The sequence below is a fragment of the Oncorhynchus tshawytscha genome, unplaced genomic scaffold (assembly GCF_018296145.1).
Source record: "Oncorhynchus tshawytscha isolate Ot180627B unplaced genomic scaffold, Otsh_v2.0 Un_scaffold_6023_pilon_pilon, whole genome shotgun sequence".
NCBI classification, from domain to species: domain Eukaryota; kingdom Metazoa; phylum Chordata; class Actinopteri; order Salmoniformes; family Salmonidae; genus Oncorhynchus; species Oncorhynchus tshawytscha.
In genome coordinates, this window is record NW_024609565.1 from 76,596 (window position 1) to 220,774 (window position 144,179).

The following is a 144,179-nucleotide window of genomic DNA, read 5'->3' on the forward strand; positions in this document are numbered from 1 at the left end:
ATCAGTTGGTCCTGTGTGCTGTTTAGATCAGTTGGTCCTGTGTGCTGTTTAGATCAGTTGGTCCTGTGTGCTGTTTAGATCAGTTGGTCCTGTGTGCTGTTTAGATCAGTTGGTCCTGTGTGCTGTATAGATTTGTTTATAACATATGAAATCACTACTGTAAGTTATTTCCTGGACAAGTGTCTGCTAAATGGCATTAATAAATGCCTTAACCTAGTTGTCTGCAGGTTGATAAGTGGATCGACTGTCTTTGTTGTAAACCTGCAGGTTGAACACATACTGCTGTGGTCATGAACAAGTTCCAAGCCAACAAGGTGACATGTTGGAATCTCCCCCACCTTTCTCTTCTCATCGCTCTTCTCTCCTTCTCTCTCTCTCCCTCCATCCATCTCTCTCTCTCTCTCCCTCCATCCATCTCTCTCTCTCTCTCCCTCCATCCATCTCTCTCTCTCTCTCCCTCCATCCATCTCTCTCTCTCTCTCCTTCTTGCCTTACCAATCTTTCTCTCTCCCTCCATCCATCTCACTCTCTCTCACCCTCAAACAACATATTTTCAATTTCAATTTAAGGGCTTTATTGACATGGAAAACATATGTTAACATTGCCAAAGCAAGCGAAGTAGATAATAAACAAAAGTGAAATAAACAATAAAAATGAACAGTAAACATTATACTCACAAAAGTTCAGAAAGAATAAAGACATTACAAGTCATATTATGTCTCTATACAGTGTTGTAACGATGTGCAAATAGTTCAAGTACAAAAGGGAAAATAAATCATCATTAATATGGGTTGTATTTATAATGGTGTTTGTTCTTCACTGGTTGCCCTTTTCTCGTGGCAACAGGTCACAAATCTTGCTGCTGTGACGGCACACTGTGGTATTTCACCCAGTAGATATGGGAGTTTATCAAAATTGGGTTTGTTTTCGAATTCTTTGTGGATCTGTGTAATCTGAGGGAAATGTGTGTCTCTAATATGGTCATACATTGGGCAGGAGGTTAGGAAGTGCAGCTCAGTTTCCACCTCATTTTGTGGGCAGTGAGCACATAGCCTGTAACGGTTTTCTAGTGGTGATGAAGGAGAGTCGGACCAAACTGCAGCGTGTCGATTGCGATCCATATTTATTAAACAAAACGTAAACACGACTAAACACTAAACACTACAAAACAATAAACGTAATGAAAACCGAAAACAGCCTATCTAGTGCAAACTAACAGAGAGTACAAGTAAGACACTAAGGACAATCACCCACCACAAACTCAAAGAATATGGCTGCCTAAATATGGTTCCCAATCAGAGACAACGATAAGCACCTGCCTCTGATTGAGAACCACTCCAGACAGCCATAGACCTTGCTAGACAACCCACTAAGCTACAATCCCAATACCACCACCAAAACCCCAAGACAAACACACCACAATTACAAAAACCCCATGCCACACCCTGGCCTGACCAAATACATAAAGATAAACACAAAATACTTAGACCAGGGCGTGACATATCCTGTCTTCTCTTGAGAGCCATGTCTGCCTACGGCGGCCTTTCTCAATAGCAAGGCTATGCTCACTGAGTCTGTACATAGTCAAAGCTTTCCTTAAGTTTGGGTCAGTCACAGTGGTCAGGTATTCTGCCTCTGTGTACTCTCTGTTTAGGGCCAAATAGCATTCTAGTTCGCTCTGTTTTTTTGTTAATTATTTCCAATGTGTCAAGTAATTATCTTTTTGTTTTCTCATGATTTGGTTGGGTCTAATTGTGCTGCTGTCCTGAGGCTCTGTGGGGTCTGTTTGTGTTTGTGAATTGAGCCCCTGGACCAGCTTGCTTAGGGGACTCTTCTCCAGGTTCATCTCTCTGTAGGTGATGGCTTTGTTATGGAAGGTTTGGGAATCGCTTCCTTTTAGGTGGTTGTAGAATTTAACAGCTCTTTTCTGGATTTTGATAATTAGTGGGTATCGGCCTAATTCTGCTCTGCATTATTTGGTGATTTACGTTGTACATGGAGGATATTTTTGCAGAATTCTGCGTGCAGCGTCTCAATTTGGTGTTTGTCCCATTTTGTGAAGTCTTGGTTGGTGAGCGGACCCCAGACCTCACAACCATAAAGGGCAATGGGCTCTATGACTGATTCATGTATTTGTAGTCAGATCCTAGTTCGTATGTCGATTTTTATGTTCCTTTTGATGGTGTAGAAGGCCCTTCTGTCTCTCTGTACATTTCTCTACCTTCTCTCCTTACCACTCTTTCTCTCTCCCTCCAATTACATTTTTCAATTTCATTTTAAGGGGCTTTATTGGCATGGGAAACATATGTTTACGTTGCCAAAGCAAGTGAAATAAACGATAAAAATGAACAGTAAACATTACTCTCACCAAAGTTCCAAAATAACAAAGACATTTCAAATGTTATATTATATGCAAATAGTTACTGCTTCTTAGCCAATGATCAGCGGGGGTTCTTCTGTTCCACAACTCGCCACGCTCCAATCAGCCGCACGCAGCGACAGACAGCTGGAAGAAACGAACACTCTCCTCGCCCACAATAACACCTCCCTCCCCTCCTCATCCCACTCTCTACTTCTCCCCGCCGTGAGCGCCCCGGGAGGAGCCCGGCCCCGTTATACCTTTGCGTGCTCCCTTCCCTCCCCCCTCCCCTCCCGTCACTCACTGCGCGTCTTTGAGGATGCACGCAGGCACAGCGCGTCTTATCAGTCTGCCCTCCCTCCCTCCGCCATCATTCATTATTATCCCTCTTTTCCTTCCCACTAGCCTCACAGGTCGCCATAACCTGCTCGAGACTTTTACCCGTTTCCGCCGTTTGGTTTTTAACCCCACGTGTAACGTTTACCGAAGGGAGGCAGATCAGTGTGTCGGTGCCCCCTCCCTCCTCTCCTCTCTACCAGACAGAGACAGACATGCTCCACGGTGGGTGCTCGCGCTTCCCGCCTCCTTTCCCCTCCGGGAGTCGGTGAGTAGGTAACAGCGTCCATCTTCTTTCTCCGTTAGCTGCTGCATGCTGTCTTCCTGTACGGTGCTGTAGACCAACAGGAGAGAGAGAGACGTGGGCTCGCGGGGAGGTTCAATTTCCACAGCTGGTGACCTTCCGCCGCTCGGGCCACCGGCTGTCTGACCAGATAATTAGTTATAGCCCTGGGGGCAACGGGCCACACACACACACACACTCACACACACACACACAGTGTCATATGGATTGATTATAGAATTGATTATAAGGTTGCTGCTAGTACTATTTTATTTTAATACAATTTAGGGAGATATATGGATACACCTGCAGGGTTTGTCACTGATGATAACATAAAATATTGATCCTAAACACACACACACAGACACACACACACTGAGTTTGGTGCAAGGGGTGTTATTTGAGTGTTGTGAGGAGAACATTACTGTAACATATCAGATTTGTCCATTAGAGAGAGGGGGAGGGAGAGGAGAGGGGGTGCGGTAGAGAGGGGAAGGTAGAGGGAGAGAGAGAGACTCAGAGAGGGGGAGAGAGGGAGGGAGAGGGTAGAGGGTAGCAGACAATGAAATTGTACTGAAACAAGAGACTCAGAGATGGATTGGGGAGAAACTGTATTTTTGGGGGTCAGGGAGGAATAGAAAGAAGGACGACGAGAGAGAGAGGGCGAGAGAGAGGGGAGAGAGACAGAGAGAGAGACGAGAGAGAGAGAGGGAGAGAGACAGAGAGAGAGACGAGAGAGAGAGAGAGAGAGAGACAGAGAGAGAGACGAGAGAGAGAGAGAGAGAGAGAGAGAGAGAGAGAGAGAGAGAGAGATGCAGAGAGAGAGAGAGAGAGAGACAGAGAGAGAGAGACGAGAGAGAGAGAGAGAGAGAGACAGAGAGAGAGACGAGAGAGAGAGAGAGAGAGAGACGAGAGAGAGAGAGACGAGAGAGAGAGAGAGAGAGAGACAGAGAGAGAGACGAGAGAGAGAGAGAGAGAGAGAGAGAGAGAGAGAGAGAGAGAGATGCAGAGAGAGAGAGAGAGAGAGACAGCTAGCTTGGAGTCTTAACAACATAAATTAGTTGTTCTGTTCTGTTCGGGAAAATAATGGTGTTTTGGATATACGCAGAAAATAAGGTCTGAGGTTAACACTGGAGATCTGTTTGGTTCTATGAGATAATATCAGTCACTTTACGAATTATCTTTATTTTCTCTGTGCTTCAGACTTCAGAAAGACCCCTTGACTTTTTCCACTTTTTTTTTTACGTTGCAGCCTCATTCTGATGAAATAAAACATCCTCATCAATCACACAATGCCCCTTAATGACAAAGCGAAAACATGTTTTTCGAAATGTTTGCCAATGTATTAAAAATACAAAACTAAAAAAAATGTATTTACGTAAGTATTCAGAACCTTTGCTGTGAGACTCGAGGCCCTTGGTGGATTCAACTCCTCAGTAAAAAGGCACATGACAGTCTGCTTGGAGTTTGCCACAAGGCACCTAGAGGACTATCAGATTCTCTGGTCTGATGAAACTAAGATTGAACTCTTTGGCCTGAGTGCCAAGGGTCATGTCTAGGGGAAACCTGGCACCATCCCTACGGTGAAGGATGGTGGTGGCAGCATCATGCTGTGGGGATGTTTTTCAGCGGCAGGGACTGGGAGACTAGTCAGGATCGAGGGAAAGATGAACGGAGCAAAGTACAGAGAGATGAAGAAAACCTGCTTCAGAGCTTCACAGGACCTCAGACTGGGATGAACGTTCACCTTCCAACAGGACAATGACCCTAAGCACACAGCCAAGACAAAGCAGGAGTGGCTTTGGGACGAGTCTCTGAATGTCTTTGAGTGGCCCGGCCAGAGCCCGGACTTGAACCCGATCGAACATCTCTGAAGAGACCTGAAAATATCTGTGCATCAACGCTCCCCATCCAACCTGACAGAGCTTGAGAAAATCTGCAGAGAAGAATGGGAGAAACTCCCCAAATACAGGTGTGCCAAGCTTGTAGCGTCATACCCAAGAAGACTGGAGGCTGTAATCCCTGCCAAAGGTGCTTCAACAAAGTACTGAGTAAAGGGTCTGAATACTTAAAGTACTGAGTAAAGGGTCTGAATACTTAAAGTACTGAGTAAAGGGTCTGAATACTTAAAGTACTGAGTAAAGGGTCTGAATACTTAAAGTACTGAGTAAAGGGTCTGAATACTTAAAGTACTGAGTAAAGGGTCTGAATACTACTGAGTAAAGGGTCTGAATACTACTGAGTAAAGGGTCTGAATACTACTGAGTAAAGGGTCTGAATACTACTGAGTGAAGGGTCTGAATACTACTGAGTGAAGGGTCTGAATACTACTGAGTGAAGGGTCTGAATACTACTGAGTGAAGGGTCTGAATACTACTGAGTAAAGGGTCTGAATACTACTGAGTGAAGGGTCTGAATACTACTGAGTGAAGGGTCTGAATACTACTGAGTGAAGGGTCTGAATACTACTGAGTGAAGGGTCTGAATACTACTGAGTAAAGGGTCTGAATACTACTGAGTAAAGGGTCTGAATACTACTGAGTGAAGGGTCTGAATACTAATGTAAATGTGATATTTTTAAACAGTCCCATTCTCTGTCAATGTGAATATGTTCTTCTTTAAAAAAAATATAAGTTTGTAGTAGTATAGTATTGTAGTAGTATAGTATTGTAGTAGTATAGTATTGTAGTAGTGTAGTAGTAGTAGTAGTAGTAGTAGTAGTAGTAGTAGTAGTAGTAGTAGTAATATAGTAATAGTAATAGTAATAAATATACGTTTTTAAAAACTGTTTTGGGGGCATTGTGATGTCATTATGGGGGTATTGTGGTGTCATTATGGGGTATTGTGGTGTCATTATGGGGTATTGTGGTGTCATTATGGGGTATTGTGGTGTCATTATGGGGGTATTGTGGTGTCATTATGGGGGTATTGTGGTGTCATTATGGGGTATTGTGGTGTCATTATGGGGTATTGTGGTGTCATTATGGGGTATTGTGATGTCATTATGGGGGTATTGTGGTGTCATTATGGGGTATTGTGGTGTCATTATGGGGTATTGTGGTGTCATTATGGGGGTATTGTGGTGTCATTATGGGGTATTGTGGTGTCATTATGGGGGTATTGTGGTGTCATTATGGGGTATTGTGATGTCATTATGGGGGTATTGTGGTGTCATTATGGGGTATTGTGGTGTCATTATGGGGTATTGTGGTGTCATTATGGGGTATTGTGGTGTCATTATGGGGGTATTGTGGTGTCATTATGGGGGTATTGTGGTGTCATTATGGGGTATTGTGGTGTCATTATGGGGTATTGTGATGTCATTATGGGGTATTGTGGTGTCATTATGGGGGTATTGTGGTGTCATTATGGGGTATTGTGGTGTCATTATGGGGTATTGTGGTGTCATTATGGGGGTATTGTGGTGTCATTATGGGGGTATTGTGGTGTCATTATGGGGTATTGTGGTGTCATTATGGGGTATTGTGGTGTCATTATGGGGTATTGTGGTGTCATTATGGGGGTATTGTGGTGTCATTATGGGGTATTGTGGTGTCATTATGGGGTATTGTGGTGTCATTATGGGGGTATTGTGGTGTCATTATGGGGTATTGTGGTGTCATTATGGGGTATTGTGGTGTCATTATGGGGTATTGTGGTGTCATTATGGGGTATTGTGGTGTCATTATGGGGTATTGTGGTGTCATTGTGGGGTATTGTGGTGTCATTGTGGGGGTATTGTGGTGTCATTATGGGGGTATTGTGGTGTCATTATGGGGATTTTGTGATGTCATTATGGTGTATTGTGATGTCATTATGGGGGTATTGTGGTGTCATTATGGGGGTATTGTGGTGTCATTATGGGGGTATTGTGGTGTCATTATGGGGGTATTGTGGTGTCATAATGGGGGTATTGTGGTGTCATTATGGGGTATTGTGGTGTCATTATGGTGTATTGTGATGTCATTATGGGGCATTGTGATGTCATTATGGGATATTGTGATGTCATTATGGGGCATTGTGATGTCATTATGGGATATTGTGATGTCATTATGGGGTATTGTGATGTCATTATGGGGCATTGTGATGTCATTATGGGATATTGTGATGTCATTATGGGGTATTGTGATGTTATTATGGCGAATTTAGTGTTTAGATTGATGAGGGGAATTTAAAAAAAAAATCAATTTTAGAATAAGGCTGTACACTTAACAAAATGTGGAAAATGTCAAGGGGTCTGAATACTTTCCGAATGCGCTGTAAATGCTTCATCACACACAAGAATGTACATTTTATGTGCACTACCTCACACGGCTTTTTATTCTCAACAAGTCAGTTTGGTGGAAACGCCACATATTTTCTTGATGCAGATTTGAGAATATTTGCATGAAAATCTGTCGCCATTGGATGGAAACCAGTGGTTTATAGTACTCAAATACTTTAAAGTACTACTTAAGTAGTGGTTTATAGTACTCAAATACTTTAAAGTACTACTTAAGTAGTGGTGTATAGTACTTAGTAAAAAATACTTTAAAGTACTACTTAAGTAGTGGTGTATAGTACTTCGTAAAAATACTTTAAAGTACTACTTAAGTTGTGGTGTATAGTACTTAGTAAAAAATACTTTAAAGTACTACTTAAGTAGTGGTGTATAGTACTTAGTAAAACATACTTTAAAGTACTACTTAAGTAGTTTTTGGGGGGTATCTGTACTTTACTATTTATATTTTTGACAACTTTTACTTCACTACAGTCCTAAAGAAAATATACTTTTTGCTCCATACATTTTCCCTGACACCCAAAAGTACTCGTTACATTTTTAATGCTTAGCAGGACAGGAAACTGGTCAAATTCACACACTTATCAAGAGAATGTCCCTGTTCATCCCTACTGCCTCTGATCTGGCAGACTCACTAAACACAAATGCTTCATGTGCAAATTATGTCTGAGTGTTGGAGTGTGTCCCTGGCTATCAGTAAAATAATAAAACAAGAAAATGGTGCCATTTGGTTTCCTTAATATAAGGAATGTGAAATGATTTATACTTTTACTTTTGATACGCAAGTATATTTCAAACCAAATACTTTTAGACTCTTACTCAAGTTGTATTTTACTGGGTGACTGTCACTTTTACTTGAGTAATTTTCTATTACGGTATCTTTACTTTTACTCAAGTATGACAATTGAATGCTTTTTCCACCACTGCTAAACTTGTGAGAGAGAGATGGAGAGGATTTAGTTAGACCAAACTAAGCCAGTGGTTAGAGGATTTAGTTAGACCAAACTAAGTCAGTGGTTAGAGGATTTAGTTAGACCAAACTAAGTCAGTGGTTAGAGGATTTAGTTAGACCAAACTAAGCCAGTGGTTAGAGGATTTAGTTAGACCAAACTAAGCCAGTGGTTAGAGGATTTAGTTAGACCAAACTAAGCCAGTGGTTAAAGGATTTAGTTAGACCAAACTAAGCCAGTGGTTAGAGGATTTAGTTAGACCAAACTAAGTCAGTGGTTAGAGGATTTAGTTAGACCAAACTAAGTCAGTGGTTAGAGGATTTAGTTAGACCAAACTAAGCCAGTGGTTAGAGGATTTAGTTAGACCAAACTAAGCCAGTGGTTAGAGGATTTAGTTAGACCAAACTAAGTCAGTGGTTAGAGGATTTAGTTAGACCAAACTAAGTCAGTGGTTAGGGGATTTAGTTAGACCAAACTAAGTCAGTGGTTAGAGGATTTAGTTAGACCAAACTAAGTCAGTGGTTAGGGGATTTAGTTAGACCAAACTAAGTCCGTGGTTAGGGGATTTAGTTAGACCAAACTAAGTCAGTGGTTAGAGGATTTAGTTAGACCAAACTAAGCCAGTGGTTAGAGGATATAGTTAGACCAAACTAATGATTTTTTCAGACCAAACTAAGCCAGTGGTTAGAGGATTTAGTTAGACCAAACTAAGTCAGTGGTTAGAGGATTTAGTTAGACCAAACTAAGTCAGTGGTTAGGGGATTTAGTTAGACCAAACTAAGTCAGTGGTTAGAGGATTTAGTTAGACCAAACTAAGTCAGTGGTTAGGGGATTTAGTTAGACCAAACTAAGTCAGTGGTTAGAGGATTTAGTTAGACCAAGCTAAGCCAGTGGTTAGAGGATTTAGTTAGACCAAACTAAGTCAGTGGTTAGAGGATTTAGTTAGACTAAACTAAGCCAGTGGTTAGAGGATTTAGTTAGACCAAACTAAGTCAGTGGTTAGAGGATTTAGTTAGACCAAACTAAGTCAGTGGTTAGAGGATTTAGTTAGACCAAACTAAGTCAGTGGTTAGAGGATTTAGTTAGACCAAACTAAGTCAGTGGTTAGAGGATTTAGTTAGACCAAACTAAGTCAGTGGTTAGAGGATTTAGTTAGACCAAACTAAGCCAGTGGTTAGAGGATTTAGTTAGACCAAACTAAGCCAGTGGTTAGAGGATTTAGTTAGACCAAACTAAGCCAGTGGTTAGAGGATTTGGTTAGACCAAACTAAGCCAGTGGTTAGAGGATTTAGTTAGACCAAACTAAGCCAGTGGTTAAAGGATTTAGTTAGACCAAACTAAGCCAGTGGTTAGAGGATTTAGTTAGACCAAACTAAGTCAGTGGTTAGAGGATTTAGTTAGACCAAACTAATGATTTTTTCAGACCAAACTAAGCCAGTGGTTAGAGGATTTAGTTAGACCAAACTAAGCCAGTGGTTAGAGGATTTAGTTAGACCAAACTAAGCCAGTGGTTAGAGGATTTAGTTAGACCAAACTAAGCCAGTGGTTAGAGGATTTAGTTAGACCAAACTAAGTCAGTGGTTAGGGGATTTAGTTAGACCAAACTAAGTCAGTGGTTAGAGGATTTAGTTAGACCAAACTAAGTCAATGGTTAGAGGATTTAGTTAGACCAAACTAAGTCAGTGGTTAAAGGATTTAGTTAGACCAAACTAAGCCAGTGGTTAGAGGATATAGTTAGACCAAACTAATGATTTTTTCAGACCAAACTAAGCCAGTGGTTAGAGGATTTAGTTAGACCAAACTAAGTCAGTGGTTAGGGGATTTAGTTAGACCAAACTAAGTCAGTGGTTAGAGGATTTAGTTAGACCAAACTAAGCCAGTGGTTAGAGGATTTAGTTAGACCAAACTAAGCCAGTGGTTAGAGGATTTAGTTAGACCAAACTAAGCCAGTGGTTAGAGGATTTGGTTAGACCAAACTAAGCCAGTGGTTAGAGGATTTAGTTAGACCAAACTAAGCCAGTGGTTAGAGGATTTGGTTAGACCAAACTAAGCCAGTGGTTAGAGGATTTAGTTAGACCAAACTGATTCTGGCATGTTGTTTCTGTTTGTGTATTTTAAGTTATTCACTATTTAAAAAATGTATATATTTCTCTCTCTCCTTAGAGAGGTCTTCAAATGAGACCATAAAGGGTTATATCTTCTGACAGCAACCCGAGACTGACCAACACAACCACAGACCTCCCACCGTGTTCCCACAGTATGGTCATGTCTGGTCTGACCAGGTCCAGCAGTGTACACAACGATCACAGCGGTCACAACCTGTCCTCAACCACAACCACGCACGGTCACCACCCCGATCAGAGCGGTGCGGTCGCCGTGGGCGGTTGTGGTCTCACTCCGGTCCTGGACTATACGGCTGAGATGGAGCGATACCAATCCTTCGCTAACTTCTACACTAAAACCAACGTGAACGCTGTTAACAGCATGAACTTCCCTCAGTCGGCCAAGCTCGCCCACATCACCGCTCCTATGTTCCCCGGCGGCAGGCTTGGAGTGGCGGGCGTGTCGCCGTGGGGTTGTCATGACAACATCAACATGAACGTCAACGCGGCGATGCTTTGGGGGCGGAAACCTCCCGTGCATCAGACCACGCCCCTAGCGCCGCCCACAACACACCCGTCGCCCTCGACAACGCACATGCAGCCCCACCGGACCGGCGGCGTGGCAGGCGGTCAGGGTGGAGAGGGCAAGCAGCACGCAAGACATGGAGGACACGCCTCCTCACAGGGACAGGAAATGCATCATCATCACGGGAATAACAACTTCCAGTCCGGCTATGCTGCCGCCAATCACATGACCAAACAGGGCCATGCCCACCAGGACATGCTCAGCCTATCGAATCGCAGCAGCAGTGGCAACGGAGGAGGAGGCGGAGTCAACGGGGTCAACATGTCCAACTTCCCCGCCGGAATGTTGGGGTTACCACCCGGAGTCATCGTCATGGCGATGGGGTCGCACAATAACATTTCGGACTCCTCCCACTTCCAGATGACGACCAATCATAACCAACTTCTGTCGGACTGCCACCATGTCAACCAGACAAACCCCTCACCCTGCTCTTCAACCTCGCCGGGGATGACCTCTGGGGGTCAGGGGTCAGGAGCCTCCAAGAGGAAGAGGAAGCGGTGTGGAGTGTGTGCCCCCTGCAGAAGACTGATTAACTGTGGGGTGTGTTCAGCCTGTAGAAACAGGAAGACAGGTCATCAGATCTGTAAGTTCAGGAAGTGTGACGAACTGAAGAAGAAGGCTGGGAGTATACAGCTAGAGGTAGGAGACACACACACACACACACACACACACACACACACACACACACACACACACACACACACACACAGATTCTACATTCAGATTCCCTATCCTTCTCCTGAAGTCTGCATTCACACACTCCCCCTCATGGATTTAAAATGAATGGACCGGTGAGAGGAATATGTTGGAGACTCCTTCCAGCTGTCCCTGCACCAATCCAATGCTTTTTTAAATGCATGAGGGGTTAGTGAACAAGTGCACGCTTCAGGACAGGGGTAGAGAATCAGAATGCAGCCTATTCCATCCCTAGCCCCTACCATGTAGGCCAGGGGTCTCAAACCCACTCGGTCCTCAACGAGGTACGGAAAATGTTTTATATTTCCTCTTCGTCAAATTTTGCAAAAGATAGTTTTAGGAATTTTCGACCCTGTTGGTCACGTCATAACCGTTAGACTAAAATCATTATCTCCTCGGTAACTGACTTCAGGGAGGGGGGTGTTGCCAAGACAACCGAAGACTCATTTGCTATTTGTTTTCTGCAAGAAACCATCAAGTTTCATCCCGTTGTAGATTCCATGTTACTGTAGAGTCCATTTTACAGCAGAATGCCCATGTTACTGTAGAGTCCATTTTACAGCAGAATGCCCATGTTACTGTAGGGTCCATTTTACAGCAGAATGCCCATGTTACTGTAGAGTCCATTTTACAGCAGAGTGCCCATGTTACTGTAGGGTCCATTTTACAGCAGAGTGCCCATGTTACTGTAGGGTCCATTTTACAGCAGAATGCCCATGTTACTGTAGGGTCCATTTTACAGCAGAATGCCCATGTTACTGTAGGGTCCATTTTACAGCAGAATGCCCATGTTACTGTAGAGTCCATTTTACAGCAGAATGCCCATGTTACTGTAGAGTCCATTTTACAGCAGAATGCCCATGTTACTGTAGGGTCCATTTTACAGCAGAATGCCCATGTTACTGTAGGGTCCATTTTACAGCAGAATGCCCATGTTACTGTAGGGTCCATTTTACAGCAGAATGCCCATGTTACTGTAGGGTCCATTTTACAGCAGAATGCCCATGTTACTGTAGGGTCCATTTTACAGCAGAGTGTCCCATGTTACTGTAGGGTCCATTTTACAGCAGAATGCCCATGTTACTGTAGAGTCCATTTTACAGCAGAATGCCCATGTTACTGTAGGGTCCATTTTACAGCAGAATGCCCATGTTACTGTAGGGTCCATTTTACAGCAGAATGCCCATGTTACTGTAGAGTCCATTTTACAGCAGAATGCCCATGTTACTGTAGGGTCCATTTTACAGCAGAAGACATCTCTCTGTAACATAAATTATATGTGTAACGTAGTATAAACTCTCTCTCTCCCCTCCATCTCTCTCCTTCTCTCTATTGCTATCTCTCTCCCCCTCCATCTCTCTCCTTCTCTCTATTGCTCTCTCCTCCTCCTCTATCTCTCTCCTTCTCTCTATTGCTATCTCGCACCCCTCCCCTCCATCTCTCTCCTTCTCTCTATTGCTCTCTCCTCCTCCTCTATCTCTCTCCTTCTCTCTATTGCTATCTCTCTCCCCCCCTCCATCTCTCTCCTTCTCTCTATTGCTATCTCTCTCCCCCTCCCCTCCATCTCTCCTTCTCTCTATTGCTATCTCTCCCCCTCCCTCCTCTCTCCTTCTCTCTATTGCTATCTCTCCCCTCCCCTCCATCTCTCTCCTTCTCTCTATTGCTATCTCTCTCCCCCTCCCCTCCATCTCTCTCCTTCTCTCTATTGCTATCTCTCCCCTCCCCTCCATCTCTCTTTCTCTCTATTGCTATCTCTCTCCCCTCCCCTCCATCTCTCTCCTTCTCTCTATTGCTATCTCTCTCCCCCTCCATCATCTCTTTCTCTCTATTGCTATCTCTCTCCCCCCCCCCCTCCATCTCTCTCTCTCCTTCTCTCTATTGCTATCTCTCTCCCCTCCCCTCCATCTCTCCTTCTCTCTATTGCTATCTCTCTCCCCCTCCCCTCCATCTCTCTCCTTCTCTCTATTGCTATCTCTCTCCCCTCCCCTCCATCTCTCTCCTTCTCTCTATTGCTATCTCTCTCCCCTCCCCTCCTTCTCTCTCCTTCTCTCTATTGCTCTCTGTCCCCCCCCTCCATCTCTCTCCTTCTCTCTATTGCTGTCTCTCTCTCCCCCTCCTCTCTCTCTCCTCTCTCTCCCCTCCCCTCCTCTCTCTCCCCCTCCATCTCTTTCTCTCTATTGCTATCTCTCTCCCCTCCCCTCCATCTCTCTCCTCTCTCTATTGCTATCTCTCTCCCCTCCCCTCCATCTCTCCCCCTCCTCTCTATTGCTATCTATCTCTCTCCCCCCCCCTCCATCTCTCTCCTTCTCTCTATTGCTATCTCTCTCCCCTCCCCTCCATCTCTCTCCTTCTCTCTATTGCTATCTCTCTCCCCCCCTCCTCCTCTCTCCTTCTCTCTATTGCTCTCTCTCCCCCTCCATCTCTCTCCTTCTCTCTATTGCTGTCTCTCTCTCCCCCTCCATCTCTCTCCTCTCTCTTTCTCCCCTCCCCTCCATCTCTCTCTCCCCTCCACTCCATCTCTCTCTCCCTCCCCTCCATCCATCTCTCTCCCCTCCACTCCATCTCTCTCTCTCTCTCTCTCCCCTCCCCTCCATCTCTCTCTCCCCTCCACTCCATCTCTCTCTCTCTCTCCCCCTCCCCTCCATCTCTCTCCTCTCTCTCTCTCTCTCTCTCTCTCCCTCCCCTCCACTCCATCTCTCTCTCTCTCTCCCCTCCCCTCCATCTCTCTCTCCCCTCCCCTCCATCTCTCTCTCTCTCCCCCTCCCCTCCATCTCTCTCCTCTCTCTCTCTCTCTCCCCTCCCCTCCATCTCTCTCTCCCCTCCACTCCATCTCTCTCTCCCCCCCTCCTCCATCTCTCTCCCCCTCCCTCTCTCTCTCTCTCTCTCTCTCTCTCTCTCTCTCTCTTTCTGTGTTATTCAACTCTCCCCAGCTACAATTAACTGTAATTACCAGTACGTGTGTGTGTCATCAATGCATGCCTGTGCGTATGTTTGTGTGTGAGCGTGTGTGTCATCAATGCATGCCTGTGTGTTAGCGTGTGTGTGTCATCAATGCATGCCTGTGTGTTAGCGTGTGTGTGTTAGCATGTGTGTGTGAGCGTATGTGTGTTAGCGTGTGTGTGTTAGTGTGTGTGTGTTAGCGTGTGTGTGAGCGTGTGTGTGTTAGCGTGTGTGTGCCACTTCAGGTTTTCAGGTCCCTTTAGGGAACCAGTGCTCGTCACCAGCTGCTCTCAGTTCTGTTAGCGAGGTAAGCACCACGGCACACTACACATCACACAGTGTCTCTCTCACACACACACACACCCTGCAGAGAGGTGCAGAGTGTGTCAGACTGGTAGTTGGTGCAAACTAATGATTATCAGTGCAGAGGAAAGGTGTGTTCACGTCAACGACCTCTGACCCCGCCACGCTGGGGGAGAGGGGGATTTAGCCGTGCTAACCTTCTAATGTAGCATCTAATGGGAGGAGAGCTGTGGGTGAATACACCAACGTGTGTTCAGGAGCTCATTAGAATGTTCCTTTGCTGCAAGCAGAGGGATCATCTCTGTTCCTCTGGGAGAGGAGGGGAGAGAGAGAAGAGAATGAGAGAGGAGGAGGGAGGGAGAGAGAGAGAGAGAGGAGAGAGGATAGAAGGGGGAGGATGGAGGGAGAGAGGATGGACGGAGAAAGGAGAATGAGAGAGGAGGAGGAGGGAGGTAGAGAGGAAGAGATGAGAGAGGAGGGGGGATGAGAAGGAGGGAGGAGAGAAGGAGGGAGAGAGGAATGAGGGAGGGAAAGAGAGGGGAGTGAGGAGGAGGAGGGGGAGAGAGGAGGGAGGAATGAGGGAGAGAGGAGGGAGGAATGAGGGAGAGAGGATGAGGTAGGGAGAGAGGGGGAAGGGGGGGGGGGATGAGTGAGGAGTGAGGGATGAGAAGGAGGGAGAAGGGAGGGATGAGAGGGAGAGAGGAGGGGATGAGAGGGAGAGAGGGATGAGAGGGGGAGAAGGGGGATTAGAGAGAGAGGGATAAGAGGGGAGGGAGAGAGGAGGGAGGCTTGAGTGAGAGAGAGGAAGGAGGGAGGGAGGATTGAGTGAGAGGAAGGAGGGAGGGATGAGTGGGGGGAGAGAGGAGGGAGGGATGAGAGAGCGGGAGAGAGGAGGGAGGATTGAGTGAGAGGTAGGAGGGAGGGATGAGGGGAAGGGAGAGAGGAGGGAGGATTGAGTGAGAGGAAGGAGGGAGGGATGAGGGAGGAGAGAGGAGGGAGGATTGAGTGAGAGGAAGGAGGGAGGGATGAGGGAGGAGAGAGAGGGAGGCATGAAAGGGAGAGTGGAGGGAGAAATGGATGAGAGGGAAAGAGGAGGGGAGGAATGTATTTGTATTTATTATGGATCCCCATTAGTTCCTGCCAAGGCAGCAGCTACTCTTCCTGGGGTTTATTATAGATCCCTATTAGTTCCTGCCAAGGCAGCAGCTACTCTTCCTGGGGTTTATTATGGATCCCATTAGTTCCTACCAAGGCAGCAGCTACTCTTCCTGGGGTTTATTATCGATCCCCATTAGTTCATGCCAAGGCAGCAGCTACTCTTCCTGGGATTTATTACAGATCCCCATTAGTTCCTGCCAAGGCAGAAGCTACTCTTCCTGGGGTTTATTATGGATCCCCATTAGTTCCTGCTGAGGCAGCAGCTACTCTTCCTGGGGTTTATTATGGATCCCCATTAGTTCCTGCCAAGGCAGCAGCTACTCTTCCTGGGGTTTATTATAGATCCCCATTAGTTCCTGCCAAGGCAGCAGCTACTCTTCCTGGGGTTTATTATGGATCCCATTAGTTCCTACCAAGGCAGCAGCTACTCTTCCTGGGGTTTATTATGGATCCTCATTAGTTCCTGCCAAGACAGCAGCTACTCTTCCTGGGGTTTATTATAGATCCCATTAGTTCCTGCCAAGGCAGCAGCTACTCTTCCTGGGGTTAAAAACATTATAGATCCCATTAGTTCACAACACACAAGTGCAGCAGCTACTCTTCTGGGGTTTAGTGGGTATGGATCCCCCTGTTCCATAAGGTGAATTTTTATCTGTTTTTAAATCTGATTCTCCTGCCAAGGCAGCAGCTACTCTAGTCATGGCTCTATGTAGTACTGTAGAATAGAGTTCCATGTAGTCATGGCTCTATGTAGTACTGTGGAATAGAGTTCCATGTAGTCACGGCTCTATGTAGTACTGTGGAATAGAGTTCCATGTAGTCACGGCTCTATGTAGTACTGTGGAATAGAGTTCCATGTAGTCGTGGCTCTATGTAGTACTGTGGAATAGAGTTCCATGTAGTCGTGGCTCTATGTAGTACTGTGGAATAGAGTTCCATGTAGTCATGGCTCTATGTAGTACTGTGGCATAGAGTTCCCATAGTCTGTTCTGGACTGGGGACTGTGGAATAGAGTTCCATCTGGTGGCATGTCTTGTGGGGTACTGTGGAATGAGTTCATGTAGCTCATGGCTCTATGTAGTACTTAAACAGAGTTCCATGGTGCTCATGTCTTGTGGGGTATGTTCCATGTGTCTGGCTGTGTGTTAGTACTGTTCAAACAGTTCCTCTGGTGGCTCATGTCTGTGGAATAGAGTTCCATGTATGTGGTGTCTGTAGCTGTGGTTAGAGTTCCATATAAACAGACCTCTATGGCATGTCTGTGGGGTTCCATATAGTCATGGCTCTATGTGTCTGCACCTCCCATAGTCTGTTCTGTACTTTAAACAGACCTCTGGTGGCATGTCTTGTGGGGTATGTTTGGGTGTCTGAGCTGTGTGTTAGTAGTTTAGACAGACCTCTGGTAGCATGTCTTGTGGGGTATGTATGGGTGTCTGAGCTGTGTGTTAGTAGTTTAAACAGACCTCTGGTAGCATGTCTTGTGGGGTATGTATGGGTGTCTGAGCTGTGTGTCTGAGTTTCAATACCAAAAGCTGCACTGAAGTCCAGTCTCTCTCTTTTTATTGTTGAAGTCTAACAAAACAGCCCCAACAAAGCTTTTAACTGTCATTCTTTGTCATTTATCTTCGTTTCATAGTTTAGTTTCTTCTTGTTTTCATTCAGTTTGGTCACATGATTTCTCAACTTGCAGTCTGTTTGCCGATCGGTTGTACAGCCAGACTTATTTGCCTCATCCCTCTCAACCAAACACTTTTTAAATTCCTCATCAATCCACAAGGATAAATGTTTCTACAGTCATTTTCTTAATGGGTGTTTATTAGTAACTGAGGTAAGTAGTTTCATTAATGTGTCCAGGGCAGCGTCTGGTCATTACACACTACAGACCAGCAGCGTCTGGTCATTACACACTACAGACCAGCAGCGTCTGGTCATTACACACTACAGACCAGCAGCGTCTGGTTGCTCCTCATTATACACTACAGACCAGCAGCGTCTGGTCATTACACACTACAGACCAGCAGCGTCTGGTTGCTCCTCATTATACACTACAGACCAGCAGCGTCTGGTCATTACACACTACAGACCAGAAGCGTCTGGTCATTACACACTACAGACCAGCAGCGTCTGGTCATTACACACTACAGACCAGCAGCGTCTGGTCATTACACACTACAGACCAGCAGCGTCTGGTCATTACACACTACAGACCAGCAGCGTCTGGTCATTACACACTACAGACCAGCAGCGTCTGGTCATTACACACTACAGACCAGCAGCGTCTGGTCATACAGACCACAGCGTCACTACAGACCAGCAGCGTCTGGTCATTACACACTACAGACCAGCAGCGTCTGGTCATTACACACTACAGACCAGCAGCGTCTGGTCATTACACACTACAGACCAGCAGCGTCTGGTCATTACACACTACAGACCAGCAGCGTCTGGTCATTACACACCTACAGACCAGCAGCGTCTGGTCATTACACACTACAGACCAGCAGCGTCTGGTCATTACACACTACAGACCAGCAGCGTCTGGTCATTACACACAGACCAGCACAGACCAGCAGCGTCTGGTCATTACACACTACAGACCAGCAGCGTCTGGTCATTACACACTACAGACCAGCAGCGTCTGGTCATTACACACTACAGACCAGCAGCGTCTGGTCATTACACACCACAGACCACACACTACAGACCAGCAGCGTCTGGTCATTACACACTACAGACCAGCAGCGTCTGGTCATTACACACTACAGACCAGCAGCGTCTGGTCATTACACACTACAGACCAGCAGCGTCTGGTCATTACACACTACAGACCAGCAGCGTCTGGTCATTACACACTACAGACCAGCAGCGTCTGGTCATTACACACTACAGACCAGCAGCGTCTGGTCATTACACACTACAGACCAGCAGCGTCTGGTCATTACACACTACAGACCAGCAGCGTCTGGTCATTACACACTACAGACCAGCAGCGTCTGGTCATTACACACTACAGACCAGCAGCGTCTGGTCATTACACACTACAGACCAGCAGCGTCTGGTCATGACACACTACAGACCAGCAGCGTCTGGTCATTACACACTACAGACCAGCAGCGTCTGGTCATTACACACTACAGACCAGCAGCGTCTGGTCATTACACACTACAGACCAGCAGCGTCTGGTCATTACACACTACAGACCAGCAGCGTCTGGTCATTACACACTACAGACCAGCAGCGTCTGGTCATTACACACTACAGACCAGCAGCGTCTGGTCATTACACACTACAGACCAGCAGCGTCTGGTCATTACACACCACAGACCAGCAGCGTCTGGTCATTACACACCACAGACCAGCAGCGTCTGGTCATTACACACCACAGACCAGCAGCGTCTGGTCATTACACACCACAGACCAGCAGCGTCTGGTCATTACACACCACAGACCAGCAGCGTCTGGTCATTACACACCACAGACCAGCAGCGTCTGGTCATTACACACTACAGACCAGCAGTGTCTGGTCATTACACACTACAGACCAGCAGCGTCTAGTCATTACACACTACAGACCAGCAGCGTCTGGTCATTACACACTACAGACCAGCAGCGTCTGGTCATTACACAGTACAGACCAGCAGCGTCTGGTCATTACACACTACAGACCAGCAGCGTCTGGTCATTACACACCACAGACCAGCAGCGTCTGGTCATTACACACTACAGACCAGCAGCGTCTGGTCATTACACACCACAGACCAGCAGCGTCTGGTCATTACACACTACAGACCAGCAGCGTCTGGTCATTACACACTACAGACCAGCAGCGTCTGGTCATTACACACTACAGACCAGCAGCGTCTGGTCATTACACACTACAGACCAGCAGCGTCTGGTCATTACACACTACAGACCAGCGTCTGGTCATTACACACCACAGACCAGCAGCGTCTGGTCATTACACACCACAGACCAGCAGCGTCTGGTCATTACACACCACAGACCAGCAGCGTCTGGTCATTACACACTACAGACCAGCAGCGTCTGGTCATTACACACCACAGACCAGCAGCGTCTGGTCATTACACACTACAGACCAGCAGCGTCTGGTCATTACACACTACAGACCAGCAGCGTCTGGTCATTACACACTACAGACCAGCAGCGTCTGGTCATTACACACTACAGACCAGCAGCGTCTGGTCATTACACACTACAGACCAGCAGCGTCTGGTCATTACACACTACAGACCAGCAGCGTCTGGTCATTACACACCACAGACCAGCAGCGTCTGGTCATTACACACCACAGACCAGCAGCGTCTGGTCATTACACACCACAGACCAGCAGCGTCTGGTCATTATACACCACAGACCAGCAGCGTCTGGTCATTACACACTACAGACCAGCAGCGTCTGGTCATTACACACTACAGACCAGCAGCGTCTGGTCATTACACACTACAGACCAGCAGCGTCTGGTCATTACACACTACAGACCAGCAGCGTCTGGTCATTACACACTACAGACCAGCAGCGTCTGGTCATTACACACTACAGACCAGCAGCGTCTGGTCATTACACACTACAGACCAGCAGCGTCTGGTCATTACACACTACAGACCAGCAGCATTACACACCACAGACCAGCAGCGTCTGGTCATTACACACTACAGACCAGCAGCGTCTGGTCATTACACACTACAGACCAGCAGCGTCTGGTCATTACACACTACAGACCAGCAGCGTCTGGTCATTACACACTACAGACCAGCAGCGTCTGGTCATTACACACTACAGACCAGCAGCGTCTGGTCATTACACACCACAGACCAGCAGCGTCTGGTCATTACACACTACAGACCAGCAGCGTCTGGTCATTACACACTACAGACCAGCAGCGTCTGGTCATTACACACCACAGACCAGCAGCGTCTGGTCATTACACACTACAGACCAGCAGCGTCTGGTCATTACACACTACAGACCAGCAGCGTCTAATCATTACACACTACAGACCAGCAGCGTCTGGTCATTACACACTACAGACCAGCAGCGTCTGGTCATTACACACTACAGACCAGCAGCATTACACACTACAGACCAGCAGCGTCTGGTTGCTCCTCATTATACACTACAGACCAGCAGCGTCTGGTCATTACACACTACAGACCAGAAGCGTCTGGTTGCTCCTCATTACACACCACAGACCAGCAGCGTCTGGTTGCTCCTCATTACACACCACAGACCAGCAGCGTCTGGTTGCTCCTCATTACACACCACAGACCAGCAGCGTCTGGTTGCTCCTCATTACACACCACAGACCAGCAGCGTCTGGTTGCTCCTCATTACACACCACAGACCAGCAGCGTCTGGTTGCTCCTCATTACACACCACAGACCAGCAGCGTCTGGTCATTACACACTACAGACCAGCAGCGTCTGGTCATTACACACTACAGACCAGCAGCGTCTGGTCATTACACACTACAGACAAGCAGCGTCTGGTCATTACACACTACAGACCAGCAGCGTCTGGTCATTACACACCACAGACCAGCAGCGTCTGGTCATTACACACTACAGACCAGCAGCGTCTGGTCATTACACACTACAGACCAGCAGCGTCTGGTCATTACACACTACAGACCAGCACTGTCTGGTCATTACACACTACAGACCAGCAGCGTCTGGTCATTACACACTACAGACCAGCAGCGTCTGGTCATTACACACTACAAACCAGCAGCGTCTGGTCATTACACACTACAGACCAGCAGCGTCTGGTCATTACACACTACAGACCAGCAGCGTCTGGTCATTACACACCACAGACCAGCAGCGTCTGGTCATTACACACTACAGACCAGCAGCGTCTGGTTGCTCCTCATTACACACCACAGACCAGCAGCGTCTGGTTGCTCCTCATTACACACCACAGACCAGCAGCGTCTGGTCATTACACACTACAGACCAGCACTGTCTGGTCATTACACACTACAGACCAGCAGCGTCTGGTCATTACACACTACAGACCAGCAGCGTCTGGTCATTACACACTACAGACCAGCAGCGTCTGGTCATTACACACTACAGACCAGCAGCGTCTGGTTGCTCCTCATTACACACCACAGACCAGCAGCGTCTGGTCATTACACACTACAGACCAGCAGCGTCTGGTCATTACACACTACAGACCAGCAGCGTCTGGTCATTACACACTACAGACCAGCAGCGTCTGGTCATTACACACTACAGACCAGCAGCGTCTGGTCATTACACACTACAGACCAGCAGCGTCTGGTCATTACACACTACAGACCAGCAGCATTACACACCACAGACCAGCAGCGTCTGGTCATTACACACTACAGACCAGCAGCGTCTGGTTGCTCCTCATTATACACTACAGACCAGCAGCGTCTGGTCATTACACACTACAGACCAGAAGCGTCTGGTCATTACACACTACAGACCAGCAGCGTCTGGTCATTACACACTACAGACCAGCAGTGTCTGGTCATTACACACTACAGACCAGCAGCGTCTGGTCATTACACACTACAGACCAGCAGCATTACACACCACAGACCAGCAGCGTCTGGTCATTACACACTACAGACCAGCAGCGTCTGGTCATTACACACTACAGACCAGCAGCGTCTGGTCATTACACACTACAGACCAGCAGCGTCTGGTCATTACACACTACAGACCAGCAGCATTACACACCACAGACCAGCAGCGTCTGGTCATTACACACTACAGACCAGCAGCATTACACACCACAGACCAGCAGCGTCTGGTCATTACACACTACAGACCAGCAGCGTCTGGTTGCTCCTCATTACACACCACAGACCAGCAGCGTCTGGTTGCTCCTCATTACACACCACAGACCAGCAGCGTCTGGTCATTACACACTACAGACCAGCAGCGTCTGGTCATTACACACTACAGACCAGCGGCGTCTGGTCATTACACACTACAGACCAGCAGCGTCTGGTCATTACACACTACAGACCAGCAGCGTCTGGTCATTACACACCACAGACCAGCAGCGTCTGGTCATTACACACTACAGACCAGCAGCGTCTGGTCATTACACACTACAGACCAGCAGCGTCTGGTCATTACACACTACAGACCAGCAGCGTCTGGTCATTACACACTACAGACCAGCAGCGTCTGGTCATTACACACTACAGACCAGCAGCATTACACACCACAGACCAGCAGCGTCTGGTCATTACACACTACAGACCAGCAGCGTCTGGTTGCTCCTCATTATACACTACAGACCAGCAGCGTCTGGTCATTACACACTACAGACCAGAAGCGTCTGGTCATTACACACTACAGACCAGCAGCGTCTGGTCATTACACACTACAGACCAGCAGCATTACACACCACAGACAAGCAGCGTCTGGTCATTACACACTACAGACCAGCAGCGTCTGGTCATTACACACTACAGACCAGCAGCATTACACACCACAGACCAGCAGCGTCTGGTCATTACACACTACAGACCAGCAGCGTCTGGTTGCTCCTCATTATACGCTACAGACCAGCAGCGTCTGGTCATTACACACTACAGACCAGCACTGTCTGGTCAATACACACTACAGACCAGCAGCGTCTGGTCATTACACACTACAGACCAGCAGCGTCTGGTCATTACACACTACAGACCAGCAGCGTCTGGTCATTACACCACAGACAAGCAGCGTCTGGTCATTACACACTACAGACCAGCAGCGTCTGGTCATTACACACTACAGACCAGCAGCATTACACACCACAGACCAGCAGCGTCTGGTCATTACACACTACAGACCAGAAGCGTCTGGTTGCTCCTCATTGAACACCACAGACCAGCAGCATCTGGTTGCTCCTCATTACACACCACAGACCAGCAGCGTCTGGTTGCTCCTCATTACACACCACAGACCAGCAGCGTCTGGTCATTACACACTACAGACCAGCACTGTCTGGTCATTACACACTACAGACCAGCAGCGTCTGGTCATTACACACTACAGACCAGCAGCGTCTGGTCATTACACACTACAGACCAGCAGCGTCTGGTCATTACACACCACAGACCAGCAGCGTCTGGTCATTACACACTACAGACCAGCAGTGTCTGGTCATTACACACTACAGACCAGCAGCGTCTGGTCATTACACACTATAGACCAGCAGCGTCTGGTCATTACACACCACAGACCAGCAGCGTCTGGTCATTACACACTACAGACCAGCAGCGTCTGGTCATTACACACTACAGACCAGCAGCGTCTGGTCATTACACACTACAGACCAGCAGCGTCTGGTCATTACACACCACAGACCAGCAGCGTCTGGTCATTACACACCACAGACCAGCAGCGTCTGGTCATTACACACTACAGACCAGCAGCGTCTGGTCATTACACACTACAGACCAGCAGCGTCTGGTCATTACACACCACAGACCAGCAGCGTCTGGTCATTACACACTACAGACCAGCAGCGTCTGGTCATTACACACTACAGACCAGCAGCGTCTGGTCATTACACACTACAGACCAGCAGCGTCTGGTCATTACACACCACAGACCAGCAGCGTCTGGTCATTACACACCTACAGACCAGCAGCGTCTGGTCATTACACACTACAGACCAGCAGCGTCTGGTCATTACACACCACAGACCAGCAGCGTCTGGTCATTACACACCACAGACCAGCAGCGTCTGGTCATTACACACCACAGACCAGCAGCGTCTGGTCATTACACACCACAGACCAGCAGCGTCTGGTCATTACACACCACAGACCAGCAGCGTCTGGTCATTACACACTACAGACCAGCAGCGTCTGGTCATTACACACTACAGACCAGCAGCGTCTGGTCATTACACACTACAGACCAGCAGCGTCTGGTCATTACACACTACAGACCAGCAGCGTCTGGTCATTACACACCTACAGACCAGCAGCGTCTGGTCATTACACACCACAGACCAGCAGCGTCTGGTCATTACACACTACAGACCAGCAGCGTCTGGTCATTACACACTACAGACCAGCAGCGTCTGGTCATTACACACTACAGACCAGCAGCGTCTGGTCATTACACACTACAGACCAGCAGCGTCTGGTCATTACACACCACAGACCAGCAGCGTCTGGTCATTACACACCACAGACCAGCAGCGTCTGGTCATTACACACTACAGACCAGCAGCGTCTGGTCATTACACACTACAGACCAGCAGCGTCTGGTCATTACACACTACAGACCAGCAGCGTCTGGTCATTACACACTACAGACCAGCAGCGTCTGGTCATTACACACTACAGACCAGCAGCGTCTGGTCATTACACACTACATACCAGCAGCGTCTGGTCATTACACACTACAGACCAGCAGCGTCTGGTCATTACACACTACAGACCAGCAGCGTCTGGTCATTACACACTACAGACCAGCAGCGTCTGGTCATTACACACTACAGACCAGCAGCGTCTGGTTGCTCCTCATTATACACTACAGACCAGCAGCGTCTGGTCATTACACACTACAGACCAGAAGCGTCTGGTCATTACACACTACAGACCAGCAGCGTCTGGTCATTACACACTACAGACCAGCAGTGTCTGGTCATTACACACTACAGACCAGCAGCGTCTGGTCATTACACACTACAGACCAGCAGCATTACACACCACAGACCAGCAGCGTCTGGTCATTACACACTACAGACCAGCAGCGTCTGGTCATTACACACTACAGACCAGCAGCGTCTGGTCATTACACACTACAGACCAGCAGCGTCTGGTCATTACACACTACAGACCAGCAGCATTACACACCACAGACCAGCAGCGTCTGGTCATTACACACTACAGACCAGCAGCATTACACACCACAGACCAGCAGCGTCTGGTCATTACACACCACAGACCAGCAGCGTCTGGTTGCTCCTCATTACACACCACAGACCAGCAGCGTCTGGTTGCTCCTCATTACACACCACAGACCAGCAGCGTCTGGTCATTACACACTACAGACCAGCAGCGTCTGGTCATTACACACTACAGACCAGCAGCGTCTGGTCATTACACACTACAGACCAGCAGCGTCTGGTCATTACACACTACAGACTAGCAGCGTCTGGTCATTACACACCACAGACCAGCAGCGTCTGGTCATTACACACTACAGACCAGCAGCGTCTGGTCATTACACACTACAGACCAGCAGCGTCTGGTCATTACACACTACAGACCAGCAGCGTCTGGTCATTACACACTACAGACCAGCAGCATTACACACCACAGACCAGCAGCGTCTGGTCATTACACACTACAGACCAGCAGCGTCTGGTTGCTCCTCATTATACACTACAGACCAGCAGCGTCTGGTCATTACACACTACAGACCAGAAGCGTCTGGTCATTACACACTACAGACCAGCAGCGTCTGGTCATTACACACTACAGACCAGCAGCATTACACACCACAGACAAGCAGCGTCTGGTCATTACACACTACAGACCAGCAGCGTCTGGTCATTACACACTACAGACCAGCAGCATTACACACCACAGACCAGCAGCGTCTGGTCATTACACACTACAGACCAGCAGCGTCTGGTTGCTCCTCATTATACGCTACAGACCAGCAGCGTCTGGTCATTACACACTACAGACCAGCACTGTCTGGTCATTACACACTACAGACCAGCAGCGTCTGGTCATTACACACTACAGACCAGCAGCGTCTGGTCATTACACACTACAGACCAGCAGCGTCTGGTCATTACACACTACAGACCAGCAGCGTCTGGTCATTACACACCACAGACCAGCAGCGTCTGGTCATTACACACCACAGACCAGCAGCGTCTGGTCATTACACACTACAGACCAGCAGCGTCTGGTCATTACACACTACAGACCAGCAGCGTCTGGTCATTACACACTACAGACCAGCAGCGTCTGGTCATTACACACTACAGACCAGCAGCGTCTGGTCATTTACACACTACAGACCAGCAGCGTCTGGTCATTACACACTACAGACCAGCAGCGTCTGGTCATTACACACTACAGACCCGCAGCGTCTGGTCATTACACACTACAGACCAGCAGCGTCTGGTCATTACACACTACAGACCAGCAGCGTCTGGTCATTACACACTACAGACCAGCAGCATTACACACTACAGACCAGCAGCGTCTGGTTGCTCCTCATTATACACTACAGACCAGCAGCGTCTGGTCATTACACACTACAGACCAGAAGCGTCTGGTCATTACACACTACAGACCAGCAGCGTCTGGTCATTACACACTACAGACCAGCAGTGTCTGGTCATTACACACTACAGACCAGCAGCGTCTGGTCATTACACACTACAGACCAGCAGCATTACACACCACAGACCAGCAGCGTCTGGTCATTACACACTACAGACCAGCAGCGTCTGGTCATTACACACTACAGACCAGCAGCGTCTGGTCATTACACACTACAGACCAGCAGCGTCTGGTCATTACACACTACAGACCAGCAGCATTACACACCACAGACCAGCAGCGTCTGGTCATTACACACTACAGACCAGCAGCATTACACACCACAGACCAGCAGCGTCTGGTCATTTACACACTACAGACCAGCAGCGTCTGGTTGCTCCTCATTACACACCACAGACCAGCAGCGTCTGGTTGCTCCTCATTACACACCACAGACCAGCAGCGTCTGGTCATTACACACTACAGACCAGCAGCGTCTGGTCATTACACACTACAGACCAGCGGCGTCTGGTCATTACACACTACAGACCAGCAGCGTCTGGTCATTACACACTACAGACCAGCAGCGTCTGGTCATTACACACCACAGACCAGCAGCGTCTGGTCATTACACACTACAGACCAGCAGTGTCTGGTCATTACACACTACAGACCAGCAGCGTCTGGTCATTACACACTACAGACCAGCAGCGTCTGGTCATTACACACTACAGACCAGCAGCGTCTGGTCATTACACACTACAGACCAGCAGCGTCTGGTCATTACACACTACAGACCAGCAGACACAGACCAGCAGCGTCTGGTCATTACACACTACAGACCAGCAGCGTCTGGTTGCTCCTCATTACACACCACAGACCAGCAGCGTCTGGTCATTACACACTACAGACCAGCAGCGTCTGGTCATTACACACTACAGACCAGCAGCGTCTGGTCATTACACACTACAGACCAGCAGCGTCTGGTCATTACACACTACAGACCAGCAGCGTCTGGTCATTACACACTACAGACCAGCAGCGTCTGGTCATTACACACTACAGACCAGCAGCGTCTGGTCATTACACACTACAGACCAGCAGCGTCTGGTCATTACACACTACAGACCCGCAGCGTCTGGTCATTACACACTACAGACCAGCAGCGTCTGGTCATTACACACTACAGACCAGCAGCGTCTGGTCATTACACACTACAGACCAGCAGCGTCTGGTTGCTCCTCATTATACACTACAGACCAGCAGCGTCTGGTCATTACACACTACAGACCAGAAGCGTCTGGTCATTACACACTACAGACCAGCAGCGTCTGGTCATTACACACTACAGACCAGCAGTGTCTGGTCATTACACACTACAGACCAGCAGCGTCTGGTCATTACACACTACAGACCAGCAGCATTACACACCACAGACCAGCAGCGTCTGGTCATTACACACTACAGACCAGCAGCGTCTGGTCATTACACACTACAGACCAGCAGCGTCTGGTCATTACACACTACAGACCAGCAGCGTCTGGTCATTACACACTACAGACCAGCAGCATTACACACCACAGACCAGCAGCGTCTGGTCATTACACTACAGACCAGCAGCATTACACACCACAGACCAGCAGCGTCTGGTCATTACACACTACAGACCAGCAGCGTCTGGTTGCTCCTCATTACACACCACAGACCAGCAGCGTCTGGTTGCTCCTCATTACACACCACAGACCAGCAGCGTCTGGTCATTACACACTACAGACCAGCAGCGTCTGGTCATTACACACTACAGACCAGCGGCGTCTGGTCATTACACACTACAGACCAGCAGCGTCTGGTCATTACACACTACAGACTAGCAGCGTCTGGTCATTACACACCACAGACCAGCAGCGTCTGGTCATTACACACTACAGACCAGCAGTGTCTGGTCATTACACACTACAGACCAGCAGCGTCTGGTCATTACACACTACAGACCAGCAGCGTCTGGTCATTACACACTACAGACCAGCAGCGTCTGGTCATTACACACTACAGACCAGCAGCGTCTGGTCATTACACACTACAGACCAGCAGCATTACACACCACAGACCAGCAGCGTCTGGTCATTACACACTACAGACCAGCAGCGTCTGGTTGCTCCTCATTATACACTACAGACCAGCAGCGTCTGGTCATTTACACTACAGACCAGCAGCGTCTGGTCATTACACACTACAGACCAGCAGCGTCTGGTCATTACACACTACAGACCAGCAGCATTACACACCACAGACAAGCAGCGTCTGGTCATTACACACTACAGACCAGCAGCGTCTGGTCATTACACACTACAGACCAGCAGCATTACACACCACAGACCAGCAGCGTCTGGTCATTACACACTACAGACCAGCAGCGTCTGGTTGCTCCTCATTATACGCTACAGACCAGCAGCGTCTGGTCATTACACACTACAGACCAGCACTGTCTGGTCAATACACACACAGACCAGCAGCGTCTGGTCATTACACACTACAGACCAGCAGCGTCTGGTCATTACACACTACAGACCAGCAGCGTCTGGTCATTACACACTACAGACCAGCAGCGTCTGGTCATTACACACCACAGACCAGCAGCGTCTGGTCATTACACCACAGACCAGCAGCGTCTGGTCATTACACACTACAGACCAGCAGCGTCTGGTCATTACACACTACAGACCAGCAGCGTCTGGTCATTACACACTACAGACCAGCAGCGTCTGGTCATTACACACTACAGACCAGCAGCGTCTGGTCATTACACACTACAGACCAGCAGCGTCTGGTCATTACACACTACAGACCAGCAGCGTCTGGTCATTACACACTACAGACCCGCAGCGTCTGGTCATTACACACTACAGACCAGCAGCGTCTGGTCATTACACACTACAGACCAGCAGCGTCTGGTCATTACACACTACAGACCAGCAGCATTACACACTACAGACCAGCAGCGTCTGGTTGCTCCTCATTATACACTACAGACCAGCAGCGTCTGGTCATTACACACTACAGACCAGAAGCGTCTGGTCATTACACACTACAGACCAGCAGCGTCTGGTCATTACACACTACAGACCAGCAGTGTCTGGTCATTACACACTACAGACCAGCAGCGTCTGGTCATTACACACTACAGACCAGCAGCATTACACACCACAGACCAGCAGCGTCTGGTCATTACACACTACAGACCAGCAGCGTCTGGTCATTACACACTACAGACCAGCAGCGTCTGGTCATTACACACTACAGACCAGCAGCGTCTGGTCATTACACACTACAGACCAGCAGCATTACACACCACAGACCAGCAGCGTCTGGTCATTACACACTACAGACCAGCAGCATTACACACCACAGACCAGCAGCGTCTGGTCATTACACACCACAGACCAGCAGCGTCTGGTCATTACACACCACAGACCAGCAGTGTCTGGTCATTACACACTACAGACCAGCAGCGTCTGGTCATTACACACTACAGACCAGCAGCGTCTGGTCATTACACACTACAGACCAGCAGCGTCTGGTCATTACACACTACAGACTAGCAGCGTCTGGTCATTACACACCACAGACCAGCAGCGTCTGGTCATTACACACTACAGACCAGCAGTGTCTGGTCATTACACACTACAGACCAGCAGCGTCTGGTCATTACACACTACAGACCAGCAGCGTCTGGTCATTACACACTACAGACCAGCAGCGTCTGGTCATTACACACTACAGACCAGCAGCGTCTGGTCATTACACACTACAGACCAGCAGCATTACACACCACAGACCAGCAGCGTCTGGTCATTACACACTACAGACCAGCAGCGTCTGGTTGCTCCTCATTATACACTACAGACCAGCAGCGTCTGGTTGCTCCTCATTATACACTACAGACCAGCAGCGTCTGGTCATTACACACTACAGACCAGAAGCGTCTGGTCATTACACACTACAGACCAGCAGCGTCTGATCATTACACACTACAGACCAGCAGCATTACACACCACAGACAAGCAGCGTCTGGTCATTACACACTACAGACCAGCAGCGTCTGGTCATTACACACTACAGACCAGCAGCATTACACACCACAGACCAGCAGCGTCTGGTCATTACACACTACAGACCAGCAGCGTCTGGTTGCTCCTCATTATACGCCACAGACCAGCAGCGTCTGGTCATTACACACTACAGACCAGCACTGTCTGGTCATTACACACTACAGACCAGCAGCGTCTGGGCATTACACACTACAGACCAGCAGCGTCTGGTCATTTACACTACAGACCAGCAGCGTCTGGTCATTACACAACACAGACCAGCAGCGTCTGGTCATTACACACTACAGACCAGAAGCGTCTGGTTGCTCCTCATTACACACCACAGACCAGCAGCATCTGGTTGCTCCTCATTACACACCACAGACCAGCAGCGTCTGGTTGCTCCTCATTACACACCACAGACCAGCAGCGTCTGGTCATTACACACTACAGACCAGCACTGTCTGGTCATTACACACTACAGACCAGCAGCGTCTGGTCATTACACACTACAGACCAGCAGCGTCTGGTCATTACACACTACAGACCAGCAGCGTCTGGTCATTACACACCACAGACCAGCAGCGTCTGGTCATTACACACTACAGACCAGCAGCGTCTGGTCATTACACACTACAGACCAGCAGCGTCTGGTCATTACACACTACAGACCAGCAGCGTCTGGTCATTACACACCACAGACCAGCAGCGTCTGGTCATTACACACTACAGACCAGCAGCGTCTGGTCATTACACACTACAGACCAGCAGTGTCTGGTCATTACACACCACAGACCAGCAGCGTCTGGTCATTACACACTACAGACCAGCAGTGTCTGGGTCATTACACACTACAGACCAGCAGCGTCTGGTCATTACACACCACAGACCAGCAGCGTCTGGTCATTACACACTACAGACCAGCAGCGTCTGGTCATTACACACCACAGACCAGCAGCGTCTGGTCATTACACACTACAGACCAGCAGCGTCTGGTCATTACACACTACAGACCAGCAGCGTCTGGTCATTACACACTACAGACCAGCAGCGTCTGGTCATTACACACCACAGACCAGCAGCGTCTGGTCATTACACACCACAGACCAGCAGCGTCTGGTCATTACACACACAGACCAGCAGCGTCTGGTCATTACACACTACAGACCAGCAGCGTCTGGTCATTCACACACTACAGACCAGCAGCGTCTGGTCATTACACACTACAGACCAGCAGCGTCTGGTCATTACACACTACAGACCAGCAGCGTCTGGTCATTACACACTACAGACCCGCAGCGTCTGGTCATTACACACTACAGACCAGCAGCGTCTGGTCATTACACACTACAGACCAGCAGCGTCTGGTCATTACACACTACAGACCAGCAGCATTACACACTACAGACCAGCAGCGTCTGGTTGCTCCTCATTATACACTACAGACCAGCAGCGTCTGGCATTACACACTACAGACCAGCAGCGTCTGGTTGCTCCTCATTACACACCACAGACCAGCAGCGTCTGGTTGCTCCTCATTACACACCACAGACCAGCAGCGTCTGGTTGCTCCTCAATACACACCACAGACCAGCAGCGTCCGGTTGCTCCTCATTACACACCACAGACCAGCAGCGTCTGGTTGCTCCTCATTACACACCACAGACCAGCAGCGTCTGGTTGCTCCTCATTACACACCACAGACCAGCAGCGTCTGGTCATTACACACTACAGACCAGCAGCGTCTGGTCATTACACACTACAGACAAGCAGCGTCTGGTCATTACACACTACAGACCAGCAGCGTCTGGTCATTACACACCACAGACCAGCAGCGTCTGGTCATTACACACCACAGACCAGCAGCGTCTGGTCATTACACACTACAGACCAGCAGCGTCTGGTCATTACACACTACAGACCAGCAGCGTCTGGTCATTACACACTACAGACCAGCACTGTCTGGTCATTACACACTACAGACCAGCAGCGTCTGGTCATTACACACTACAGACCAGCAGCGTCTGGTCATTACACACTACAGACCAGCAGCGTCTGGTCATTACACACTACAGACCAGCAGCGTCTGGTCATTACACACTACAGACCAGCAGCGTCTGGTCATTACACACTACAGACCAGCAGCGTCTGGTTGCTCCTCATTACACACCACAGACCAGCAGCGTCTGGTTGCTCCTCATTACACACCACAGACCAGCAGCGTCTGGTCATTACACACTACAGACCAGCAGCGTCTGGTCATTACACACTACAGACCAGCAGCGTCTGGTCATTACACACTACAGACCAGCAGCGTCTGGTCATTACACACCACAGACCAGCAGCGTCTGGTCATTACACACTACAGACCAGCAGCGTCTGGTCATTACACACTACAGACCAGCAGCGTCTGGTCATTACACACTACAGACCAGCAGCGTCTGGTTGCTCCTCATTATACACTACAGACCAGCAGCATCTGGTCATTACACACTACAGACCAGAAGCGTCTGGTCATTACACACTACAGACCAGCAGCGTCTGGTCATTACACACTACAGACCCGCAGCATCTGGTCATTACACACTACAGACCAGCAGCGTCTGTTCATTACACACTACAGACCAGCAGCGTCTGGTCATTACACACTACAGACCAGCAGCATTACACACTACAGACCAGCAGCGTCTGGTTGCTCCTCATTATACACTACAGACCAGCAGCGTCTGGTCATTACACACTACAGACCAGAAGCGTCTGGTTGCTCCTCATTACACACCACAGACCAGCAGCGTCTGGTTGCTCCTCATTACACACCACAGACCAGCAGCGTCTGGTTGCTCCTCAATACACACCACAGACCAGCAGCGTCCGGTTGCTCCTCATTACACACCACAGACCAGCAGCGTCTGGTTGCTCCTCATTACACACCACAGACCAGCAGCGTCTGGTTGCTCCTCATTACACACCACAGACCAGCAGCGTCTGGTCATTACACACTACAGACCAGCAGCGTCTGGTCATTACACACTACAGACCAGCAGCGTCTGGTCATTACACACCACAGACCAGCAGCGTCTGGTCATTACACACTACAGACCAGCAGCGTCTGGTCATTACACACTACAGACCAGCAGCGTCTGGTCATTACACACTACAGACCAGCAGCGTCTGGTCATTACACACCACAGACCAGCAGCGTCTGGTCATTACACACCACAGACCAGCAGCGTCTGGTCATTACACACTACAGACCAGCAGCGTCTGGTCATTACACATACAGACCAGCAGCGTCTGGTCATTACACACTACAGACCAGCAGCGTCTGGTCATTACACACTACAGACCAGCAGCGTCTGGTCATTACACACCACAGACCAGCAGCGTCTGGTCATTACACACCACAGACCAGCAGCGTCTGGTCATTACACACCACAGACCAGCAGCGTCTGGTCATTACACACTACAGACCAGCAGCGTCTGGCCATTACACACTACAGACCAGCAGCGTCTGGCCATTACACACTACAGACCAGCAGCGTCTGGTCATTACACACTACAGACCAGCAGCGTCTGGTCATTACACACTACAGACCAGCAGCGTCTGGTCATTACACACTACAGACCAGCAGCGTCTGGTCATTTACACACTACAAACCCGCAGCGTCTGGTCATTACACACTACAGACCAGCAGCGTCTGGTCATTACACACTACAGACCAGCAGCGTCTGGTCATTACACACTACAGACCAGCAGCATTACACACTACAGACCAGCAGCGTCTGGTTGCTCCTCATTATACACTACAGACCAGCAGCGTCTGGTCATTACACACTACAGACCAGAAGCGTCTGGTTGCTCCTCATTACACACCACAGACCAGCAGCGTCTGGTTGCTCCTCATTACACACCACAGACCAGCAGCGTCTGGTTGCTCCTCAATACACACCACAGACCAGCAGCGTCCGGTTGCTCCTCATTACACACCACAGACCAGCAGCGTCTGGTTGCTCCTCATTACACACCACAGACCAGCAGCGTCTGGTCATTACACACCACAGACCAGCAGCGTCTGGTCATTACACACTACAGACCAGCAGCGTCTGGTCATTACACACTACAGACAAGCAGCGTCTGGTCATTACACACTACAGACCAGCAGCGTCTGGTCATTACACACCACAGACCAGCAGCGTCTGGTCATTACACACCACAGACCAGCAGCGTCTGGTCATTACACACTACAGACCAGCAGCGTCTGGTCATTACACACTACAGACCAGCAGCGTCTGGTCATTACACACTACAGACCAGCACTGTCTGGTCATTACACACTACAGACCAGCAGCGTCTGGTCATTACACACTACAGACCAGCAGCGTCTGGTCATTACACACTACAGACCAGCAGCGTCTGGTCATTACACACTACAAACCAGCAGCGTCTGGTCATTACACACCACAGACCAGCAGCGTCTGGTTGCTCCTCATTACACACCACAGACCAGCAGCGTCTGGTCATTACACACCACAGACCAGCAGCGTCTGGTCATTACACACTACAGACCAGCAGCGTCTGGTTGCTCCTCATTACACACCACAGACCAGCAGCGTCTGGTTGCTCCTCATTACACACCACAGACCAGCAGCGTCTGGTCATTACACACCACAGACCAGCAGCGTCTGGTCATTACACACTACAGACCAGCAGCGTCTGGTCATTACACACCACAGACCAGCAGCGTCTGGTCATTACACACTACAGACCAGCAGCGTCTGGTCATTACACACTACAGACCAGCAGCGTCTGGTCATTACACACTACAGACCAGCAGCGTCTGGTCATTACACACTACAGACCAGCAGCGTCTGGTCATTACACACTACAGACCAGCAGCGTCTGGTCATTACACACTACAGACCAGCAGCGTCTGGTCATTACACACTACAGACCAGCAGCGTCTGGTCATTACACACTACAGACCAGCAGCGTCTGGTCATTACACACTACAGACCAGCAGCGTCTGGTCATTACACACTACAGACCAGCAGCATTACACACTACAGACCAGCAGCGTCTGGTTGCTCCTCATTATACACTACAGACCAGCAGCGTCTGGTCATTACACACTACAGACCAGAAGCGTCTGGTTGCTCCTCATTACACACCACAGACCAGCAGCGTCTGGTTGCTCCTCATTACACACCACAGACCAGCAGCGTCTGGTTGCTCCTCAATACACACCACAGACCAGCAGCGTCCGGTTGCTCCTCATTACACACCACAGACCAGCAGCGTCTGGTTGCTCCTCATTACACACCACAGACCAGCAGCGTCTGGTTGCTCCTCATTACACACCACAGACCAGCAGCGTCTGGTCATTACACACTACAGACCAGCAGCGTCTGGTCATTACACACTACAGACCAGCAGCGTCTGGTCATTACACACTACAGACAAGCAGCGTCTGGTCATTACACACTACAGACCAGCAGCGTCTGGTCATTACACACCACAGACCAGCAGCGTCTGGTCATTACACACCACAGACCAGCAGCGTCTGGTCATTACACACTACAGACCAGCAGCGTCTGGTCATTACACACTACAGACCAGCAGCGTCTGGTCATTACACACTACAGACCAGCACTGTCTGGTCATTACACACTACAGACCAGCAGCGTCTGGTCATTACACACTACAGACCAGCACTGTCTGGTCATTACACACTACAGACCAGCAGCGTCTGGTCATTACACACTACAGACCAGCAGCGTCTGGTCATTACACACTACAGACCAGCAGCGTCTGGTCATTACACACCACAGACCAGCAGCGTCTGGTCATTACACACTACAGACCAGCAGCGTCTGGTTGCTCCTCATTACACACCACAGACCAGCAGCGTCTGGTTGCTCCTCATTACACACCACAGACCAGCAGCGTCTGGTCATTACACACTACAGACCAGCACTGTCTGGTCATTACACACTACAGACCAGCAGCGTCTGGTCATTACACACTACAGACCAGCAGCGTCTGGTCATTACACACTACAGACCAGCAGCGTCTGGTCATTACACACTACAGACCAGCAGCGTCTGGTTGCTCCTCATTACACACCACAGACCAGCAGCGTCTGGTCATTACACACTACAGACCAGCAGCGTCTGGTCATTACACACTACAGACCAGCAGCGTCTGGTCATTACACACTACAGACCAGCAGCGTCTGGTCATTACACACTACAGACCAGCAGCGTCTGGTCATTACACACTACAGACCAGCAGCGTCTGGTCATTACACACTACAGACCAGCAGCGTCTGGTCATTACACACTACAGACCAGCAGCATTACACACCACAGACCAGCAGCGTCTGGTCATTACACACTACAGACCAGCAGCGTCTGGTTGCTCCTCATTATACACTACAGACCAGCAGCGTCTGGTCATTACACACTACAGACCAGAAGCGTCTGGTCATTACACACTACAGACCAGCAGCGTCTGGTCATTACACACTACAGACCAGCAGTGTCTGGTCATTACACACTACAGACCAGCAGCGTCTGGTCATTACACACTACAGACCAGCAGCATTACACACCACAGACCAGCAGCGTCTGGTCATTACACACTACAGACCAGCAGCGTCTGGTCATTACACACTACAGACCAGCAGCGTCTGGTCATTACACACTACAGACCAGCAGCGTCTGGTCATTACACACTACAGACCAGCAGCATTACACACCACAGACCAGCAGCGTCTGGTCATTACACACTACAGACCAGCAGCATTACACACCACAGACCAGCAGCGTCTGGTCATTACACACCACAGACCAGCAGCGTCTGGTTGCTCCTCATTACACACCACAGACCAGCAGCGTCTGGTTGCTCCTCATTACACACCACAGACCAGCAGCGTCTGGTCATTACACACTACAGACCAGCAGCGTCTGGTCATTACACACTACAGACCAGCAGCGTCTGGTCATTACACACTACAGACCAGCAGCGTCTGGTCATTACACACTACAGACTAGCAGCGTCTGGTCATTACACACCACAGACCAGCAGCGTCTGGTCATTACACACTACAGACCAGCAGTGTCTGGTCATTACACACTACAGACCAGCAGCGTCTGGTCATTACACACTACAGACCAGCAGCGTCTGGTCATTACACACTACAGACCAGCAGCGTCTGGTCATTACACACTACAGACCAGCAGCGTCTGGTCATTACACACTACAGACCAGCAGCATTACACACCACAGACCAGCAGCGTCTGGTCATTACACACTACAGACCAGCAGCGTCTGGTTGCTCCTCATTATACACTACAGACCAGCAGCGTCTGGTCATTACACACTACAGACCAGCAGCGTCTGGTCATTACACACTACAGACCAGCAGCATTACACACCACAGACAAGCAGCGTCTGGTCATTACACACTACAGACCAGCAGCGTCTGGTCATTACACACTACAGACCAGCAGCATTACACACCACAGACCAGCAGCGTCTGGTCATTACACACTACAGACCAGCAGTGTCTGGTTGCTCCTCATTATACACTACAGACCAGCAGCGTCTGGTCATTACACACTACAGACCAGCACTGTCTGGTCATTACACACTACAGACCAGCAGCGTCTGGTCATTACACACTACAGACCAGCAGCGTCTGGTCATTACACACTACAGACCAGCAGCGTCTGGTCATTACACACCACAGACAAGCAGCGTCTGGTCATTACACACTACAGACCAGCAGCGTCTGGTCATTACACACTACAGACCAGCAGCATTACACACCACAGACCAGCAGCGTCTGGTCATTTACACACTACAGACCAGAAGCGTCTGGTTGCTCCTCATTGCACACCACAGACCAGCAGCATCTGGTTGCTCCTCATTACACACCACAGACCAGCAGCGTCTGGTTGCTCCTCATTACACACCACAGACCAGCAGTGTCTGGTCATTACACACTACAGACCAGCAGCGTCTGGTCATTACACACTACAGACCAGCAGCGTCTGGTCATTACACACTACAGACCAGCAGCGTCTGGTCATTACACACTACAGACCAGCAGCATTACACACCACAGACCAGCAGTGTCTGGTCATTACACACTACAGACCAGCAGCGTCTGGTTGCTCCTCATTATACACTACAGACCAGCAGCGTCTGGTCATTACACACTACAGACCAGAAGCGTCTGGTCATTACACACTACAGACCAGCAGCGTCTGGTCATTACACACTACAGACCAGCAGCGTCTGGTCATTACACACTACAGACCAGCAGCGTCTGGTCATTACACACTACAGACCAGCAGCGTCTGGTCATTACACACTACAGACCAGCAGCATTACACACCACAGACAAGCAGCGTCTGGTCATTACACACTACAGACCAGCAGCGTCTGGTCATTACACACTACAGACCAGCAGCATTACACACCACAGACCAGCAGCGTCTGGTCATTACACACTACAGACCAGCAGTGTCTGGTTGCTCCTCATTATACACTACAGACCAGCAGCGTCTGGTCATTACACACTACAGACCAGAAGCGTCTGGTTGCTCCTCATTACACACCACAGACCAGCAGCGTCTGGTTGCTCCTCATTACACACCACAGACCAGCAGCGTCTGGTTGCTCCTCATTACACACCACAGACCAGCAGAGTCTGGTCATTACACACTACAGACCAGCACTGTCTGGTCATTACACACTACAGACAAGCAGCGTCTGGTCATTACACACTACAGACCAGCAGCTTCTGGTCATTACACACTACAGACCAGCAGCGTCTGGTCATTACACACCACAGACCAGCAGCGTCTGGTCATTACACACTACAGACCAGCAGTGTCTGGTCATTACACACTACAGACCAGCAGCGTCTGGTCATTACACACTACAGACCAGCAGCGTCTGGTTGCTCCTCATTACACACCACAGACCAGCAGCGTCTGGTCATTACACACTACAGACCAGCACTGTCTGGTCATTACACACTACAGACCAGCAGCGTCTGGTCATTACACACTACAGACCAGCAGCGTCTGGCATTACACACTACAGACCAGCAGCGTCTGGTCATTACACACTACAGACCAGCAGCGTCTGGTCATTACACACTACAGACCAGCAGCGTCTGGTTGCTCCTCATTATACACTACAGACCAGCAGCGTCTGGTCATTACACACTACAGACCAGAAGCGTCTGGTCATTACACACCACAGACCAGCAGCGTCTGGTCATTACACACTACAGACCAGCATTGTCTGGTCATTACACACTACAGACCAGCAGCGTCTGGTCATTACACACTACAGACCAGCAGCGTCTGGTCATTACACACTACAGACCAGCAGCGTCTGGTCATTACACACTACAGACCAGCAGCGTCTGGTCATTACACACTACAGACCAGCAGCGTCTGGTCATTACACACTACAGACCAGCAGCGTCTGGTTGCTCCTCATTATACACTACAGACCAGCAGCGTCTGGTCATTACACACTACAGACCAGAAGCGTCTGGTCATTACACACTACAGACCAGCAGCGTCTGGTCATTACACACTACAGACCAGCAGCGTCTGGTCATTACACACTACAGACCAGCAGCATTACACACCACAGACAAGCAGCGTCTGGTCATTACACACTACAGACCAGAAGCGTCTGGTTGCTCCTCATTACACACCACAGACCAGCAGCGTCTGGTTGCTCCTCATTACACACCACAGACCAGCAGCGTCTGGTCATTACACACTACAGACCAGCAGCGTCTAGTCATTACACACTACAGACCAGCAGCGTCTGGTCATTACACACTACAGACAAGCAGCGTCTGGTCATTACACACTACAGACCAGCAGCGTCTGGTCATTACACACCACAGACCAGCAGCGTCTGGTCATTACACACCACAGACCAGCAGCGTCTGGTCATTACACACTACAGACCAGCAGCGTCTGGTCATTACACACTACAGACCAGCAGCGTCTGGTCATTACACACTACAGACCAGCAGCGTCTGGTCATTACACACTACAGACCAGCAGCGTCTGGTTGCTCCTCATTATACACTACAGACCAGCAGCGTCTGGTCATTACACACTACAGAGCAGAAGCGTCTGGTCATTACACACTACAGACCAGCAGCGTCTGGTCATTACACACTACAGACCAGCAGCGTCTGGTCATTACACACTACAGACCAGCAGCATTACACACCACAGACAAGCAGCGTCTGGTCATTACACACTACAGACCAGAAGCGTCTGGTTGCTCCTCATTACACACCACAGACCAGCAGCGTCTGGTTGCTCCTCATTACACACCACAGACCAGCAGCGTCTGGTCATTACACACTACAGACCAGCAGCGTCTGGTCATTACACACTACAGACCAGCAGCGTCTGGTCATTACACACTACAGACAAGCAGCGTCTGGTCATTACACACTACAGACCAGCAGCGTCTGGTCATTACACACCACAGACCAGCAGCGTCTGGTCATTACACACCACAGACCAGCAGCGTCTGGTCATTACACACTACAGACCAGCAGCGTCTGGTCATTACACACTACAGACCAGCAGCGTCTGGTCATTACACACTACAGACCAGCACTGTCTGGTCATTACACACTACAGACCAGCAGCGTCTGGTCATTACACACTACAGACCAGCAGCGTCTGGTCATTACACACTACAGACCAGCAGCGTCTGGTCATTACACACTACAGACCAGCAGCGTCTGGTCATTACACACTACAGACCAGCAGCGTCTGGTCATTACACACTACAGACCAGCAGCGTCTGGTCATTACACACTACAGACCAGCAGCGTCTGGTTGCTCCTCATTACACACCACAGACCAGCAGCGTCTGGTTGCTCCTCATTACACACCACAGACCAGCAGCGTCTGGTCATTACACACTACAGACCAGCACTGTCTGGTCATTACACACTACAGACCAGCAGCGTCTGGTCATTACACACTACAGACCAGCAGCGTCTGGTCATTACACACTACAGACCAGCAGCGTCTGGTCATTACACACTACAGACCAGCAGCGTCTGTTGCTCCTCATTACACACCACAGACCAGCAGCGTCTGGTCATTACACACTACAGACCAGCAGCGTCTGGTCATTACACACTACAGACCAGCAGCGTCTGGTCATTACACACTACAGACCAGCAGCGTCTGGTCATTACACACTACAGACCAGCAGCGTCTGGTCATTACACACTACAGACCAGCAGCGTCTGGTCATTACACACTACAGACCAGCAGCATTACACACCACAGACCAGCAGCGTCTGGTCATTACACACTACAGACCAGCAGCGTCTGGTTGCTCCTCATTATACACTACAGACCAGCAGCGTCTGGTCATTACACACTACAGACCAGAAGCGTCTGGTCATTACACACTACAGACCAGCAGCGTCTGGTCATTACACACTACAGACCAGCAGCGTCTGGTCATTACACACTACAGACCAGCAGCATTACACACCACAGACCAGCAGCGTCTGGTCATTACACACTACAGACCAGCAGCGTCTGGTCATTACACACTACAGACCAGCAGCGTCTGGTCATTACACACTACAGACCAGCAGCGTCTGGTCATTACACACTACAGACCAGCAGCATTACACACCACAGACAAGCAGCGTCTGGTCATTACACACTACAGACCAGCAGCGTCTGGTCATTACACACTACAGACCAGCAGCATTACACACCACAGACAAGCAGCGTCTGGTCATTACACACTACAGACCAGAAGCGTCTGGTTGCTCCTCATTACACACCACAGACCAGCAGCGTCTGGTTGCTCCTCATTACACACCACAGACCAGCAGCGTCTGGTCATTACACACTACAGACCAGCAGCGTCTGGTCATTACACACTACAGACCAGCAGCGTCTGGTCATTACACACTACAGACAAGCAGCGTCTGGTCATTACACACTACAGACCAGCAGCGTCTGGTCATTACACACCACAGACCAGCAGCGTCTGGTCATTACACACCACAGACCAGCAGCGTCTGGTCATTACACACTACAGACCAGCAGCGTCTGGTCATTACACACTACAGACCAGCAGCGTCTGGTCATTACACACTACAGACCAGCACTGTCTGGTCATTACACACTACAGACCAGCAGCGTCTGGTCATTACACACTACAGACCAGCAGCGTCTGGTCATTACACACTACAAACCAGCAGCTTCTGGTCATTACACACCACAGACCAGCAGCGTCTGGTCATTACACACTACAGACCAGCAGCGTCTGGTCATTACACACTACAGACCAGCAGCGTCTGGTCATTACACACTACAGACCAGCAGCGTCTGGTTGCTCCTCATTACACACCACAGACCAGCAGCGTCTGGTTGCTCCTCATTACACACCACAGACCAGCAGCGTCTGGTCATTACACACTACAGACCAGCACTGTCTGGTCATTACACACTACAGACCAGCAGCGTCTGGTCATTACACACTACAGACCAGCAGCGTCTGGTCATTACACACTACAGACCAGCAGCGTCTGGTCATTACACACTACAGACCAGCAGCGTCTGGTTGCTCCTCATTACACACCACAGACCAGCAGCGTCTGGTCATTACACACTACAGACCAGCAGCGTCTGGTCATTACACACTACAGACCAGCAGCGTCTGGTCATTACACACTACAGACCAGCAGCGTCTGGTCATTACACACTACAGACCAGCAGCGTCTGGTCATTACACACTACAGACCAGCAGCGTCTGGTCATTACACACCAGCAGCATTACACACCACAGACCAGCAGCGTCTGGTCATTACACACTACAGACCAGCAGCGTCTGGTTGCTCCTCATTATACACTACAGACCAGCAGCGTCTGGTCATTACACACTACAGACCAGAAGCGTCTGGTCATTACACACTACAGACCAGCAGCGTCTGGTCATTACACACTACAGACCAGCAGCGTCTGGTCATTACACACTACAGACCAGCAGCATTACACACCACAGACCAGCAGTGTCTGGTCATTACACACTACAGACCAGCAGCGTCTGGTCATTACACACTACAGACCAGCAGCGTCTGGTCATTACACACTACAGACCAGCAGCGTCTGGTCATTACACACTACAGACCAGCAGCATTACACACCACAGACCAGCAGCGTCTGGTCATTACACACTACAGACCAGCAGCATTACACACCACAGACCAGCAGCGTCTGGTCATTACACACCACAGACCAGCAGCGTCTGGTTGCTCCTCATTACACACCACAGACCAGCAGCGTCTGGTTGCTCCTCATTACACACCACAGACCAGCAGCGTCTGGTCATTACACACTACAGACCAGCAGCGTCTGGTCATTACACACTACAGACCAGCGGCGTCTGGTCATTACACACTACAGACCAGCGGCGTCTGGTCATTACACACTACAGACCAGCAGCGTCTGGTCATTACACTACAGACTAGCAGCGTCTGGTCATTACACACCACAGACCAGCAGCGTCTGGTCATTACACACTACAGACCAGCAGTGTCTGGTCATTACACACTACAGACCAGCAGCGTCTGGTCATTACACACTACAGACCAGCAGCGTCTGGTCATTACACACTACAGACCAGCAGCGTCTGGTCATTACACACTACAGACCAGCAGCGTCTGGTCATTACACACTACAGACCAGCAGCATTACACACCACAGACCAGCAGCGTCTGGTCATTACACACTACAGACCAGCAGCGTCTGGTTGCTCCACATTATACACTACAGACCAGCAGCGTCTGGTCATTACACACTACAGAACAGCAGCGTCTGGTCATTACACACTACAGACCAGCAGCATTACACACCACAGACAAGCAGCGTCTGGTCATTACACACTACAGACCAGCAGCGTCTGGTCATTACACACTACAGACCAGCAGCATTACACACCACAGACCAGCAGCGTCTGGTCATTACACACTACAGACCAGCAGCGTCTGGTTGCTCCTCATTATACGCTACAGACCAGCAGCGTCTGGTCATTACACACTACAGACCAGCACTGTCTGGTCAATACACACTACAGACCAGCAGCGTCTGGTCATTACACACTACAGACCAGCAGCGTCTGGTCATTACACACTACAGACCAGCAGCGTCTGGTCATTACACACTACAGACCAGCAGCGTCTGGTCATTACACACTAGAGACCAGCAGCGTCTGGTCATTACACACTACAGACCAGCAGCATTACACAACACAGACCAGCAGCGTCTGGTCATTACACACTACAGACCAGAAGCGTCTGGTAGCTCCTCATTACACACCACAGACCAGCAGCGTCTGGTTGCTCCTCATTACACACCACAGACCATCTGCGTCTGGTTGCTCCTCATTCCACACCACAGACCAGCAGCGTCTGGTCATTACACACTACAGACCAGCACTGTCTGGTCATTACACACTACAGACCAGCAGCGTCTGGTCATTACACACTACAGACCAGCAGCATCTGGTCATTACACACTACAGACCAGCAGCGTCTGGTCATTACACACCACAGACCAGCAGCGTCTGGTCATTACACACTACAGACCAGCAGTGTCTGGTCATTACACACTACAGACCAGCAGCGTCTGGTCATTACACACTACAGACGAGCAGCGTCTGGTCATTACACACTACAGACGAGCAGCGTCTGGTCATTACACACTACAGACCAGCAGCGTCTGGTCATTACACACCACAGACCAGCAGCGTCTGGTCATTACACACTACAGACCAGCAGCGTCTGGTCATTACACACCACAGACCAGCAGCGTCTGGTCATTACACACTACAGACCAGCAGTGTCTGGTCATTACACACTACAGACCAGCAGCGTCTGGTCATTACACACTACAGACCAGCAGCGTCTGGTCATTACACACCACAGACCAGCAGCGTCTGGTCATTACACACTACAGACCAGCAGTGTCTGGTCATTACACACTACAGACCAGCAGCGTCTGGTCATTACACACTACAGACCAGCAGCGTCTGGTCATTACACACCACAGACCAGCAGCGTCTGGTCATTACACACTACAGACCAGCAGCGTCTGGTCATTACACACTACAGACCAGCAGTGTCTGGTCATTACACACTACAGACCAGCAGCGTCTGGTCATTACACACTACAGACCAGCAGCGTCTGGTCATTACACACCACAGACCAGCAGCGTCTGGTCATTACACACCACAGACCAGCAGCGTCTGGTCATTACACACCACAGACCAGCAGTGTCTGGTCATTACACACTACAGACCAGCAGCGTCTGGTCATTACACACTACAGACCAGCAGCGTCTGGTCATTACACACTACAGACCAGCAGTGTCTGGTCATTACACACCACAGACCAGCAGCGTCTGGTCATTACACACTACAGACCAGCAGTGTCTGGTCATTACACACTACAGACCAGCAGCGTCTGGTCATTACACACTACAGACCAGCAGCGTCTGGTCATTACACACTACAGACCAGCAGCGTCTGGTCATTACACACTACAGACCAGCAGCATTACACACCACAGACCAGCAGTGTCTGGTCATTACACACTACAGACCAGCAGCGTCTGGTTGCTCCTCATTATACACTACAGGCCAGCAGCGTCTGGTCATTACACACTACAGACCAGAAGCGTCTGGTCATTACACACTACAGACCAGCAGCGTCTGGTCATTACACACTACAGACCAGCAGCGTCTGGTCATTACACACTACAGACCAGCAGCGTCTGGTCATTACACACTACAGACCAGCAGCATTACACACCACAGACAAGCAGCGTCTGGTCATTACACACTACAGACCAGCAGCGTCTGGTCATTACACACTACAGACCAGCAGCATTACACACCACAGACCAGCAGCGTCTGGTCATTACACACTACAGACCAGCAGCGTCTGGTTGCTCCTCATTATACACTACAGACCAGCAGCGTCTGGTCATTACACACTACAGACCAGAAGCGTCTGGTTGCTCCTCATTACACACCACAGACCAGCAGCGTCTGGTTGCTCCTCATTACACACCACAGACCAGCAGCGTCTGGTTGCTCCTCATTACACACCACAGACCAGCAGCGTCTGGTCATTACACACTACAGACCAGCACTGTCTGGTCATTACACACTACAGACAAGCAGCGTCTGGTCATTACACACTACAGACCAGCAGCTTCTGGTCATTACACACTACAGACCAGCAGCGTCTGGTCATTACACACCACAGACCAGCAGCGTCTGGTCATTACACACTACAGACCAGCAGTGTCTGGTCATTACACACTACAGACCAGCAGCGTCTGGTCATTACACACTACAGACCAGCAGCGTCTGGTCATTACACACCACATACCAGCAGCGTCTGGTCATTACACACTACAGACCAGCAGCGTCTGGTTGCTCCTCATTACACACCACAGACCAGCAGCGTCTGGTCATTACACACTACAGACCAGCACTGTCTGGTCATTACACACTACAGACCAGCAGCGTCTGGTCATTACACACTACAGACCAGCAGCATCTGGTCATTACACACTACAGACCAGCAGCGTCTGGTCATTACACACCACAGACCAGCAGCGTCTGGTCATTACACACTACAGACCAGCAGCGTCTGGTCATTACACACTACAGACCAGCAGCGTCTGGTTGCTCCTCATTATACACTACAGACCAGCAGCGTCTGGTCATTACACACTACAGACCAGAAGCGTCTGGTCATTACACACCACAGACCAGCAGCGTCTGGTCATTACACACTACAGACCAGCATTGTCTGGTCATTACACACTACAGACCAGCAGCGTCTGGTCATTACACACTACATACCAGCAGCGTCTGGTCATTACACACTACAGACCAGCAGCGTCTGGTCATTACACACTACAGACCAGCAGCGTCTGGTCATTACACACTACAGACCAGCAGCGTCTGGTCATTACACACTACAGACCAGCAGCGTCTGGTTGCTCCTCATTATACACTACAGACCAGCAGCGTCTGGTCATTACACACTACAGACCAGAAGCGTCTGGTCATTACACACTACAGACCAGCAGCGTCTGGTTGCTCCTCATTATACACTACAGACCAGCAGCGTCTGGTCATTACACACTACAGACCAGCAGCGTCTGGTCATTACACACTACAGACCAGCAGCATTACACACCACAGACAAGCAGCGTCTGGTCATTACACACTACAGACCAGAAGCGTCTGGTTGCTCCTCATTACACACCACAGACCAGCAGCGTCTGGTTGCTCCTCATTACACACCACAGACCAGCAGCGTCTGGTTGCTCCTCATTACACACCACAGACCAGCAGCGTCTGGTCATTACACACTACAGACCAGCACTGTCTGGTCATTACACACTACAGACCAGCAGCGTATGGTCATTACACACTACAGACCAGCAGCGTCTGGTCATTACACACTACAGACCAGCAGCGTCTGGTCATTACACACCACAGACCAGCAGCGTCTGGTCATTACACACTACAGACCAGCAGCGTCTGGTCATTACACACCACAGACCAGCAGCGTCTGGTCATTACACACTACAGACCAGCAGCGTCTGGTCATTACACACTACAGACCAGCAGCGTCTGGTCATTACACACTACAGACGAGCAGCGTCTGGTCATTACACACTACAGACCAGCAGCGTCTGGTCATTACACACTACAGACCAGCAGCGTCTGGTCATTTACACACTACAGACCAGCAGCGTCTGGTTGCTCCTCATTATACACTACAGACCAGCAGCGTCTGGTCATTACACACTACAGACCAGAAGCATCTGGTCATTACACACTACAGACCAGCAGCGTCTGGTCATTACACACTACAGACCAGCAGCGTCTGGTCATTACACACTACAGACCAGCAGCGTCTGGTCATTACACACCAGCAGCATTACACACCACAGACCAGCAGCGTCTGGTCATTACACACTACAGACCAGCAGCGTCTGGTTGCTCCTCATTATACACTACAGACCAGCAGCGTCTGGTCATTACACACTACAGACCAGCAGCGTCTGGTCATTACACACTACAGACCAGCAGTGTCTGGTCATTACACACTACAGACCAGCAGCGTCTGGTCATTACACACTACAGACCAGCAGCATTACACACCACAGACCAGCAGCGTCTGGTCATCACACACTACAGACCAGCAGCGTCTGGTCATTACACACTACAGACCAGCAGCGTCTGGTCATTACACACTACAGACCAGCAGCGTCTGGTCATTACACACTACAGACCAGCAGCGTCTGGTCATTACACACTACAGACCAGCAGCGTCTGGTCATTACACACTACAGACCAGCAGCATTACACACCACAGACCAGCAGCGTCTGGTCATTACACACTACAGACCAGCAGCGTCTGGTTGATCCTCATTATACACTACAGACCAGCAGCGTCTGGTCATTACACACTACAGACCAGCAGCGTCTGGTCATTACACACTACAGACCAGCAGCGTCTGGTCATTACACACTACAGACCAGCAGCGTCTGGTCATTACACACTACAGACCAGCAGCATTACACACCACAGACCAGCAGCGTCTGGTCATTACACACTACAGAACAGCAGCGTCTGGTTGCTCCTCATTACACACCACAGACCAGCAGCGTCTGGTTGCTCCTCATTACACACCACAGACCAGCAGCGTCTGGTCATTACACACTACAGACCAGCAGCGTCTGGTCATTACACACTACAGACCAGCAGCGTCTGGTCATTACACACTACAGACCAGCAGCGTCTGGTCATTACACACTACAGACCAGAAGCGTCTGGTCATTACACACTACAGACCAGCAGCGTCTGGTCATTACACACTACAGACCAGCAGCGTCTGGTCATTACACACTACAGACCAGCAGCGTCTGGTCATTACACACTACAGACCAGCAGCATTACACACCACAGACAAGCAGCGTCTGGTCATTACACACTACAGACCAGCAGCGTCTGGTCATTACACACTACAGACCAGCAGCATTACACACCACAGACCAGCAGCGTCTGGTCATTACACACTACAGACCAGAAGCGTCTGGTTGCTCCTCATTACACACCACAGACCAGCAGCGTCTGGTTGCTCCTCATTACACACCACAGACCAGCAGCGTCTGGTTGCTCCTCATTACACACCACAGACCAGCAGCGTCTGGTCATTACACACTACAGACCAGCACTGTCTGGTCATTACACACTACAGACCAGCAGCGTCTGGTCATTACACACTACAGACCAGCAGCGTCTGGTCATTACACACTACAGACCAGCAGCGTCTGGTCATTACACACTACAGACCAGCAGCGTCTGGTCATTACACACTACAGACCAGCAGCGTCTGGTCATTACACACTACAGACCAGCAGCGTCTGGTCATTACACACCACAGACCAGCAGCGTCTGGTCATTACACACTACAGACCAGCAGCGTCTGGTTGCTCCTCATTACACACCACAGACCAGCAGCGTCTGGTCATTACACACTACAGACCAGCACTGTCTGGTCATTACACACTACAGATCAGCAGCGTCTGGTCATTACACACTACAGACCAGCAGCGTCTGGTCATTACACACTACAGACCAGCAGCGTCTGGTCATTACACACCACAGACCAGCAGCGTCTGGTCATTACACACTACAGACCAGCAGTGTCTGGTCATTACACACTACAGACCAGCAGCGTCTGGTCATTACACACTACAGACCAGCAGCGTCTGGTCATTACACACTACAGACCAGCAGCGTCTGGTCATTACACACTACAGACCAGCAGCGTCTGGTCATTACACACTACAGACCAGCAGCGTCTGGTCATTACACACTACAGACCAGCAGCATTACACCACAGACCAGCAGCGTCTGGTCATTACACACTACAGACCAGCAGCGTCTGGTTGCTCCTCATTATACACTACAGACCAGCAGCGTCTGGTCATTACACACTACAGACCAGAAGCGTCTGGTCATTACACACTACAGACCAGCAGCGTCTGGTCATTACACACTACAGACCAGCAGCGTCTGGTCATTACACTACAGACCAGCAGCGTCTGGTCATTACACACTACAGACCAGCAGCGTCTGGTCATTACACACTACAGACCAGCAACGTCTGGTCATTACACACTACAGACCAGAAGCGTCTGGTCATTACACACTACAGACCAGCAGCGTCTGGTCATTACACACTACAGACCAGAAGCGTCTGGTCATTACACACTACAGACCAGCAGCGTCTGGTCATTACACACTACAGACCAGCAGCGTCTGGTCATTACACACTACAGACCAGCAGCGTCTGGTCATTACACACTACAGACCAGCAGCATTACACACCACAGACCAGCAGCGTCTGGTCATTACACACTACAGACCAGCAGCGTCTGGTTGCTCCTCATTATACACTACAGACCAGCAGCGTCTGGTCATTACACACTACAGACCAGAAGCGTCTGGTTGCTCCTCATTACACACCACTGACCAGCAGCGTCTGGTTTCTCCTCATTACACACCACAGACCAGCAGCGTCTGGTTGCTCCTCATTACACACCACAGACCAGCAGCGTCTGGTCATTACACACTACAGACCAGCACTGTCTGGTCATTACACACTACAGACCAGCAGCGTCTGGTCATTACACACTACAGACCAGCAGCGTCTGGTCATTACACACTACAGACCAGCAGCGTCTGGTCATTACACACCACAGACCAGCAGCGTCTGGTCATTACACACTACAGACCAGCAGTGTCTGGTCATTACACACTACAGACCAGCAGCGTCTGGTCATTACACACTACAGACCAGCAGCGTCTGGTCATTACACACCACAGACCAGCAGCGTCTGGTCATTACACACTACAGACCAGCAGCGTCTGGTTGCTCCTCATTACACACCACAGACCAGCAGCGTCTGGTCATTACACACTACAGACCAGCAGCGTCTGGTCATTACACACTACAGACCAGCAGCGTCTGGTCATTACACACTACAGACCAGCAGCGTCTGGTCATTACACACCACAGACCAGCAGCGTCTGGTCATTACACACTACAGACCAGCAGCGTCTGGTCATTACACACTACAGACCAGCAGCGTCTGGTCATTACACACTACAGACCAGCAGCGTCTGGTCATTACACACTACAGACGAGCAGCGTCTGGTCATTACACACTACAGACCAGCAGCGTCTGGTCATTACACACTACAGACCAGCAGCATTACACACCACAGACCAGAAGCGTCTGGTCATTACACACTACAGACCAGCAGCGTCTGGTTGCTCCTCATTATACACTACAGACCAGCAGCGTCTGGTCATTACACACTACAGACCAGAAGCGTCTGGTTGCTCCTCATTACACACCACTGACCAGCAGCGTCTGGTTGCTCCTCATTACACACCACAGACCAGCAGCGTCTGGTCATTACACACTACAGACCAGCACTGTCTGGTCATTACACACTACAGACCAGCAGCGTCTGGTCATTACACACTACAGACCAGCAGCGTCTGGTCATTACACACTACAGACCAGCAGCGTCTGGTCATTACACACCACAGACCAGCAGCGTCTGGTCATTACACTACAGACCAGCAGCGTCTGGTTGCTCCTCATTATACACTACAGACCAGCAGCGTCTGGTCATTACACACTACAGACCAGCAGCGTCTGGTCATTACACACTACAGACCAGCAGCGTCTGGTCATTACACACTACAGACCAGCAGCGTCTGGTCATTACACACTACAGACCAGCAGCATTAGCACACCACAGACAGCAGCGTCTGGTCATTACACACTACAGACCAGCAGCGTCTGGTTGCTCCTCATTACACACCACAGACCAGCAGCGTCTGGTTGCTCCTCATTACACACCACAGACCAGCAGCGTCTGGTTGCTCCTCATTACACACCACAGACCAGCAGCGTCTGGTCATTACACACTACAGACCAGCAGCGTCTGGTCATTACACACCACAGACCAGCAGCGTCTGGTCATTACACACTACAGACCAGCAGCGTCTGGTCATTACACACTACAGACCAGCAGCGTCTGGTCATTACACACTACAGACCAGCAGCGTCTGGTCATTACACACTACAGACCAGCAGCGTCTGGTCATTACACACTACAGACCAGCAGCGTCTGGTCATTACACACCACAGACCAGCAGCGTCTGGTCACCACAGACCAGCAGCGTCTGGTCACTACAGACCAGCAGCGTCTGGTTGCTCCTCAGTACACACCACAGACCAGCAGCGTCTGGTCATTTCACACTACAGACCAGCACTGTCTGGTCATTACACACTACAGACCAGCAGCGTCTGGTCATTACACACTACAGACCAGCAGCGTCTGGTCATTACACACCACAGACCAGCAGCGTCTGGTCATTACACACTACAGACCAGCAGCGTCTGGTCATTACACACTACAGACCAGCAGCGTCTGGTCATTACACACTACAGACGAGCAGCGTCTGGTCATTACACACTACAGACCAGCAGCGTCTGGTCATTACACACTACAGACCAGCAGCGTCTGGTCATTACACACTACAGACCAGCAGCGTCTGGTTGCTCCTCATTATACACTACAGACCAGCAGCGTCTGGTCATTACACACTACAGACCAGAAGCGTCTGGTCATTACACACTACAGACCAGCAGCGTCTGGTCATTACACACTACAGACCAGCAGCGTCTGGTCATTACACACTACAGACCAGCAGCATTACACACCACAGACCAGCAGCGTCTGGTCATTACACACTACAGACCAGCAGCGTCTGGTTGCTCCTCATTATACACTACAGACCAGCAGCGTCTGGTCATTACACACCACAGACCAGCAGCGTCTGGTCATTACACACTACAGACCAGCAGTGTCTGGTCATTACACACTACAGACCAGCAGCGTCTGGTCATTACACACTACAGACCAGCAGCATTACACACCACAGACCAGCAGCGTCTGGTCATCACACACTACAGACCAGCAGCGTCTGGTCATTACACACTACAGACCAGCAGCGTCTGGTCATTACACACTACAGACCAGCAGCGTCTGGTCATTACACACTACAGACCAGCAGCGTCTGGTCATTACACACTACAGACCAGCAGCGTCTGGTCATTACACACTACAGACCAGCAGCATTACACACCACAGACCAGCAGCGTCTGGTCATTACACACTACAGACCAGCAGCGTCTGGTTGCTCCTCATTATACACTACAGACCAGCAGCGTCTGGTCATTACACACTACAGACCAGCAGCGTCTGGTTGCTCCTCATTACACACCACAGACCAGCAGCGTCTGGTTGCTCCTCATTACACACCACAGACCAGCAGCGTCTGGTCATTACACACTACAGACCAGCACTGTCTGGTCATTACACACTACAGACCAGCAGCGTCTGGTCATTACACACTACAGACCAGCAGCGTCTGGTCATTACACACTACAGACCAGCAGCGTCTGGTCATTACACACCACAGACCAGCAGCGTCTGGTCATTACACACTACAGACCAGCAGCGTCTGGTTGCTCCTCATTACACACCACAGACCAGCAGCGTCTGGTCATTACACACTACAGACCAGAAGCGTCTGGTCATTACACACTACAGACCAGCAGCGTCTGGTCATTACACACTACAGACCAGCAGCGTCTGGTCATTACACACTACAGACCAGCAGCGTCTGGTCATTACACACTACAGACCAGCAGCATTACACACCACAGACAAGCAGCGTCTGGTCATTACACACTACAGACCAGAAGCGTCTGGTTGCTCCTCATTACACACCACAGACCAGCAGCGTCTGGTTGCTCCTCATTACACACCACAGACCAGCAGCGTCTGGTTGCTCCTCATTACACACCACAGACCAGCAGCGTCTGGTCATTACACACTACAGACCAGCACTGTCTGGTCATTACACACTACAGACCAGCAGCGTATGGTCATTACACACTACAGACCAGCAGCGTCTGGTCATTACACACTACAGACCAGCAGCGTCTGGTCATTACACACCACAGACCAGCAGCGTCTGGTCATTACACACTACAGACCAGCAGCGTCTGGTCATTACACACTACAGACCAGCAGCGTCTGGTCATTACACACTACAGACCAGCAGCGTCTGGTCATTACACACCACAGACCAGCAGCGTCTGGTCATTACACACTACAGACCAGCAGCGTCTGGTTGCTCCTCAGTACACACCACAGACCAGCAGCGTCTGGTCATTTCACACTACAGACCAGCACTGTCTGGTCATTACACACTACAGACCAGCAGCGTCTGGTCATTACACACTACAGACCAGCAGCGTCTGGTCATTACACACCACAGACCAGCAGCGTCTGGTCATTACACACTACAGACCAGCAGCGCCTGGTCATTACACACTACAGACCAGCAGCGTCTGGTCATTACACACTACAGACGAGCAGCGTCTGGTCATTACACACTACAGACCAGCAGCGTCTGGTCATTACACACCACAGACCAGCAGCGTCTGGTCATTACACACTACAGACCAGCAGCGTCTGGTTGCTCCTCATTATACACTACAGACCAGCAGCGTCTGGTCATTACACACTACAGACCAGAAGCATCTGGTCATTACACACTACAGACCAGCAGCGTCTGGTCATTACACACTACAGACCAGCAGCGTCTGGTCATTACACACTACAGACCAGCAGCGTCTGGTCATTACACACCAGCAGCATTACACACCACAGACCAGCAGCGTCTGGTCATTACACACTACAGACCAGCAGCGTCTGGTTGCTCCTCATTATACACTACAGACCAGCAGCGTCTGGTCATTACACACTACAGACCAGAAGCGTCTGGTCATTACACACTACAGACCAGCAGCGTCTGGTCATTACACACTACAGACCAGCAGCGTCTGGTCATTACACACTACAGACCAGCAGCATTACACACCACAGACCAGCAGTGTCTGGTCATTACACACTACAGACCAGCAGCGTCTGGTCATTACACACTACAGACCAGCAGCGTCTGGTCATTACACACTACAGACCAGCAGCGTCTGGTCATTACACACTACAGACCAGCAGCGTCTGGTCATTACACACTACAGACCAGCAGCGTCTGGTCATTACACACCACAGACCAGCAGCGTCTGGTCATTACACACTACAGACCAGCAGCGTCTGGTCATTACACACTACAGACCAGCAGCATTACACACCACAGACCAGCAGCGTCTGGTCATTACACACTACAGACCAGCAGCGTCTGGTTGATCCTCATTATACACTACAGACCAGCAGCGTCTGGTCATTACACACTACAGACCAGCAGCGTCTGGTCATTACACACTACAGACCAGCAGCGTCTGGTCATTACACACTACAGACCAGCAGCGTCTGGTCATTACACACTACAGACCAGCAGCATTACACACCACAGACCAGCAGCGTCTGGTCATTACACACTACAGAACAGCAGCGTCTGGTTGCTCCTCATTACACACCACAGACCAGCAGCGTCTGGTTGCTCCTCATTACACACCACAGACCAGCAGCGTCTGGTCATTACACACTACAGACCAGCAGCGTCTGGTCATTACACACTACAGACCAGCAGCGTCTGGTCATTACACACTACAGACCAGCAGCGTCTGGTCATTACACACTACAGACCAGAAGCGTCTGGTCATTACACACTACAGACCAGCAGCGTCTGGTCATTACACACTACAGACCAGCAGCGTCTGGTCATTACACACTACAGACCAGCAGCGTCTGGTCATTACACACTACAGACCAGCAGCATTACACACCACAGACAAGCAGCGTCTGGTCATTACACACTACAGACCAGCAGCGTCTGGTCATTACACACTACAGACCAGCAGCATTACACATCACAGACCAGCAGTGTCTGGTCATTACACACTACAGACCAGAAGCGTCTGGTTGCTCCTCATTACACACCACAGACCAGCAGCGTCTGGTTGCTCCTCATTACACACCACAGACCAGCAGCGTCTGGTTGCTCCTCATTACACACCACAGACCAGCAGCGTCTGGTCATTACACACTACAGACCAGCACTGTCTGGTCATTACACACTACAGACCAGCAGCGTCTGGTCATTACACACTACAGACCAGCAGCGTCTGGTCATTACACACACAGACCAGCAGCGTCTGGTCATTACACACTACAGACCAGCAGCGTCTGGTCATTACACACTACAGACCAGCAGCGTCTGGTCATTACACACTACAGACCAGCAGCGTCTGGTCATTACACACTACAGACCAGCAGCGTCTGGTCATTACACACTACAGACCAGCAGCGTCTGGTTGCTCCTCATTACACACCACAGACCAGCAGCGTCTGGTCATTACACACTACAGACCAGCACTGTCTGGTCATTACACACTACAGATCAGCAGCGTCTGGTCATTACACACTACAGACCAGCAGCGTCTGGTCATTACACACTACAGACCAGCAGCGTCTGGTCATTACACACCACAGACCAGCAGCGTCTGGTCATTACACACTACAGACCAGCAGTGTCTGGTCATTACACACTACAGACCAGCAGCGTCTGGTCATTACACACTACAGACCAGCAGCGTCTGGTCATTACACACTACAGACCAGCAGCGTCTGGTCATTACACACTACAGACCAGCAGCGTCTGGTCATTACACACTACAGACCAGCAGCGTCTGGTCATTACACACTACAGACCAGCAGCATTACACACCACAGACCAGCAGCGTCTGGTCATTACACACTACAGACCAGCAGCGTCTGGTTGCTCCTCATTATACACTACAGACCAGCAGCGTCTGGTCATTACACACTACAGACCAGAAGCGTCTGGTCATTACACACTACAGACCAGCAGCGTCTGGTCATTACACACTACAGACCAGCAGCGTCTGGTCATTACACACTACAGACCAGCAGCGTCTGGACTACAGACCAGCAGCGTCTGGTCATTACACACTACAGACCAGCAGCGTCTGGTATTACACACTACAGACCAGCAGCTGGTCATTACACACTGGTCATTACACACTACAGACCAGCAGCGTCTGGTCATTACACACTACAGACCAGCAGCGTCTGGTCATTACACACTACAGACCAGCAGCGTCTGGTCATTACACACTACAGACCAGCAGCGTCTGGTCATTACACACTACAGACCAGCAGCATTACACCACAGACCAGCAGCGTCTGGTCATTACACACTACAGACCAGCAGCGTCTGGTTGCTCCTCATTATACACTACAGACCAGCAGCGTCTGGTCATTACACACTACAGACCAGCAGCGTCTGGTCATTACACACTACAGACCAGCAGCGTCTGGTCATTACACACTACAGACCAGCAGCGTCTGGTCATTACACACTACAGACCAGCAGCGTCTGGTCGTTACACACTACAGACCAGCAGCGTCTGGTCATTACACACTACAGACCAGCAGCGTCTGGTCATTACACACTACAGACCAGCAGCATTACACACCACAGACCAGCAGCGTCTGGTCATTACACACTACAGACCAGCAGCGTCTGGTTGCTCCTCATTATACACTACAGACCAGCAGCGTCTGGTCATTACACACTACAGACCAGAAGCGTCTGGTTGCTCCTCATTACACACCACAGACCAGCAGCGTCTGGTTGCTCCTCATTACACACCACAGACCAGCAGCGTCTGGTTGCTCCTCATTACACACCACAGACCAGCAGCGTCTGGTCATTACACACTACAGACCAGCACTGTCTGGTCATTACACACTACAGACCAGCAGCGTCTGGTCATTACACACTACAGACCAGCAGCGTCTGGTCATTACACACTACAGACCAGCAGCGTCTGGTCATTACACACCACAGACCAGCAGCGTCTGGTCATTACACACTACAGACCAGCAGTGTCTGGTCATTACACACTACAGACCAGCAGCGTCTGGTCATTACACACTACAGACCAGCAGCGTCTGGTCATTACACACCACAGACCAGCAGCGTCTGGTCATTACACACTACAGACCAGCAGCGTCTGGTTGCTCCTCATTACACACCACAGACCAGCAGCGTCTGGTCATTACACACTACAGACCAGCAGCGTCTGGTCATTACACACTACAGACCAGCAGCGTCTGGTCATTACACACTACAGACCAGCAGCGTCTGGTCATTACACACCACAGACCAGCAGCGTCTGGTCATTACACACTACAGACCAGCAGCGTCTGGTCATTACACACTACAGACCAGCAGCGTCTGGTCATTACACACTACAGACCAGCAGCGTCTGGTCATTACACACTACAGACCAGCAGCGTCTGGTCATTACACACTACAGACCAGCAGCGTCTGGTCATTACACACTACAGACCAGCAGCGTCTGGTCATTACACACTACAGACCAGCAGCATTACACACCACAGACCAGCAGCGTCTGGTCATTACACACTACAGACCAGCAGCGTCTGGTTGCTCCTCATTATACACTACAGACCAGCAGCGTCTGGTCATTACACACTACAGACCAGAAGCGTCTGGTTGCTCCTCATTACACACCACAGACCAGCAGCGTCTGGTTGCTCCTCATTACACACCACAGACCAGCAGCGTCTGGTCATTACACACTACAGACCAGCACTGTCTGGTCATTACACACCACAGACCAGCAGCGTCTGGTCATTACACACTACAGACCAGCAGCGTCTGGTCATTACACACTACAGACCAGCAGCGTCTGGTCATTACACACTACAGACCAGCAGCGTCTGGTCATTACACACTACAGACCAGCAGTGTCTGGTCATTACACACTACAGACCAGCAGCGTCTGGTCATTACACACTACAGACCAGCAGCGTCTGGTCATTACACACCACAGACCAGCAGCGTCTGGTCATTACACACCACAGACCAGCAGCGTCTGTTGCTCCTCATTACACACCACAGACCAGCACTGTCTGGTCATTACACACTACAGACCAGCAGCGTCTGGTCATTACACACTACAGACCAGCAGCGTCTGGTCATTACACACTACAGACCAGCAGCGTCTGGTCATTACACACTACAGACCAGCAGCGTCTGGTCATTACACACCACAGACCAGCAGCGTCTGGTCATTACACACTACAGACCAGCAGCGTCTGGTCATTACACACTACAGACCAGCAGCGTCTGGTCATTACACACTACAGACCAGCAGCGTCTGGTCATTACACACTACAGACCAGCAGCGTCTGGTCATTACACACTACAGACCAGCAGCGTCTGGTCATTACACACTACAGACCAGCAGCGTCTGGTCATTACACACTACAGACCAGCAGCGTCTGGTCATTACACACTACAGACCAGCAGCATTACACACCACAGACCAGCAGCGTCTGGTCATTACACACTACAGACCAGCAGCGTCTGGTTGCTCCTCATTATACACTACAGACCAGCAGCGTCTGGTCATTACACACCACAGACCAGCAGTGTCTGGTCATTACACACTACAGACCAGCACTGTCTGGTCATTCATTACATACTACAGACCAGCAGCGTCTGGTCATTACACACTACAGACCAGCAGCGTCTGGTCATTACACACTACAGACCAGCAGCGTCTGGTCATTACACACCACAGACCAGCAGCGTCTGGTCATTACACACTACAGACCAGCAGTGTCTGGTCATTACACACTACAGACCAGCAGCGTCTGGTCATTACACACTACAGACCAGCAGCGTCTGGTCATTACACACTACAGACCAGCAGCGTCTGGTCATTACACACTACAGACCAGCAGCGTCTGGTCATTACACACTACAGACCAGCAGCGTCTGGTCATTACACACTACAGACCAGCAGTCATTACACACCACAGACCAGCAGCGTCTGGTCATTACACACTACAGACCAGCAGCGTCTGGTTGTCATTATACACTACAGACCAGCAGCGTCTGGTCATTACACACTACAGACCAGCAGCGTCTGGTTGCTCCTCATTACACACCACAGACCAGCAGCGTCTGGTTGCTCCTCATTACACACACAGACCAGCAGCGTCTGTTGCTCCTCATTACACACCACAGACCAGCAGCGTCTGGCTCCTCATTACACACCACAGACCAGCAGCTTCTGGTTTACACACCACAGACCAGCAGCGTCTGGTCATTACACACTACAGACCAGCAGCGTCTGGTCATTACACACTACAGACCAGCAGCGTCTGGTCATTACACACTACAGACCAGCAGCGTCTGGTCACCACACACACACAGACCAGCAGTCTGGTCATTACACACCACAGACCAGCAGCGTCTGGTCATTACACACTACAGACCAGCAGCGTCTGGCTCCTCATTACACACTACAGACCAGCAGCGTCTGGTCATTACACACTACAGACCAGCAGCGTCTGGTCATTACACACTACAGACCAGCAGCGTCTGTCATTACACACTACAGACCAGCAGCGTCTGGTCATTACACACTACAGACCAGCAGCGTCTGGTCATTACAGACCACACTACAGACCAGCAGCGTCTGGTCATTACACACTACAGACCAGCAGCGTCTGGTCATTACACACTCCAGCAGCGTCTTACACAGACCCAGCGTCTGGTCATTACACACTACAGACCAGCAGCGTCTCTGGTCATTACACACTACAGACCAGCAGCGTCTGGTTGCTCCTCATTACACACTACAGACCAGCAGCGTCTGGTCATTACACACTACAGACCAGCAGCGTCTGGTCATTACACACCACAGACCAGCAGCGTCTGGTCATTACACACTACAGACCAGCAGCGTCTGGTCATTACACACTACAGACCAGCAGCGTCTGGTCATTACATTACACAGACCAGCACAGACCAGCAGCGTCTGGTCATTACACACTACAGACCAGCAGCGTCTGGTCATTACACACTACAGACCAGCAGCGTCTGGTCATTACACACTACAGACCAGCAGCGTCTGGTCATTACACACTACAGACCAGCAGCGTCTGGTCATTACACACTACAGACCAGCAGTCTGGTCATTACACACTACAGACCAGCAGGTCATTACACACTACAGACCAGCAGCGTCTGGTCATTACAGACCAGCACATTACACAGACAGACCAGCAGCGTCTGGTCATTACACACTACAGACAGCAGCGTCAGACCAGCAGCGTCTGGTCATTACACATACAGACCAGCACAGACCAGCAGACCAGTTGTCTGGCGTCTGGTCATTACACACTACAGACCAGCAGCGTCTGGTTGCTCCTCATTACACACTACAGACCAGCAGCGTCTGGTCATTACACACTACAGACCAGCAGCGTCTGGTCATTACACACTACAGACCAGCAGCGTCTGGTCATTACACACTACAGACCAGCAGCGTCTGGTCATTACACACTACAGACCAGCTCTGGTCATTACACACTACAGACCAGCAGCGTCTGGTCATTACACACTACAGACCAGCAGCATCTGGTCATTACACCACAGACCAGCAGCGTCTGGTCATTACACACTACACACCACAGACCAGCAGCGTCTGGTCATTACACACTACAGACCAGCAGCGTCTGGTCATTACACACTACAGACCAGCAGCGTCTGGTCATTACACACCACAGACCAGCAGCGTCTGGTCATTACACACTACAGACCAGCAGCGTCTGGTCATTTGCTCCTCATTATACACTACAGACCAGCAGCGTCTGGTCATTACACACTACAGACCAGAAGCGTCTGGTTGCTCCTCATTACACACCACAGACCAGCAGCGTCTGGTTGCTCCTCATACACACACACAGACCAGCAGCGTCTGGTTGCTCCTCATTACACACCACAGACCAGCAGCGTCTGGGTCATTACACACCACAGACCAGCAGCGTCTGGTTGCTCCTCATTACACACCACAGACCAGCAGCGTCTGGTCATTACACACTACAGACCAGCAGCGTCTGGTCATTACACACTACAGACCAGCAGCGTCTGGTCATTACACACTACAGACCAGCAGCGTCTGGTCATTACACACTACAGACCAGCAGCGTCTGGTCATTACACACTACAGACCAGCAGCGTCTGGTCATTACACACTACAGACCAGCAGCGTCTGGTCATTACACACTACAGACCAGCAGCGTCTGGTCATTACACACCACAGACCAGCAGCGTCTGGTCATTACACACTACAGACCAGCAGCGTCTGGTCATTACACACCACAGACCAGCAGCGTCTGGTCATTACACACTACAGACCAGCAGTGTCTGGTCATTACACACTACAGACCAGCAGCGTCTGGTCATTACACACTACAGACCAGCAGCGTCTGGTCATTACACACTACAGACCAGCAGCGTCTGGTCATTACACACCACAGACCAGCAGCGTCTGGTCATTACACACTACAGACCAGCAGCGTCTGGGCTCCTCATTATACACTACAGACCAGCAGCGTCTGGTCATTACACACTACAGACCAGCAGCGTCTGGTCATTACACACTACAGACCAGCAGCGTCTGGTCATTACACACTACAGACCAGCAGCGTCTGGTCATTACACACTACAGACCAGCAGCGTCTGGTCATTACACACTACAGACCAGCAGCATTACACACCACAGACCAGCAGCGTCTGGTCATTACACACTACAGACCAGCAGCGTCTGGTTGCTCCTCATTATACACTACAGACCAGCAGCGTCTGGTCATTACACACTACAGACCAGAAGCGTCTGGTTGCTCCTCATTACACACCACAGACCAGCAGCGTCTGGTTGCTCCTCATTACACACCACAGACCAGCAGCGTCTGTTTGCTCCTCATTACACACCACAGACCAGCAGCGTCTGGTCATTACACACTACAGACCAGCACTGTCTGGTCATTACACACTACAGACCAGCAGCGTCTGGTCATTACACACTACAGACCAGCAGCGTCTGGTCATTACACACTACAGACCAGCAGCGTCTGGTCATTACACACCACAGACCAGCAGCGTCTGGTCATTACACACTACAGACCAGCAGTGTCTGGTCATTACACACTACAGACCAGCAGCGTCTGGTCATTACACACTACAGACCAGCAGCGTCTGGTCATTACACACCACAGACCAGCAGCGTCTGGTCATTACACACTACAGACCAGCAGCGTCTGGTTGGTCATTACACACACAGACCAGCAGCGTCTGGTCATTACACACTACAGACCAGCAGCGTCTGGTCATTACACACTACAGACCAGCAGCGTCTGGTCATTACACACACACAGACCAGCAGCGTCTGGTCATTTACACTACAGACCAGCAGCGTCTGGTCATTACACACTACAGACCAGCAGCGTCTGGTCATTACACACTACAGACCAGCAGCATTCACACCACAGACCAGCAGCGTCTGGTCATTACACACTACAGACCAGCAGCGTCTGGTTGCTCCTCATTATACACTACAGACCAGCAGCGTCTGGTCATTACACACTACAGACCAGCAGCGTCTGGTTGCTCCTCATTACACACCAGACCAGCAGCGTCTGGTTGCTCCTCATTACACACCACAGACCAGCAGCGTCTGGTCATTACACACTACAGACCAGCACTGTCTGGTCATTACACACTACAGACCAGCAGCGTCTGGTCATTACACACTACAGACCAGCAGCGTCTGGTCATTACACACTACAGACCAGCAGCGTCTGGTCATTACACACTACAGACCAGCAGCTGTCTGGTCATTACACACTACAGACCAGCAGCGTCTGGTCATTACACACTACAGACCAGCAGCGTCTGGTCATTACACACTACAGACCAGCAGCGTCTGGTCATTACACACTACAGACCAGCAGCATTACACACCACAGACCAGCAGCGTCTGGTCATTACACACTACAGACCAGCAGCGTCTGGTTGCTCCTCATTATACACTACAGACCAGCAGCGTCTGGTCATTACACACTACAGACCAGAAGCGTCTGGTTGCTCCTCATTACACACCACTGACCAGCAGCGTCTGGTTGCTCCTCATTACACACCACAGACCAGCAGCGTCTGGTCATTACACACTACAGACCAGCACTGTCTGGTCATTACACACTACAGACCAGCAGCGTCTGGTCATTACACACTACAGACCAGCAGCGTCTGGTCATTACACACTACAGACCAGCAGCGTCTGGTCATTACACACCACAGACCAGCAGCGTCTGGTCATTACACACTACAGACCAGCAGTGTCTGGTCATTACACACTACAGACCAGCAGCGTCTGGTCATTACACACTACAGACCAGCAGCGTCTGGTCATTACACACCACAGACCAGCAGCGTCTGGTCATTACACACTACAGACCAGCAGCGTCTGGTTGCTCCTCATTACACACCACAGACCAGCACTGTCTGGTCATTACACACTACAGACCAGCAGCGTCTGGTCATTACACACTACAGACCAGCAGCGTCTGGTCATTACACACTACAGACCAGCAGCGTCTGGTCATTACACACCACAGACCAGCAGCGTCTGGTCATTACACACCACAGACCAGCAGCGTCTGGTCATTACACACTACAGACCAGCAGTGTCTGGTCATTACACACTACAGACCAGCAGCGTCTGGTCATTACACACTACAGACCAGCAGCGTCTGGTCATTACACACTACAGACCAGCAGCGTCTGGTCATTACACACTACAGACCAGCAGCGTCTGGTCATTACACACTACAGACCAGCAGCGTCTGGTCATTACACACTACAGACCAGCAGCATTACACACCACAGACCAGCAGCGTCTGGTCATTACACACTACAGACCAGCAGCGTCTGGTTGCTCCTCATTATACACTACAGACCAGCAGCGTCTGGTCATTACACACCACAGACCAGCAGTGTCTGGTCATTACACACTACAGACCAGCACTGTCTGGTCATTACATACTACAGACCAGCAGCGTCTGGTCATTACACACTACAGACCAGCAGCGTCTGGTCATTACACACTACAGACCAGCAGCGTCTGGTCATTACACACCACAGACCAGCAGCGTCTGGTCATTACACACTACAGACCAGCAGTGTCTGGTCATTACACACTACAGACCAGCAGCGTCTGGTCATTACACACTACAGACCAGCAGCGTCTGGTCATTACACACTACAGACCAGCAGCGTCTGGTCATTACACACTACAGACCAGCAGCGTCTGGTCATTACACACTACAGACCAGCAGCGTCTGGTCATTACACACTACAGACCAGCAGCATTACACACCACAGACCAGCAGCGTCTGGTCATTACACACTACAGACCAGCAGCGTCTGGTTGCTCCTCATTATATACTACAGACCAGCAGCATCTGGTCATTACACACTACAGACCAGAAGCGTCTGGTTGCTCCTCATTACACACCACAGACCAGCAGCGTCTGGTTGCTCCTCAATACACACCACAGACCAGCAGCGTCTGGTTGCTCCTCATTACACACCACAGACCAGCAGCGTCTGGTTGCTCCTCATTACACACCACAGACCAGCAGCTTCTGGTTGCTCCTCATTACACACCACAGACCAGCAGCGTCTGGTCATTACACACTACAGACCAGCAGCGTCTGGTCATTACACACTACAGACCAGCAGCGTCTGGTCATTACACACTACAGACCAGCAGCGTCTGGTCATTACACACTACAGACCAGCAGCATTACACACCACAGACCAGCAGCGTCTGGTCATTACACACTACAGACCAGCAGCGTCTGGTTGCTCCTCATTATACACTACAGACCAGCAGCGTCTGGTCATTACACACTACAGACCAGAAGCGTCTGGTCATTACACACTACAGACCAGCAGCGTCTGTTCATTACACACTACAGACCAGCAGCGTCTGGTCATTACACACTACAGACCAGCAGCGTCTTGTCATTACACACTACAGACCAGCAGCGTCTGGTCATTACACACTAGAGACCAGCAGCGTCTGGTCATTACACACTACAGACCAGAAGCGTCTGGTTGCTCCTCATTACACACCACAGACCAGCAGCGTCTGGTTGCTCCTCATTACACACCACAGACCATCAGCGTCTGGTTGCTCCTCATTCCACACCACAGACCAGCAGCGTCTGGTTGCTCCTCATTACACACTACAGACCAGCAGCGTCTGGTTGCTCCTCATTACACACCACAGACCAGCAGCGTCTGGTCATTACACACCACAGACCAGCAGCGTCTGGTCATTACACACTACAGACCAGCAGCGTCTGGTCATTACACACTACAGACCAGCAGCGTCTGGTTGCTCCTCATTACACACCACAGACCAGCAGCGTCTGGTCATTACACACTACAGACCAGCACTGTCTGGTCATTACACACTACAGACCAGCAGCGTCTGGTCATTACACACTACAGACCAGCAGCGTCTGGTCATTACACACTACAGACCAGCAGCGTCTGGTCATTACACACTACAGACCAGCAGCGTCTGGTCATTACACACCACAGACCAGCAGCGTCTGGTCATTACACACTACTGACCAGCACTGTCTGGTCATTACACACTACAGACCAGCAGCGTCTGGTCATTACACACTACAGACCAGCAGCGTCTGGTCATTACACACTACAGACCAGCAGCGTCTGGTCATTACACACTACAGACCAGCAGCGTCTGGTCATTACACACTACAGACCAGCAGCGTCTGGTCATTACACACTACATACCAGCAGCGTCTGGTCATTACACACTACAGACCAGCAGCATTACACACCACAGACCAGCAGCGTCTGGTCATTACACACTACAGACCAGCAGCGTCTGGTTGCTCCTCATTATACACTACAGACCAGCAGCGTCTGGTCATTACACACCACAGACCAGCAGTGTCTGGTCAATACACACTACAGACCAGCACTGTCTGGTCATTACATACTACAGACCAGCAGCGTCTGGTCATTACACACTACAGACCAGCAGCGTCTGGTCATTACACACTACAGACCAGCAGCGTCTGGTCATTACACACCACAGACCAGCAGCGTCTGGTCATTACACACTACAGACCAGCAGTGTCTGGTCATTACACACTACAGACCAGCAGCGTCTGGTCATTACACACTACAGACCAGCAGCGTCTGGTCATTACACACTACAGACCAGCAGCGTCTGGTCATTACACACTACAGACCAGCAGCGTCTGGTCATTACACACTACAGACCAGCAGCGTCTGGTCATTACACACTACAGACCAGCAGCATTACACACCACAGACCAGCAGCGTCTGGTCATTACACACTACAGACCAGCAGCGTCTGGTTGCTCCTCATTATACACTACAGACCAGCAGCGTCTGGTCATTACACACTACAGACCAGAAGCGTCTGGTCATTACACACTACAGACCAGCAGCGTCTGGTCATTACACACTACAGACCAGCAGCGTCTGGTCATTACACACTACAGACCAGCAGCGTCTGGTCATTACACACTACAGACCAGCAGCATTACACACCACAGACCAGCAGCGTCTGGTCATTACACACTACAGACCAGCAGCATCTGGTCATTACACACTACAGACCAGCAGCGTCTGGTCATTACACACTACAGACCAGCAGCATTACACACCACAGACCAGCAGCGTCTGGTCATTACACACTACAGACCAGCAGCGTCTGGTTGCTCCTCATTATACACTACAGACCAGCAGCATCTGGTCATTACACACTACAGACCAGAAGCGTCTGGTTGCTCCTCATTACACACCACAGACCAGCAGCGTCTGGTTGCTCCTCAATACACACCACAGACCAGCAGCGTCTGGTTGCTCCTCATTACACACCACAGACCAGCAGCGTCTGGTTGCTCCTCATTACACACCACAGACCAGCAGCTTCTGGTTGCTCCTCATTACACACCACAGACCAGCAGCGTCTGGTCATTACACACTACAGACCAGCAGCGTCTGGTCATTACACACTACAGACCAGCAGCGTCTGGTCATTACACACTACAGACCAGCAGCGTCTGGTCATTACACACTACAGACCAGCAGCGTCTGGTCATTACACACTACAGACCAGCAGCGTCTGGTCATTACACACTACAGACCAGCAGCGTCTGGTCATTACACACTACAGACCAGCAGCGTCTGGTCATTACACACTACAGACCAGCAGCGTCTGGTCATTACACACCACAGACCAGCAGCGTCTGGTCATTACACACTACAGACCAGCAGTGTCTGGTCATTACACACTACAGACCAGCAGCGTCTGGTCATTACACACTACAGACCAGCAGCGTCTGGTCATTACACACTACAGACCAGCAGCGTCTGGTCATTTACACACAGCAGACCAGCAGCATTACACACCACAGACCAGCAGCGTCTGGTCATTACACACTACAGACCAGCAGCGTCTGGTCATTACACACTACAGACCAGCAGCATTACACACCACAGACCAGCAGCGTCTTGTCATTACACACTACAGACCAGCAGCGTCTGGTCATTACACACTACAGACCAGCAGCGTCTGGTCATTACACACTACAGACCAGAAGCGTCTGGTTGCTCCTCATTACACACCACAGACCAGCAGCGTCTGGTTGCTCCTCATTACACACCACAGACCATCTGCGTCTGGTTGCTCCTCATTCCACACCACAGACCAGCAGCGTCTGGTTGCTCCTCATTACACACTACAGACCAGCAGCGTCTGGTTGCTCCTCATTACACACCACAGACCAGCAGCGTCTGGTCATTACACACCACAGACCAGCAGCGTCTGGTCATTACACACTACAGACCAGCAGCGTCTGGTCATTACACACTACAGACCAGCAGCGTCTGGTCATTACACACCACAGACCAGCAGCGTCTGGTCATTACACACTACATACCAGCAGCGTCTGGTCATTACACACTACAGACCAGCAGCGTCTGGTCATTACACACTACAGGCCAGCAGCGTCTGGTCATTACACACTACAGACCAGCAGCGTCTGGTCATTACACACTACAGACCAGCAGCATTACACACCACAGACCAGCAGCGTCTGGTCATTACACACTACAGACCAGCAGCATCTGGTTGCTCCTCATTATACACTACAGACCAGCAGCGTCTGGTCATTACACACTACAGACCAGAAGCGTCTGGTCATTACACTCTACAGACCAGCAGCGTCTGGTCATTACACACTACAGACCAGCAGCGTCTGGTTGCTCCTCATTATACACTACAGACCAGCAGCGTCTGGTCATTACACACTACAGACCAGCAGCGTCTGGTCATTACACACTACAGACCAGCAGCGTCTGGTCATTACACACTACAGACCAGCAGCATTACACACCACAGACAGCAGCGTCTGGTCATTACACACTACAGACCAGCAGCGTCTGGTCATTACACACTACAGACCAGCAGCGTCTGGTCATTACACACTACAGACCAGCAGCGTCTGGTCATTACACACTACAGACCAGCAGCGTCTGGTCATTACACACTACAGACCAGCAGCATTACACACCACAGACCAGCAGCGTCTGGTCATTACACACTACAGACCAGCAGCGTCTGGTTGCTCCTCATTATACACTACAGACCAGCAGCATCTGGTCATTACACACTACAGACCAGAAGCGTCTGGTTGCTCCTCATTACACACCACAGACCAGCAGCGTCTGGTTGCTCCTCAATACACACCACAGACCAGCAGCGTCTGGTTGCTCCTCATTACACACCACAGACCAGCAGCGTCTGGTTGCTCCTCATTACACACCACAGACCAGCAGCTTCTGGTTGCTCCTCATTACACACCACAGACCAGCAGCGTCTGGTCATTACACACTACAGACCAGCAGCGTCTGGTCATTACACACTACAGACCAGCAGCGTCTGGTCATTACACACTACAGACCAGCAGCGTCTGGTCATTACACACTACAGACCAGCAGCGTCTGGTCATTACACACTACAGACCAGCAGCGTCTGGTCATTACACACTACAGACCAGCAGCGTCTGGTCATTACACACTACAGACCAGCAGCGTCTGGTCATTACACACTACAGACAAGCAGCGTCTGGTCATTACACACCACAGACCAGCAGCGTATGGTCATTACACACTACAGACCAGCAGTGTCTGGTCATTACACACTACAGACCAGCAGCGTCTGGTCATTACACACTACAGACCAGCAGCGTCTGGTCATTACACACTACAGACCAGCAGCGTCTGGTCATTACACACTACAGACCAGCAGCGTCTGGTCATTACACACTACAGACGAGCAGCGTCTGGTCATTACACACTACAGACCAGCAGCGTCTGGTCATTACACACTACAGACCAGCAGCATTACACACCACAGACCAGCAGCGTCTGGTCATTACACACTACAGACCAGCAGCGTCTGGTTGCTCCTCATTATACACTACAGACCAGCAGCATCTGGTCATTACACACTACAGACCAGAAGCGTCTGGTTGCTCCTCATTACACACCACAGACCAGCAGCGTCTGGTTGCTCCTCAATACACACCACAGACCAGCAGCGTCTGGTTGCTCCTCATTACACACCACAGACCAGCAGCGTCTGGTTGCTCCTCATTACACACCACAGACCAGCAGCTTCTGGTTGCTCCTCATTACACACCACAGACCAGCAGCGTCTGGTCATTACACACTACAGACCAGCAGCGTCTGGTCATTACACACTACAGACCAGCAGCGTCTGGTCATTACACACTACAGACCAGCAGCGTCTGGTCATTACACACTACAGACCAGCAGCGTCTGGTCATTACACACTACAGACCAGCAGCGTCTGGTCATTACACACTACAGACAAGCAGCGTCTGGTCATTACACACCACAGACCAGCAGCGTCTGGTCATTACACACTACAGACCAGCAGTGTCTGGTCATTACACACTACAGACCAGCAGCGTCTGGTCATTACACACTACAGACCAGCAGCGTCTGGTCATTACACACTACAGACCAGCAGCGTCTGGTCATTACACACTACAGACCAGCAGCGTCTGGTCATTACACACTACAGACCAGCAGCGTCTGGTCATTACACACTACAGACCAGCAGCATTACACACCACAGACCAGCAGCGTCTGGTCATTACACACTACAGACCAGCAGCGTCTGGTTGCTCCTCATTATACACTACAGACCAGCAGCGTCTGGTCATTACACACTACAGACCAGCAGCGTCTGGTCATTACACACTACAGACCAGCAGCGTCTGTTCATTACACACTACAGACCAGCAGCGTCTGGTCATTACACACTAGAGACCAGCAGCGTCTGGTCATTACACACTACAGACCAGCAGCATTACACAACACAGACCAGCAGCGTCTGGTCATTACACACTACAGACCAGAAGCGTCTGGTAGCTCCTCATTACACACCACAGACCAGCAGCGTCTGGTTGCTCCTCATTACACACCACAGACCATCTGCGTCTGGTTGCTCCTCATTCCACACCACAGACCAGCAGCGTCTGGTTGCTCCTCATTACACACCACAGACCAGCAGCGTCTGGTTGCTCCTCATTACACACCACAGACCAGCAGCGTCTGGTCATTACACACCACAGACCAGCAGCGTCTGGTCATTACACACTACAGACCAGCAGCGTCTGGTCATTACACACTACAGACCAGCAGCGTCTGGTCATTACACACCACAGACCAGCAGCGTCTGGTCATTACACACTACAGACCAGCAGCGTCTGGTCATTACACACTACAGACCAGCAGCGTCTGGTCATTACACACTACAGACCAGCAGCATTACACACCACAGACCAGCAGCGTCTGGTCATTACACACTACAGACCAGCAGCGTCTGGTTGCTCCTCATTATACACTACAGACCAGCAGCGTCTGGTTATTACACACTACAGACCAGCAGCGTCTGGTCATTACACACTACAGACCAGCAGCGTCTGGTCATTACACACTACAGACCAGCAGCATTACACACCACAGACCAGCAGCGTCTGGTCATTACACACTACAGACCAGCAGCATCTGGTCATTACACACTACAGACCAGCAGCGTCTGGTCATTACACACTACAGACCAGTATCATTACACACCACAGACCAGCAGCGTCTGGTCATTACACACTACAGACCAGCAGCGTCTGGTTGCTCCTCATTATACACTACAGACCAGCAGCATCTGGTCATTACACACTACAGACCAGAAGCGTCTGGTTGCTCCTCATTACACCACAGACCAGCAGCGTCTGGTTGCTCCTCATTACACACCACAGACCAGCAGCGTCTGGTTGCTCCTCATTACACACCACAGACCAGCAGCGTCTGGTGCTCCTCATTACACACCACAGACCAGCAGCGTCTGGTCATTACACACTACAGACCAGCAGTGTCTGGTCATTACACACTACAGACCAGCAGCGTCTGGTTGCTCCTCATTACACACCACAGACCAGCAGCGTCTGGTCATTACACACTACAGACCAGCACTGTCTGGTCATTACACACTACAGACCAGCAGCGTCTGGTCATTACACACTACAGACCAGCAGCGTCTGGTCATTACACACTACAGACCAGCAGCGTCTGGTCATTACACACCACAGACCAGCAGCGTCTGGTCATTACACACTACAGACCAGCACTGTCTGGTCATTACACACTACAGACCAGCAGCGTCTGGTCATTACACACTACAGACCAGCAGCGTCTGGTCATTACACACTACAGACCAGCAGCGTCTGGTCATTACACACTACAGACCAGCAGCGTCTGGTCATTACACACTACAGACCAGCAGCGTCTGGTCATTACACACTACAGACCAGCAGCGTCTGGTCATTACACACTACAGACCAGCAGCGTCTGGTCATTACACACTACAGACCAGCAGCATTACACACCACAGACCAGCAGCGTCTGGTCATTACACACTACAGACCAGCAGCGTCTGGTTGCTCCTCATTATACACTACAGACCAGCAGCGTCTGGTCATTACACACCACAGACCAGCAGTGTCTGGTCATTACACACTACAGACCAGCACTGTCTGGTCATTACATACTACAGACCAGCAGCGTCTGGTCATTACACACTACAGACCAGCACTGTCTGGTCATTACACACTACAGACCAGCAGCGTCTGGTCATTACACACTACAGACCAGCAGCGTCTGGTCATTACACACTACAGACCAGCAGCGTCTGGTCATTACACACCACAGACCAGCAGCGTCTGGTCATTACACACTACAGACCAGCAGTGTCTGGTCATTACACACTACAGACCAGCAGCGTCTGGTCATTACACACTACAGACCAGCAGCGTCTGGTCATTACACACTACAGACCAGCAGCGTCTGGTCATTACACACTACAGACCAGCAGCGTCTGGTCATTACACACTACAGACCAGCAGCGTCTGGTCATTACACACTACAGACCAGCAGCGTCTGGTCATTACACACTACAGACCAGCAGCGTCTGGTCATTACACACTACAGACCAGCAGCATTACACACCACAGACCAGCAGCGTCTGGTCATTACACACTACAGACCAGCAGCGTCTGGTTGCTCCTCATTATACACTACAGACCAGCAGCGTCTGGTCATTACACACCACAGACCAGCAGTGTCTGGTCAATACACACTACAGACCAGCACTGTCTGGTCATTACATACTACAGACCAGCAGCGTCTGGTCATTACACACTACAGACCAGCAGCGTCTGGTCATTACACACTACAGACCAGCAGCGTCTGGTCATTACACACCACAGACCAGCAGCGTCTGGTCATTACACACTACAGACCAGCAGTGTCTGGTCATTACACACTACAGACCAGCAGCGTCTGGTCATTACACACTACAGACCAGCAGCGTCTGGTCATTACACACTACAGATGAGCAGCGTCTGGTCATTACACACTACAGACCAGCAGCGTCTGGTCATTACACACTACAGACCAGCAGCGTCTGGTCATTACACACTACAGACCAGCAGCATTACACACCACAGACCAGCAGCGTCTGGTCATTACACACTACAGACCAGCAGCATCTGGTCATTACACACTACAGACCAGCAGCGTCTGGTCATTACACACTACAGACCAGCAGCATTACACACCACAGACCAGCAGCGTCTGGTCATTACACACTACAGACCAGCAGCGTCTGGTTGCTCCTCATTATACACTACAGACCAGCAGCATCTGGTCATTACACACTACAGACCAGAAGCGTCTGGTTGCTCCTCATTACACACCACAGACCAGCAGCGTCTGGTTGCTCCTCAATACACACCACAGACCAGCAGCGTCTGGTTGCTCCTCATTACACACCACAGACCAGCAGCGTCTGGTTGCTCCTCATTACACACCACAGACCAGCAGCGTCTGGTCATTACACACTACAGACCAGCAGCGTCTGGTCATTACACACTACAGACCAGCAGCGTCTGGTCATTACACACTACAGACCAGCAGCGTCTGGTCATTACACACTACAGACCAGCAGCGTCTGGTCATTACACACTACAGACCAGCAGCGTCTGGTCATTACACACTACAGACAAGCAGCGTCTGGTCATTACACACCACAGACCAGCAGCGTCTGGTCATTACACACTACAGACCAGCAGTGTCTGGTCATTACACACTACAGACCAGCAGCGTCTGGTCATTACACACACAGACCAGCAGCGTCTGGTCATTACACACTACAGACCAGCAGCGTCTGGTTGCTCCTCATTACACACCACAGACCAGCAGCGTCTGGTCATTACACACTACAGACCAGCACTGTCTGGTCATTACACACTACAGACCAGCAGCGTCTGGTCATTACACACCACAGACCAGCAGCGTCTGGTCATTACACACTACAGACCAGCACTGTCTGGTCATTACACACCACAGACCAGCAGCGTCTGGTCATTACACACTACAGACCAGCAGCGTCTGGTCATTACACACTACAGACCAGCAGCGTCTGGTCATTACACACTACAGACCAGCAGCGTCTGGTCATTACACACTACAGACCAGCAGCGTCTGGTCATTACACACCACAGACCAGCAGCGTCTGGTCATTACACACTACAGACCAGCAGCGTCTGGTCATTACACACTACAGACCAGCAGCATTACACACCACAGACCAGCAGCGTCTGGTTGCTCCTCATTATATACTACAGACCAGCAGCATCTGGTCATTACACACTACAGACCAGAAGCGTCTGGTTGCTCCTCATTACACACCACAGACCAGCAGCGTCTGGTTGCTCCTCAATACACACCACAGACCAGCAGCGTCTGGTTGCTCCTCATTACACACCACAGACCAGCAGCGTCTGGTTGCTCCTCATTACACACCACAGACCAGCAGCTTCTGGTTGCTCCTCATTACACACCACAGACCAGCAGCGTCTGGTCATTACACACTACAGACCAGCAGCGTCTGGTCATTACACACTACAGACCAGCAGCGTCTGGTCATTACACACTACAGACCAGCAGCGTCTGGTCATTACACACTACAGACCAGCAGCGTCTGGTCATTACACACTACAGACCAGCAGCGTCTGGTCATTACACACTACAGACCAGCAGCGTCTGGTCATTACACACTACAGACAAGCAGCGTCTGGTCATTACACACCACAGACCAGCAGCGTCTGGTCATTACACACTACAGACCAGCAGTGTCTGGTCATTACACACTACAGACCAGCAGCGTCTGGTCATTACACACTACAGACCAGCAGCGTCTGGTCATTACACACTACAGACCAGCAGCGTCTGGTCATTACACACTACAGACCAGCAGCGTCTGGTCATTACACACTACAGACCAGCAGCGTCTGTTCATTACACACTACAGACCAGCAGCGTCTGGTCATTACACACTACAGACCAGCAGCGTCTTGTCATTACACACTACAGACCAGCAGCGTCTGGTCATTACACACTAGAGACCAGCAGCGTCTGGTCATTACACACTACAGACCAGAAGCGTCTGGTTGCTCCATTACACACCACAGACCAGCAGCGTCTGGTTGCTCCTCATTACACACCACAGACCATCTGCGTCTGGTTGCTCCTCATTCCACACCACAGACCAGCAGCGTCTGGTTGCTCCTCATTACACACTACAGACCAGCAGCGTCTGGTTGCTCCTCATTACACACCACAAACCAGCAGCGTCTGGTCATTACACACCACAGACCAGCAGCGTCTGGTCATTACACACTACAGACCAGCAGCGTCTGGTCATTACACACTACAGACCAGCAGCGTCTGGTCATTACACACTACAGACCAGCAGCGTCTGGTCATTACACACCACAGACCAGCAGCGTCTGGTCATTACACACTACAGACCAGCAGTGTCTGGTCATTACACACTACAGACCAGCAGCGTCTGGTCATTACACACTACAGACCAGCAGCGTCTGGTTGCTCCTCATTATACACTACAGACCAGCAGCGTCTGGTCATTACACACCACAGACCAGCAGTGTCTGGTCATTACACACTACAGACCAGCACTGTCTGGTCATTACATACTACAGACCAGCAGCGTCTGGTCATTACACACTACAGACCAGCAGCGTCTGGTCATTACACACTACAGACCAGCAGCGTCTGGTCATTACACACCACAGACCAGCAGCGTCTGGTCATTACACACTACAGACCAGCAGTGTCTGGTCATTACACACTACAGACCAGCAGCGTCTGGTCATTACACACTACAGACCAGCAGCGTCTGGTCATTACACACTACAGACAGCAGCGTCTGGTCATTACACACTACAGACCAGCAGCGTCTGGTCATTACACACTACAGACCAGCAGCGTCTGGTCATTACACACTACAGACCAGCAGCATTACACACCACAGACCAGCAGCGTCTGGTTGCTCCTCATTATATACTACAGACCAGCAGCATCTGGTCATTACACACTACAGACCAGAAGCGTCTGGTTGCTCCTCATTACACACCACAGACCAGCAGCGTCTGGTTGCTCCTCAATACACACCACAGACCAGCAGCGTCTGGTTGCTCCTCATTACACACCACAGACCAGCAGCGTCTGGTTGCTCCTCATTACACACCACAGACCAGCAGCTTCTGGTTGCTCCTCATTACACACCACAGACCAGCAGCGTCTGGTCATTACACACTACAGACCAGCAGCGTCTGGTCATTACACACTACAGACCAGCAGCGTCTGGTCACACACTACAGACCAGCAGCGTCTGGTCATTACACACTACAGACCAGCAGCGTCTGGTCATTACACACTACAGACCAGCAGCGTCTGGTCATTACACACTACAGACCAGCAGCGTCTGGTCATTACACACTACAGACCAGCAGCGTCTGGTCATTACACACTACAGACAAGCAGCGTCTGGTCATTACACACCACAGACCAGCAGCGTCTGGTCATTACACACTACAGACCAGCAGTGTCTGGTCATTACACACTACAGACCAGCAGCGTCTGGTCATTACACACTACAGACCAGCAGCGTCTGGTCATTACACACTACAGACCAGCAGCGTCTGGTCATTACACACTACAGACCAGAAGCGTCTGGTCATTACACACTACAGACCAGCAGCGTCTGTTCATTACACACTACAGACCAGCAGCGTCTGGTCATTACACACTACAGACCAGCAGCGTCTGGTCATTACACACTAGAGACCAGCAGCGTCTGGTCATTACACACTACAGACCAGAAGCGTCTGGTTGCTCCTCGTTACACACCACAGACCAGCAGCGTCTGGTTGCTCCTCATTACACACCACAGACCATCTGCGTCTGGTTGCTCCTCATTCCACACCACAGACCAGCAGCGTCTGGTTGCTCCTCATTACACACTACAGACCAGCAGCGTCTGGTTGCTCCTCATTACACACCACAGACCAGCAGCGTCTGGTCATTACACACCACAGACCAGCAGCGTCTGGTCATTACACACTACAGACCAGCAGCGTCTGGTCATTACACACTACAGACCAGCAGCGTCTGGTTGCTCCTCATTACACACCACAGACCAGCAGCGTCTGGTCATTACACACTACAGACCAGCAGCGTCTGGTTGCTCCTCATTACACACTACAGACCAGCAGCGTCTGGTTGCTCCTCATTACACACCACAGACCAGCAGCGTCTGGTCATTACACACCACAGACCAGCAGCGTCTGGTCATTACACACTACAGACCAGCAGCGTCTGGTCATTACACACTACAGACCAGCAGCGTCTGGTTGCTCCTCATTACACACCACAGACCAGCAGCGTCTGGTCATTACACACTACAGACCAGCACTGTCTGGTCATTACACACTACAGACCAGCAGCGTCTGGTCATTACACACTACAGACCAGCAGCGTCTGGTCATTACACACTACAGACCAGCAGCGTCTGGTCATTACACACTACAGACCAGCAGCGTCTGGTCATTACACACTACAGACCAGCAGCGTCTGGTCATTACACACTACAGACCAGCAGCGTCTGGTCATTACACACTACAGACCAGCAGCGTCTTGTCATTACACACTACAGACCAGCAGCGTCTGGTCATTACACACTAGAGACCAGCAGCGTCTGGTCATTACACACTACAGACCAGAAGCGTCTGGTTGCTCCTCATTACACACCACAGACCAGCAGCGTCTGGTTGCTTCTCATTACAGACCACAGACCAACAGTGTCTGGTTGCTCCTCATTCCACACCACAGACCAGCAGCGTCTGGTTGCTCCTCATTACACACCACAGACCAGCAGCGACTGGTTGCTCCTCATTACACACTACAGACCAGCAGCGTCTGGTCATTACACACTACAGACCAGCAGCATCTGGTCATTACACACTACAGACCAGCAGCGTCTGGTCATTACACACTACAGACCAGCAGCGTCTGGTTGCTCCTCATTACACACCACAGACCAGCAGCGTCTGGTCATTACACACTACAGACCAGCACTGTCTGGTCATTACACACTACAGACCAGCAGCGTCTGGTCATTACACACTACAGACCAGCAGCGTCTGGTCATTACACACTACAGACCAGCAGCGTCTGGTCATTACACACTACAGACCAGCAGCGTCTGGTCATTACACACCACAGACCAGCAGCGTCTGGTCATTACACACTACAGACCAGCAGCGTCTGGTCATTACACACTACAGACCAGCAGCGTCTGGTCATTACACACTACAGACCAGCAGCGTCTGGTCATTACACACTACAGACCAGCAGCGTCTGGTCATTACACACTACAGACCAGCAGCGTCTGGTCATTACACACTACAGACCAGCAGCGTCTGGTCATTACACACTACAGACCAGCAGCATTACACACCACAGACCAGCAGCGTCTGGTCATTACACACTACAGACCAGCAGCGTCTGGTTGCTCCTCATTATACACTACAGACCAGCAGCGTCTGGTCATTACACACCACAGACCAGCAGTGTCTGGTCATTACACACTACAGACCAGCACTGTCTGGTCATTACATACTACAGACCAGCAGCGTCTGGTCATTACACACCACAGACCAGCAGCGTCTGGTCATTACACACTACAGACCAGCAGTGTCTGGTCATTACACACTACAGACCAGCAGCGTCTGGTCATTACACACTACAGACCAGCAGCGTCTGGTCATTACACACTACAGACGAGCAGCGTCTGGTCATTACACACTACAGAGCAGCAGCGTCTGGTCATTACACACTACAGACCAGCAGCGTCTGGTCATTACACACTACAGACCAGCAGCATTACACACCACAGACCAGCAGCGTCTGGTCATTACACACTACAGACCAGCAGCGTCTGGTTGCTCCTCATTATACACTACAGACCAGCAGCGTCTGGTCATTACACACTACAGACCAGAAGCGTCTGGTCATTACACACTACAGACCAGCAGCGTCTGGTCATTACACACTACAGACCAGCAGCGTCTGGTCATTACACACTACAGACCAGCAGCGTCTGGTCATTACACACTACAGACCAGCAGCATTACACACCACAGACCAGCAGCGTCTGGTCATTACACACTACAGACCAGCAGCATCTGGTCATTACACACTACAGACCAGCAGCGTCTGGTCATTACACACTACAGACCAGCAGCATTACACACCACAGACCAGCAGCGTCTGGTCATTACACACTACAGACCAGCAGCGTCTGGTTGCTCCTCATTATACACTACAGACCAGCAGCATCTGGTCATTACACACTACAGACCAGAAGCGTCTGGTTGCTCCTCATTACACACCACAGACCAGCAGCGTCTGGTTGCTCCTCAATACACACCACAGACCAGCAGCGTCTGGTTGCTCCTCATTACACACCACAGACCAGCAGCGTCTGGTTGTCATTACACACCACAGACCAGCAGCGTCTGGGTCATTACACACCACAGACCAGCAGCGTCTGGTCATTACACACTACAGACCAGCAGCGTCTGGTCATTACACACCACAGACCAGCAGCGTCTGGTCATTACACACTACAGACCAGCAGCGTCTGGTCATTACACACTACAGACCAGCAGCGTCTGGTCATTACACACTACAGACCAGCAGCGTCTGGTCATTACACACTACAGACCAGCAGCGTCTGGTCATTACACACTACAGACCAGCAGCGTCTGGTCATTACACACTACAGACCAGCAGCGTCTGGTCATTACACACCACAGACCAGCAGCGTCTGGTCATTACACACTACAGACCAGCAGCGTCTGGTCATTACACACTACAGACCAGCAGCGTCTGGTCATTACACACTACAGACCAGCAGCGTCTGGTCATTACACACTACAGACCAGCAGCGTCTGGTCATTACACACTACAGACCAGCAGCATTACACACCACAGACCAGCAGCGTCTGGTCATTACACACTACAGACCAGCAGCGTCTGGTTGCTCCTCATTATACACTACAGACCAGCAGCGTCTGGTCATTACACACTACAGACCAGAAGCGTCTGGTCATTACACACTACAGACCAGCAGCGTCTGTTCATTACACACTACAGACCAGCAGCGTCTGGTCATTACACACTACAGACCAGCAGCGTCTTGTCATTACACACTACAGACCAGCAGCGTCTGGTCATTACACACTAGAGACCAGCAGCGTCTGGTCATTACACACTACAGACCAGCAGCGTCTGCTCCTCATTACACACCACAGACCAGCAGCGTCTGGTTGCTCCTCATTACACACCACAGACCATCTGCGTCTGGTTGCTCCTCATTCCACACCACAGACCAGCAGCGTCTGGTTGCTCCTCATTACACACCACAGACCAGCAGCGTCTGGTTGCTCCTCATTACACACCACAGACCAGCAGCGTCTGGTCATTACACACCACAGACCAGCAGCGTCTGGTCATTACACACTACAGACCAGCAGCGTCTGGTCATTACACACTACATACCAGCAGCGTCTGGTCATTACACACTACAGACCAGCAGCGTCTGGTCATTACACACTACATACCAGCAGCGTCTGGTCATTACACACTACAGACCAGCAGCGTCTGGTCATTACACACTACAGACCAGCAGCGTCTGGTCATTACACACTACAGACCAGCAGCGTCTGGTCATTACACACTACAGACCAGCAGCATTACACACCACAGACCAGCAGCGTCTGGTCATTACACACTACAGACCAGCAGCATCTGGTTGCTCCTCATTATACACTACAGACCAGCAGCGTCTGGTCATTACACACTACAGACCAGCAGCGTCTGGTCATTACACTCTACAGACCAGCAGCGTCTGGTCATTACACACTACAGACCAGCAGCGTCTGGCTCCTCATTATACACTACAGACCAGCAGCGTCTGGTCATTACACACTACAGACCAGCAGCGTCTGGTCATTACACACTACAGACCAGCAGCGTCTGGTCATTACACACTACAGACCAGCAGCGTCTGGTCATTACACACTACAGACCAGCAGCGTCTGGTCATTACACACCACAGACCAGCAGCGTCTGGTCATTACACACTACAGACCAGCAGCGTCTGGTCATTACACACTACAGACCAGCAGCGTCTGGTCATTACACACTACAGACCAGCAGCGTCTGGTCATTACACACTACAGACCAGCAGCGTCTGGTCATTACACACCTACAGACCAGCAGCATTACACACCACAGACCAGCAGCGTCTGGTCATTACACACTACAGACCAGCAGCATCTGGTTGCTCCTCATTATACACTACAGACCAGCAGCGTCTGGTCATTACACACTACAGACCAGCAGCGTCTGGTCATTACACACTACAGACCAGCAGCGTCTGGTCATTACACACTACAGACCAGCAGCGTCTGGTTGCTCCTCATTATACACTACAGACCAGCAGCGTCTGGTCATTACACACTACAGACCAGCAGCGTCTGGTCATTACACACTACAGACCAGCAGCGTCTGGTCATTACACACTACAGACCAGCAGCGTCTGGTCATTACACACTACAGACCAGCAGCGTCTGGTCATTACACACTACAGACCAGCAGCGTCTGGTCATTACACACTACAGACCAGCAGCGTCTGGTCATTACACACTACAGACCAGCAGCATTACACACCACAGACAGCAGCGTCTGGTCATTACACACTACAGACCAGCAGCGTCTGGTCATTACACACTACAGACCAGCAGCGTCTGGTCATTACACACTACAGACCAGCAGCGTCTGGTCATTACACACTACAGACCAGCAGCGTCTGGTCATTACACACTACAGACCAGCAGCATTACACACCACAGACCAGCAGCGTCTGGTCATTACACACTACAGACCAGCAGCGTCTGGTTGCTCCTCATTATACACTACAGACCAGCAGCATCTGGTCATTACACACTACAGACCAGAAGCGTCTGGTTGCTCCTCATTACACACCACAGACCAGCAGCGTCTGGTTGCTCCTCATTACACACCACAGACCAGCAGCGTCTGGTTGCTCCTCATTACACACCACAGACCAGCAGCGTCTGGTTGCTCCTCATTACACACCACAGACCAGCAGCTTCTGGTTGCTCCTCATTACACACCACAGACCAGCAGCGTCTGGTCATTACACACTACAGACCAGCAGCGTCTGGTCATTACACACTACAGACCAGCAGCGTCTGGTCATTACACACTACAGACCAGCAGCGTCTGGTCATTACACACTACAGACCAGCAGCGTCTGGTCATTACACACTACAGACCAGCAGCGTCTGGTCACTACACACTACAGACCAGCAGCGTCTGGTCATTACACACTACAGACCAGCAGCGTCTGGTCATTACACACTACAGACCAGCAGCGTCTGGTCATTACACACCACAGACCAGCAGCGTCTGGTCATTACACACTACAGACCAGCAGTGTCTGGTCATTACACACTACAGACCAGCAGCGTCTGGTCATTACACACTACAGACCAGCAGCGTCTGGTCATTACACACTACAGACCAGCAGCGTCTGGTCATTACACACTACAGACCAGCAGCATTACACACCACAGACCAGCAGCGTCTGGTCATTACACACTACAGACCAGCAGCGTCTGGTTGCTCCTCATTATACACTACAGACCAGCAGCGTCTGGTCATTACACACTACAGACCAGAAGCGTCTGGTCATTACACACTACAGACCAGCAGCGTCTGTTCATTACACACTACAGACCAGCAGCGTCTGGTCATTACACACTACAGACCAGCAGCGTCTTGTCATTACACACTACAGACCAGCAGCGTCTGGTCATTACACACTACAGACTAGCAGCGTCTGGTTGCTCCTCATTACAGACCACAGACCAGCAGCGTCTGGTTGCTCATTACACACCACAGGCCAGCAGCGTCTGGTTGCTTCTCATTACAGACCACAGACCAACAGTGTCTGGTTGCTCCTCATTCCACACCACAGACCAGCAGCGTCTGGTTGCTCCTCATTACACACCACAGACCAGCAGCGACTGGTTGCTCCTCATTACACACTACAGACCAGCAGCGTCTGGTCATTACACACTACAGACCAGCAGCGTCTGGTCATTACACACTACAGACCAGCAGCGTCTGGTCATTACACACTACAGACCAGCAGCGTCTGGTCATTACACACCACAGACCAGCAGCGTCTGGTCATTACACACTACATACCAGCAGCGTCTGGTCATTACACACTACAGACCAGCAGCGTCTGGTCATTACACACTACAGACCAGCAGTGTCTGGTCATTACACACTACAGACCAGCAGCGTCTGGTCATTACACACTACAGACCAGCAGCATTACACACCACAGACCAGCAGCGTCTGGTCATTACACACTACAGACCAGCAGCGTCTGGTTGCTCCTCATTATACACTACAGACCAGCAGCGTCTGGTCATTACACACTACAGACCAGAAGCGTCTGGTCATTACACTCTACAGACCAGCAGCGTCTGGTCATTACACACTACAGACCAGCAGCGTCTGGTTGCTCCTCATTATACACTACAGACCAGCAGCGTCTGGTCATTACACACTACAGACCAGCAGCGTCTGGTCATTACACACTACAGACCAGCAGCGTCTGGTCATTACACACTACAGACCAGCAGCGTCTGGTCATTACACACTACAGACCAGCAGCATTACACACCACAGACAGCAGCGTCTGGTCATTACACACTACAGACCAGCAGCGTCTGGTCATTACACACTACAGACCAGCAGTGTCTGGTCATTACACACTACAGACCAGCAGCGTCTGGTCATTACACACTACAGACCAGCAGCGTCTGGTCATTACACACTACAGACCAGCAGCGTCTGGTCATTACACACTACAGACCAGCAGCATTACACACCACAGACCAGCAGCGTCTGGTCATTACACACTACAGACCAGCAGCGTCTGGTTGCTCCTCATTATACACTACAGACCAGCAGCGTCTGGTCATTACACACTACAGACCAGCAGCGTCTGGTCATTACACACCATAGACCAGCAGTGTCTGGTCATTACACACTACAGACCAGCAGCGTCTGGTCATTACACACTACAGACCAGCAGCGTCTGGTCATTACACACTACAGACCAGCAGCATTACACACCACAGACCAGCAGCGTCTGGTCATTACACACTACAGACCAGCAGCATCTGGTCATTACACACTACAGACCAGCAGCGTCTGGTCATTACACACTACAGACCAGCAGCATTGGTCACACCACAGACCAGCAGCGTCTGGTCATTACACACTACAGACCAGCAGCTTCTGGTTGCTCCTCATTACACACCACAGACCAGCAGCGTCTGGTCATTACACACCACAGACCAGCAGCGTCTGGTCATTACACACTACAGACCAGCAGCGTCTGGTTGCTCCTCATTATACACTACAGACCAGCAGCATCTGGTCATTACACACTACAGACCAGCAGCGTCTGGTTGCTCCTCATTACACACCACAGACCAGCAGCGTCTGGTTGCTCCTCATTACACACCACAGACCAGCAGCGTCTGGTTGCTCCTCATTACACACCACAGACCAGCAGCGTCTGGTTGCTCCTCATTACACACCACAGACCAGCAGCTTCTGGTTGCTCCTCATTACACACCACAGACCAGCAGCGTCTGGTCATTACACACTACAGACCAGCAGCGTCTGGTCATTACACACTACAGACCAGCAGCGTCTGGTCATTACACACTACAGACCAGCAGCGTCTGGTCATTACACACTACAGACCAGCAGCGTCTGGTCATTACACACTACAGACCAGCAGCGTCTGGTCATTACACACTACAGACAGCAGCGTCTGGTCATTACACACCACAGACCAGCAGCGTCTGGTCATTACACACTACAGACCAGCAGTGTCTGGTCATTACACACTACAGACCAGCAGCGTCTGGTCATTACACACTACAGACCAGCAGCGTCTGGTCATTACACACTACAGACCAGCAGCGTCTGGTCATTACACACTACAGACCAGCAGCGTCTGGTCATTACACACTACAGACCAGCAGCGTCTGGTCATTACACACTACAGACCAGCAGCATTACACACCACAGACCAGCAACGCTGGTCATTACACACTACAGACCAGCAGCGTCTGGTTGCTCCTCATTATACACTACAGACCAGCAGCGTCTGGTCATTACACACTACAGACCAGCAGCGTCTGGTCATTACACACTACAGACCAGCAGCATTACACACCACAGACCAGCAGCGTCTGGTCATTACACACTACAGACCAGCAGCGTCTGGTCATTACACACTACAGACCAGCAGCGTCTGGTCATTACACACTACAGACCAGCAGCCTCTGGTCATTACACACTACAGACCAGCAGCGTCTGGTTGCTCCTCATTACACACCACAGACCAGCAGCGTCTGGTTGCTCCTCATTACACACCACAGACCATCAGCGTCTGGTTGCTCCTCATTCCACACCACAGACCAGCAGCGTCTGGTTGCTCCTCATTACACACTACAGACCAGCAGCGTCTGTTGCTCCTCATTACACACCACAGACCAGCAGCGTCTGGTCATTACACACCACAGACCAGCAGCGTCTGGTCATTACACACTACAGACCAGCAGCGTCTGGTCATTACACACTACAGACCAGCAGCGTCTGGTCATTACACACCACAGACCAGCAGCGTCTGGTCATTACACACTACAGACCAGCAGCGTCTGGTCATTACACACTACAGACCAGCAGCGTCTAATCATTACACACTACAGACCAGTAGCGTCTGGTCATTACACACTACAGACCAGCAGCGTCTGGTCATTACACACTACAGACCAGCAGCATTACACACCACAGACCAGCAGCGTCTGGTCATTACACACTACAGACCAGCAGCGTCTGGTTGCTCCTCATTATACACTACAGACCAGCAGCGTCTGGTCATTACACACTACAGACCAGCAGCGTCTGGTCATTACACACTACAGACCAGCAGCGTCTGGTCATTACACACTACAGACCAGCAGTCATTACACACCACAGACCAGCAGTCTGGTCATTACACACTACAGACCAGCAGCATCTGGTCATTACACACTACAGACCAGCAGCGTCTGGTCATTACACACTACAGACCAGCAGCATTACACACCACAGACCAGCAGCGTCGTCTGGTCATTACACACTACAGACCAGCAGCGTCTGGTTGCTCCTCATTATACACTACAGACCAGCAGCATCTGGTCATTACACACTACAGACCAGAAGCGTCTGGTTGCTCTCATTACATTACACACCAGCAGACCAGCAGCACCACAGACCAGCAGCGTCTGGTTGCTCCTCATTACACACCACAGACCAGCAGCGTCTGGTTGCTCCTCATTACACACCACAGACCAGCAGCGTCTGGTCATTACACACTACAGACCAGCAGCGTCTGGTCATTACACACTACAGACCAGCAGCGTCTGGTCATTACACACTACAGACCAGCAGCGTCTGGTCATTACACACTACAGACCAGCAGCGTCTGGTCATTACACACTACAGACCAGCAGCGTCTGGTCATTACACACTACAGACCAGCAGCGTCTGGTCATTACACACTACAGACCAGCAGCGTCTGGTCATTACACACCACAGACCAGCAGCGTCTGGTCATTACACACTACAGACCAGCAGTGTCTGGTCATTACACACTACAGACCAGCAGCGTCTGGTCATTACACACTACAGACCAGCAGCGTCTGGTCATTACACACTACAGACCAGCAGCGTCTGGTCATTACACACTACAGACCAGCAGCATTACACACCACAGACCAGCAGCGTCTGGTCATTACACACTACAGACCAGCAGCGTCTGGTTGCTCCTCATTATACACTACAGACCAGCAGCGTCTGGTCATTACACACTACAGACCAGCAGCGTCTGGTCATTACACACTACAGACCAGCAGCGTCTGTTCATTACACACTACAGACCAGCAGCGTCTGGTCATTACACACTACAGACCAGCAGCGTCTTGTCATTACACACTACAGACCAGCAGACCAGTCTGGTCATTACACACTACAGACCAGCAGCGTCTGGTCATTCACACACTACAGACCAGCAGCGTCTGGTTGCTCCTCATTACACACCACAGACCATCAGCGTCTGGTTGCTTCATTCCACACCACAGACCAGCAGCGTCTGGTTGCTCCTCATTACACACCACAGACCAGCAGCGTCTGGTTGCTCCTCATTACACACCACAGACCAGCAGCGTCTGGTCATTACACACTACAGACCAGCAGCGTCTGGTCATTACACACTACAGACCAGCAGCGTCTGGTCATTACACACCACAGACCAGCAGCGTCTGGTCATTACACACTACAGACCAGCAGCGTCTGGTCATTACACACTACAGACCAGCAGCGTCTGGTCATTACACACTACAGACCAGCAGCGTCTGGTCATTACACACTACAGACCAGCAGCATTACACACCACAGACCAGCAGCGTCTGGTCATTACACACTACAGACCAGCAGCGACTGGTTGCTCCTCATTACACACTACAGACCAGCAGCGTCTGGTCATTACACACTACAGACCAGCAGCGTCTGGTCATTACACACTACAGACCAGCAGCGTCTGGTCATTACACACTACAGACCAGCAGCGTCTGGTTGCTCCTCATTATACACTACAGACCAGCAGCGTCTGGTCATTACACACTACAGACCAGCAGCGTCTGGTCATTACACACTACAGACCAGCAGCGTCTGGTCATTACACACTACAGACCAGCAGCGTCTGGTCATTACACACTACAGACCAGCAGCGTCTGGTCATTACACACTACAGACCAGCAGCATTACACACCACAGACAGCAGCGTCTGGTCATTACACACTACAGACCAGCAGCGTCTGGTCATTACACACTACAGACCAGCAGCATTACACACCACAGACCAGCAGCGTCTGGTCATTACACACTACAGACCAGCAGCGTCTGGTTGCTCCTCATTACACACCACAGACCAGCAGCGTCTGGTTGCTCCTCATGACACACCACAGACCAGCAGCGTCTGGTCATTACACACTACAGACCAGCACTGTCTGGTCATTACACACTACAGACCAGCAGCGTCTGGTCATTACACACTACAGACCAGCAGCTTCTGGTCATTACACACTACAGACCAGCAGCGTCTGGTCATTACACACCACAGACCAGCAGCGTCTGGTCATTACACACTACAGACCAGCAGCGTCTGGTCATTACACACTACAGACCAGCAGCGTCTGGTCATTACACACCACAGACCAGCAGCGTCTGGTCATTACACACTACAGACCAGCAGCGTCTGGTCATTACACACTACAGACCAGCAGCGTCTGGTCATTCCTCACACTACAGACCAGCAGCGTCTGGTCATTACACACTACAGACCAGCAGCGTCTGGTCATTACACACTACAGACCAGCAGCGTCTGGTCATTACACACTACAGACCAGCAGCGTCTGGTTACACACTACAGACCAGCAGCGTCTGGTCATTACACACCACAGACCAGCAGCGTCTGGTCATTACACACTACAGACCAGCAGTGTCTGGTCATTACACACTACAGACCAGCAGCGTCTGGTCATTACACACTACAGACCAGCAGCGTCTGGTCATTACACACTACAGACCAGCAGTGTCTGGTCATTACTACAGACCAGCACACTACAGACCAGCAGCGTCTGGTCATTACACACTACAGACCAGCAGCGTCTGGTCATTACACACTACAGACCAGCAGCATTACACACCACAGACCAGCAGCGTCTGGTCATTACACACTACAGACCAGCAGCGTCTGGTCATTACACACCACAGACCAGCAGCGTCTGGTCATTACACACTACAGACCAGCACTGTCTGGTCATTACACACTACAGACCAGCAGCGTCTGGTCATTACACACTACAGACCAGCAGCGTCTGGTCATTACACACTACAGACCAGCAGCGTCTGGTCATTTACAGACCAGCACATTACACACCAGACCAGCAGCGTCTGGTCATTACACACTACAGACCAGCAGTGTCTGGTCATTACACACTACAGACCAGCAGCGTCTGGTCATTACACACTACAGACCAGCAGCGTCTGGTCATTACACACTACAGACCAGCAGCGTCTGGTCATTACACACTACAGACCAGCAGCATTACACACCACAGACCAGCGTCTGGTCATTACACACTACAGACCAGCAGCGTCTGGTTGCTCCTCATTATACACTACAGACCAGCAGCGTCTGGTCATTACACACTACAGACCAGCAGCGTCTGGTCATTACACACTACAGACCAGCAGCGTCTGGTCATTACACACTACAGACCAGCAGCGTCTGGTCATTACACACTACAGACCAGCAGCGTCTGGTCATTACACACTACAGACCAGCAGCATTACACACCACAGACCAGCAGCGTCTGGTCATTACACACTACAGACCAGCAGCATCTGGTCATTACACACCACAGACCAGCAGCGTCTGGTCATTACACACTACAGACCAGCAGCGTCTGGTTGCTCCTCATTATACACTACAGACCAGCAGCATCTGGTCATTACACACTACAGACCAGCAGCGTCTGGTTGCTCCTCATTACACACCACAGACCAGCAGCGTCTGGTTGCTCCTCAATACACACCACAGACCAGCAGCGTCTGGTTGCTCCTCATTACACACCACAGACCAGCAGCGTCTGGTCATTACACACTACAGACCAGCAGCGTCTGGTCATTACACACTACAGACCAGCAGCGTCTGGTCATTACACACTACAGACCAGCAGCGTCTGGTCATTACACACTACAGACCAGCAGCGTCTGGTCATTACACACTACAGACCAGCAGCGTCTGGTCATTACACACCACAGACCAGCAGCGTCTGGTCATTACACACTACAGACCAGCAGCGTCTGGTCATTACACACTACAGACCAGCAGCGTCTGGTCATTACACACTACAGACCAGCAGCGTCTGGTCATTACACACTACAGACCAGCAGCGTCTGGTCATTACACACTACAGACCAGCAGCGTCTGGTCATTACACACTACAGACCAGCAGCGTCTGGTCATTATACACTACAGACCAGCAGCGTCTGGTCATTACACACTACAGACCAGCAGCGTCTGGTCATTACACACTACAGACCAGCAGCGTCTGGTCATTACACACTACAGACCAGCAGCGTCTGGTCATTACACACTACAGACCAGCAGCGTCTGGTCATTACACACTACAGACCAGCAGCATTACACACCACAGACCAGCAGCGTCTGGTCATTACACACTACAGACCAGCAGCGTCTGGTCATTACACACTACAGACCAGCAGCATTACACCACAGACCAGCAGCGTCTGGTCATTACACACTACAGACCAGCAGCGTCTGGTTGCTCCTCATTACACACCACAGACCAGCAGCGTCTGGTTGCTCCTCATTACACACCACAGACCAGCAGCGTCTGGTCATTACACACTACAGACCAGCACTGTCTGGTCATTACACACTACAGACAAGCAGCGTCTGGTCATTACACACTACAGACCAGCAGCTTCTGGTCATTACACACTACAGACCAGCAGCGTCTGGTCATTACACACCACAGACCAGCAGCGTCTGGTCATTACACACTACAGACCAGCAGTGTCTGGTCATTACACACTACAGACCAGCAGCGTCTGGTCATTACACACTACAGACCAGCAGCGTCTGGTCATTACACACTACAGACCAGCAGCGTCTGGTCATTACACACTACAGACCAGCAGCGTCTGGTCATTACACACTACAGACCAGCAGCGTCTTGTCATTACACACTACAGACCAGCAGCGTCTGGTCATTACACACTACAGACCAGCAGCGTCTGGTCATTACACACTACAGACCAGCAGCGTCTGGTTGCTCCTCATTACACACCACAGACCAGCAGCGTCTGGTTGCTCCTCATTCCACACCACAGACCAGCAGCGTCTGGTTGCTCCTCATTACACACTACAGACCAGCAGCGTCTGGTTGCTCCTCATTACACACCACAGACCAGCAGCGTCTGGTCATTACACACTACAGACCAGCAGCGTCTGGTCATTACACACTACAGACCAGCAGCGTCTGGTCATTACACACTACAGACCAGCAGCGTCTGGTCATTACACACTACAGACCAGCAGCGTCTGGTCATTACACACTACAGACCAGCAGCGTCTGGTCATTACACACTACAGACCAGCAGCGTCTGGTCATTACACACTACAGACCAGCAGCATTACACACCACAGACCAGCAGCGTCTGGTCATTACACACTACAGACCAGCAGCGTCTGGTTGCTCCTCATTATACACTACAGACCAGCAGCGTCTGGTCATTACACACTACAGACCAGCAGCGTCTGGTCATTACACACTACAGACCAGCAGCGTCTGGTCATTACACACTACAGACCAGCAGCGTCTGGTCATTATACACTACAGACCAGCAGCGTCTGGTCATTACACACTACAGACCAGCAGCGTCTGGTCATTACACACTACAGACCAGCAGCGTCTGGTCATTACACACTACAGACCAGCAGCGTCTGGTCATTACACACTACAGACCAGCAGCGTCTGGTCATTACACACTACAGACCAGCAGCATTACACACCACAGACCAGCAGCATCTGGTCATTACACACTACAGACCAGCAGCGTCTGGTCATTACACACTACAGACAAGCAGCGTCTGGTCATTACACACCACAGACCAGCAGTGTCTGGTCATTACACACTACAGACCAGCAGCGTCTGGTTGCTCCTCATTACACACCACAGACCAGCAGCGTCTGGTTGCTCCTCATTACACACCACAGACCAGCAGCGTCTGGTCATTACACACTACAGACCAGCAGCGTCTGGTCATTACACACTACAGACCAGCAGCGTCTGGTCATTACACACTACAGACCAGCAGCGTCTGGTCATTACACACTACAGACCAGCAGCGTCTGGTCATTACACACCACAGACCAGCAGCGTCTGGTCATTACACACTACAGACCAGCAGTGTCTGGTCATTACACACTACAGACCAGCAGCGTCTGGTCATTACACACCACAGACCAGCAGCGTCTGGTCATTACACACTACAGACCAGCAGCGTCTGGTTGCTCCTCATTACACACCACAGACCAGCAGCGTCTGGTCATTCCACACTACAGACCAGCACTGTCTGGTCATTACACACTACAGACCAGCAGCGTCTGGTCATTACACACTACAGACCAGCAGCGTCTGGTCATTACACACTACAGACCAGCAGCGTCTGGTCATTACACACCACAGACCAGCAGCGTCTGGTCATTACACACTACAGACCAGCAGTGTCTGGTCATTACACACTACAGACCAGCAGCGTCTGGTCATTACACACTACAGACCAGCAGCGTCTGGTCATTACACACTACAGACCAGCAGCGTCTGGTCATTACACACTACAGACCAGCAGCGTCTGGTCATTACACACTACAGACCAGCAGCGTCTGGTCATTACACACTACAGACCAGCAGCATTACACACCACAGACCAGCAGCGTCTGGTCATTACACACTACAGACCAGCAGCGTCTGGTCATTACACACCACAGACCAGCAGCGTCTGGTCATTACACACTACAGACCAGCACTGTCTGGTCATTACACACTACAGACCAGCAGCGTTTGGTCATTACACACTACAGACCAGCAGCGTCTGGTCATTACACACTACAGACCAGCAGCGTCTGGTCATTACACACTACAGACCAGCAGCGTCTGGTCATTACACACTACAGACCAGCAGCGTCTGGTCATTACACACTACAGACCAGCAGCGTCTGGTCATTACACACTACAGACCAGCAGCGTCTGGTCATTACACACTACAGACCAGCAGCGTCTGGTCATTACACACTACAGACCAGCAGCGTCTGGTCATTACACACTACAGACCAGCAGCATTACACACCACAGACCAGCAGCGTCTGGTCATTACACACTACAGACCAGCAGCGTCTGGTTGCTCCTCATTATACACTACAGACCAGCAGCGTCTGGTCATTACACACTACAGACCAGAAGCGTCTGGTCATTACACACTACAGACCAGCAGCGTCTGGTCATTACACACTACAGACAAGCAGCGTCTGGTCATTACACACTACAGACCAGCAGCGTCTGGTCATTACACACTACAGACCAGCAGCATTACACACCACAGACCAGCAGCGTCTGGTCATTACACACTACAGACCAGCAGCATTACACACCACAGACCAGCAGCGTCTGGTCATTACACACTACAGACCAGCAGCGTCTGGTTGCTCCTCATTATACACTACAGACCAGCAGCGTCTGGTCATTACACACTACAGACCAGAAGCGTCTGGTTGCTCCTCTTTACACACCACAGACCAGCAGCATCTGGTTGCTCCTCATTACACACCACAGAACAGCAGCGTCTGGTTGCTCCTCATTACACACCACAGACCAGCAGCGTCTGGTCATTACACACTACAGACCAGCAGCGTCTGGTCATTACACACTACAGACCAGCAGCGTCTGGTCATTACACACTACAGACCAGCAGCGTCTGGTCATTACACAACACAGACCAGCAGCGTCTGGTCATTACACACTACAGACCAGCAGCGTCTGGTCATTACACACTACAGACCAGCAGCGTCTGGTCATTACACACTACAGACCAGCAGCGTCTGGTCATTACACACTACAGACCAGCAGCGTCTGGTCATTACACACTACAGACCAGCAGCGTCTGGTCATTACACACTACAGACCAGCAGCGTCTGGTCATTACACACCACAGACCAGCAGCGTCTGGTCATTACACACTACAGACCAGCAGTGTCTGGTCATTACACACTACAGACCAGCAGCGTCTGGTCATTACACACACAGACCAGCAGCGTCTGGTCATTACACACTACAGACCAGCAGCGTCTGGTTGCTCCTCATTACACACCACAGACCAGCAGCGTCTGGTCATTCCCACACTACAGACCAGCACTGTCTGGTCATTACACACTACAGACCAGCAGCGTCTGGTCATTACACACTACAGACCAGCAGCGTCTGGTCATTACACACTACAGACCAGCAGCGTCTGGTCATTACACACCACAGACCAGCAGCGTCTGGTCATTACACACTACAGACCAGCAGCGTCTGGTCATTACACACTACAGACCAGCAGCGTCTGGTCATTACACACTACAGACCAGCAGCGTCTGGTCATTACACACTACAGACCAGCAGCGTCTGGTCATTACACACTACAGACCAGCAGCGTCTGGTCATTACACACTACAGACCAGCAGCGTCTGGTCATTACACACTACAGACCAGCAGCGTCTGGTCATTACACACTACAGACCAGCAGCGTCTGGTCATTACACACTACAGACCAGCAGCGTCTGGCTCCTCATTACACACCACAGACCAGCAGCGTCTGGTTGCTCCTCATTCCACACCACAGACCAGCAGCGTCTGGTTGCTCCTCATTACACACCACAGACCAGCAGCGTCTGGTTGCTCCTCATTACACACCACAGACCAGCAGCGTCTGGTCATTACACACCACAGACCAGCAGCGTCTGGTCATTACACACTACAGACCAGCAGCGTCTGGTCATTACACACTACATACCAGCAGCGTCTGGTCATTACACACTACAGACCAGCAGCGTCTGGTCATTACACACTACAGCCTAGCAGCGTCTGTTCATTACACACTACAGACCAGCAGCGTCTGGTCATTACACACTACAGACCAGCAGCATTACACACCACAGACCAGCAGCGTCTGGTCATTACACACTACAGACCAGCAGCGTCTGGTTGCTCACTACAGACCAGCAGCGTCTATTACACTACAGACCAGCAGCGTCTGGTCATTACACACTACAGACCAGCAGCGTCTGGTCATTACACACTACAGACCAGCAGCGTCTGGTCATTACACACTACAGACCAGCAGCGTCTGGTTGCTCCTCATTATACACTACAGACCAGCAGCGTCTGGTCATTACACACTACAGACCAGCAGCGTCTGGTCATTACACACTACAGACCAGCAGCGTCTGGTCATTACACACTACAGACCAGCAGCGTCTGGTCATTACACACTACAGACCAGCAGCGTCTGGTCATTACACACTACAGACCAGCAGCATTACACACACAGACCAGCAGCGTCTGGTCATTACACACTACAGACCAGCAGCGTCTGGTCATTACACACTACAGACCAGCAGCATTACACACCACAGACCAGCAGCGTCTGGTCATTACACACTACAGACCAGCAGCGTCTGGTTGCTCCTCATTACACACCACAGACCAGCAGCGTCTGGTTGCTCCTCATTACACACCACAGACCAGCAGCGTCTGGTCATTACACACTACAGACCAGCAGCGTCTGGTCATTACACACTACAGACCAGCAGCGTCTGGTCATTACACACTACAGACCAGCAGCGTCTGGTCATTACACACTACAGACCAGCAGCGTCTGGTCATTACACACCACAGACCAGCAGCGTCTGGTCATTACACACTACAGACCAGCAGCGTCTGGTCATTACACACTACAGACCAGCAGCGTCTGGTCATTACACAACACAGACCAGCAGCGTCTGGTCATTACACACTACAGACCAGAAGCGTCTGGTTGCTCCTCATTACACACCACAGACCAGCAGCGTCTGGTTGCTCCTCATTACACACTACAGACCAGCAGCGTCTGGTCATTACACACTACAGACCAGCAGCGTCTGGTCATTACACACTACAGACCAGCAGCGTCTGGTCATTACACACTACAGACCAGCAGCGTCTGGTCATTACACACCACAGACCAGCAGCGTCTGGTCATTACACACTACAGACCAGCAGCGTCTGGTCATTACACACTACAGACCAGCAGCGTCTGGTCATTACACACTACAGACCAGCAGCGTCTGGTCATTACACACTACAGACCAGCAGCGTCTGGTCATTACACACTACAGACCAGCAGCGTCTGGTCATTACACACTACAGACCAGCAGCGTCTGGTCATTACACACTACAGACCAGCAGTCATTACACACCACAGACCAGCAGCGTCTGGTCATTACACACTACAGACCAGCAGCGTCTGGTCATTACACACTACAGACCAGCAGCGTCTGGTCATTACACACTACAGACCAGCAGCGTCTGGTCATTACACACTACAGACCAGCAGCGTTCTGGTCATTACACACTACAGACCAGCAGCGTCTGGTCATTACACACTACAGACCAGCAGCGTCTGGTCATTACACACCACAGACCAGCAGCGTCTGGTCATTACACACTACAGACCAGCAGCGTCTGGTCATTACACACTACAGACCAGCAGCGTCTGGTCATTACACACTACAGACCAGCAGCGTCTGGTCATTACACACTACAGACCAGCAGCGTCTGGTCATTACACACTACAGACCAGCAGCATTACACACCACAGACCAGCAGCGTCTGGTCATTACACACTACAGACCAGCAGCGTCTGGTTGCTCCTCATTATACACTACAGACCAGCAGCGTCTGGTCATTACACACTACAGACCAGCAGCGTCTGGTCATTACACACTACAGACCAGCAGCGTCTGGTCATTACACACTACAGACCAGCAGCGTCTGGTCATTACACACTACAGACCAGCAGCGTCTGGTCATTACACACTACAGACCAGCAGCATTACACACCACAGACCAGCAGCGTCTGGTCATTACACACTACAGACCAGCAGCGTCTGGTCATTACACACCACAGACCAGCAGCGTCTGGTCATTACACACTACAGACCAGCAGCGTCTGGTTGTCCTCATTACACACTACAGACCAGCAGCGTCTGGTCATTACACACTACAGACCAGCAGCGTCTGGTTGCTCCTCATTACACACCACAGACCAGCAGCGTCTGTTGCTCCTCATTACACACCACAGACCAGCAGCGTCTGGTTGCTCCTCATTACACACCACAGACCAGCAGCGTCTGGTCATTACACACTACAGACCAGCAGCGTCTGGTCATTACACACTACAGACCAGCAGCGTCTGGTCATTACACACTACAGACCAGCAGCGTCTGGTCATTACACACACAGACCAGCAGCGTCTGGTCATTACACACTACAGACCAGCAGCGTCTGGTCATTACACACCACAGACCAGCAGCGTCTGGTCATTACACACTACAGACCAGCAGCGTCTGGTCATTACACACTACAGACCAGCAGCGTCTGGTCATTACACACTACAGACCAGCAGCGTCTGGTCATTACACACTACAGACCAGCAGCGTCTGGTCATTACACACTACAGACCAGCAGCGTCGGGTCATTACACACTACAGACCAGCAGCATCTGGTCATTACACACCACAGACCAGCAGCGTCTGGTCATTACACACTACAGACCAGCAGCATTACACACCACAGACCAGCAGCGTCTGGTCATTACACACCACAGACCAGCAGCGTCTGGTCATTACACACTACAGACCAGCACTGTCTGGTCATTACACACTACAGACCAGCAGCGTCTGGTCATTACACACTACAGACCAGCAGCGTCTGGTCATTACACACTACAGACCAGCAGCGTCTGGTCATTACACACCACAGACAAGCAGCGTCTGGTCATTACACACTACAGACCAGCAGTGTCTGGTCATTACACACTACAGACCAGCAGCGTCTGGTCATTACACACTACAGACCAGCAGCGTCTGGTCATTACACACTACAGACCAGCAGCGTCTGGTCATTACACACTACAGACCAGCAGCGTCTGGTCATTACACACTACAGACCAGCAGCGTCTGGTCATTACACACTACAGACCAGCTCATTACACACCACAGACCAGCAGCGTCTGGTCATTACACACTACAGACCAGCAGCGTCTGGTCATTACACACCACAGACCAGCAGCGTCTGGTCATTACACACTACAGACCAGCAGCGCTGTCTGGTCATTACACACTACAGACCAGCAGCGTCTGGTCATTACACACTACAGACCAGCAGCGTCTGGTCATTACACACTACAGACCAGCAGCGTCTGGTCATTACACACTACAGACCAGCAGCGTCTGGTCATTACACACTACAGACCAGCAGCGTCTGGTCATTACACACTACAGACCAGCAGCGTCTGGTCATTACACACTACAGACCAGCAGCGTCTGGTCATTACACACTACAGACCAGCAGCGTCTGGTCATTACACACTACAGACCAGCAGCATTACACACCACAGACCAGCAGCGTCTGGTCATTACACACTACAGACCAGCAGCGTCTGTTGCTCCTCATTACACACTACAGACCAGCAGCGTCTGGTCATTACACACTACAGACCAGCAGCGTCTGGTCATTACACACTACAGACCAGCAGCGTCTGGTCATTACACACTACAGACCAGCAGCGTCTGGTCATTACACACTACAGACCAGCAGCGTCTGGTCATTACACACTACAGACCAGCAGCATTACACACCACAGACCAGCAGCGTCTGGTCATTACACACTACAGACCAGCAGCGTCTGGTCATTACACACCACAGACCAGCAGCGTCTGGTCATTACACACTACAGACCAGCACTGTCTGGTCATTACACACTACAGGCCAGCAGCGTCTGGTCATTACACACTACAGACCAGCAGCGTCTGGTTGCTCCTCATTACACACCACAGACCAGCAGCGTCTGGTTGCTCCTCATTACACACCACAGACCAGCAGCGTCTGGTTGCTCCTCATTACACACCACAGACCAGCAGCGTCTGGTCATTACACACTACAGACCAGCAGCGTCTGGTCATTACACACTACAGACCAGCAGCGTCTGGTCATTACACACCACAGACCAGCAGCGTCTGGTCATTACACACTACAGACCAGCAGCGTCTGGTCATTACACACTACAGACCAGCAGCGTCTGGTCATTACACACCACAGACCAGCAGCGTCTGGTCATTACACACTACAGACCAGCAGCGTCTGGTCATTACACACTACAGACCAGCAGCGTCTGGTCATTACACACTACAGACCAGCAGCGTCTGGTCATTACACACTACAGACCAGCAGCGTCTGGTCATTACACACTACAGACCAGCAGCGTCTGGTCATTACACACTACAGACCAGCAGCGTCTGGTTGCTCCTCATTATACACTACAGACCAGCAGCGTCTGGTCATTACACACTACAGACCAGCAGCGTCTGGTCATTACACACTACAGACCAGCAGCATTACACACCACAGACCAGCAGCGTCTGGTCATTACACACTACAGACCAGCAGCGTCTGGTCATTACACACTACAGACCAGCAGCATTACACACCACAGACCAGCAGCGTCTGGTCATTACACACTACAGACCAGCAGCGTCTGGTCATTACACACTACAGACCAGCAGCATTACACACCACAGACCAGCAGCGTCTGGTCATTACACACTACAGACCAGCAGCGTCTGGTTGCTCCTCATTACACACCACAGACCAGCAGCGTCTGGTTGCTCCTCATTACACACCACAGACCAGCAGCGTCTGGTCATTACACACTACAGACCAGCAGCGTCTGGTCATTACACACACAGACCAGCAGCGTCTGGTCATTACACACTACAGACCAGCAGCGTCTGGTCATTACACACTACAGACCAGCAGCGTCTGGTCATTACACACCACAGACCAGCAGCGTCTGGTCATTACACACCACAGACCAGCAGCGTCTGGTCATTACACACTACAGACCAGCAGCGTCTGGTCATTACACACTACAGACCAGCAGCGTCTGGTCATTACACACCACAGACCAGCAGCGTCTGGTCATTACACACTACAGACCAGCAGCGTCTGGTTGCTCCTCATTACACACCACAGACCAGCAGCGTCTGGTCATCCCACACTACAGACCAGCAGCTGTCTGGTCATTACACACTACAGACCAGCAGCGTCTGGTCATTACACACTACAGACCAGCAGCGTCTGGTCATTACACACTACAGACCAGCAGCGTCTGGTCATTACACACCACAGACCAGCAGCGTCTGGTCATTACACACTACAGACCAGCAGCGTCTGGGTCATTACACACTACAGACCAGCAGCGTCTGGTCATTACACACTACAGACCAGCAGCGTCTGGTCATTCATTACACTACAGACCAGCAGTCTGGTCTGGTCATTACACACCACAGACCAGCAGCGTCTGGTCATTACACACACAGACCAGCAGCGTCTGGTCATTACACACCACAGACCAGCAGCGTCTGGTCATTACACACTACAGACCAGCAGCGTCTGGTCATTACACACCACAGACCAGCAGCGTCTGGTCATTACACACTACAGACCAGCAGCGTCTGGTCATTACACACTACAGACCAGCAGCGTCTGGTCATTACACACTACAGACCAGCAGCGTCTGGTCATTACACACTACAGACCAGCAGCGTCTGGTCATTTACAGACCAGCAGCATTACACACCACAGACCAGCAGCGTCTGGTCATTACACACTACAGACCAGCAGCGTCTGGTCATTACACACCACAGACCAGCAGCGTCTGGTCATTACACACTACAGACCAGCAGCGTCTGGTCATTACACACTACAGACCAGCAGCGTCTGGTCATTACACTACAGACCAGCAGCGTCTGGTCATTACACACTACAGACCAGCAGCGTCTGGGTCATTACACACCACAGACCAGCAGCGTCTGGTCATTACACACTACAGACCAGCAGTGTCTGGTCATTACACACTACAGACCAGCAGCGTCTGGTCATTACACACTACAGACCAGCAGCGTCTGGTCATTACACTACAGACCAGCAGCATTACACACCACAGACCAGCAGTCTGGTCTGGTCATTACACACTACAGACCAGCAGCGTCTGGTTGCTCCTCATTACACACTACAGACCAGCAGCGTCTGGTCATTACACACCACAGACCAGCAGCGTCTGGTCATTACACACACAGACCAGCAGCGTCTGGTCATTACACACCACAGACCAGCAGCGTCTGGTCATTACACACTACAGACCAGCAGCGTCTGGTCATTACACACTACAGACCAGCAGCATTACACACCACAGACCAGCAGCGTCTGGTCATTCATTACACCACAGACCAGCAGCGTCTGGTCATTACCTCATTACAGACCAGCAGCGTCTGGTCATTACACACCACAGACCAGCAGCGTCTGGTTGCTCCTCATTACACACACAGACCAGCAGCGTCTGGTCATTACACACTACAGACCAGCAGCGTCTGGTGCTCCTCATTACACACCACAGACCAGCAGCGTCTGGTTGCTCCTCATTACACACCACAGACCAGCAGCGTCTGGTTGCTCCTCATTACACACCACAGACCAGCAGCGTCTGGTCATTACACACCACAGACCAGCAGCGTCTGGTCATTACACACACAGACCAGCAGCGTCTGGTCATTACACACTACAGACCAGCAGCGTCTGGTCATTACACACCACAGACCAGCAGCGTCTGGTCATTACACACTACAGACCAGCAGCGTCTGGTCATTACACACCACAGACCAGCAGCGTCTGGTCATTACACACTACAGACCAGCAGCGTCTGGTCATTACACACTACAGACCAGCAGCGTCTGGTCATTACACACCACAGACCAGCAGCGTCTGGTCATTACACACCACAGACCAGCAGCGTCTGGTCATTACACACTACAGACCAGCAGCGTCTGGTCATTACACACTACAGACCAGCAGCGTCTGGTCATTACACACTACAGACCAGCAGCGTCTGGTCATTACACACTACAGACCAGCAGCGTCTGGTCATTACACACCACAGACCAGCAGCGTCTGGTCATTACACACTACAGACCAGCAGCGTCTAAAACCCTCATTACACAGCACAGACCAGCAGCGTCTGGTCATTAGAACACTACAGACCAGCAGCGTCTGGTCAAACACTACAGACCAGCAGCGTCTGGTCATTAACACACAGACCAGCAGCGTCTGGTCATTACACACTACAGACCAGCAGCGTCTGGTCATTCATACACACTACAGACCAGCAGCATTACACACCACAGACCAGCAGCGTCTGGTCAAAACAAACAGACCAGCAGCGTCTGGCAAGCAATGCAGGTGTAGAAAAACTCCCAGACCAGCAAAACCTAGGACACAACAGACCAGAAGCGTCTGGTCATGGCCAGTCACTACAGACCAGCAGCGTCTGGTTGATTTATAACAGACCAGCATGGCCAGGTGCTCCTCATTACACACCAAGACCAGCAGCGTCTGGTCATTCAATAGACCAGCAGCGTCTGGAAAACTGGGCACAGACCAGTCAGGTCTGGTTGAAACTGGAACAGCAGCATGGCCAGGTGGACTGGGGACAGCAAGGAGTCACCATGTCAGGTAGTCCTGGTCATTGGTCCTAGGGCCAGGTCAGCGTCTGGTCACTGGAACAGACAGACCAGCAGGTCTGGTCACACACCACAGACCAGAGCGTCAGGTCATTACACACTACAGACCAGCAGCGTCTGGTCATTAACACCACAGACCAGCAGCGTCTGGTCATGGACACCTACAGACCAGCAGGGGTCTGGTCCTGCTCCTCATTACACTGTGAGCACAGACCAGCAGCGTCTGGTCACTTAGACACACAGACCAGCATAGGTCTGGTCATTACAAACTGACAGACCAGCAGCGTCTGGTCATTACACACCACAGACCAGCAGCGTCTGGTCAGGAGACACTACAGACCAGCAGCGTCTCCATTCACACCACAGACCAGCAGCGTCTGGTCATTACACACCACAGACCAGCAGCGTCTGGTCATTACACACTACAGACCAGCAGCGTCTGGTCATTACACACTACAGACCAGCAGCGTCTGGTCATTACACACCACAGACCAGCAGCGTCTGGTCATTACACACACAGACCAGCAGCGTCTGGTCATTACACACTACAGACCAGCAGCGTCTGGTCATTACACACTACAGACCAGCAGCGTCTGGTCATTACACACCACAGACCAGCAGCGTCTGGTCATTACACACTACAGACCAGCAGCGTCTGGTCATTACACACCACAGACCAGCAGCGTCTGGTCATTACACACCACAGACCAGCAGCGTCTGGTCATTACACACTACAGACCAGCAGCGTCTGGTCATTACACACTACAGACCAGCAGCGTCTGGTCATTACACACCACAGACCAGCAGCGTCTGGTTGCTCCTCATTATACACTACAGACCAGCAGCGTCTGGTCATTACACACTACAGACCAGAAGCGTCTGGTCATTACACACTACAGACCAGCAGCGTCTGGTCATTACACACTACAGACCAGCAGCGTCTGGTCATTACACACTACAGACCAGCAGCGTCTGGTCATTACACACTACAGACCAGCAGCATTACACACCACAGACCAGCAGCGTCTGGTCATTACACACTACAGACCAGCAGCGTCTGGTTGCTCCTCATTATACACTACAGACCAGCAGCGTCTGGTCATTACACACCACAGACCAGCAGCATCTGGTTGCTCCTCATTACACACCACAGACCAGCAGCGTCTGCTCCTCATTACACACTACAGACCAGCAGCGTCTGGTTGCTCCTCATTACACACCACAGACCAGCAGCGTCTGGTTGCTCCTCATTACACACCACAGACCAGCAGCGTCTGGCTCCTCATTACACACCACAGACCAGCATCTGGTTGCTCCTCATTACACACCACAGACCAGCAGCGTCTGGTTGCTCCTCATTACTCACCACAGACCAGCAGCGTCTGGTTGCTCCTCATTACACACCACAGACCAGCAGCGTCTGGTTGCTCCTCATTACAGACCACAGACCAGCAGCGTCTGGTTGCTCCTCATTACAAACCACAGACCAGCAGCGTCTGGTTGCTCCTCATTACACACCACAGACCAGCAGTGTCTGGTTGCTCCTCATTACAGACCACAGGCCAGCAGTGTCTGGTTGCTCCTCATTCCACACCACAGACCAGCAGCCTGGTTGCTCCTCATTACACACCACAGACCAGCAGCGACTGGTTGCAGCTCATTACACACCACAGACCAGCAGCGACTGGTTGCAGCTCATTACACACCACAGACCAACAAATATTATTTACATCAACAACATATGAATCACTACAAAACGTATTGTATGACCTCTTACACACTATATTAGGCCCAGCCTGACCTCTTATACACTATATTAGGCCCAGCCTGACCTCTTATACACTATATTAGGCCCAGCCTGACCTCTTATACACTATATTAGGCCCAGCCTGACCTCTTATACACTATATTAGGCCCAGCCTGACCTCTTATACACTATATTAGGCCCAGTCTGACCTCTTATACACTATGTTAGGCCCAGCCTGACCTCTTATACACTATGTTAGGCCCAGCCTGACCTCTTATACACTATATTAGGCCCAGCCTGACCTCTTATACACTATATTAGGCCCAGCCTGACCTCTTATACACTATATATTAGGCCCAGCCTGACCTCTTATACACTATATTAGGCCCAGCCTGACCTCTTATACACTATATTAGGCCAAGCCTGACCTCTTATACACTATATTAGGCCCAGTCTGACCTCTTATACACTATATTAGGCCCAGCCTGACCTCTTATTTACTATGTTAGGCCCAGCCTGACCTCTTATACACTATATTAGGCCCCAGTCTGACCTCTTATACACTATATTAGGCCCAGCCTGACCTCTTATACACTATATTAGGCCCAGTATGACCTCTTATAGACTATGTTAGGCCCAGCCTGACCTCTTATTTACTATGTTAGGCCCAGCCTGACCTCTTATACACTATATTAGGCCCAGCCTGACCTCTTATACACTATATTAGGCCCAGCCTGACCTCTTATTTACTATGTTAGGCCCAGCCTGACCTCTTATACACTATATTCAGCCCAGCCTGACCTCTTATACACTATATTAGGCCCAGCCTGACCTCTTATACACTATATTAGGCCCAGCCTGACCTCTTATACACTATATTAGGCCCAGCCTGACCTCTTATACACTATATTAGGCCCAGCCTGACCTCTTATACACTATATTAGGCCCAGCCTGACCTCTTATACACTGTTAGGCCCAGCCTGACCTCTTATACACTATATTAGGCCCAGCCTGACCTCTTATACACTGACCTCTTATACACTATATTAGGCCCAGCCTGACCTCTTATACACTATATTAGGCCCAGCCTGACCTCTTATACACTATATTAGGCCCAGCCTGACCTCTTATACACTATATTAGGCCCAGCCTGACCTCTTATACACTATGTTAGGCCCAGCCTGACCTCTTATACACTATATTAGGCCCAACCTGACCTCTTATACACTATATTAGGCCCAGCCTGACCTCTTATACACTATATTAGGCCCAGCCTTTGGTTTTCCTAGATATTGCTACTATATTATAATCACTACATCCAATGGATCTGGATACTGCTTGAAAACCAAATTCTGCAGCATTAGTAAAGATGTGATCAATACATGTTGATTTCATTCCTGTGCTGTTTGTAACTACCCTGGTAGTTGACTGATAACCTGAACCAGGTTGCAGGTACTGGTTACAGTTTGAAGCTTTTTCCTTGAGTGGGAAGCTTGATTAAAGCCAGTCAGTATTGAAAATCACCCAGAAAATATACCTCTCTGTTGATATCACATACATTATCAAGCATTTCACACATATTATCCAGATACTGACTGTTAGCACTTGGTGGTCTATAGCAGCTTCCCACCAGAATGTTCTTTAGGTTAGGCAAATGAACCTGTAGCCATATGACTTCAACAGTATTTAACATGAGATCGTCTCTAAGCTTTACAGTAATGTGGTTCTGAATATAAACAGCAGCACCTCCAACTTTGGCATTCCTGTCTTTTCTGTAGATGTTATAACTGTTAGGTTCTAATTTTCAGAGTAAATAACTCACGGACAGGAGCATGACCAAGAGGAGCATGACCAAGTCAAATTGTTCCCAAAGGGTCGATACAGCTGTAACTCAGACACAGACATGGCTTCCCCTGTGGTGGTATTCATACCCCACTTTGGGTGGAGTCTCCTCCTTATCGCTAAGCATGGCATAATTATTGCTTAGCAGGGAACTAAGTGATATGAGCCTTCAACAGTTTTTCCCCTTATCAGTACTGTCACATGTAATCGTGTTCCCTGCTTCAGCCCCTCCCAAGCTTCATTATGGTACCCTCATGTCTCTTACCAGTCTCTATTGCCACTGGTCCGTATTCTAAGAGTCCAGTCTCTATTTCCACTGGTCCGTATTCTAAGAGTCCAGTCTCTATTCCCACTGGCCAGTATTCTAAGAGTCCATTCTCTATTCCCACTGGTCAGAATTCTAACAGTCCAGTCTCTATTCCCACTGGTCAGTATTCTAACAGTCCAGTCTCTATTCCCACGGGTCAGTATTCTAACAGTCCAGTCTCTATTCCCACTGGTCCGTATTCTAAGAGTCCAGTCTCTATTCCCACTGGTCAGTATTCTAACAGTCCAGTCCAGTCTCTATTCCCACTGGCCAGTATTCTAACAGTCCAGTCTCTATTCCCACTGGTCAGTATTCTAACAGTCCAGTCTCTATTCCCACTGGTCAGTATTCTAACAGTTCTATTCCCACTGGTCAGTATTCTAACAGTCCAGTCCAGTCTCTATTCCCACTGGTCAGTATTCTAACAGTCCAGTCCAGTCTCTATTCCCACTGGTCAGTATTCTAACAGTCCAGTCCAGTCTCTATTCCCACTGGTCAGTATTCTAACAGTCCAGTCTCTATTTCCACTGGCCAGTATTCTAACAGTCCAGTCCAGTCTCTATTCCCACTGGCCAGTATTCTAACAGTCCAGTCTCTATTCCCACTGGTCAGTATTCTAACAGTCCAGTCTCTATTCCCACTGGTCAGTATTCTAACAGTTCTATTCCCACTGGTCAGTATTCTAACAGTCCAGTCTAGTCACAGTCTCTATTCCCACTGGCCAGTATTCTAACAGTCCAGTCTCTATTCCCACTGGTCAGTATTCTAACAGTCCAGTCTCTATTCCCACTGACCAGTATTCTAACAGTCCAGTCTCTATTCCCACTGGCCAGTATTCTAACAGTCCAGTATCTATTCCCACTGGCCAGTATTCTAACAGTCCAGTCTCTATTCCCACTGGCCAGTATTCTAACAGTCCAGTCTCTATTCCCACTGGCCAGTATTCTAACAGTCCAGTCTCTATTCCCACTGGTCAGTATTCTAACAGTCCAGTCCAGTCTCTATTCCCACTGGTCAGTATTCTAACAGTCCAGTCCAGTCTCTATTCCCACTGGTCAGTATTCTAACAGTCCAGTCCAGTCTCTATTCCCACTGGTCAGTATTCTAACAGTCCAGTCCAGTCTCTATTCCCACTGGTCAGTATTCTAACAGTCCAGTCTCTATTTCCACTGGCCAGTATTCTAACAGTCCAGTCTAGTCTCTATTCCCACTGGTCAGTATTCTAACAGTCCAGTCTCTATTCCCACTGGCCAGTATTCTAACAGTCCAGTCTCTATTCCCACTGGTCAGTATTCTAACAGTCCAGTCTCTATTCCCACTGGCCAGTATTCTAACAGTCCAGTCTCTATTCCCACTGGCCAGTATTCTAACAGTCCAGTCTCTATTCCCACTGGCCAGTATTCTAACAGTCCAGTCTCTATTCCCACTGGCCAGTATTCTAACAGTCCAGTCTCTATTCCCACTGGCCAGTATTCTAACAGTCCAGTCTCTATTCCCACTGGCCAGTATTCTAACAGTCCAGTCTCTATTCCCACTGGTCAGTATTCTAACAGTCCAGTCCAGTCTCTATTCCCACTGGTCAGTATTCTAACAGTCCAGTCCAGTCTCTATTCCCACTGGTCAGTATTCTAACAGTCCAGTCCAGTCTCTATTCCCACTGGTCAGTATTCTAACAGTCCAGTCCAGTCTCTATTCCTAACAGTCCAGTCCAGTCTCTATTCCTACTGGTCAGTATTCTAACAGTCCAGTCTCTATTTCCACTGGCCAGTATTCTAACAGTCCAGTCTAGTCTCTATTCCCACTGGTCAGTATTCTAACAGTCCAGTCTCTATTCCCACTGGCCAGTATTCTAACAGTCCAGTCTCTATTCCCACTGGTCAGTATTCTAACAGTCCAGTCTCTATTCCCACTGGTCAGTATTCTAACAGTCCAGTCTCTATTCCCACTGGCCAGTATTCTAACAGTCCAGTCTCTATTCCCACTGGCCAGTATTCTAACAGTCCAGTCTCTATTCCCACTGGCCAGTATTCTAACAGTCCAGTCTCTATTCCCACTGGCCAGTATTCTAACAGTCCAGTCTCTATTCCCACTGGTCAGTATTCTAACAGTCCAGTCTCTATTCCCACTGGCCAGTATTCTAACAGTCCAGTCTCTATTCCCACTGGTCAGTATTCTAACAGTCCAGTCTCTATTCCCACTGGTCAGTATTCTAACAGTCCAGTCTCTATTCCCACTGGTCAGTATTCTAACAGTCCAGTCTCTATTCCCACTGGCCAGTATTCTAACAGTCCAGTCTCTATTCCCACTGGCCAGTATTCTAACAGTCCAGTCTCTATTCCCACTGGCCAGTATTCTAACAGTCCAGTCTCTATTCCCACTGGTCAGTATTCTAACAGTCCAGTCTCTATTCCCACTGGCCAGTATTCTAACAGTCCAGTCTCTATTCCCACTGGTCAGTATTCTAACAGTCCAGTCTCTATTCCCACTGGCCAGTATTCTAACAGTCCAGTCTCTATTCCCACTGGTCAGTATTCTAACAGTCCAGCCTCTATTCCCACTGGCCAGTATTCTAACAGTCCAGTCTCTATTCCCACTGGTCAGTATTCTAACAGTCCAGTCTCTATTCCCACTGGTCAGTATTCTAACAGTCCAGTCTCTATTCCCACTGGTCAGTATTCTAACAGTCCAGTCTCTATTCCCACTGGCCAGTATTCTAACAGTCCAGTCTCTATTCCCACTGGTCAGTATTCTAACAGTCCAGTCTCTATTCCCACTGGTCAGTATTCTAACAGTCCAGTCTCTATTCCCACTGGTCAGTATTCTAACAGTCCAGTCTCTATTCCCACTGGTCAGTATTCTAACAGTCCAGTCTCTATTCCCACTGGTCAGTATTCTAACAGTCCAGTCTCTATTCCCACTGGCCAGTATTCTAACAGTCCAGTCTCTATTCCCACTGGCCAGTATTCTAACAGTCCAGTCTCTATTCCCACTGGCCAGTATTCTAACAGTCCAGTCTCTATTCCCACTGGCCAGTATTCTAACAGTCCAGTCTCTATTCCCACTGGTCAGTATTCTAACAGGCCAGTCTCTATTCCCACTGGCCAGTATTCTAACAGTCCAGTCTCTATTCCCACTGGTCAGTATTCTAACAGTCCAGTCTCTATTCCCACTGGTCAGTATTCTAACAGTCCAGTCTCTATTCCCACTGGCCAGTATTCTAACAGTCCAGTCTCTATTCCCACTGGCCAGTATTCTAACAGTGTGTTTCCTTGTCTCCTCAGAGTCCTCCTTCGGTGCCCAGTGGAGAAGCTTTCAGATGGTTCTTCTAGATGTCAGACTACAACCTCACTCCAAATGTGACCACAACCTCACTCCAAATGTGACCACAACCTCACTCCAAATGTGACCACAACCTCACTCCAAATGTGACCACAACCTCACTCCAAATGTGACCACAACCTCACTCCAATGTGACCACAACCTCACTCCAATGTGACCACAGCCTCACTCCAATGTGACCACAACCTCACTCCAATGTGACCACAACTTAATCTCAACATGACCACATTGGCACTTCTTCCCCTCCTCACTCAGACAGACAGAGCTCTTATACCTCCAAACCCATACCCAACTTGGAGACTTTACAGTCAGTGGTCTAACCACGGTTGAATAGTGTGATCTAACCACGGTTGAATAGTGTGATCTAACCACGGTTGAATAGTGTGATCTAACCACGGTTGAATAGTGTGATCTAACCACGGTTGAATAGTGTGATCTAACCACGGTTGAATAGTTTGATCTAACCACGGTTGAATAGTGTGATCTAACCACGGTTGAATAGTGTGATCTAACCACGGTTGAATAGTGTGATCTAACCACGGTTGAATAGTGTGATCTAACCACGGTTGAATAGTGTGGTCTAACCACGGTTGAATAGTGTGATCTAACCACGGTTGAATAGTGTGATCTAACCACGGTTGAATAGTGTGATCTAACCACGGTTGAATAGTGTGATCTAACCACGGTTGAATAGTGTGATCTAACCACGGTTGAATAGTGTGATCTAACCACGGTTGAATAGTGTGATCTAACCACGGTTGAATAGTGTGATCTAACCACGGTTGAATAGTGTGATCTAACCACGGTTGAATAGTGTGATATAACCATGGTTGAATAGTGTGATCTAACCATGATCTCCCAACTCCACTGATCATGATACTTTCCTACTACTACTATACTACAGTGGACTACACTACTACCATACTACAGTGGACTACACTACTACTATACACTACTACTATACTACAGTGGACTACACCACTACTATACTACAGTGGACTACACTACTACTATACTACAGTGGACTACACTACTACTATACTACAGTGGACTACACTACTACTATACTACAGTGGACTACACTACTACTATACTACAGTGGACTACACTACTACTATACTACAGTGGACTACACTACTACTATACTACAGTGGACTACACTACTACCATACTACAGTGGACTACACTACTACTATACTACAGTGGACTACACTACTACCATACTACAGTGGACTACACTACTACTATACTACAGTGGACTACACTACTACCATACTACAGTGGACTACACTACTACAGTGGACTACACTACTACTACTATACTACAGTGGACTACACTACTACTACCATACTACAGTGAGACTACACTACTACCATACTACAGTGGACTACACTACTACCATACTACAGTGGACTACACTACTACCATACTACAGTGGACTACACTACTACTACTATACCAGTGGACTACACTACTACCATACTACAGTGGACTACACTACTACCATACCAGTGGACTACACTACTACCATACTACAGTGGACTACACTACTACCATACCAGTGGACTACACTACTACTATACTACAGTGGACTACACTACTACCATACTACAGTGGACTACACTACTACTATACTACATTGGACTACACTACTACCATACCAGTGGACTACACTACTACTATACTACATTGGACTACACTACTACCATACCAGTGGACTACACTACTACCATACCAGTGGACTACACTACTACTATACTACAGTGGACTACACTACTACCATACTACAGTGGACTACACTACTACTACTACCATACCAGTGGACTACACTACTACCATACTACAGTGGACTACACTACTACCATACCAGTGGACTACACTACTACTATACTACAGTGGACTACACTACTACCATACCAGTGGACTACACTACTACCATACTACAGTGGACTACACTACTACCATACCAGTGGACTACACTACTACCATACTACAGTGGACTACACTACTACTACTACCATACCAGTGGACTACACTACTACAGTGGACTACACTACTACCATACCAGTTGACTACACTACTACCAAACCAGTGGACTACACTACTACTATACCAGTGGACTACACTACTACCATACCAGTGGACTACACACTACTACCATACCAGTGGACTACACTACTACTATACTACAGTGGACTACACTACTACCATACCAGTGGACTACACTACTACCATACCAGTGGACTACACTACTACTATACTACAGTGGACTACACTACCAGTGGACTACACTACTACTATACTACAGTGGACTACACTACTACTATACTACAGTGGACTACACTACTACTATACTACAGTGGACTACACTACTACTATACTACATTTGACTACACTACTACTACTACTACTACCACTACTACCAGGACTTCTCCCTATGTGAAACTATGGATCTTTATTGCCTCACCTCTCTCTCCACTCCAGACCGTTCTGGACAATACCAGGGCGAACCAGGTACAAAACCAGGATGAACCAGGTCCAAAACCAGGAGGGTGAACCAGGTCCAAAACCAGGACAATACCAGGGTGAACCAGGTCCAAAACCAGGACAATACCAGGGTGAACCAGGTCCAAAACCAGGGCAAACCGTTGGACCATCATTTAACTCAACCATGGATGATGTTATCTTGGATTATAACAAGGGTTCTTTTTGGAACTCTGAAGACAATCATTGTTAGACCACAACTAACTGACTGGCAAAGCAACAGAACTTTAGAACTCAAGAAGGTTCCGCTCATTTCCTCATGTTCCAAGAGGAGTACAACTACAGAGCTGTCTAGAATCATCACATAATATTCCAGAACTATTTTGTTTGAATTTTTATCCCAATGGTTGAACTCAACTATCACTATAGCTTTGACCAATTCCCAGAAGATTGTAAGACCCTGGTTAATGAAGAATTAGACAAAGCCCCCAGCCCCCAATAAATCGATTATTCAGAGTACTCTGAAGTAAAAAAAATGCAAACACAGTCATTTTATAACTCCCACCTACACACACAGTTTATCACTTTTCTACCAGCCTGGCAGTTTCTAGCCTTTCCTCTCCTCCCGAGATTAGAGGGGCCTTGCAAGGGCCCTCTTTCCTGTTGTCAGTTTTCAGAGTTATAACAAGTCGACAGTTCAGTTGGCCTTGAATGTCTCAACTCTACCCAGCTCATATTGCGAAATAGTAACACAATGGTGTAGTCACACACATTATGGAATTATTACTCTAACACATTTCATACAATTACATGATTTCAGGGTGGAATCCTTTAGTCATTACTTTAAACATATAAATTCCTTTATCACTATATTGTGCACTACTTTTGAATTTTGCATATAGTGCATTATATAGTCTATTACTTTGAAAGTAGTACATTATATAGAGAATAATAGGGTGCCATTTTGGGACCCTTTTTGTTGAATAAACCCCTCCTCTCTAAACTGTCTGGGACCTTTTCATTGTATAAGTCCCTCCTCTCTAAACTGTCTGGGACCCTTTTCGTTGAATAAGCTCCTCCTCTCTAAACTGTCTGGGACCCTTTTCATTGAATAAGCTCCTCCTCTCTAAACTGTCTGGGACCCTTTTTGTGGAATAAGCTCCTCCTCTCTAAACTGTCTGTCGCATGGATAATAACGTGTTTTGGTTTTTGAAAGGTTCCAAAGCGTTTGTATATTAACGTTGTAATTCCTCCATGTGTCGAGTAATAAAACAGTTTGAAATAATCTATGTGTGTGTGTGTGTTTTTTTGGTGTGTGTGTGTGTGTACACATGTGTTTGTGAATATGTAGAGAAGTACTGTTATAATACAAAATGGGCCTGGATAGGTATTTTACATATCAGTTAACCACATCATATGTTCCAGCAGTCTGTAAACCTAACACTCTATAACCCTCACCTAACCCTCTATAACCCTTACCTAACCCTCTATAACCCTTACCTAACCCTCTGTAACCCTCTATAACCCTTACCTAACCCCTATAACCTCACCTAAACCTCTATAACCCTTACCTAACCCTCTATAACCCTTACCTAACCCTCTATAACCCTTACCTAACCCTCTATAACCCTTACCTAACCCTCTATAACCCTTACCTAACCCTCTATAACCCTTACCTAACCCTCTGTAACCCTCACCTAACCCTTATCTAACCCTCACCTAACCCTCTATAACCCTTACCTAACCCTCTATAACCCTTACCTAACCCTCTATAACCCTCACCTAACCTCTATAACCCTTACCTAACCCTCTATAACCCTCAATAACCCTTACCTAACCCTCTATAACCTCACCTGACCCTCTATAACCCTTACCTAACCCTCTATAACCCTCACCTAACCCTCTATAACCTCTATAACCCTCACCTAACCTCTATAACCCTCACCTAACCCTGTATAACCCTCACCTAACCCTCTATAACCCTTACCTAACCCTATAAACCTCACCTAACCCTCTATAACCTCAATAACCCTTACCTAACCTCTATAACCCTCACCTAAACCTCTATAACCCTTACCTAACCCCTATAACCCTTACCTAACTCTCTATAACCTCACCTAACCCTCTATAACCCTTACCTAACCCTCTATAACCCTTACCTAACCCTCTATAGCCCTCACCTAACCCTCTGTAACCCTCTATAACCCTTACCTAACCCTCACCTAACACTCTATAACCCTTACCTAACCCTCTATAACCCTCACCTAACACTCTATAACCCTTACCTAACTCTCTATAACCCTCACCTAACCCTCTATAACACTCACCTAACCCTCTATAACCTCACCTAACCCTCTATAACCCTTACCCTCTATAACCCTTACCTAACCCTCTATAACCCTCACCAAACCCTCTATAACCTCTATAACACTTACGTAACCCTCTATAACCCTTACCTAACCCTCTATAACCCTCACCTAACCTCTATAACCCTTACCTAACCTCTATAACCCTCACCTAACCCTCTACAACCCTCACCTAACCTCTATAACCTCAACTAACCCTCTATAACCTCCTAACCTCTATAACCTCACCTAACCCTCTATAACCCTTACCTAACCCTCTATAACCCTTACCTAACCCTCTATAACCCCACCTAACCCTCTATAACCCTTTACCTAACTCTCTATAACCCTTACCTAACCCTCACCTAACACTCTATAACCCTTACCTAACTCTCTATAACCCTCACCTAACCCTCTATAACACTCACCTAACCCTCTATAACCTCACCTAACCCTCTATAACCCTATAACCCTCTATAACCCTTACCTAACCCTCTATAACCCTCACCTAACCCTCTATAACCCTCTATAACACTTACGTAACCCTCTATAACCCTTACCTAACCCTCTATAACCTCACCTAACCCTCTATAACCCTTACCTAACCCTCTATAACCCTCACCTAACCCTCTACAACCCTCACCTAACCCTCTATAACCCTCAACTAACCCTCTATAACCTCACCTAACCTCTACAACCCTCACCTAATCCTCTATAACCCTCACCTAACCCTCTATAACCCTCACCTAACCCTCTGTAACCTCTATAACCCTCACCTAACCCTCTATAACCCTTACCTAACCCTCTATAACCCTCACCTAACCGTCTATAACCCTTACCTAACCCTCTATAACCCTCACCTAACCCTCTATAACCCTTACCTAACCCTCTATAACCCTTACCTAACCCTCTATAACCCTTACCTAACCCTCTGTAACCCTTACCTAACCCTCTATAAACCTCACCTAACCCTCTATAACCCTCACCTAACCATCTGTAACCCTCACCTAACCCTTTAACCCTCTATAACCCTCACCTAACCCTCTATAACCCTCACCTAACCCTCTATAACCCTTACCTAACCCTCAATAACCCTCTATAACCTCAATAACCCTTACCTTACCCTCAATAACCTTTACCTAACCCTCTATAACCCTTAACTAACCTCTATAACCCTCTGTAACCCTCTATAACCCTCACCTAACCCTCTATAACCCTTACCTAACCCTCTGTAACCCTCTATAACACTTGCCTAGCCCTCTATAACACTTACCTAACCATCTATAACCCTCACCTAACCCTCTACAACCCTCACCTAACCCTCTATAACCCTCAACTAACCCTCTATAACCTCACCTAACCCTCTATAACCTCACCTAACCCTCTATAACCCTCACCTAACCCTCTGTAACCTCTATAACCCTCACCTAACCCTCTATAACCCTTACCTAACCCTCTGTAACCCTCTATAACCCTCACCTAACCTCTATAAGCCTCACCTAACCCTCTTAACCCTTACCCTCTATAACCCTCTATAACCCTTACCTAACCCTCACCTATCCCTCTGTAACCCTCTATAACCTCACCTAACCCTCTATAACCCTTACCTAACCCTCTATAACCCTCACCTAACCGTCTATAACCCTTACCTAACCCTCTATAACCCTCACCTAACCTCTATAACCCTTACCTAACCCTCTATAACCCTTACCTAACCCTCTATAACCCTTACCTAACCCTCTGTAACCCTTACCTAACCTCTATAAACCTCACCTAACCCTCTATAACCCTCACCTAACCATCTATAACCTCACCTAACCCTCTTTAACCTCTATAACCCTCACCTAACCCTCTATAACCCTCACCTAACCCTTACCTAACCCTCAATAACCCTTACCTAACCCTCAATAACCCTTACCTAACCTCTATAACCCTTAACTAACCTCTATAACCCTCTGTAACCCTATAACCCCTTACCTAACCTCACCTAACACTCTATAACCCTTACCTAACCCTCTATAACCCTCACCTAACACTCTATAACCCTTACCTAACCCTCTATAACCCTCACCTAACCCTATAACACTCACCTAACCCTCTATAACCCTCACCTAACCCTCTATAACCCTTACCTCTATAACCCTTACCTAACCCTCTATAACCCTCACCAAACCCTCTATAACCTCTATAACACTTACCCTCTATAACCCTTACCTAACCCTCTATAACCCTCACCTAACCCTCTATAACCCTTACCTAACCCTCTATAACCCTCACCTAACCCTCTACAACCCTCACCTAACCTCTATAACCCTCAACTAACCCTCTATAACCTCAACTAACCCTCTATAACCTCACCTAACCTCTATAACCCTTACCTAACCTCTATAACCCTTACCTAACCTCTATAACCCCCACCTAACCCTCTATAACCCTTACCTAACTCTCTATAACCCTTACCTAACCCTCACCTAACACTCTATAACCCTTACCTAACTCTCTATAACCCTCACCTAACCCTCTATAACACTCACCTAACCTCTATAACCTCACCTAACCCTCTATAACCCTCTATAACCCTCTATAACCCTTACCTAACCTCTATAACCTCACCTAACCCTCTATAACCTCTATAACACTTACGTAACCCTCTATAACCCTTACCTAACCCTCTATAACCCTCACCTAACCCTATAACCCTTACCTAACCCTCTATAACCTCACCTAACCTCTACAACCTCACCTAACCCTCTATAACCCTCAACTAACCCTCTATAACCTCACCTAACCCTCTACAACCCTCACCTAACCCTCTATAACGCTCACCTAAACCTTATCTAACCCTCACCTAACCCTCTATAACCCTCACCTAACCCTCTATAACCCTTACCTAACCCTCTATAACCCTCACCTAACCCTCTATAACCTTCACCTAACCCTCTATAACCCTCTATAACACTTGCCTAACCCTCTATAACACTTACCTTACCCTCTATAACCCTTACCTAACCCTCTGTAACCCTTACCTAACTCTCTATAACCCTTACCTAACCCTCTATAACCCTTACCTAACCATCTATAACCCTCACCTAACCCTCTTTAACCCTCTATAACCCTCACCTAACCCTATAACCCTCACCTAACCCTATAACCCTTACCTAACCCTCAATAACCCTCAATAACCCTTACCTTACCTCAATAACCCTTACCTAACCCTCTATAACCCTTAACTAACCCTCTATAACCCTCTGTAACCCTCTATAACCCTCACCTAACCCTCTATAACCCTTACCTAACCCTCTGTAACCCTCTATAACACTTGCCTAACCTCTATAACACTTACCTAACCATCTATAACCCTCACCTAACCTCTACAACCCTCACCTAACCTCTATAACCCTCAACTAACCCTATATAACCTCACCTAACCCTCTATAACCCTCACCTAACCCTCTATAACCCTCACCTAACCCTCTGTAACCCTCTATAACCCTCACCTAACCTCTATAACCCTTACCTAACCCTCTGTAACCCCTATAACCCTCACCTAACCCTCTATAAGCCTCACCTAACCCTCTTAACCCTTACCCTCTATAACCCTCTATAACCCTTACCTAACCCTCACCTATCCCTCTGTAACCCTATAACCCTCACCTAACCTCTATAACCCTTACCTAACCTCTATAACCCTCACCTAACCGTCTATAACCCTTACCTAACCCTCTATAACCCTCACCTAACCTCTATAACCCTTACCTAACCCTCTATAACCCTTACCTAACCCTCTATAACCCTTACCTAACCCTCTGTAACCCTTACCTAACCCTCTATAAACCTCACCTAACCCTCTATAACCCTCACCTAACCATCTATAAACCTCACCTAACCCTCTTTAACCCTCTATAACCCTCACCTAACCCTCTATAACCTCACCTAACCCTTACCTAACCTCAATAACCCTTACCTAACCCTCAATAACCCTTACCTAACCCTCTATAACCCTTAACTAACCCTCTATAACCGTCTGTAACCCTCTATAACCCTCACCTAACCCTCTATAACCCTTACCTAACCCTCTGTAACCTCTATAACACTTGCCTAACCCTCTATAACACTTACCTAACCCTCTATAACCCTCACCTAACCCTCTACAACCCTCACCTAACCCTCTATAACCTCAACTAACCCTCTATAACCTCACCTAACCTCTATAACCCTCACCTAACCCTCTATAACCCTCACCTAACCCTCTGTAACCCTCTATAACCCTCACCTAACCCTCTATAACCCTTACCTAACCCTCTGTAACCCTCTATAACCCTCACCTAACCCTCTATTAGCCTCACCTAACCCTCTTAACCCTTACCCTCTATAACCTCTATAACCCTTACCTAACCCTCACCTATCCTCTGTAACCCCTATAACCCTCACCTAACCCTCTATAACCCTTACCTAACCCTCTATAACCCTTACCTAACCTCTGTAAACCTTACCTAACCCTCTGTAACCCTTACCTAACCCTCTATAACCCTTACCTAACCCTCTATAAACCTCACCTAACCCTCTATAACCCTCACCTAACCATCTATAACCCTCACCTAACCCTCTATAATCCTCTATAACCCTCAATAACCCTTACCTAACCCTCCATAACCCTTACCTAACCCTCTGTAACCCTTACCTAACCCTCTATAACCCTCTATAACCCTATAACCCTCACATAACCCTCAATAACCCTTACCTAACCCTCCATAACCCTTACCTAACCTCTATAACCCTTACCTAACCTCTGCAACCTCTATAACCCTCACCTAACCCTCTGTAACCCTCTATAACCCTCTGCAACCCTCTATAACCCTCACCTAACCCTCTATAACCCTTACCTAACCTCTATAACCCTCACCTAACCCTCTATAACCCTTACCTAACCCTCTGTAACCCTCTATAACCCTTACCTAACCCTCTATAACCCTTACCTAACCTCTATAACCCTTACCTAACCCTCTATAACCCTCACCTAACCATCTATAACCCTCACCTAACCCTCTTTAACCCTATAACCCTCACCTAACCTCTATAACCCTTACCTAACCCTATAACCCTCACCTAACCTCTATAACCCTCTATAACCTCACATAACCCTCAATAACCCTTACCTAACCCTCCATAACCCTTACCTAACCCTCTGTAACCCTTACCTAACCCTCTAAAACCCTCATCTAACCCTCTATAACCTCTATAACCCTCACATAACCTCAATAACCCTTACCTAACCCTCCATAACCCTTACCTAACCCTCTGTAACCCTTACCTAACTCTCTATAACCTCACCTAACCCTCTATAACCCTTACCTAACCCTCTGCAACCTCTATAACCCTCACCTAACCCTCTATAACCCTTACCTAACCCTCTATAACCCTCACCTAACCCTCTATAACCCTTACCTAACCCTCTGTAACCTCTATAACCCTTACCTAACCCTCTATAACACTTACCTAACCTCTATAACCCCACCTAACCTCTATAACCCTTACCTAACACTCTATAACCCTTACCTAACCCTCACCTAACACTCTATAACCCTTACCTAACCTCAATAACCCTATAACCCTTTATAACCCTTATTTACCTCAATAACCCTTACCTAACCCTCTATAACCCTTAACTAACCTCTATAACCCTCTGTAACCTCTATAACCCTCACCTAACCCTCTATAACCCTTACCTAACCCTCTGTAACCCTCTATAACACTTGCCTAACCTCTATAACACTTACCTAACCATCTATAACCCTCACCTAACCTCTACAACCCTCACCTAACCCTCTATAACCTCAACTAACCTCTATAACCTCACCTAACCCCTATAACCCTCACCTAACCTCTATAACCCTCACCTAACCCTCTGTAACCCTCTATAACCCTCACCTAACCCTCTATAACCCTTACCTAACCCTCTGTAACCCTCTATAACCCTCACCTAACCCTCTATAAGCCTCACCTAACCCTCTTAACCCTTACCCTCTATAACCCTCTATAACCCTTACCTAACCCTCACCTATCCTCTGTAACCCTCTATAACCCTCACCTAACCCTCTATAACCCTTACCTAACCCTCTATAACCCTCACCTAACCGTCTATAACCCTTACCTAACCCTCTATAACCCTCACCTAACCCTCTATAACCCTTACCTAACCCTCTATAACCCTACCTAACCCTCTATAACCCTTACCTAACCCTCTGTAACCCTTACCTAACCCTCTATAAACCTCACCTAACCCTCTATAACCCTCACCTAACCATCTATAACCCTCACCTAACCTCTTTAACCCTCTATAACCCTCACCTAACCCTATAACCCTCACCTAACCCTTACCTAACCCTCAATAACCCTTACCTAACCCTCAATAACCCTTACCTAACCCTCTATAACCCTTAACTAACCCTCTATAACCGTCTGTAACCCTCTATAACCCTCACCTAACCCTCTATAACCCTTACCTAACCCTCTGTAACCCTCTATAACACTTGCCTAACCCTCTATAACACTTACCTAACCCTCTATAACCCTTACCTAACCCTCACCTAACCCTCTATAACCCTCTATAACCCTCTATAACCTCACCTAACCTCTATAACCTCACCTAACCCTCTATAACCCTCACCTAACCCTCTGTAACCCCTATAACCCTCACCTAACCCTCTATAACCCTTACCTAACCCTCTGTAACCCTATAACCCTCACCTAACCCCTATTAGCCTCACCTAACCCTCTTAACCCTTACCCTCTATAACCTCTATAACCCTTACCTAACCCTCACCTATCCTCTGTAACCTCTATAACCTCACCTAACCCTCTATAACCCTTACCTAACCCTCTATAACCCTTACCTAACCTCTGTAAACCTTACCTAACCCTCTGTAACCCTTACCTAACTCTCTATAACCCTTACCTAACCTCTATAAACCTCACCTAACCCTCTATAACCCTCACCTAACCATCTATAACCCTCACCTAACCTCTATAATCCTCTATAACCCTCACATAACCCTCAATAACCCTTACCTAACCCTCCATAACCCTTACCTAACCCTCTGTAACCCTTACCTAACCTCTATAACCCTCTATAACCCTCTATAACCCTCACATAACCTCAATAACCCTTACCTAACCCTCCATAACCCTTACCTAACCTCTATAACCCTTACCTAACCCTCTGCAACCCTATAACCCTCACCTAACCCTCTGTAACCCTTACCTAACCTCTATAACCTCTGCAACCCTATAACCCTCACCTAACCTCTATAACCCTTACCTAACCCTCTATAACCCTCACCTAATCCTCTATAACCCTTACCTAACCCTCTGTAACCCTCTATAACCCTTACCTAACCCTCTATAACCCTTACCTAACCTCTATAACCCTTACCTAACCCTCTATAACCCTCACCTAACCATCTATAACCCTCACCTAACCTCTTTAACCCTCTATAACCCTCACCTAACCCTCTATAACCCTTACCTAACCCTCACCTAACCCTCTATAACCCTCTATAACCCTCACATAACCCTCAATAACCCTTACCTAACCCTCCATAACCCTTACCTAACCCTCTGTAACCCTTACCTAACCCTCTAAAACCCTCATCTAACCCTCTATAACCTCTATATTCCTCACATAACCCTCAATAACCCTTACCTAACCCTCCATAACCCTTACCTAACCCTCTGTAACCCTTACCTAACTCTCTATAACCTCACCTAACCCTCTATAACCCTTACCTAACCCTCTGCAACCCTCTATAACCCTCACCTAACCCTCTATAACCCTTACCTAACCTCTATAACCCTCACCTAACCCTCTATAACCCTCTGTAACCCTCTATAACCCTCTGCAACCCTCTATAACCCTCACCTAACCCTCTATAACCCTTACCTAACCCTCTATAACCCTCACCTAACCCTCTATAACCCTTACCTAACCCTCTGTAACCCTCTATAACCCTTACCTAACCTCTATAACCCTTACCTAACCCTCTATAACCCTTACCTAACCCTCTATAACCCTCACCTAACCATCTATAACCCTCACCTAACCTTTTAACCCTCTATAACCCTCACCTAACCTCTATAACCCTTACCTAACCCTCTATAACCCTCACCTAACCCCTATAACCCTCTATAACCCTCACATAACCCTCAATAACCCTTACCTAACCCTCCATAACCCTTACCTAACCCTCTGTAACCCTTACCTAACCCTCTAAAACCCTCATCTAACCCTCTATAACCCTCTATAACCCTCAATAACCCTTACCTAACCCTCCATAACCCTTACCTAACCCTCTGTAACCCTTACCTAACTCTCTATAACCCACACCTAACCCTCTATAACCCTTACCTAACCCTCTGCAACCCTCTATAACCCTCACCTAACCCTCTATAACCCTTACCTAACCCTCTATAACCCTCACCTAACCCTCTATAACCCTTACCTAACCCTCTGTAACCCTCTATAACCCTTACCTAACCCTCTATAACCCTTACCTAACCTCTATAACCCCACCTAACCCTCTATAACCCTTACCTAACACTCTATAACCCTTACCTAACCCTCACCTAACACTCTATAACCCTTACCTAACCCTCAATAACCCTATAACCCTCAATAACCCTTACCTTACCTCAATAACCCTTACCTAACCCTCTATAACCCTTAACTAACCCTCTATAACCCTCTGTAACCCTCTATAACCCTCACCTAACCTCTATAACCCTTACCTAACCCTCTGTAACCCTCTATAACACTTGCCTAACCTCTATAACACTTACCTAACCATCTATAACCCTCACCTAACCCTCTACAACCCTCACCTAACCCCTATAACCTCAACTAACCCTCTATAACCTCACCTAACCCTCTATAACCCTCACCTAACCTCTATAACCCTCACCTAACCCTCTGTAACCCTCTATAACCTCACCTAACCTCTATAACCCTTACCTAACCCTCTGTAACCCTATAACCTCACCTAACCCTCTATAAGCCTCACCTAACCCTCTTAACCCTTACCTCTATAACCCCTATAACCCTTACCTAACCCTCACCTATCCTCTGTAACCCCTATAACCCTTACCTAACCCTCTATAACCCTTACCTAACCCTATAACCCTCTATAACCGTTTATAACCCTTACCTAACCCTCTATAACCCTCACCTAACCCTATAACCCTTACCTAACCCTCTATAACCCTTACCTAACCCTCTATAACCCTTACCTAACCCTGTAACCCTTACCTAACCTCTATAAACCTCACCTAACCCTCTATAACCTCACCTAACCATCTATAACCCTCACCTAACCCTCTTTAACCTCTATAACCTCACCTAACCCTCTATAACCCTCACCTAACCCTTACCTAACCCTCAATAACCCTTACCTAACCCTCAATAACCCTACCTAACCCTCTATAACCCTTAACTAACCCTATAACCGTCTGTAACCCCTATAACCCTCACCTAACCCTCTATAACCCTTACCTAACCTCTGTAACCTCTATAACACTTGCCTAACCTCTATAACACTTACCTAACCCTCTATAACCCTCACCTAACCCTCTACAACCCTCACCTAACCCCTATAACCTCAACTAACCCTCTATAACCTCACCTAACCCTCTATAACCCTCACCTAACCCTCTATAACCTCACCTAACCCTCTGTAACCTCTATAACCTCACCTAACCCTCTATAACCCTTACCTAACCCTCTGTAACCCCTATAACCTCACCTAACCCTCTATTAGCCTCACCTAACCCTCTTAACCCTTACCCTCTATAACCTCTATAACCCTTACCTAACCCTCACCTATCCCTCTGTAACCCTATAACCTCACCTAACCTCTATAACCTTACCTAACCTCTATAACCCTTACCTAACCTCTGTAAACCTTACCTAACCCTCTGTAACCCTTACCTAACCTCTATAACCCTTACCTAACCTCTATAAACCTCACCTAACCCTCTATAACCCTCACCTAACCATCTATAACCCTCACCTAACCCTCTATAATCCTCTATAACCCTCACATAACCCTCAATAACCCTTACCTAACCCTCCATAACCCTTACCTAACCCTCTGTAACCCTTACCTAACCCTCTATAACCCTCTATAACCCTCTATAACCTCACATAACCCTCAATAACCCTTACCTAACCCTCCATAACCCTTACCTAACCCTCTATAACCCTTACCTAACCCTCTGCAACCTCTATAACCCTCACCTAACCCTCTGTAACCCTTACCTAACCCTCTATAACCCTCTGCAACCTCTATAACCCTCACCTAACCCTCTATAACCCTTACCTAACCCTCTATAACCCTCACCTAATCCTCTATAACCCTTACCTAACCCTCTGTAACCCTCTATAACCCTTACCTAACCCTCTATAACCCTTACCTAACCCTCTATAACCCTTACCTAACCTCTATAACCCTCACCTAACCATCTATAACCCTCACCTAACCTCTTTAACCCTCTATAACCCTCACCTAACCCTCTATAACCCTTACCTAACCCTCTATAACCCTCACCTAACCTCTATAACCCTATAACCCTCACATAACCCTCAATAACCCTTACCTAACCCTCCATAACCCTTACCTAACCCTCTGTAACCCTTACCTAACCCTCTAAAACCCTCATCTAACCCTCTATAACCCTCTATATTCCTCACATAACCCTCAATAACCCTTACCTAACCCTCCATAACCCTTACCTAACCCTCTGTAACCCTTACCTAACTCTCTATAACCCTCACCTAACCTCTATAACCCTTACCTAACCCTCAATAACCCTCTATAACCCTCAACAACCCTTACCTAACCCTCTATAACCCTTACCTAACCCTCTATAACCCTCTATAACCCTTACCTAACCCTCTGTAACCCTCTATAACACTTGCCTAACCCTCTATAACACTTACCTAACCCTCTATAACCCTTACCTAACCCTCTATAACCCTCACCTAACCCTCTATAACCCTTACCTAACCCTCTATAACCCTTACCTAACCCTCTATAACCTTCACCTAACCCTCTATAACTTTTACCCTCTATAACCCTTACCTAACCCTCTATAACCCTCACAAACCCTCTATAACCCTTACCCTCTATAACCCTTACCTAACCCTCTATAACCCTCACCAAACCCTCTATAACCTCTATAACACTTACGTAACCCTCTATAACCCTTACCTAACCCTCTATAACCCTCACCTAACCCTCTATAACCCTTACCTAACCCTCTATAACCCTCACCTAACCCTCTACAACCCTCACCTAACCCTCTATAACCTCTATAACCTCACCTAACCTCTACAACCCTCACCTAATCCTCTATAACCCTCACCTAACCCTCTATAACCCTCACCTAACCCTCTGTAACCTCTATAACCCTCACCTAACCCTCTATAACCCTTACCTAACCCTCTATAACCCTCACCTAACCGTCTATAACCTCACCTAACCCTCTATAACCCTTACCTAACCCTCTATAACCCTTACCTAACCCTCTATAACCCTTACCTAACCCTCTATAACCCTTACCTAACCCTCTATAACCCCCACCTAACCCTCTATAACCCTTACCTAACTCTCTATAACCCTTACCTAACCCTCACCTAACACTCTATAACCCTTACCTAACTCTCTATAACCCTTACCTAACCTCTATAACACTCACCTAACCCTCTATAACCCTCACCTAACCTCTATAACCCTTACCCTCTATAACCCTTACCTAACCCTCTATAACCCTCACCTAACCCTCTATAACCCTCTATAACCCTTACCTAACCCTCTATAACCCTTACCTAACCCTCTATAACCCTCACCTAACCCTCTATAACCCTTACCTAACCCTCTATAACCCTTACCTAACCCTCTATAACCCTCACCTAACCCTCTATAACCCTCACCTAACCCTCTATAACCCTCAACTAACCCTCTATAACCTCACCTAACCCTCTACAACCCTCACCTAATCCTCTATAACCCTCACCTAACCCTCTATAACCCTCTGTAACCCTCTATAACCCTCACCTAACCCTCTATAACCCTTACCTAACCCTCTATAACCCTTACCTAACCCTCTGTAACCCTTACCTAACCTTCTATAACCCTTACCCTCTATAACCCTTACCTAACCCTCTGTAACCCTTACCTAACTCTCTATAACCCTTACCTAACCCTCTATAAACCTTACTTAACCCTCTATAAACCTTACCTAACCCCCTATAACCCTCACCTAACCCTCTATGACCCTCTATAACCCTCACCTAACCCTCTATAACCCTCACCTAACCCTATATAACCCTTACCTAACCCTCAATAACCTCTATAACCCTCAATAACCCTTACCTAACCCTCAATAACCCTTAACTAACTCTCTATAACCCTCTGTAACCCTCTATAACCTCACCTAACCCTCTATAACCCTCTGTAACCCTCTATAACACTTGACTAACCCTCTATAACACTTACCTAACCCTCTATAACCCTCACCTAACCCTCTACAACCCTCACCTAACCTCTATAACCCTCAACTAACCCTCTATAACCTCACCTAACCCTCTATAACCCTCACCTAACCCTCTATAACCCTCACCTAACCCTCTGTAACCTCTATACCCTCACCTAACCCTCTATAACCCTTACCTAACCCTCTGTAACCCTCTATAACCCTCACCTAACCCTCTATAAGCCTCACCTAACCCTCTTAACCCTTACCCTCTATAACCCTCTATAACCCTTACCTAACCTCACCTATCCTCTGTAACCCTCTATAACCCTTACCTAACCCTCTATAACCCTTACCTAACCCTCTGTAAACCTTCACCTAACCTCTATAATCCTCTATAACCCTCACATAACCCTCAATAACCCTTACCTAACCCTCCATAACCCTTACCTAACCCTCTGTAACCCTTACCTAACCTCTATAACCCTCTATAACCTCACATAACCCTCAATAACCCTTACCTAACCCTCCATAACCCTTACCTAACCCTCTATAACCCTTACCTAACCCTCTGCAACCCTCTATAACCCTCACCTAACCCTCTGTAACCCTTACCTAACCCTCTATAACCCTCTGCAACCCTCTATAACCCTCACCTAACCCTCTATAACCCTTACCTAACCCTCTATAACCCTTACCTAACCCTCTATAACCCTTACCTAACCCTCTGTAACCCTCTATAACCCTTACCTAACCCTCTATAACCCTTACCTAACCCTCTATAACCCTTACCTAACCCTCTATAACCCTCACCTAACCCTCTATAACCCTCACCTAACCCTCTATAACCCTCACCTAACCCTCTATAACCCTCACCTAACCCTCTATAACCCTCACCTAACCCTCTATAACCCTCTATAACCCTCACATAACCCTCAATAACCCTTACCTAACCCTCCATAACCCTTACCTAACCCTCTGTAACCCTTACCTAACCCTCTATAACCCTCACCTAACCCTCTATAACCCTCTATAACCCTCACATAACCCTCAATAACCCTTACCTAACCCTCCATAACCCTTACCTAACCCTCTGTAACCCTTACCTAACTCTCTATAACCCTCACCTAACCCTCTATAACCCTTACCTAACCCTCTGCAACCCTCTATAACCCTCACCTAACCCTCTATAACCCTTACCTAACCCTCTATAACCCTTACCTAACCCTCTGTAACCCTCTATAACCCTTACCTAACCCTCTATAACCCTTACCTAACCCTCTATAACCCTTACCTAACCCTCTATAACCCTCACCTAACCCTCTATAACCCTTACCTAACTCTCTATAACCCTTACCTAACCCTCACCTAACACTCTATAACCCTTACCTAACCCTCTATAACCCTTACCTAACCCTCTATAACCCTCTATAACACTTACATAACCCTCTATAACCCTTACCTAACCCTCTATAACCCTCACCTAACCCTCTATAACCCTTACCTAACTCTCTATAACCCTCACCTAACCCTCTATAACACTCACCTAACCTCTATAACCTCACCTAACCCTCTATAACCCTTACCCTCTATAACCCTTAGCTAACCCTCTATAACCCTCACCTAACCTCTATAAGCCTCACCTAACCCTCTTAACCCTTACCCTCTATAACCCTCTATAACCATTACCTAACCCTCTATAACCTCACCTAACCCTCTATAACCCTTACCTAACCCTCTATAACCCTTACCTAACCCTCTATAACCCTTACCTAACCCTCTATAACCCTTACCTAACCCTCTGTAACCCTTACCTAACTCTCTATAACCCTTACCTAACCCTCTATAAACCTCACCTAACCCTCTATAACCCTCACCTAACCATCTATAACCCTCACCTAACCCTCTTTAACCCTCTATAACCCTCTATAACCCTCTATAACCCTTACCTAACCCTCAATAACCTCTATAACCCTCAATAACCCTTACCTAACCCTTATCTAACCCTCCATAACCCTTACGTAACCCTCTGTAACCCTTACCTAACCTCTATAACCCTTACCTAACCCTCTATAACCCTCACCTAACCCTCTATAACCTCTATAACCCTCACATAACCCTCAATAACCCTTACCTAACCTCCATAACCCTTACCTAACCCTCTGTAACCCTTACCTAACTCTCTATAACCCTCACCTAACCCTTACCTAACCCTCTGCAACCCTCTATAACCCTCACCTAACCCTCTATAACCCTTACCTAACCCTGTATAACCCTCTATAACCCTTACCTAACCCTCTGTAACCTCTATAACCCTTACCTAACCCTCTATAACCCTTACCTAACCCTCTATAACCCTTACCTAACCCTCTATAACCCCACCTAACCCTCTATAACCCTTACCTAACTCTCTATAACCCTTACCTAACCCTCACCTAACACTCTATAACCTTTACCTAACCCCAATATAACCCTTACCTAACCCTCTATAACACTTACATAACCCTCTATAACCCTTACCTAACCTCTATAACCCTCACCTAACCCTCTATAACCCTTACCTAACTCTCTATAACCCTCACCTAACCCTCTATAACACTCACCTAACCCTCTATAACCCTCACCTAACCCTCTATAACCCTTACCCTCTATAACCTTTACCTAAGCCTCTATAACCCTCACCTAACCCTCTATAAGCCTCACCTAACCCTCTTAACCCTTACCCTCTATAACCCTCTATAACCCTTACCTAACCCTCTGTAACCCTCTATAACCCTCACCTAACCCTCTATAACCCTTACCTAACCCTCTATAACCCTTACCTAACCCTCTATAACCCTCACCTAACCCTCTTAACCCTTACCCTCTATAACCTCTATAACCCTTACCTAACCCTCTGTAACCCTCTATAACCCTCACCTAACCTCTATAACCCTCACCTAACCTCTATAACCCTTACCTAACCCTCTATAACCCTCAATAACCCTTACCTAACCCTCAATAACCCTTACCTAACCCTCTATAACCCTTAACTAACCCTCTGTAACCCTTACCTAACTCTCTATAACCCTCTATAACCCTTACCAAACCCTCTGTAAACCTCTATAACCCTCAACTAACCCTCTATAACCCTTACCTAACCCTCTGTAACACTTGCCTAACCCTCTATAACACTTACCTAACCCTCTATAACCCTCACCTAACCCTCTACAACCCTCACCTAACCCTCTATAACCCTCAACTAACCCTCTATAACCTCACCTAACCCTCTATAACCCTCACCTAACCCTCTATAACCCTCACCTAACCCTCTGTAACCCTCTATAACCCTCACCTAACCCTCTATAACCCTTACCTAACCCTCTGTAACCCTCTATAACCCTCACCTAACCCTCTATAACCCTTACCTAACCCTCTATAACCCTCTATAACCCTTACCTAACCCTCACCTAACCCTCTGTAACCCTCTATAGCCCTCACCTAACCCTCTATAACCCTTACCTAACCCTCTATAACCCTTACCTAACCCTCTATAACCCTTACCTAACCCTCTATAACCCTTACCTAACCCTCTATAAACCTCACCTAACCCTCTATAACCCTCACCTAACCATCTATAACCCTCACCTAACCCTCTATAACCCTCTATAACCCTCTATAACCCTTACCTAACCCTCAATAACCCTCTATAACCCTCAACAACCCTTACCTAACCCTCTATAACCCTTACCTAACCCTCTATAACCCTCTATAACCCTTACCTAACCCTCTGTAACCCTCACCTAACCCTCTATAACTCTCACCTAACCTCTATAACCCTTACCTAACCTCTATAACCCTCACCTAACCCTCTGTAACCCTTACCTAACCTTCTATAACCCTTACCTAACCCTCTATAACCCTTACCTAACCCTCTATAACCCTCACCTAACCTCTATAACCCTTACCTAACTCTCTATAACCCTTACCTAACCCTCTATAACCCTTACCCTCTATAACCCTCACCTAACCCTCTATAACCCTTACCTAACCCTCTATAACCCTTACCTAACCCTCACCTAACCCTTACCTAACCCTCTATAACCCTTACCTAACCCTCTATAACCTTCACCTAACCCTCTATAACCTTCACCTAACCCTCTATAACCCTCACCTAACCCTCTATAACCCTTACCTAACCCTCTAACCCTTACCTAACCCTCTGTAACCCTTACCTAACTCTCTATAACCCTCTATAACCCTTACCTAACCCTCTATAACCCTTACCTAACCCTCTTTAACCGTCTATAACCCTTACCTAACCCTCTATAACCCTTACCTAACCTCTATAACCCTCACCTAACCCTCTATAACCCTTACCTAACCCTCTATAACCCTTACCTAACCCTCTATAACCCCCACCTAACCCTCTATAACCCTCACCTAACCCTCTATAACCCTTACCCTCTATAACTCTTACCTAACCCTCTATAACCCTCACCTAACCCTCTATAACCCTTACCCTCTATAACCCTTACCTAACCCTCTGTAACCCTTACCTAACTCTCTATAACCCTTACCTAACCCTCTATAACCCTTACCTAACCCTCTATAACCCTTACCTAACTCTCTATAACCCTTACCTAACCCTCTATAACCTTACCTAACCCTCTGTAACCCTTACCTAACCCTCTTTAACCTCTATAACCCTTACCTAACCCTCTATAACCCTTACCTAACCCTCTATAACCCTTACCTTACCCTCTATAACCCTTACCTAACCCTCTATAACCCTCACCTAACCCTCTATAACCCTTACCTAACTCTCTATAACCCTCACCTAACCCTCTATAACACTCACCTAACCCTCTATAACCCTCACCTAAACCTCTATAACCCTTACCCTCTATAACCCTTACCTAACCCTCTATAACCCTCACCTAACCCTCTATAACCCTTACCTAACCCTCTTAACCCTTACCTAACCCTCTATAACCCTTACCTAACCCTCTGTAACCTCTATAACCCTCACCTAACCCTCTATAACCCTTACCTAACCCTCTGTAACCCTTACCAAACCCTCTATAACACTCACCTAACCCTCTATAACCCTCACCTAAACCTCTATAACCCTTACCCTCTATAACCCTCACCTAACCCTCTATAACCCTCACCTAACCCTCTATAACCCTTACCTAACCCTCAATAACCCTCTATAACCCTCAATAACCCTTACCTAACCCTCAATAACCCTTACCTAACCCTCTATAACCCTTAACTAACCCTCTGTAACCCTTACCTAACTCTCTATAACCCTCTATAACCCTTACCAAACCCTCTGTAACCCTCTATAACCCTCACCTAACCCTCTATAACCCTTACCTAACCCTCTGTAACCCTCTATAACACTTGCCTAACCCTCTATAACACTTACCTAACCCTCTATAACCCTCACCTAACCCTCTATAACCCTCAACTAACCCTCTATAACCTCACCTAACCCTCTATAACCCTCACCTAACCCTCTATAACCCTCACCTAACCCTCTGTAACCCTCTATAACCCTCAATAACCCTTACCTAACCCTCTGTAACCCTCTATAACCCTCACCTAACCTCTATAAGCCTCACCTAACCCTCTTAACCCTTACCCTCTATAACCCTCTATAACCCTTACCTAACCCTCACCTAACCCTCTGTAACCCTCTATAACCCTCAATAACCCTTACCTAACCCTCTATAACCCTCTATAACCCTTACCTAACCCTCTATAACCCTCACCTAACCCTCTATAACCCTTACCTAACCCTCTATAACCCTCACCTAACCCTCTATAACTCTCACCTAACCCTCTATAACTCTCACCTAACCCTCTATAACCCTCTATAACCCTCACCTAACCCTCTATAACCCTTACCTAACCTCTATAACCCTTACCTAACCCTCTATAACCCTCTGTAACCCTTACCTAACCCTCTATAACCCTTACCTAACTCTCTATAACCCTTACCTAACCCTCTATAACCCTTACCCTCTATAACCCTCACCTAACCCTCTATAACCCTTACCTAACCCTCTATAACCCTTACCTAACCCTCACCTAACCCTTACCTAACCTCTATAACCCTTACCTAACCCTCTATAACCTTCACCTAACCCTCTATAACCTTCACCTAACCTCTATAACCCTCACCTAACCCTCTATAACCCTTACCTAACACTCTAACCCTTACCTAACCCTCTGTAACCCTTACCTAACTCTCTATAACCTCTATAACCCTTACCTAACCCTCTATAACCCTTACCTAACCCTCTTTAACAGTCTATAACCCTTACCTAACCCTCTATAACCCTTACCTAACCCTCTATAACCCTCACCTAACCTCTATAACCCTTACCTAACCTCTATAACCCTTACCTAACCCTCTATAACCCCCACCTAACCCTCTATAACCCTCACCTAACCCTCTATAACCCTTACCCTCTATAACTCTTACCTAACCCTCTATAACCCTCACCTAACCCTCTATAACCCTTACCCTCTATAACCCTTACCTAACCCTCTGTAACCCTTACCTAACTCTCTATAACCCTTACCTAACCCTCTATAACCCTTACCTAACCCTCTTTAACCTCTATAACCCTTACCTAACCCCCTATAACCCTCACCTAACCCTCTATGACCCTCTATAACCCTTACCTAACCTCTATAACCCTTACCTTACCCTCTATAACCCTTACCTAACCCTCTAACCTCACCTAACCCTCTATAACCCTTACCTAACCCTCTATAACCTTCACCTAACCCTCTATAACCTTCACCTAACCCTCTATAACCCTCACCTAACCCTCTATAACCCTTACCCTCTATAACCCTTACCTAACCCTCTGTAACCCTTACCTAACTCTCTATAACCCTTACCTAACCCTCTATAACCCTTACCTAACCCTCACCTAACCCTCTATAACCCTTACCTAACCCTCACCTAACCCTCTATAACACTTACCTAACCCTCTATAACCCTTACCTAACCCTCACCTAACCCTCTATAACCCTCTATAACCCTTACCTAACCCTCTATAACCCTCACCTAACCCTCTATAACCCTCACCTAACCCTCTATAACCCTCACCTAACCCTCTATGACCCTCACCTAACCCTCTATAACCCCCACCTAACCATCTATAACCCTTACCTAACCCTCTATAACCCTTACCTAATCCTCTGTAACCCTCTATAACACTTACCTAACCCTCTATAACCCTTACCTAACCCTCTATAACACTTGTCTAACCCTCTATAACACTTACCTAACCCTCTGTAACCCTTACCTAACTCTCTATAACCCTTACCTAACCCTCTATAACCCTTACCTAACCCTCTATAACCCTCACCTAACCCTCTATAACCCTCACCTAACCCTCTATAACCCTTACCTAACCCTCTATAACCCTCACCTAACCCTCTATAACCCTCTGTAACCTTTACCTAACCCTCTATAACCCTTACCTAACCCTCTATAGCCCTTACCTAACCCTCTATAACCCTTACCTAACTCTCTATAACCCTTACCTAACCTCTATAACCCTTACCTCTATAACCCTCACCTAACCCTCTATAACCCTTACCTAACCCTCTATAACCCTTACCTAACCCTCTATAACCCTCACCTAACCCTTACCTAACCTCTATAACCCTTACCTAACCCTCTATAACCTTCACCTAACCCTCTATAACCTTCACCTAACCCTCTATAACCCTCACCTAACCCTCTATAACCCTTACCTAACCCTCTAACCCTTACCTAACCCTCTGTAACCCTTACCTAACTCTCTATAACCCTCTATAACCCTTACCTAACCCTCTATAACCCTTACCTAACCTCTTTAACCGTCTATAACCCTTACCTAACCCTCTATAACCCTTACCTAACCCTCTATAACCTAACCCTCTATAACCCTTACCTAACCCTCTATAACCCCCACCTAACCCTCTATAACCCTCACCTAACCCTCTATAACCCTTACCCTCTATAACTCTTACCTAACCCTCTATAACCCTTACCCTCTATAACCCTCACCTAACCCTCTATAACCCTCACCTAACCCTCTATAACCCTTACCTAACCCTCTGTAACCCTCTATAACCTCACCTAACCTCTATAAGCCTCACCTAACCCTCTTAACCCTTACCCTCTATAACCCTCTATAACCCTTACCTAACCCTCACCTAACCCTCTGTAACCCTCTATAACCCTTACCTAACCCTCTATAACCCTTACCTAACCCTCTATAACCCTTACCTAACCCTCTATAACCCTTACCTAACCCTCTATAACCCTTACCTAACCATCTATAACCCTCACCTAACCCTCTTTAACCCTCTATAACCCTCACCTAACCCTCTATAACCCTCACCTAACCTCTATAACCCTCTATAACCCTTACCTAACCCTCTATAACCCTCAATAACCCTTACCTAACCCTCAATAACCTCTATAACCCTTACCTAACCCTCTATAACCCTCACCTAACCCTCTATAACCCTTACCTAACCCTCTATAACCCTCACCTAACCCTCTATAACTCTCACCTAACCCTCTATAACCCTTACCTAACCCTCTATAACCCTCACCTAACCCTCTGTAACCCTTACCTAACCCTCTATAACCCTTACCTAACCCTCTATAACCCTTACCTAACCCTCTATAACCCTCACCTAACCCTCTATAACCCTTACCTAACTCTCTATAACCCTTACCTAACCCTCTATAACCCTGACCCTCTATAACCCTCACCTAACCCTCTATAACCCTTACCTAACCCTCTATAACCCTTACCTAACCCTCACCTAACCCTTACCTAACCTCTATAACCCTTACCTAACCCTCTATAACCTTCACCTAACCCTCTATAACCTTCACCTAACCCTCTATAACCCTCACCTAACCCTCTATAACCCTTACCTAACACTCTAACCCTTACCTAACCCTCTGTAACCCTTACCTAACTCTCTATAACCCTCTATAACCCTTACCTAACCCTCTATAACCCTTACCTAACCCTCTTTAACAGTCTATAACCAAATCAAATCAAATCAAATCAAATTTTATTTGTCACATACACATGGTTAGCAGATGTTAATGCGAGTGTAGCGAAATGCTTGTGCTTCTAGTTCCGACAATGCAGTAATAACGAGCAAGTAATCTAACTAACAATTCCAAAAAAAAACTACTGTCTTATACACAGTGTAAGGGGATAAAGAATATGTACATAAGGATATATGAATGAGTGATGGTACAGAGCAGCATAGGCAAGATACAGTAGATGATATCGAGTACAGTATATACATATGAGATAAGTATGTAAACCAAGTGGCATAGTTAAAGTGGCTAGTGATACATGTATTACATAAGGATGCAGTCGATGATATAGAGTACAGTATCAACGTATGCATATGAGATGAACAATGTAGGGTAAGTAACATTATATAAGGTAGCATTGTTTAAAGTGGCTAGTGATATATTTACATAATTTCCCATCAATTCCCATGATTAAAGTGGCTGGAGTAGAGTCAGTGTCATTGACAGTGTGTTGGCAGTAGCCACTCAATGTTAGTGGTGGCTGTTTAACAGTCTGATGGCCTTGAGATAGAAGCTGTTTTTCAGTCTCTCGGTCCCAGCTTTGATGCACCTGTACTGACCTCGCCTTCTGGATGACAGCGGGGTGAACAGGCAGTGGCTCGGTGGTTGATGTCCTTGATGATCTTTATGGCCTTCCTGTAGCATCGGGTGGTGTAGGTGTCCTGGAGGGCAGGTAGTTTGCCCCGGTGATGCGTTGTGCAGACCTCACTACCCTCTGGAGAGCCTTACGGTTGAGGGCGGTGCAGTTGCCATACCAGGCGGTGATACAGCCCGCCAGGATGCTCTCGATTGTGCATCTGTAGAAGTTTGTGAGTGCTTTTGGTGACAAGCCGAATTTCTTCAGCCTCCTGAGGTTGAAGAGGCGCTGCTGCGCCTTCCTCGCGATGCTGTCTGTGTGAGTGGACCAATTCAGTTTGTCTGTGATGTGTATGCCGAGGAACTTAAACTTGCTACCCTCTCCACTACTGTTCCATCGATGTGGATGGGGGTGTTCCCTCTGCTGTTTCCTGAAGTCCACAATCATCTCCTTAGTTTTGTTGACGTTGAGTGTGAGGTTATTTTCCTGACACCACACTCCGAGGGCCCTCACCTCCTCCCTGTAGGCCGTCTCGTCGTTGTTGGTAATCAAGCCTACCACTGTTGTGTCGTCCGCAAACTTGATGATTGAGTTGAGGCGTGCATGGCCACGCAGTCGTGGGTGAACAGGGAGTACGGGAGGGGCTCAGAACGCACCCTTGTGGGGCCCCAGTGTTGAGGATCAGCGGGGAGGAGATGTTGTTGCCTACCCTCACCACCTGGGGGCGGCCCGTCAGGAAGTCCAGTACCCAGTTGCACAGGGCGGGGTCGAGACCCAGGGTCTCGAGCTTGATGACGAGCTTGGAGGGTACTATGGTGTTGAATGCCGAGCTGTAGTCGATGAACAGCATTCTCACATAGGTATTCCTCTTGTCCAGATGGGCAGTGTGCAGTGTGGTTGAGATTGCATCGTCTGTGGACCTATTTGGGCGGTAAGCAAATTGGAGTGGGTCAAGGGTGTCAGGTAGGGTGGAGGTGATATGGTCCTTGACTAGTCTCTCAAAGCACTTCATGATGACGGATGTGAGTGCTACGGGGCGGTAGTCGTTTAGCTCAGTTACCTTAGCTTTCTTGGGAACAGGAACAATGGTGGCCCTCTTGAAGCATGTGGGAACAGCAGACTGGTATAGGGATTGGTTGAATATGTCCGTAAACACACCGGCCAGCTGGTCTGCGCATGCTCTGAGGGCGCGGCTGGGGATGCCGTCTGGGCCTGCAGCCTTGCGAGGGTTAACACGTTTAAATGTCTTACTCACTTCGGCTGCAGTGAAGGAGAGACCGCATGATTCCGTTGCAGGCCGTGTCAGTGGCACTGTATTGTCCTCAAAGCGGGCAAAAAGTTATTTAGTCTGCCTGGGAGCAAGACATCCTGGTCCGTGACTGGGCTGGGTTTCTTCCTGTAGTCCGTGATTGACTGTAGACCCTGCCACATACCTCTTGTGTCTGAGCCGTTGAATTGAGATTCTACTTTGTCTCTGTACTGGCGCTTAGCTTGTTTGATAGCCTTGCGGAGGGAATAGCTGCACTGTTTGTATTCAGTCATGTTACCAGACACCTTGCCCTGATTAAAAGCAGTGGTTCGTGCCTTCAGTTTCACACGAATGCTGCCATCAATCCACGGTTTCTGGTTAGGGAATGTTTTAATCGTTGCTATGGGAACGACATCTTCAACGCACGTTCTAATGAACTCGCACACCGTATCAGCGTATTCGTCAATGTTGTTGTCTGACGCAATACGAAACATCTCCCAGTCCACGTGATGGAAGCAGTCTTGGAGTGTGGAGTCAGCTTGGTCGGACCAGCGTTGGACAGACCTCAGCGTGGGAGCTTCTTGTTTTAGTTTCTGTCTGTAGGCAGGGATCAACAAAATGGAGTCGTGGTCAGCTTTTCCGAAAGGGGGCGGGGCAGGGTCTTATATGCGTCGCGGAAGTTAGAGTAACAATGATCCAGGGTCTTTCCACCCCTGGTTGCGCAATCAATATGCTGATAAAATTTAGGGAGTCTTGTTTTCAGATTAGCCTTGTTAAAATCCCCAGCTACAATGAATGCAGCCTCCGGATAAATCGTTTCCAGTTTGCAGAGAGTTAAATAAAGTTCGTTCAGAGCCATCGATGTGTCTGCTTGGGGGGGGATATATACGGCTGTGATTATAATCGAAGAGAATTCTCTTGGTAGATAATGCGGTCTACATTTGATTGTGAGGAATTCTAAATCAGGTGAACAGAAGGATTTGAGTTCCTGTATGTTTCCTTCATCACACCATGTCACGTTGGCCATAAGGCATACGCCCCCGCCCGTCTTCTTACCAGAGAGATGTTTGTTTCTGGCGGCGCGATGCGTGGAGAAACCCGCTGGCTGCACCGCTTCGGATTGCGTCTCTCTAACCCTTACCTAACCCTCTATAACCCTTACCTAACCCTCTATAACCCTCACCTAACCCTCTATAACCCTTACCTAACCCTCTATAACCCTTACCTAACCCTCTATAACCCCCACCTAACCCTCTATAACCCTCACCTAACCCTCTATAACCCTTACCCTCTATAACTCTTACCTAACCCTCTATAACCCTCACCTAACCCTCTATAACCCTTACCCTCTATAACCCTTACCTAACCCTCTGTAACCCTTACCTAACTCTCTATAACCCTTACCTAACCCTCTATAACCCTTACCTAACCCTCTTTAACCCTCTATAACCCTTACCTAACCCTCTTTAACCCTCTATAACCCTTACCTAACCCTCTTTAACCCTTACCTAACCCTCTATAACCCTCTATAACCCTTACCTAACCCTCTATAACCCTCACCTAACCCTCTATAACCCTCACCTAACCCTCTAACCCTCACCTAACCCTCTATAACCCTTACCTAACCCTCTATAACCTTCACCTAACCCTCTATAACCTTCACCTAACCCTCTATAACCCTCACCTAACCCTCTATAACCCTTACCCTCTATAACCCTTACCTAACCCTCTGTAACCCTTACCTAACTCTCTATAACCCTTACCTAACCCTCTATAACCCTTACCTAACCCTCTTTAACCCTCTATAACCCTTACCTAACCCTCACCTAACCCTCTATAACCCTTACCTAACCCTCTATAACCCTTACCTAACCCTCTATAACCCTCTATAACCCTCTATAACCCTTACCTAACCCTCTATAACCCTCACCTAACCCTCTATAACCCTTACCTAACCCTCTATAACCCTCACCTAACCCTTTATAACCCTCTATAACCCTCACCTAACCCTCTATAACCCCCACCTAAACCTCTATAACCCTTACCTAACCCTCTATAACCCTTACCTAACCCTCTGTAACCCTCTATAACCCTTACCTAACCCTCTATAACCCTTACCTAACCCTCTATAACCCTTACCTAACCCTCTGTAACCCTCTATAACACTTACCTAACCCTCTGTAACCCTTACCTAACTCTCTATAACCCTCTATAACCCTCACCTAACCCTCTATAACCCTTACCTAACCCTCTATAACCCTTACCTAACCCTCTATAACCCTCACCTAACCCTCTATAACCCTTACCTAACCCTCTATAACCCTCACCTAACCCTCTATAACCCTCTGTAACCCTTACCTAACCCTCTATAACCCTTACCTAACCCTCTATAACCCTTACCTAACCCTCTATAACCCTCACCTAACCCTCTATAACCCTTACCTAACTCTCTATAACCCTTACCTAACCCTCTATAACCCTTACCCTCTATAACCCTCACCTAACCCTCTATAACCCTTACCTAACCCTCTATAACCCTTACCTAACCCTCTATAACCCTTACCTAACCCTCTATAACCCTTACCTAACCCTCTATAACCTTCACCTAACCCTCTATAACCTTCACCTAACCCTCTATAACCCTCACCTAACCCTCTATAACCCTTACCTAACCCTCTAACCCTTACCTAACCCTCTGTAACCCTTACCTAACTCTCTATAACCCTCTATAACCCTTACCTAACCCTCTATAACCCTTACCTAACCCTCTTTAACCGTCTATAACCCTTACCTAACCCTCTGTAACCCTTACCTAACTCTCTATAACCTAACCCTCTATAACCCTTACCTAACCCTCTATAACCCCCACCTAACCCTCTATAACCCTCACCTAACCCTCTATAACCCTTACCCTCTATAACTCTTACCTAACCTCTATAACCCTTACCCTCTATAACCCTCACCTAACCCTCTATAACCCTCACCTAACCCTCTATAACCCTTACCCTCTATAACCTCACCTAACCCTCACGTAACCATCTATAACCCTTACCCTCTATAACCCTCACCTAACCCTCTATAACCCTTACCTAACCCTCTATAACCCTCACCTAATCCTCTATAACCCTTACCCTCTATAACCCTTACCTAACCTCTATAACCCTCACCTAACCCTCTATAACCCTCACCTAACCCACTATAACCCTTACCTAAACCTCTATAACCCTTACCTAACCCTCCATAACCCTTACCTAACTCTCTGTAACCCTCTATAACCCTTACCTAACCCTCCGTAACCCTTACCTAACCCTCTATAACCCCTACCTAACCCTCACCTAACCCTC

At 49.1% G+C, this 144,179-nt stretch overlaps 1 protein-coding gene across 1 annotated transcript; it reads left to right on the forward strand.

Moving 5' to 3' along the window:
* Positions 1–2,557: 2,557 nt before the first annotated feature.
* LOC121845162 lies at positions 2,558–113,445 on the forward strand. The gene is made up of 3 exons (XM_042315936.1): positions 2,558–2,963; positions 10,371–11,534; positions 112,476–113,445. The coding sequence occupies exons 2-3, from the start codon at positions 10,467–10,469 to the stop codon at positions 112,521–112,523; spliced, it is 1,116 nt and encodes a 371-aa protein (XP_042171870.1). The 5' UTR covers positions 2,558–2,963; positions 10,371–10,466; the 3' UTR covers positions 112,524–113,445.
* Positions 113,446–144,179: the final 30,734 nt, after the last annotated feature.

Excerpts from the sequence above, each read along its gene's own strand:
- LOC121845162 (XM_042315936.1), top strand. The coding sequence starts at position 10,467 with ATGGTCATGTCTGGTCTGACCAGGTCCAGCAGTGTACACAACGATCAC. Across the intron at positions 11,535-112,475 it reads CTGGGAGTATACAGCTAGAG|AGTCCTCCTTCGGTGCCCAG; the intron begins GTAGGAGACACA and ends TTGTCTCCTCAG.